At 38.5% G+C, this 121,896-nt stretch overlaps 3 protein-coding genes across 4 annotated transcripts; 2 read left to right on the forward strand and 1 right to left on the reverse strand.

Annotated features, from left to right (window-relative positions):
• Positions 1-26,656: 26,656 nt before the first annotated feature.
• ido1 (indoleamine 2,3-dioxygenase 1) lies at positions 26,657-30,004 on the reverse strand. The gene is made up of 10 exons (XM_030143876.1): positions 29,895-30,004; positions 29,005-29,100; positions 28,805-28,924; positions 28,049-28,167; positions 27,929-27,943; positions 27,736-27,835; positions 27,545-27,662; positions 27,422-27,473; positions 27,192-27,340; positions 26,657-27,111 (listed from the first exon to the last, which is right to left on the reverse strand). Exons 1-10 carry the CDS (start codon positions 29,985-29,987, stop codon positions 26,735-26,737), a joined length of 1,239 nt encoding a protein of 412 aa, XP_029999736.1. The 5' UTR covers positions 29,988-30,004; the 3' UTR covers positions 26,657-26,734.
• Positions 30,005-44,243: 14,239 nt separating this feature from the next.
• pebp4 (phosphatidylethanolamine binding protein 4) lies at positions 44,244-121,430 on the forward strand. Its single transcript, XM_030143615.1, has 9 exons — positions 44,244-44,317; positions 44,416-44,459; positions 63,309-63,403; positions 67,278-67,366; positions 67,555-67,681; positions 91,232-91,324; positions 112,277-112,325; positions 112,558-112,674; positions 120,720-121,430. Exons 2-9 carry the CDS (start codon positions 44,453-44,455, stop codon positions 120,809-120,811), a joined length of 669 nt encoding a protein of 222 aa, XP_029999475.1. The 5' UTR covers positions 44,244-44,317; positions 44,416-44,452; the 3' UTR covers positions 120,812-121,430.
• rhobtb2a (Rho related BTB domain containing 2a) lies at positions 49,263-63,245 on the forward strand. Of its 2 annotated transcripts, none has more exons than XM_030143613.1 (10): positions 49,263-49,544; positions 51,248-51,449; positions 52,521-52,624; positions 52,705-52,890; positions 53,539-54,479; positions 56,557-56,675; positions 57,279-57,429; positions 57,555-57,643; positions 59,039-59,144; positions 59,465-63,245. In XM_030143613.1, the coding sequence occupies exons 1-10, from the start codon at positions 49,483-49,485 to the stop codon at positions 59,668-59,670; spliced, it is 2,166 nt and encodes a 721-aa protein (XP_029999473.1). In that variant the 5' UTR covers positions 49,263-49,482; the 3' UTR covers positions 59,671-63,245. The 2 variants fall into 2 exon arrangements, with proteins under 2 accessions (XP_029999473.1, XP_029999474.1); XM_030143614.1 differs by lacking the exon at positions 49,263-49,544 and adding an exon at positions 49,648-49,751.
• Positions 121,431-121,896: the final 466 nt, after the last annotated feature.

Raw genomic sequence — 121,896 nt, forward strand, 5'->3', positions numbered from 1 at the left:
TACTCCATACTGTCCACAATCATTAGATTTAGAAGAAAGGGAACACGAAAGTCTAGCTAACGGTATTTTCTTGCGTGGCTGGTGCATATGTGCGAGTCAAAGGGAAAGTAAATGAGTGCTGCTTTTATGACTTCTTTTCTGTAGCACTTTGGTCTTGTGGGTTCATATAACTTTGCAGCATAAACCACATCGAACACTCACAGTGAGTGGGACGAATAACGAAAACAAGAGGGGTCCTTGTAACCTTTCATGTGAGCATTCTTGGCAAATCCATGTTCACTTCCCTGAGACATTTTAAATTTCAGCTGCCCAGTTGGAGCGCTTATGAAAGGGCTGGAGCTATGATACATTAATTGGCACACATACACTAGCTCAGACGCACAGGGTTAGCGCTAACTTCAGCATGCTCCAGTAGTCATAATCATACATTTGAGAGGGTTAGGGGTTTCTGAACAAGGAGCTGCGTCTCTCTACTGTGCCTTTACTTCCCAATCGTCTAGAAAGGATTTGAGAAGATGCTCTAATCTCACTGTGAAATTGATGATCTTAACTCCGACCAAACTCTGAGTGCGTTAAATTATTAGACTTCAACTGACTCCACCAAATGTCATTTGTGTTCTCTCCTGGTATTTGTTACTGAGTAGTGTGTTTGCATTCTTGTCTAGGATGACAGATAAACCAGCTTTGCTTGCATGGAAAGCAGGATTGAAGAATGGCTTTGTGCACAGTGGGGAATGCATAAACCACAGTGTCTGCAAATGTCCTTACTGGACCCCAGTGAGATCTGTCGAGTTCCTGCAGCTTCAATATGTAATGGTTTACATACACAGCTGACAGGGCGATGGACCATCATTCAGAGTTCTGTTTGATTCAGAGGGAGAAGATTTTCTGCATTTTATTTATGTATGCCTTTTATGAGGTCCTTTGTTTTATGGTATAATATAATAATCTATTCATTTTTCCATCAAAGTTGGGACAGGCCGCAAAGAGTTTATAGTAACTCACCAAATATTATGATATTCAGACATTTATTGGTTCAGTGTGTAGAAGGCAAAACTCACGGGACTGGAAATTGAAACATTTGGACATTTTGAGGTGACACCTTTACTATATACAAGCTCAGAGTGCTGCAAGAGATCATACTGCATACCGTACATACTTATCTTCATACGTTACTTTTTAATATAAAGTAAGTTTTAACAGAGCAGACACTCAAGTCTCAGTTTAGGGTGAATAAAGATGCTTCAATATATAATAAAAACTTGACTTTGACAGCAAATTTTGTTTTATTAAGTTATGTCACATAACCTGAGACTAAAAAAAACCAATTATCAGAATGACGCAATATTCTTCCCGTCTATTTTTGTTTGCCTCTCTTGAAACACTGCATTGTATCACAGTGAAAAAGGACCTTGTAGGGGCTAATGTGAATGTATTTAATTTAAATAGCATTTAATAAGCTTTGATTTGTAGCCCAGGCAAATTAGTGGTACAGTTGTTTCAGTTTGGCCTTCTCTTTAGTGGTTTGTAACTCTGTTGAATAGACTGAATAAAAGAAAAGCGAGTTTCAAACTTCAGTGATCTGGTGCCACAAAACTTTTATCATTGCACAAGAGATGTTTGATCCAATGGAAATAATTAAATCATACAATTGCCGAAAACCCCTTTTTGTTGGAAAAACAATCAAAAGAGTTCTCTATTTCACTCAGAGACGCAGGTGTAAAGTTAATCCATGGAACCAAAGGTCTTCTGTTGTTACCTTACAAACAGCACAAGGTTATTTTGATGATCTCCTTCATTTTTTCTCCTCTGTACCTCCCACACTGCACTTGGCCGAGGAGGAGACATGATAATTCAGACTTTTAACTGAAAGCTGCACAATTTCGAGACAACAGTTTTATGTGGAAAAGGAGAGGCGTGCTCTTTGTAACACATCCAACAACACTGGCGGTGACTTTGTTAGGGGCGAATATTTTCCATTAAGAAATTCATGAGCTTGTAAACAGCTCAGGTCCTGGGAAGCGGAGTTACATCTGGGATGATAACCAGCCTGTTTGGAGAAATACCACTCATTTTGTTTTCACTGACATAGCCTGTCTGTTTTTCCTGCACAAGAATAGCTCGCGGCTCACTTGCAATAAGCCCAGCACTAATCCTGTAGGAAACCCTGTAGAGGCTGCTGGCCTGCTCTTCACCTCTGTTACAGCGTGCAAAGATTTTTTTCCTAAGTTTTACAGTAGATTAAATGCATCAGTGTGTGTGACTGTATGCATGTTGTGTTCACCTTTCAGTGCCTGGCAACTGCTACATGTGTGTAAGCTGGTGTAAGCACACAGGTGCACACTGAGCCTTGTGCTGGTGAAGATGAGTCAGTATAGAATCACTTAACAGATTTATAGAGGATGTTTGTAAACTTTAAAAGGCCACCTGTGAGCGGTCATAAAGCTGCCATTGTGCCAACTGTGTGCGAGCTGAGTCACATCATTTTCTTTGCTCTGCTTGCACTTTTCACATCTTCTTCTCCACCTCCAGCTCTTTGAGGTGACACTGCTCAGTGTGACTGATGCTCACATCACTGTGAAAAATCCCCTCATCTGTGCATGACGTCTTGTGGGTTTGCATGCAACAAATTTTAACTAAGCCCACCAGCGCAGACTAATAGCAAGGTCAGGGGCAATATTTAACAAAAAGAAGACATTAAATACATAAAATTAAGTGAATTAAGAGGAAAAAAGTCAATTAAACAGCTTAAATAGTTCTTAGTACAGTCCTGTTGTTTATTGTCTTTGCTGAAGTCAATCACTCCGACATACTTTGTTGGTCCAGCTCTATAAACCATGATAACACATATAATTTTAGACTATATTTTATTTCTTTTTTTATACCTTTAATTGGGTGCAAAAGTCTGGCATTCATTTTCTGTTCCCCTTTCCCCATCACATTGTGGGGTGCCAGAGGTTTTTAAGTTAACCCTCATGGAAAGCATTGGTTATTTAACTAAATATGAGGCCTGCTGTTATTCACTTTAGTGTGTCTCATACATTTTATTTGTGTTCTCTGGAAAGTCTGGCTTTTATGGCTGAAAATAAAAGATCATTCCCCCCAAAAAAATCCAATATGAGAAGAAGTGGCGATCATAACAGATTTGTAGGTGGGAACATGAAAAGTGGCAGCAATGCTACCTTTACGAAACTTGTCAATAAAATGACACAGTATCCCATTGTTATCTTTGAGACCATTACTGACAAATTCTGTTCTGCGTAAATACCAAAAATATACAGCTGTAAAGGGCTGCTCTCTCCGGCACTCGGAGTCATTAACACTACTTATTCACATCTTGAACGGGAAGCTGGGCCACTTCCTGTTCACTTGACTTCATTTCCTCTTGCTACTGTTACTGTATTGTTTATCCTGTGTTTCTTCCTCTACGCACTCTGTTCACACGTAGATTCATACAAATGTCCGAAATGCCTTTCCACGATAGTCAATCCATCATGGGTACTTCAAACGACTTGACCTTTAGTCTGAACCGGACAGTCTTTCCCTTTTACACTTAAGCTGGTTCCCATGTGTTTGGAAAAGCAGCTCAATCCTCACTTTCTCATGCTGGTGCTCATCATCAGCCCTGCCCTGAGACTTTCTTCCAGTCTTCCCAGGATGTACAGCTGCCTGTCTGTGCTCCACTTGCTGGAAACACTATCTTTGTGCAGATAATATTAGCTACATCCCCTGTTTACTCACTGCTGAAAACGGAACTATTGTATGCGGAGCATTCAGGGTCCCTGGTGGCTCAGAGTCGGGTTATAGACCACGTAAAGGCTTCTGAGATGAAGGATAACACAGTTCTGCACAGTGACTAGATTTGAGTGGAAAGACTGCAGGGTATGAATGAGATCCGTGAGAAATACAAGGTGACACCGCTGCTGTAGTATTTCCTGAACATGATCAATCAGCTGTGTGACTGAGGAGACAGAAAATGAGTATCAACATGTGTTCGGTTAAAAAAAAAACCCATGTCAGTTGTATTTTTTTTAATAATATGCTCTCTGTTAAATGGTCAACACCCAAAATGATAGCAGCACCTTCGAGCAAAAGTCTAAAAATATAGTGATAACAAATATTTATCTGTAAGTGATATTGTACGCCTTCAGTGCGGTTACTCACATGCTAAGGTAATAGCATCTAACATTTCCAAATTAAAATGTCTAAAAACAGCAACCTTTGCAATATAGATTACAAAAGCTAAAGTTCAAGTTCAATAAATAGCATAATATCCCCTTACATAACATTTAATACAGTGTTTTTCAACCTTGGGTTCGGGACCCCACATGAGGGCGCCTGGAATTCAAATGGGGTCACCTGAAATTTCTAGTAATTGATAAAAAATAAATAAATAAATAAAAACTTACTAATAAAAAACATATATGGTGAGTTGACAGAGACAATCACAATACATAAAAGACAAACTCTGAAGCTGGATCTGAAGCACTGTGGTACTATTTATCTTTAATTCTATCTTTAATTCATAGTTTGAGTTCTTGTTTGTTCAGTATTAATTTACAGCCTTGTAAATCCAAGCTGGTCTGACTGTACATATCCTGACCAAGGAAAATAAAATTCTCACTTTGTGCAGTAATCTACACCTGGCTTTTCTGCCTCCGTCCACAATAATATATATTATATAGGCTAAATGTCATCTAAAATTAACGTTTATTTGCAACATAGTAAAACAAACTATTATATGATCAAAAACAAATTAATTTTAGTTAAAAAAAAAAAAAATAAAGTCTCTGTTTTGAATTTTTAAGGGTCACCAGAAATCTGTGATGTTAAAATGGGGGTCACGAGTCAAAAAAGGTTGGGAACTACTGATTTAATGTTAATTAGATAGATTTTCACCAGCTAGAGGTGAAAACAACAACTCCCAAGATTCCATGCGACTCCATAACGTCATCTAATACTAGCATATTTCTTTATTATTGTTTTAATTGAGAGATTGCTACCAGAGGGACTTATATATTGTGCATTTATGATTAAATTACCCTTCATGTGTTTTATTCCATGCATGGAAAGTCATATTCTGCATTTAATCCACCTTAAGTAATGTTAAGAGGTTCTTTTAATGCAATTTAAATCTGCGGTGTAACCATTACTTACTTAGACTGTGACAGACCATTTTGCACAGTTGGAGTTTTACAATGAATTAATAAGGGTTTCACTTTGATAGCCTATATAATCTGTGTAAATCACTGCTTGTTGCAGTTTAGAAGGTGGACCTGCAGCTGACAGACTTATGGTAATTCTTCATCATCATTTTATAACAGTGGCGAAACAACAAGTTATAAAAGCGCTGCAAAATAATGTGGACTGAAACCAAATAGAGCAACCTGTGCCAGTGACAGTAAGGCTACAGTCACATAAGGCTCTTTACCACAGGTTTATGCAATGCTGTCGATAAAATACCGTAATTAAACAGACATACAGACTATTTAATATGGATGTTGGCTGAATAAGAAACTTTTGACATCACTGTTATTTTTTCTAATGACACTACCTGTATGGTCTCTCTGAAAAGTACATCATGTGCCAAATTTAGATTGATTACAGTGTAACTTTGTGAGATTATCCAGCCCTGAGCGTGGGTATAGATCTATTAAAAGACAGGTTTAAATAAATATATCTATACCAGTATTCATGACATGTTGAATTAGCCTGCTGTCTTGTGGACAATATGCACAAAAATAAATGTTCAAATAATATAATCTACTATATGTAAATATTCTAGGAGTACAAAAAACATTAATCAAACACTATTTTTGGCCAGTTTAGACAGCCCACCCTCAAACATAGTAGGTGATGGTAATGCACTATAGCGCTGGATTCCACTTACCATAACATGGATAATAAGAGGTCTGTTTTGGACCACAGTGATGCAGGAATAAGGGGTGAAACATGATGGATTCAACCCACTCCCTCTTTCAATAGACTGGATGCCTCATTCTAAAGTGATTTTACATAAATGAAAACATAATTATGAATATTATATCTATTGTATGCGGTTAGAACACCATTAATCATACACACTGAAGGTTTAAGTTACTTGGCGCACTAATGTGGTAATATGAAGTTGTTAATGTGAACATTCACCACTTTACACCCTCTGCCAGATAGAAGGAAAGTGTGGAAGTGATACAACGTAGAGCTTATTTTATCTTGGTCTAACATTGCTTCCAAGAAAACCACAATGAGTTATTTGTAAAGTCGGAAATATCCTTCCCTGTTGCCTATCCTGTTCCCTTTGTGACTCAACATGAATAAGGTGGAAGTGGTACAAGGTAACAGGGAACGGTGCTTTCCTCTGGGTTATGAGTGCAAACGACTGGTGTGTGTTCTTGTTGAGTCACAGATCCTTTTCCAAACTAAACTTGACGGTGGCAACGTTACATCTTAAAACTGCTGTGCAAATGAGATTCAGAACCTCGCTCTGGCTCACCTTGCAGCTCTGTATCACCTCATCATTGGAGCGAACTTTGGAGCAATGCCTAGATTTTAAGTTCAGTAAACGGAAATCAAACCAGCAACCTCTTATAAACCTGTCTTGACATTAACTGGAGATTCCGCTTTCTGCATCGCACACTGAAGATCAACAACATCCTTTGTGATAGCTGAGCAACTGAACGCTTTGCTTGGCATCTTGTCATACACAGGGAGATATTTTTAGGCCGTCCTGTATGAATTAGGCAGTGTTCAGTGTTCTCTCTGTGGGGCAGTTCAGATCTACCTGATTCTAAGGTTGCTATTAGCCCTTCTAATAAAGGCCAGATTGTGGGAAAACTGGTAGTTAATGTGACCCGGCTGTGGCTTGCTGACAGACGTTCCCACCAGCGGTGTAGGACAGAGGCTGCTCCATTTTCCTATCCACAGGAAAAATGCTATCAGCTCCCTCAGTGCTGCAGACTCTTTACTTGCATTATTTTCCCTTGAGAGATTTAATAGCCTTCTATCTTACTCTTGACATCGGCTGTGAGATTCAGTGACTCCATTTTCAACATGAGTCCATTCACTGGTTCTGTGGCAGAGCGGCAAAAAGCAAACTGCACTCTTCAGACACGGATACAAAAACCTAGTCACATGTCGAGATACTGCTGAAAGTGACTGGGACAAATGAGAATGCTGTTTTATCATGTAGATTATCTTTCTCCATTGGCTCAGGTTTTTAGAGCCCCTATACATTCGGGGTTAATGTTAAGGCTTACGGCAGGTATTCTAAACTAGCTATGAAGAGGACACAGCATGCATGAAAGGCTGTGATTGATATCGATGAGCCTAATCTACAAATGTAATCATAAGCATGAGGGTTGGGTATCGTCACAAGGAAAATGACAAACATGGTGCGTCATGTCATACTCAGGACCTTTACAGTCACCCCACACTTCCTCGTTTCTACATGTTGCCGCTTGCTTGAGCACCATATATACCTGGACTGGCTCCTTTTGGTCTGGGTGTTATCTCACGCGAATGTGCTGTCTGATGTTCTCACAGCTCACATTAAGCAGAAAAATACTAAGACCTACAATATGAGAATGGGGGGTGTTTGTTTATAGTGCTTGGTGGTCTGCTTGGGTTTCTTGTCTGGTAGTGACACATACATGGGGGCAACATGTCCTGATGCCAAAGCAACAGAATAGGTAGATTACCTAGCACTCCCAAAACAAAATAAATACATGCATTAGCAAAACTACAAATAGACTGATAACATCAAAAAGTACTCTATAATTGTTGCATTTAGGCTGTTACTATAAATCCAGGCTTTAACCAGAGTTTGAAAGGGGACATAATCATTTATTGTTCCACCATATCTGACCCCGACCACATATTGAGCCACATCACTTTGCTAGTAATGCGCTTTTTTCTTACATGTATTCACAGGCATGAGTTAAAATAAACACTGGTTGTTTTAATCCACTTCAAAAACTCACCTGTACTGTCATTTTTCTACTGAGGTCAGGTTTGACATGGTCACATTAAGAAGGCCATCCATTTGTATTGTATAATTTGTAAAAAATAAATGAATAAATAAATAATTAAATAAATAAAAAAACAAATAATATACTTCAAGTGACTTTGCATTGATGACCTGTAGTATTAAAATGTTTTACATGTATTTCCAAAACAATCACCATCAACTAAATATAATTGGTGAATAGAGGAACTTGTTTCTGAATTCCCTTTTTTTTAAGTCAGCAGTTTGCAATTTGGCTTTCACCATGTTGGCTTTATGAAACCAGAAAAGACCATATTTGGACAAAAGAGGTGGAAGGTCAGAGGTGAGCTAATGCTAAACGCTATCTCACTCACAAAATAATCTTACAGTCATGTTGGTGGAACCTACTAACCATAACTACAGTCAGGCTGAAAAAATGTATCCACCTAGTTTCAGCTCACAGCCCAACGCCAAGAATTTTGTGGAATCTTAAATGCCATACCCATCACAAACTTTTTTCAAGGAAAGTGTAGGGTTGATGTAATCTCCTTAGGTTTTCCAAAATCCTAAGTAAAGTTAACGTTCCTGGTAAAGCTCCTGCAGTTGGAAATTGGCTTATGGCAGCCAGGGCTATTCAGAGACTCCAGTGGGCATTAATGGTATTACCATTTTAAGACACTTCTCCATTGGCTTCATTTTGGAGCCTCTTGATAATAATTATATAATACTAGTGTATTGATTAATATCAGATTAATATCGATATCTAGGGACTGAAGCTAGTAAAAGCATTGTTCCTGTTTTTAACTTCATTTCCTGTAGTTTTTCTACATATCCTCCTGAGACCCACCGGTGCATTTTTGTCCTCTGTAGGGGACAATGCTTTCATTCACAGCTTTACTTAGAAAAAAAAACATCATGTCCACTGCAAAGGACATTCCATTAAAAATAAACTAAAAATAAAAATCTGAAAAATTGTTGCATTATGCTTTTTCCAATCAAGGCTATTATTTAATGTAAAAAGGCCAAAACATTTACTTTCCCGGGTCACAGGAAGATAATGAGCACTTTACTCTTAATACTTAATACTTCTTTTAATTATCATACTGTAACTACAGCTGTTCTTTTTTCTTAATTCCACACATTGTTATTTCTAATTTAACTCATGTAACAGATCTGATAACTTCTTCCATCCTTGTTCAGCTCAGGTACTTTCATTTCACATTCATTTGCTAATGACTGATGCATTTTAATTAACTTTTTCTTTTTTTTTTTTTTTTTTTTTAAATCAACTTCTTTGTTTAATATTGGTCTTTCACATTAAAATGACTAGACTTTGCTCCAAATAACTAAGCTCTGCATTGTATCTTTGGCTCCACTTACCAGAATGCCAAAACACCATGCTTTGTTGTTTTTTGCAAATATTTTTAACCATAAAGTTCTCCTTTTCAGTCATTATATTGTGGTTTATGGTACTTGAATGGACATATTTATAGTCATTCTCTCCATGGGGGGAAATATAAAACTGAGGTAATGTGAATCCACACTGCATATCATAGAATAATTACCAAACAATAAACCCATTACATACTTTCCATTACTTTTGACAAATTTAATGCAGCTCTCTGCAGCGCCACACTCCACCTAAATAACATTACAAAGCTTCTAATTGGCATCCAGCTTTGTACCCTAAAACTTCAGACATAGCACAGTGAAACATGCCTGTTTCCCTCTGTTAATGGAACAATCTTGTTTGCATGAGACCATTTAATTCAAGCTGCTGCGTGATAATTTCTTGTGGGCCAGCTTGGTGCCAGGCCAGCAGGTGACGACTACTCAGCCAGAGCATCCTGCCCCATTATACACAGAGGTCCTCAGCTCTGGTTCCCACATTGTTTTCTTCTTCTTTTTTTTAATAATGTGGCTCATTTCTCAGATGTCTCATTAAACATCCATTTATAAATGTGCATTTGTGTTGTAAAGAATTACCTACATCCTGCAAAGCGTGTTCTATTAATAAAGAAGCAGTCTGTATCTCAGTGATTATACCACGTTACGGAGCAGTTCTGCATGAAACTGTGAAGTCTTTTATTATGAATGTATATGCCTTCTGACTTCTGTTTATTTTGAAAAAGAGGTGAATTGAGGAGAAATTTAAAGGTTCATGCTTGTGTGCTTACATGAAGTTTGTGTTGGAATCTGTTTTGTGCTGGGAGCCAGTCTTTGTTGATGTTAGCTAATTCCATTACTAAGCTATCTAAAAAATCAGACTGCAGATCCTCATTCCCTTAAATTATGTCCACCAAGGTGAGTAATTCCACTATACTGTGACTTCACTTGAAGAAACATGTATGTGTTATAAATCAGTTCCTTGACCCCAGAAAAATACTCCCTGGATTTGGATTTATGTGTCTATTATCAGCTGTTTTGAGGTTACTCGATGTGGAATGGATGTGGTTTCAGTGCTGTCAGCTCTGGTGTGACAAATGAATGAACAAGTGAAAAAAACTAATATATGAAGACATTATGTTCAAACTGTGGTCAAAATATCCATCAAATATGGATGACTTAAAAAATAAAAATAAAATATGCTCTCAGTTCTGGATCATCTTTTGGGCTATCATGTTGACAGATATTGTCATGTAACATCAATGTGGTTTAACTGCATTAATTTCCAAGATAATCACAGAAAGTTCAACAATCCAGACCCTGTTTCAGATCCAGACCTTCTTTTAGAATGTGAATCAGACCAACCTTGTGTGACATTTTCAAGTCTGAATATTTTGTGGTTGTTAAATAAAAGTTTTCCCACAATCTGAAGTTGTTTTAGTGATTTAAAATGATCAAATGAGTGATCAAACTCATGTCATATTGGGAATTACATGAGCAGTCATGTGGTGAATACAGTGGTACACTGGAACACAATAACAGACAGATAAACATGATGCAGCTGATGCTTGCATCATGTTTATCAGCATCTAGATAAGATAATGTCTCCTCAGCTCCTTTCCTCAGGTCTTTGGTTCAGCTCTTTCTGTTGCATCTTTAGTGGAAGGGCTGAGAAGCTGAGAAGTGGAGTCCAGGTGCAACAGCTTTGAGTTCCAGATGGGCTCTTTCAGGGCCTGTTGTTTTAAAAGCAAAGGTACTACTATTGACCACGCCCCTTTCCTGTCTGTGCCATGGACACAATCATGTAGACTCCCTGGCACATCATCTTTAAATGTCAGGATTACTCAGGTTGGTCTGTGCTGAGGATGGTCCTTACAATACAATATTTTTACAGCCCACAGGTTTATTTTATGACAGAAAAAGACACAGAAGTTTCAGGTACTTGTGTATAGATCACACACATTTGTATGGGGTGGAGGTGTGGAGAAAAAAAGAGTGTCCTGTGTCACTCTGGTCCTCTTCAATTTGAAGATTCTGGAGATACATCTAGTTCCTATTAAGTCTGAAAGTTCATTGTTCAGGTGATGTCATGAAGGCACTAAAGAATTTCTGAGCAAGCATAAGAATTTTGCAGAGGAAATAGCTCAAAATTCTTCCTAGAACCTGGAGTACAGACTGTTATCGTGAGTGTAATATGACTGTGATGGTCATTACCATTACCCTGTCTGTCTGTACCTGTAACTAAAGTCCTGCTCTAATCGTAGTTTGTGAAATCCAGAAGTGTCACGCCTCGTTACACGTCCAAATGCTGAAAAGGCTTCTGCAGTGCACAAGTAGATCCTCAATCATAGCCCTTTATACATTTCAGGAAACTGAAACACCCTTCAAGATCAATTTGTGGGTCACAATTGAGCATGGAGGGGTTTTTGAGGAATGGACAAATGGACGAATGGGAATTGAGACAATCCTCAGTCTTTGGTATTTGAGCAAAAACTTACACATTCTGCATGTGAGACTTAATTGTTAAAAAGTGGTATAAAATATCTGCTTTAAGCACTTTTTTAAGCAAATTTTTAGAGTCATGTATGTTTATGTGAATGTATGTTGACTGTTTGTAGGGTTTTTACATTTGTCAAATCTTGATAGTATGACGTGCATTTTTTTTTACATTGTGCAACACACTGCAGTAAAAGATGAATTGCCAAAATAGTCTTTTTTTTGTAAAATGTTTGGTCCTACAAAGGGTGAACACATGCAGAAGGCTACCCTGTTTATTTATTTATTTATTTATTTATTTATTTATTTATTCATTGATTGCTAGAGATGGAGAAAAAGAAGATTGAATAAATGACAAATACCATACAGTTCATATGATACAGAAGGGGACAGAAAGTCACTGAAGCTCATAAACATAATTCAGCGTACTGCTACAGTGCTGACGCTCTTTAGTGGAACCAATGCACAAGTGTCCCTCACAGCGGGACAGTGTGTTCGAGGATAATCAGCTCAATAAAAGTACATCTGCCTTTCACACTGCTGTGTACTGGGACTGCACAGGGACACAATGTCCTGTTGTTTTTATGTTTCATTTATCTTGACAAATAGCTTAAGGCCAGAGGATGTACATTAAGGTATACATTAGTTCCTACGTATTGTGTCCTATTTAAAGCAGTTTAAATAATATTAGGAATGTTGTAGATTGTTGAGTTAATTAAAGGGAAATGCCGACAGAATTGCCTTCATCAACAGAAAGACACAGGATCTACAGTCACATGACAAAATCCCATGCTTATGTCACGTAGTAACAATGAAAACAAAGCAAAAAAAAACAAACAATACATTTGTCGCAGGTTGTATCATAATGACATAATCGTATCGTTCTTGAATTACTCAGCGTTTACATGTGTTGAGCAGGTCACAGTACATTGCAGAGATACTAGAGTCTGTTCAGGGAAATTACTTTTTATAGACTTCTCTGCTTGAAAACCAGTGTTAGAAAGTGAAGATTCAGCCCCTGCTGTGTGTGTGGATGAGGATTACTTATTTTATGGGGACATAAATCTGATTAGGTAGTCTCATCTGGGGACAAAACACAGCTCTCTATTATATAACTCACTTTATTTTAAGGCTACGACTTGATTTCTGTATTGAAGTTAGAATTTGATTAAGGTTAAGGAATGCAATGAGTGTCTTCATACAGATTCTGAGACATCACTTATCTTATTGTAGGGACATAAAGCTGGTCCTGGCTTTGACATAGTAAATTCTTAATTCTGAGTTTTTTCTGTTTTTTTTCTGTTTCGGGGTTAGGTTTGGTCATGTTGTGGTTATGATTAAGGTTAATGTCTCCCTTAGATATATCATTTGATGTCCCTTGAATGCAGAAAAACCAAACACATGTGGTTTATTATATAATTAATGTTAGGGTTATATATCTTTGAAACAGGACAAGACAAAATACAACACACAAATAAATTTTTACAATCAAACCTATTTAAGGTTATTGAATTAGCTCTGGCCAGACACACTGTCTTGACACACAGGAGAATTATTTCTACTGTGCTTTTACTTCTTTCTTTTTTTTTTTTTTTTTGGAACAAGGCTTCATTTAGTGGAGACTAGTAACCATCAGCACGCAAAGCAGCGCAGGGCTGAAAATAGTGTGCACACACAGACAGCCATGGGAAGCCAGAAAGAAAACCTGCATGTCAGTGTCATAAGAATGTGTAACAATGAATAAGAATGAAAATAAACGGTGATGTGAATAAAGAAGGCTGTTAAGGTGATGTTTTAAAAAAGTGCACGCCAATTTATTTTAGTAAATAAAACGGGATTTTTCTTGTACACAAAGCTCGACCAGTCAGGCTTCTGAGGTTGAGATGGTTGGATCTCTGCCGTTCAGTGCATTTTTTTGAACCAGCCCTGCACACTTTGTTCAATATGGTCCTATGTGTCAGCTTATCATAACAGTTATTATAAATATATGAGCACAAAACCCCTCTCAGAGTATTTAAAACAACTTTGGTTATTTGATTATACAGCACCAGGCCAGATTATATAATTATACAACAGAAATTAGAAAGAACTGCTTGCTGGACTGTTGTATATTTGCATTTGATAGTAGTAATGATGACACTGCATATGAGGCTCCTGGAGTTGGAACAATATTTTTGGGGTTTCCTGATTTTTACAGTGAAAAGTGTTTTAGTTCTCAGAAACTAATTTTATCCCTGAAAATATTAAACAAATACATTTGCCAAACATCTATTTATATATTTTGCATTACGCCCGCTGCGGAAACTAACAATATTCTCAATTTTGTAAATTACATGGCAGCAAATACAAGGTCTTAAACGTAAATTTGGTTGTTTTTGGCTTAGGTGAACATGTTTGGCAGAACAAATTGTAATAGAGTTTCTCAGCGTGCAGTGCTTTGGGAGCAGAGAGGAGCATGTAAGCTGAGGGTGTGTGGGCAGTGTAGGACCAACCTCAGGACAAGGCTGGATGTTCTCCCACATTAACCCGTCACACCAGTACAGGAAACTGTCCACTTCATATTGACAGCTATACATTTGCTACAGTGGGCATTAAACAATAAAGCTAATTAAAATGTTGTAAAAAATAAAAAAATAAAAAAAAATAAAAATTCATAACTACCTCAAATTTAGTTATGTCTAAGTTTGTTTCCAAGACAACAACTTACTGATCAGTTCTTTTCAAATTATCAGTCCAGGGCAAAACAACTTACTCACAGTAAAATATTTAAGCTTATTGCCTTGTGTGCTTAATTACAACATATTTCTAACAATGTTAAAACTCAGGTAGGATCTGTTTTTATTATAGTGTGATCAGTTTCATTTGGTCCCCTGTCACTGGCAACATATCCACAGACTGTGACCTCTGACACCACCCATGTGTTTCTAAACTGCAATTTTGAAGCCTCAATATGTGTGGGTGGATTTGAAGAAGAGCAAGAGGTGAAACAAAAACTGAATGAAAACACTCACAACATAAACTGTATTTAAATGAACGCTAATGATTCATTTCAGCCACTTAACATGTGTTAAGGCATAAAAGTATGTTTGATAACAGTAATGTCAAAGTGGCTCTGGCTGATGTGCCTTGCTCAAGGGCACATCACAGTGTTTTAGGCCACGGATGCCCCCAATCACATTCCCTTCAATAAGCATAACTTTTTGGCTTTGGACCCTAAAAACAGATGAGTTATGTATTAATTCACTCACTGTACTTTTGTCACAAAGGAGGTAAAAGACTATAGAGACCAAAAGTATTTTTGGACCAGGATGGAAACATGTTAACGTGACTTCACTTTTCAGCCCCAGAAGTTGCCACTGAGTCATCTCCCTTCCATTGAAGTGAATGTTTCTTGTGGCTGCTTGATTAGAATGAAATGACATGAAAATATGTCACTAATTGTAATGTAAATAAAAAACAAAACACATTATCATGTCTGCGTAAGTCAAATCAGATAGACAGATTTGAATCATCAGCAGTGGTGAAAACTCCCATGATCCTGCACTACTACAGGACATCACACATCTTTCATTATTGTTTGACTGAGAACATACTGGGCATTTAATAATGATTAATTGTAATTCATCTCTCATGTGCTTACAAAGCATGAATTAACAGCAAACGCAGAGGGAACTTATGACTGAGTCAATAAAACATACTTGAAAACAAGTCTGTAAAACACATCAGCTCAGTGTGGTACATAAACTTGGCCAGGCTCAAAGTCAAATGTTTTCAAGATTATATTTTAGTACAGCCAACCAGGAGCTGGCCAAGGACATCAGGCAATCAAGACAATTTCTCTCTCATCAGGTGAAAAGGTCTTACAGCTAGTCATCTCACCAAATTAGATTTTCTGGAACAGGAGAAACACAAAGTCTCAGAAAAATACTTAAATTTGTGGGTATACTATAAGTGGAACAAAGGCCACAGCCATTTCTTGTCACCTATTGGAAATATTATTATCAGTTTGTTGTGATTAACATGGCACAGTTGTATCATGTCTTGTATTTTAAGTAATTTGACAATGTTATTTGTCTGTAAGTAACAGTCCAAATTTGCATGTGTTTCTTCCTGTCCTTTGTATAACTGCTTCATGTCAGCAGTCTCCCTGGGCTTGTAAGTTGCACCTGACCGCTCCTCCCATCTGCCTGACCCCATCTGTCTCCAGCTTGTCCCCTGTTCGGAACAGCCCACCCTCTGCCTGCCTCAGCTCTGCATGCGAACAAGTCCGGATCTCGCCTGGGAGGAAGTGGAATGTTTTTACTGGGAAGTCTGGGATTAGACGACCATTGCAGGATTTTCATTCCATCTCTCGGTAGCTGCACTCCAAAGGAAGCCCCCTTTTCTACTTACATAAGTAAGCCATTGCCAGTGTGGATTAATGAGCTTTATCCCATGCAGAAAAGGCAAACTAGACTGTGGATCCAAAAAATGCAGTACAGGCTGTCCGTAACTGAACTGCAGCCGGGTTTGACTCTTGGGAAGACAGGCTCTATTTTCTCTGCTGCCTAGTGATTAGCTGCCATAAAACAATGCATGTGTTTTTGCTATAAAGCCTGTATTGATTTGGGAAATCTCATCTATCAGTGCATGTCCATCATAGTCTCTATAACCTTGTCTCATCTATTATATATTTGACTTGTGACATATGACACTTTTAGCAGAGACGATGGTAATGATTAAGTCTATGTGCTCAACATGAAGGCGTTACTATCCCAGTGCTGATATTATCTTTGTTTCTGGGGGTTACTGGCATTATCTTGGAACACCTACTGTGCAATCAACACCTGAGCTCATTCAGAGTAATCTTATCATGAAACGTGTGTCTGTATGTACTATTGGATACATTTGTGTATATATAAGATGGACATTTCTTTTCCAGGACGGAGACCCCCAGGGAACTTCCTGTATTTTTGTAACCCGGATGAGAAACTGTTGATAACACAAGTGTGTGGGCGCCAGCAGGGAAGGTGACATTAGCGACAACTCAGAGGAACAGGAAGTCAATCAGCAGAGCAAGCGGTAGGAGGACAATAGCTATGTGGCATGGGAGGAAATCCAAGTGGGGAAAGTGGGAGTAAACACACATAAGGTATCTCTTTCTGCAGGTCAGGGGGAATGTAGTGCTATGCTTGCACGTGCATGCATGAGTGCTCATTTGGGCATGGCGTGTGTCTGCACATTTAAGTGAATGTGCATTTGCATGTGTGTGTCTGTGTGCGTTGATGTGTGGGAGAGTGTGTGTGGAATCATACAATTGTCTGTTTCACACCTGTCCAGGCCAGTAGTGACTCAGCTGTGGTGAGTGGTTGAGCTATATTCCCTGACACACAGCTAAAAGTTGTCTTAACCTTTAAGACAAAAAGACTGTGACGTGTGTGGGCTTCTGCTAATCTTGTGATGAAAGCCATCTGAATGCCATGTATTCTTTTGGCAGACTTTAAAATCTGATGTAAAGTGCACGACTGAGGTCTCTAGGGAAACAATTCACAACTCTAACTTAGTTGTGAAGAATGTTTAGTCATTGTGAGGGTTCCTGCAAATTATAGTTCAAGCTATCTTCACTTTTATTGGTACCTTTCACATGAACTGAAGATGAGCTACTTTGGTTTTAATAATATTGCCATGTTAGTATATAGATAACCACAAAAAATGCTTTCCACAAATGTGTCAAAACTGGTAAAACAGACTCATTTAACCATAAAAGACCCCCTTTTTTAAACGTAGATAAACATGGTAACAAACTAGGCTCCAACATGAAACATAACCATCCATCCATCATCATAGCCAAAAAGGAACTCTGCTCTGCTCAACACAGAATGGAGTGGTGACTACATCACAGCGGGCAAAATGTCACTTTTTTCCCCTGGAAGAATAAAGGCTGCAATGTGACGCTTGCTTTCCTGTTAAGTCAGTGATGTCATCTGGGCCGGTTGATCAACACTGGCAACAACAGTAATTCAACACCTGAAAAAGCAGCCTTTCAAGCTGGCTGTGAACATGACAGCTCTTTTTTATGTGGGCATGCAGTTTCTGAGGAGTCAGTGGGGAGGAAGTGATAAAGTTGCTGTAAGATGACTACATCTAAAGCCTTTAACCTGCTGTGACAGACCGCACAAGCCATGCACAAAGAGGAGGGGGAGAAAAAAAGACATCTGAGGAAGGCATTCAAGCAAAATAGAAGTCTTTTTTAAGATTTTTATTTAGATAAATAAAGCTGCGGCATTTCGTCATTTTAAACGTCACCGGCTAAAAAGTCAATTGTTACTGCATGTAATGTTTGTCAGTGTTTTCAGGCTGTAGAAAATGTACCTTTTGATGCAGATTTTACCCAGTCACAGGGATTTTCAAACAGGTAGAATGTTAAATATGTGATCGACAGCTGTAATTACACATCACTGTTAATGTTTGAGCATGGAATAGTTGCTTCACCTTTCCATAACAGCATGAAACAGCATCAGGTCATCTAGCTTTAGTTTTACACTGCAAAAATCAACATTTTACCAAGTGTATTTTTCTCATTTCTAGTCAAAATATCTCATCACACTCAAAATAAGACATAATCACCTAAAGAGTATCTTTTCAGTGAGATATAAGAACTTATTTTTAGACAATAGATCTTGAAAATCTTATTTCAAGAAAGATTATTTTCACTTGTTCCATTGGCAGATTGTTTTGCTTGAATTAAGCAAAATAATAATAATAATAATAATAATAATAATAATAATAATAATAATAATAATAATAATAATAATAATAATAAGTTCTTATATCTCACTGAAAAGTTGCTCTTTAGGTGATTATGTCTTATTTTAAGTGTGATGAGATATTTTGACCAGAAATGAGAAAAATACACTTAGTAAGGTTTAGATTTTTTCCAGTGTAGTCTTTTGATTTGGAATTTAGGGATAAAAGGAAGAGGTGGATTGTCAAATTCTGCCATTTTTTTCCTCCCAATTCTGGCTTGTACCGCTTCAGTCTCCACAACATATTATTACCTGTGCTGTATGTACACAACCTGGGAATCATTTACCTAAAACCAAATGTTCATTTGCGCTGGCAGATCAGTCTGTCCTCTCATACCAACTGATTTCTACTGAAACCATCGTGGGTTCACTCAGTCACAACCATTTATCTGATATGAGCGAGGCCAGATGTGGTTTGATACAATGAGGGGCTGCCACCTGTGACTGCTGCCCATCCAGACCTGGCTCCTGTTCAAGACCGTTGCTCTGATTGGCTGCAGGTCTGTTGGTCTGCATCCAAAGATCTGGAAGGTCTGAACCCATTGATGTAACACCACTTAGAAATCTAAAATGAACTGAGTGGGCCAAAAACGGCTCACATTTAAAGATTAAAGCTGCAGTACTTGATAGTTTTTGGGGTCAAAAATTCTGTAATTAATATTCAGCTTATTGTAAATCAACTGGTCTGAGGAGCTGTGAGACTAAATGTAGCCCAGGAGGAAAATGGAGGAAATGCAGCCCATGACGCCCTCCATTTTGTCACAGGTTTTCAGACATGTAGGGGTGTTAAATATATGACTGACAACTGATCAGATTCCATTTAACATGACCTGGACAAGACTGTTCTGCTCTACAAACAACACAAAACTTAGAATATTGGCTTTGTTTTTCCATAACCACCTCATGTGATGTGAGGTATATTAATATTTATATTTAGACTTGTGATTTGGACTGGGATGAGAGATCTGCTGAAGAAAGGTTTTTTCATATTTTGGTGTTTTTTCCCTTCATTCCAGCTCCTGCAGCGTGAATCTTTTAGTGTCAAGCTAGTGAATAAACAAAGGCAGGTAAAAAATCAGGAAAAACAACATAAAGTGTATTTGTGAAGAGTTATAATACCATTCATCCATTCATCCATCCATCCATCCATCCATCCATCCATAGAAGCCAAGGGGGACCCCGTGGAATTCCTGAGCAAAACAATATTACAATTTGGTGATTATTTGATGATCATGGACAACACTGAATGCACACATCAGTCTAAAATCTCATCTGATCTGAGTTGAGATCTGGTGAATGTGAAGGCCATAAGCAAATGTTTCCCATTAATTTCATATTCATCAGGTCATTCCTTGTGTCCAATTTATTTTATTTAACCTTTATTGAACCAGGAAGTCCCTTGAGATGAAATCTCTTTTTCGAGGGAGACCTGACCAATAGATGGAGGTTATTTCATCAGGGTAGAGAGTCTGTCAGATTTTCCTTTCACTTATTTCATTTGTTAATCATCAGTATCTGGTTGTCATTTAACAAGTCACAACCTCACCTTGCTGCAAATTTAGACACACGAAGAAAATGACATGTCTAACTAAAATAAAATGAAATAAAATAAAATAAAATAAAATGTAGCTGGGATAGGCTCCAGCAACCCTACAACCCTCTAAAGCAGTTCAGAAGATGAATGAATAAAATAAAATAAAATAAAATAAAAGGAAATAAAACAAAATAAAATAAAATAAAATAAAATAAAATAAAATAAAATAATAAAACATAGCTGGGATAGGCTCCAGCAGCCCCACAACCCTCTAAAGCAGTTCAGAAGATGAATGAATGAATAAAATAAAATAAAATAAAATAAAATAAAATAAAATAATAGATTCTCCCCTCATCAAATGCCCTATCCTCTACATATACAGTATTTACTTGCACTTGCATACATCTGTAGAGGTAATATAAACCATTAAAATACATACTCTATGTAAAGAGTCATGAGATAACTTTTGTTCTGATTTGGCACTGTATAAATATAATTTCATTGATTGATTGATTGATTGATTGATACTCTCCTACTACTGCACATAAATCAAATTACAATTAAATGAAATACATGAATAATTATGGTCAGTAAAATAATCAAAAGCAGCAAAACAAGCCCTGTATCTTGGTGACTAGCACCAAAGACAGAGAAGGCTAAGTAATTCTAAAATCCTAATGTCATCTACAGGAACTTTCCTAAAGGCAAGGATGAATACCACACCAATCTGGTGGTGATCATTGCATTAGCAGAGCTGTTACTCCAGCACTGTAGCTTAAAAAACCTCTGGCCCTCCAGGAAAAAGTCCATCCTTCCTTTCAGTTTTTTTACTCAGACCACTAAACGGAGGAACTAAAGCTTGACTATTTAAGCCTCTCGCCTAAGGAGTTCCTAAAAAAAAAAAAGCTGTAATAATTTTTAAGCATCTGTTTAGGAAAAAAACACATGTACAAATTGTGAATAAATTTCAGACTAAAACATAACTCTGTTCATGAAAAATACTCATCGCAGCTGGTTATTGGAATATAAAGAGCTCAAAAACCAGCTATGTAACTAAAAATGTGTCCAAACATATCAGTAGATGAATTATGAAGATGCATTTGACCCGTGGGTGTGTACACATCGATACCTGATGAAGATAGAAGACTCCAGATGGAAAAAAAAAATGTGGAGTGACGGCCAGAGTCACCTATGGTACATGCAGTCCATTACTCCGAGCTACACCCGTGACACTCCTGCCAAAGACAATCAGTCCCAAGCTACTGCCATCGAAGCTGCTCAATCACAGGGTGAGAAAAGGTCTTGGCTTTGCTTGGCTTGAGGTAAGAGCAGCATCATAAATTCAATTTTGAAATAACAGAATCCAGGATATCCTGTGGTTAACCACGGAGGCACAGATATCCGATTGTCTAACCAAAAGGCGAACCCACGCCTGTAATCCTGTCGGCCCTGATAGATGGAATATGGATGTTTGAGTAGATTTCATGAAAACAAGAGTGACTCCAGATGCCCTTTGCTATGAGGATACTCAGTCATTTAGGTAATTCGTGATGGCTTTTACTTGGTAAATTTGTGCTTAAATTGTGCAGAACGTTCAAAATCACTCCTTAATCACCAGTATTCTATTGCCCATCATGTCTTCTGTATATTAAAAATGACTCGCTATTAGAAAACATGATATGTGTGTCAGAGGTCATGTGCTTTTTCATGTCCAACATTGAAACCAGTCATAAGACGAGTTGAAACTTCGGCGGCTGTTCAGGCCCAGCCCCGACTACAACAATGAAGACATCCTTGGAGATGGCCTGTGTTTACTGCCGGGTTGTCAGGGAGTCCTCCACACTTAGGCAATAAGGAAGGGGATTATTTGCTTTGGCTGTGAAAGAAGGCTCTAATCAGATCATTGTGACATGTGAACACATTGTTTGTCCTCCTCACCACCCAACTCTCTCCATCCCTCCGTAGTTTCTGTTCACCTTTCACCTTTTCCCCTCATGTCTTCCTGTCATGTTTTGCAAACAGTCTTGCAGGTTATGTCTGAGTGAGAGCTGAATTTACTTGCAAACTGCAAACGAAACATAAATCGTGGAAAAAAAACATGCACTTATAATTATTTATTACCAGCACACAGCGGTGGCTGAAGTACACCCACGGTACTGAAGTAGAAATATGGATACTTGTATGAGAAACACTCAACTTCTTTACTTAAGTAAAAGTGAAAGTAACTTTAAACTTTACAAACGGTCTCTGCATTGGCAAATTATACTTCACATTTTAGTGATGTACTGCAAATACTAAGAAGACAAACCAAACCTCAAATTAAAAAAAAAAACAATACCCTGAAAATGATAAAACTAACATGAGCTTTCAAAGTCAGAAACAAACTCTAAACATTATGACGCCTTTCCCTCGTGGTCATCATGGTCTTATTTTCGTGTGGTTACATTCATTGTGCAGCAATAGACACATCAAGGGATTATCTTTTATGCGTCATTGTCCCTTTGATTTGAGTTGAAATTGTTCCTGATTTTGGCAAAGTGGACAAAAATACATCTTTAATACCCCTCCTATGCGTTAAAAGTAAAGTAAAAAAAAAAAAAAGCCTGTTTTGACCTAATAACATTATACATGTATTTATGTTAAAATGTGAAAGATAAAGATAAAGTTAAAGATAAAACTTTAGGACCTTATTGTAGTATTTGTACTTAATTACTTTTCATATAGTATATTTTTCTGCCATCATACTGATTAGAAAAAAAAACGTCCGCACAAACATCCCTCCAGCTCCATGTGTAATTGTTTTCTTCCCTGTCCTTCCACTGATTTGCTCCTCCATTGTCCTCCCTGCTACCCGGCATGTGAAAAGACAGAGGGCAAGATAAAGTAGGTTGTGAGAATAGTCATGTGTAATTGCCACATCGTCTGTCTTATCTGATCTCGCAAGCCTGCTATTGTAATGAAACACCAGTGGAGACAAGCCTTGAAAGGTGAATATTACACAGCATGATGGCACAATCCATCCCTTCATTTCTCTGGGTTTTCCACACACTCATTCAAGGAAGTACTGGGGCATGTGAGGGCTGGATGTGGGCTCGAGGATGGCAAGAGTGCTGAGGTAACCACTCTGATAAGTGATGCATCTCTGCACTGTATTGTGCATTGTGCCTCACAATGACAACCCCTTTGTGAAGACACATTGAATTAAGATGCATCCATGGGTGATTTTTTTTATAAGATTAAAGACTCAGGTTTCAGTCTGTCGATGCTTCAATGTGTGGGAATATTTGCCGTCATATATTTTAGTGAGTGTGGATTTCAGCCGATCTTCAAATGACTATGATTAATGATAAGTGCACTTTTTCATCAGGTAACTTTTCTTTGACAAGGCTAAATAAGTGGTGCATATATTACACAGTGCTGATATTTAAAAGGACAACCATGTGACATCCTCTCTTCTGAGTTCAGATACTGCACTTTAGCGCCCTGCCATGATTTCATGAGGTATTGCAGCATAAATATTTTTTTCAAAATCATTTTTCATCTAAAATCACTGGATGAATGCAATTATACTTTCACTCAAGTACAAAGTCAAGTACAAATATGAGGTACTTGTACTTTACTTGGGTGAAAAAGACTGTACGGTAGTGTAACTGGTGTGTCAGTTAAAACACAGTGACCAAGAGTCATTTAATGTTTATTTGACATTTCAAAGGGGAAGAATGAATGTGGTTTCTGTACAAAAGAAATATTAATTTACATATGAATATCTAAATGTATACATGATAAGTGAAAGTAGTAAGTAATATATGTGATTCTTACACCTAACAGGTTGGAGAGGTCTTACAATGTAATACAACGCAGCACGAAAATGCACAGAATATGTAACAGCATGAGCTTTAACCAAAAAGAGACTAGTCAGCTCTTATGTAGCCCCCTCCCAATACCCCCAAAGATGATGGTGTTTCTATGTTCACTACAGATCCTCTGAACATCCAAATGGGTCCTATGTGATGACAAGCTGAGAAACTGCTTTTTACCCTTTTTATTTGTGGTTCAACAGTTGTTCAATGTTTTAGATCAGTAAATACTTTTGGTTACTGGTGGTTGTTTAGGTCTGTGATGGTTAAAACTCTAAAAAGTGATATTGTCATGAGCTCATAAAAACAAGCCCATTTCCAGGTTTGGGATAATAGTGAATCCAAGAGAGATTTTAAAGCATTTATTTATAGAAGGAGGAGAATTTTCTCAGTCCATGAAGGAACAATTAATGCTTCAGTTCATCACTAGCATTAAAAATCAATGCATGGCTTTTACTGGGCAGGAAGGAGATGAAAACAATGTAATCTGAAAAATAAACACTGACAGAGACATTTCTACTGCAAAATGAGTCCTTTTACTTTTCAAACATTAAGTCATTTTGCTGATAATGATAGTGATTCTTAAAACTGCAGCTGAAATCATGGGGAAAAAGATAGAATTTAATAATGCACTTTTCATTTTGAATCTCTGTTCTCTTGGTCCAGACTAAATATCCATAGATAACCTAATATTCCATGCTGTTACAGAAAAATGAAGCCACTTTTCTAACCTGGGCCAAGACATGGAGTAGAACTGTAGAATCACATCCATGTCGCTCTGATTGAATCTGATCAGTGATTGGTAATAAAAGCTGTCAGTCATGTACCTGTTTGAAAACAGATAAAAATGGGGCGTCACAGGGTGGATTTTCTACAGACAGAATATAGGTGAGGAGTAGATACAGTAGGGGTCCTTGAAAGATCATAAATAACCAACTAGGCATTACAGTTCTGAGGATGTCTGGCCAAGTTGCTGCATAGCAGTAACATCAGCAGATGACATAAACAAATTAAAGGATAAATGCTGCCACATTTTCACATAGGCATTTGTCATTTCTAAAGTGCATTTGAGCTAAAACTCAAAACAACTCCCTCAAAAAGTAAATGGGCTTAATCATGACTTGTCTAATGTCCAAGTATTCTTTACAGATACGTGGGTCTGGAAAAGAAGAGTGATGCTTTTTTTTTTTTTTTTTTGCATTCCAGTTCAGATTAAAGAAGGAATTAGTGGTTGGATTTAATGGAAAGTAACAGAAATGGTTTGAATTATGGTTTGGACTGAATGATGGGTATCACTCATTTCTATTAAGCTGAGGTTTGTTTACAGACACAATAAAGCTGGATGTAAGACAACAGACTGGGGGCTCTCACTCCCACTGCGCCAAAAGGCATCTTTCTGATGCCATAAAATAGTGTAACTTGTTGTTTTATATGAGGTAGCTGACAGACATGATCATTCAAATACAATCAATCAATCAAACTCTATTGGGGCAACACAGTGGTGCAGTGGATAGCACTGTCACTTCACAGCGAGAAGGTCCTGGGTTTGATTCCTTTCTGTGTGGAGTCTGCATGTTCCCCTGTAGTCGTGTGGGTTCTTTCTGGGTACTCTGGCTTCCTCCCACCATCCAAAGACATGCACTTATAGATTAATTGGTTAATCTAAATTGTCCATAGGTTGTTCCTCTCTACATGTGACTGTATATGACTGTGAAGAACTGGCAACTCATCCAGGGTGTACCCCCCCTTCATCCATAGGTAGCTGGGATAGACTCCAGCACCCCTGCAACCCTAGTGGGGATAAAGTGGGTTCAGAAGATGAATTAATGAACCGCACCACATCATAACAGAAGTCTACAAGAATCTAAACTAGACTCTTAGGCTACGTTCAGGCTGCAGGCTCAAATCCAGTGTTTTTGCCCCATATGTGACTTCTATTTGATCTGTTAAATACAGTTTGAACAGCACAAATCTGATTTTTTCAAAGCCGACCCGGGCCACTTTCAAATGTGGTCCTAAATCCAAAACGAATCTGATATTTTGCAATGCGACATTTATGCATTTATCCAACTTTCACATTATTGAAATGGAACAAACGTCACAATTCTGTGTCCCAGGAGGAGGAGCAGCAGCAGGAAAAACATATTTACTTCCATAAACACAGTGCATGCCTGCAAGGTCACATATTAGTCAGGACCTTTTTTGCGCATGTAGGTCACTTCAGGGTCGCATTCAGTTCATACTCAAAACTGATAGAAATCGCATTTAATGTGTAACATGAACCAGCACACAAAAATTTAATTTCACCAAAAACTCTGAATTGTGCAGTAAGACCAGCTGTCTGAATGTAGCTTTAGTAACCCAATTCACAGACACCCAACAGAATCTTCTGGGAGCAAACCCTTGGTGACAGTGGCGGGGAAAAAATTATTTTAACAGGCAGAAACCTCAAACAGACCCCGGCTGTTGGAGGATGGTCGTCTGCCTTCACCAGTTGGGGTTCAAGAGAGAGGGTAAAAGGGGGAGAGAGAGAGAGAGAGAGAGAGAGAGAGAGAGAGAGAGAGAAACCTAGAATTGCTGTTACTAGTATAACTACCAATAACTAATACACCTACCCATAACTGCTAACACCACTACTCCAACCACAAGTATTTGGTTGATTGTGTATTTGATTGTATTTGATGGACTGTTCTTAGCTGGTCTCAGGCAGGAAGGCTTGTTTAGTTTGGTCCCTTACAGTCTTTAGGAAAGTCATGAGGCCAGATCCACCGGTGCCTCTCTCCTCTAGCGCTTTTGGCGCTTGGCTGACCAAGTCCTCATTTGAGTCCTGGCTCTGGTTTCGCAGTTGTCGTGCAAGAGCAGCAGGTACCGTGATGAATCGGCTGACAACATTTAAGTGGTAGCTGCGCAGAGCCACCAGTTTTGTGACGCAGCGCTCAAAGGCCTGGTTGAGGTGCTCACTAGGCTGCTCCTGAACAAAATTCCTCAGTGAAGGCTGCATGGAGATGTCCTGGATCATTTGATTATGAGCAGGGGGCATGTAGTTCCTCATGCGGGTGAGAAAGGCACCTACATAAGTGCAGTATTATCACAGTAAGTTGCCTTTTCTTTACAACACTGTAGTGATCAATCAAATGAAGACATCTTACCACTTTTTCCTTCATGTTTGACTCCCAATAGTTCATCAAAGCAGTGCAGCAGGCTGCTTTCTGCAGCACTTCCTCCTGAATACTCCATGGGCTCTCTTTGGACACCTTCATAAACCAGCCCCTTTGGCATGGAGGGGTTGTCTTTCCATCTGTGTATGTGTACATAAAAACACTTTGCAATAACATGCTGAAAAAAGCTGACTAATTAAAACAGAAATGCTCATATATACCCGGAGAGGTAGATTCTCATGATACCATAGAAGACTGAAGGCTCCACATAAGCTGTAAAAACATTAACGTGTCAAATGTATAAAATTAAAGTATGGATGTTGAGGATATGTTTGAGTGACTACCGTGCATCAGCTTCAGTGCATCAGTCATGTCCTGCAGAGACTTGCTGATGGTGTCCAGGGCTTTGGTCACACCTTCAGTGTCACCACATCTGACACCATTGATCACCGTGGGAATGCTCTGCAACACACATATAATGGTAAAGCCTTTTTTATTTGACAGTGCACACAGATCTTTCAGTAAGTGTTTTCACCTTCAGTGCAGGGACTGCTGCCAGCTCTACCAGCAGAGTGACCATAAAGAAACCCCGTGTGTTGTCCCCACCTGGGAGACTGAACAGCAGCTCCAGGTTCCTGCACCACAGAATTAAAACCATGACCTTTGTGCTGATAGTAGGACAGTAGCTTATTGATGCTTAATCAGAACCAATATAAAAATCTACTCACTCCATGTCAAACGGCCTGATCCAGGAGATAAAAATGAGCATGAGAAAGAAACAGGAGAGAAGTTTAGATTTGTTCAGGACTCTTATGTTGGATGCCACCAAACCACACAGCTGGTCTCACCCTTGTGGATCCCTCTTCTTCCAGTTTGCCAAAACTGCATCTGCATGGACCAAGATCGGGGGAAGTCCTAAGCGCTGAGACACCTCCCAGAAGGGGACAGCCAGATTACGTGGCAGCACCTTGAACCAGGATTAATTGTAAAATCAGTCAGTGGATGTAAATAATTGACACTTCAACATCATCTAGTCCTGTATCTGCTTTTTGTTTGTATTTCTCTTCGTATGAAGACTCGGCAAACACAGGTAAATTCAAAGGTTTTGTCATAGTACAGTGAAAAACTTTGTAAATTGGGCCTGTACAATATAGGGAAAATTGTTCAGTATTTTAATAACAGTAAGAAAAGACTTTGCAGCATACACCAAACTAACAGCAGCTAATTTCAGGTTAGGTGGGCTTTATATGACTGATAAAATGTGTGAAAGCATGGCACATTTATCCAGAGATTATCAAGAGACTGAGCACATACATGACTTTTCTTTGTAACTGTGTTTTTGTATTGTGTTTATAATACATGTTCAGATTACAAAAACCATGAGAATGCCATTCATCCCTTAAATTATTTTAGATTATTTATTTAATTATTTAAGATTATTTTAAATCCATGCAGTTAAATCATATTATTCAGGTTAATCTGAAAAATAGAGTTCTATGTGTATATTATATCCTCTTTCGTGTGTTTTTATTGGAATGGGACCAGGGTCACAGGAAGTAAAGCATCAATATGACAGAAAGAAGGTTAAAAAGTCAGACGGATACTTCTACTGTGTCGTTTTCTCCCTCCTGCCAGACATAGCCCATGGTCATAACACTGAGGGCCAGGTGGGCCAATCGTAACTCTCTGTGTCTCTGGAGAAACTCACTGCTCAGCATCGGCATCTGGACAGGAAGAGTAACAACACTGAACTTTAATAACATACAGAGTCCACTGTCCTTGTGAGTTTATTGTCCTCACCCACCCTGTTAATACAGGAGCGCAACTCGTGAGAGTGCACGAGCTCTGGGACACGAAGGGCGATATCCATCCACGGCTGATAGTAAGGTGGAAGCTCCTCCTGTGAATTATATCAAATGAAACTCAACATGCACAGACATGAAGGAGACAAGCTGTTGTAAAATGTACGCCACAGGAGGGATGTGACCCAGCCTGACTTATCTGTGAAGAAGCCTGCATCTGGAGCCTCCTTTTGTTTATTGTAGAAAAATTAGTTAGTCGTTAATTTATGTTATGGTTTTTGCTATTTTGAAGCCCGTAATTCTTATTTACAGATTGTTGCTTTTTTTGTCCCTCTACCATCTAGACCAGCCATTAAACACTGGAAACTGTGGCAAAATACACTTAATTGTTTAACTCCATCCCTGGTCATCATCCTCAATGGTATGAGACTTTAATCTACATTTCCACAAGCAGAAACAGCTTCATTCAGAAATATAAGACAGCTGACCCTGGATTTTTATACTCTTTACTCTATGTTGTTTCATCTACCGTGACCTCAGGCAGACGTTTAACCAAGAGGAGCATTTGTAAACACACATTGTCAGTAGGAATAAAGTGCAATAGACAAAGTAAACACGACAATACAAAGTTTCAGCCTTTATCAGTCAGTTGCTCTCAATCAATATCAGCAGCTGCTTACCGTTTTAAATGGTTTCTGCATAACCTCAAAACACTCACTCTTTGCTCATTGTAAATAAGTTATTTTTTAACTATATAGGCTTTTATTTTTTTAACATCATACAGGCGATGTGGTTTCATGACAGTCAAACTGTTCATTATGCCTGCCTGTGTGTAGTGTAAACATTAAAAATGGGTCAGCACAGATAAATTGCAGGGTCTTTTTTCACCTACCAAAGGCTGAGGGAGGATGAAGCCAAACTCCTCGGAGACATGGTAAGAGTCCAGACAGAACGGGGCGTTAGAGTCTTTGGTAGCAGCAGCCATAGAGAAAGTAAACCCACAGCAATGATGCTCTGACTGTCCAAAAGGTTTAGCAGATCCTCAAATATACAGACGTGGGAATTCGTGTTAAAGCTACAGTCAGTAGGTATTGCTTACACATTAAACTTCACTACGATTTCACAATTCTAAAAGGAGGCAGGTTTGTCCTTGTACCTTGTACTTTAAATCACTAACTCATTATTTCCTTAAAACGGCAATATATAACAGCACTGCACAAGAGTGAAGTTAATCCACTCGTAGGTTTATTGTTTTAATAAAATTATACTGACATATTAGGAAGTTTTTCATATTTCTCAGTTTCTGTAACAAGATGCAGGTGAAATAAATAGGAAATATAAGCACAGCATTAAAGATAGAAAACAGACTAAAGTGTTTAATACTATTTAGTGTGACCTCCCTTTGTACTTAACATGTTCTGAACTCTTCTGGACAGACAGTACACTGAAAAAAGTAAAACAGGGCTGTTGTTCATTTAATGTATGTTTTCAAATTCCAGTAACTGAAAATGATTAGGTTGATCACGGAATCTAAACTTTGTAGGTTTGAATCTATTATTTTTACATCTGAAGAATTTAAAATTTGCAGCAGGACAGGAAACTGGAATTCTTCATTTGATCAGGGCACTTTTTTTAGATTGAGTGTGGTTTGCGGGTGCAGTACACACATATTTCTAGGTGGCGGTAGTGCGCCAGAATACTGGTTGCACCTACCTTACCTAGAAAAAGACAGAAGAAGGAGGACAAAGACGACAAAGGTCAAACCAACGAAAAAGGTGAACGAAAGGCGGTTAACCGTTAAGTCAGCCCGCAGAACCTCACTGCTTTCTGGGAGCCTGTGGCACTTCAAGCAACTTTACTGGTAAGTATTAAACAGTAGACATTGTATACCGGTGACGGTAACGTGAATTCAAATAAATCTGTAACTGCCTCTGCCATTGTATGAGTGTTTTCGCGCCATAGCATGTTTTAGCTAGCGCTAGTGTTAGCATAAGTTGTTCTAACCTTATCTAGCTAGAACCTGGCTAACGGAACCGATATTCGTTAGTAATTGAGGGTGAGAACTTTCGCAGCTAGAATTCACTGTGGCGGTTTCAGGAGCTCATTATGCCGCCGGACAACGTAATGAGCCACGGTTGACATTGGCCCTGAGTGCCTGCGACTCCCGGGGCTTATTTATCCGGCAGCGAACCGGCGACCGGGCTTCAACCAGGCATCATTTCTCTGCTAGAAATCGCTGCAGCGGCCAAGGCCGGTGTCAGGCGCGGTTCAGGACATTTTCTTTCGGCAGACACCGGCGGCGACCGGGGCTCAACCGGGCATCATTTCTCTGCTAGAAATCGCTGCTGCAAAGGGACAATATTGATATCGCGGCTTTAAAAAAAAACAAACAAAAAAGAAACGGTCCAGTGGTCGTTCGAACATTTCCGTTGCCGGTGTTCCAGTTTAACTGGCAGTCAGGCAGTAGGGACGAGATCTCACTGTGGCCTGTGGCACCGGTGCCTGTGGTTCACCATTTCTGGTGCCAGTGGCTTAATTCCAGTGGCTGTGGTACTGTTACCACTGTTCTATTGGTAAAGAGCAGTTTACAGTGGCTAGCGCATCATACGACTATACGGACGTTCAAGCCAGGCATGAAGTAAATCTGTTTGTTGGTTATGGAATGGGAGTCAGGCTAATAATGCAGACCTAAGTTTGTTCGTGAATATAGACCAGGTTTTGCTGAAATGAGTACTTTTGAGATTGAGTGAAGTGGACATTTTTTCAACTGAAATTTCATTAAATTAAGATTTTTTTGTTTAAGATACGACTTTATTCCCTCAATATTATTACTTTTATTCTCAATATATCACTTTATTCTCGTAAAATTATGACTTTTTGTGTTCAACTTTATTCTCATGAAAATACAGGTTTCATCTTGATATTTTACGACTTTATTCTCGTAGTGACGAGTGTTTTTATTTTCTTATGTGGCCCTAATATGCCGTTGTAGTTAACAGGTTCTTCCAGTGTGGAATATTTAGCTAATTTCTAGTTTTCCAGTGGAGGACGAGTTTATTCTTAGCGACAGTTAGGACTGTGAATAATATTGTTTTAGTCAGTGTAATGGTCTATTAGGGGGTGGAGGATGGGTAAAAAAAAAAGGAGAAAGAATTGTTATTGATACAACGTTGAATGTTCACTGGGCTTAGGATAGCGACCCTGAAATGTGGCTGCCAGCTCGGCCAGACTCTGTTTAAAACGGATGCATATGTCCGAGTTCGAGAATGTGGTGGACAAAGACATGAAATAAACATATCAATTCACAAGAATCCCGTTTAAAGCTTGTTGACATTTCATACAAAGGTTAGCGCCAGCACTGATTAGGGTTTCTACTTTTGTCAGTTGTTGTTCAGTTATCTGTGGATCGTCAACATTCATGCCCCCCCCCCCCCCCCCCCCCGTGCATCTGTGCATCATCAACATTGCAAACAAGGCGCTTCCTTAGCTCACAGTCCAATGTAACTGATAGAAACCCATGGCACCTGGCACCAAGCTGAGTTGTGGTGCCGGGCTGTGGTACTGCAGTGTCATGGCACTGAGCTGTGGCACCATGGTACCACGGCACCTGGCACTGAGCTGTGGCACTGCGGCGCCATGGCACCTGGCATCGACCTGTGGCACCGCGGCGCCACGGCACCTGGCTCCGAGCTGTGGCACCGTGGTGCCACGGTACCTGGCACCGTGCTGTGGTACCTGGCAACAAGCTGTGGTACCGCCGCGGCATGACACCTGGCACTGAGCTGTGGCACTGCGGCACCATGGCACCTGACATCGAGCTGTGGCACCGCAGCGCCACGGCACCTGGCTCCGAGCTGTGGCACCGTGGTGCCACGGTACCTGGCACCGTGCTGTGGTACCTGGCAACAAGCCGTGGTACCGCCGCGGCATGACACCTGGCACCGAGCTGGGACCACAGTGCCACGGCACCTGGCACCGAGCTGTGGCACTGCGGTGCCACGGCACCTGGCACCGAGCTGTGGCACCATGGTGCCACAGCACCTGGTGTGGTACCGGAAGTGAGCCACAGGCGGTGTCAGTGCCTCAGTATGCACCTGCTGTCTCTCCAATCAGGTTAACTGGCGATACTTGGCGTATATTTGCTGCTCCAGATGTTTCATCGCAGATTTGTCACGACTAGACCTGCCTGCCTGTGTGAAGATAAAGATCCTAGATAAAGAAGACCTCGCCAAAAACATAAACATCACTACATAATAAAGTCTGTATCATGACAGACATATGACAACATGACAGACACAGATATTCCTGTTGGACACTAAAGGGATCGTGCTGCACTTTTGCAATAACCATTCCATAAGTGTCTGTCTTGTTCAGATTCTATTGTAGCTCGATACCCAGTAGTCTCTTGTGGTTCGGTGTGTAGCGCGAATATCACACAAATATATATATATATTAGTGGTGGGCAGCGATTAAAATTTTTAATCGCGATTAATTGCATGGCTTTCTGCGATTAATCGCGATTAATCGCATAGTTGTTGGGGGGGGGGGGCACATCAACAGCATGTATTGCCTTTCAATGATATTCCAGACTGGAAGTACCTCGGTGATGAAAATAATTGCACGTCAGTGCTTCCAAACAACTGTGTCCTTCTCAACCCCACCATCTGAAGACATTTAAAATGAAAATGTCCATGTAAAAAACCACTACTTTTACACATGTTTATGTCCCCACCAGTGTATTTACAGTTGTGAGTGATTGGCAGGAGTCTTAAGCCCACTAATCAGTACTAATACTAATAAGCCCATTAATATGTGATGTTCAGTTTTTCAAAGCAAGCAAAAGGGGCCCTGAAGTGGTCAGAATAAGTTGCACTAACGTATGTTTTGTCCTTTCCGTGTTACCGTAGTTACAGGGGTTGGACAAAATAATGGAAACACCTTCACCTGAAGATGATAATGCCCCAATCCATACAGCTAGAATTGTTAAAGAATGGCAAAAGGAACATTCTAATGAAGTTGAGCATCTCGTATGGCCGGCACAGTCCCCAGACCTCAACATTATTGAGCATTTATGGTCAGTTTTAGAGATTCAAGTAAGACGTCGATTTCCACCGCCATCGTCTCTAAAAGAGTTGGAGGGTATTCTAACTGAAGAATGGCTTAAAATTCCTTTGGAAACAATTCACAAGTTGTATGAATCAATACCTTGGAGAATTGAGGCTGTAATTGCCGCAAAAGGCGGACTTACACCATATTAAATTATGTTTTGTTGATTTTTTAAAGATGTTTCCATTATTTTGTCCAACCCCTGTAGTTCGGACATAGAACTAACAGACATGTTTCTTTCACTCTTGTTTGTATGGCCCCAAAAACGTTTGCCTGTGAGTATTTTATGTTCAGTTGTTGTAAGAATGAATAGTATCAAATATCTCTGATGTGAGCATTTGTTGCTGAATAAAAAGACGTTGTAAACCTTTAATTAACCTGTAAATGCTAATCGTTAGCGTGTCTATGGATTTTCCCATTCAAGTTAGCATTGAGATAAAATGACTGTTAATACAACATTCACATCGTAAATGAGTAAAGGTTAGTTCAAAGGCTGACATATTAGACCTAAACACAACCAATGAATTTACATAAACTTAGCATGAGCCTGCATAAAGAATTAGCAACCCATCTCCGACTGCTTGCATAAACAAATTAGCTTAAACAAGCATTACTTGTAAAGTTTGCCAGTTTTCTCCTCTCAGCCGGCACATACACACAGCACTGGTGTGTGGACCGGCAAAATAAAAGCATGAGTTTCAAAATAAGAGTCTGTATGTATAAATCAACTAAGACTTGATTGAAAGGCAGAACAGTAATAAAACGGCGTTAACGTGAGATAAAAAAAAATTGTCGGCGTCATTTAATGAATGCGTTAACGCGGTAATAACACGTTAACTTGCCCACCCCTAATATATATATATATATATATATATATATATATATATATATATATATATTTAACTGTAGTTCAAATCCCCTTTCCTCCTTTTTTTTTATATTGTCAACAGTTATCTTTGACAGAAATGACAGGTTAGGGTGGAGGACTGAACGTGTTTTAGAGTTTTCTGAGTGACTAGCTTTAACGATGTGACCTCAGTTTGTTCCGATGTAATTTATCAAATCAAACTGATGATATGCCGCGTGTTGTTGTGGGAGGCTGCTCTGTGTGTTTTGGTGAACAATAGGGTGGTTCTTAAACATGTGAAATTTTTTCTTCGTGTTTTTTTTTCAAGGTCTTACCCCCTCAATTTGTTCCTTTACCTATATTGATGTAAAGGAAATGTACCAAAAGAAAATTCTCAGGTATTTACTGGTAGCTCAAGTATCTCAAACTTTTTAATATGCAGACATTAAACATTCACAGAGATTTCAACCACAATGCAATATACATTAATCAATGACATGTTTTAAAACTCAATTCTGTAATTCCACACAATATTCCAGTTAAAACAAATCATGTTCTGTGTATTAACAACAAAACTAAAGTCAATTTGAATTTAACATCTAACATTCAAACACTATGACTACAGTCAACCAGAGTCCAATAATGTGTTATTGAAACAGATACTCTATGAATATCTGGAACTACTGAGTAACATGTTCACAGTTCTCACTCCGTCGTGGGCACACAGGGTCTCTTTGTTGCAGTCTGGGAAGACATGACGGTGCTCTGACACAACTTGAAGGAGGAAGTGTAACTGCAGCTCGTCATGTGTCAGCGATCCGCTGTATTCCTGGATTAGTGCGACGCCTTGTTCGGCATGGTCATTCACTACTTTCAGAGCATCTACAGTCTCCTTCGCCTGCTTGTAGTCATCCCTTTGTTCCCACATTTCTGGATCGACCTGCAGAAATTCCTTCGGAAGTTCCAATAGTTCGAACAGAATGAGGGACTTCTTTGTCACAAAACTTTCCAGGGATTTCTGACGGAAGGACTTCAGTGTGATGCTTAACCTCTTTGCTGACGTTGAAACAGCATCCTGTTCTCTCATGGCAACAACCATCAATCTCTTTGTTGCGGCACTGACCTCGTCGTCGAACAAAGCCAAACCGATCAATGGTTCCGATAGATACCAGAGGTGCTTGACAAGCTTCTCCAATGTAGCCTTGGAGATGGGTACACTGACGTGTGTAGTCAAGCAAGGATCTCAGCAGCATCAGGTCATTTTGTGGGGCACTTGCTGCTTGTGGCGCTGTGTTCCATGTTTTCAGATACAGTCGCACAGCAAATATGCACACATCCCTGAGACCTTTGTCCTCCCTTGAAGTGAGCTTAAACTGTCCTCGAAACATCCAAGTTTTGAGGGAATAGATGACTTTTGACATCCAGCAGGTATGGTGCATGGCTCCAGGTTGCATGAAGAGTACCCCGACGAGGAACTTCTCCCAGGAAGATCAAGGACAGCTCTAGAAATTCCCTGTAGTCTTCTCTTGGCTGATGCTTCTCCAGATGCTTGGTGGCAAAATTGATGATGTCTTGTTAGATGTCACCCACTGATTTCAGCACATCATCGCTCTGTATCCCCATTTGGTAGTTGTCTCCGTTGATGTACTCCCAATATTCTTGGAACTGTGTAAACAATGGCACCTCGGGAGAAGACAGTGATCCCATACCTACTTGGAACACAGCACCAATGATCAGCTCCATCACATGATGTCTACAAGCCAATGACAAAAGTTCCTTGTCAAGCTTTTGTTCCAAAAGGGTGCATGTACCAGAGATCCACCCAGTGTTGGAGTTGGTTGTGTCAAAGCACATTGCTCGAATGTTGTTCCTGATCTTCCAATCATTCACAGTTTTGACTACTGCTGCAGCCTGAGCCTCGCCTGTCCCAGATGGAAGCTTTGCGACAGCGAGCAGCTGTGAGACACCCTTTCCAGAGACCAGTATTGGGAGGCGATCATGTTTTTCTTTGCTGGTTAGGTCAGGCAGCAACTTCCCGTCCCAGTGCACAACCAAAGGCACGTTGCCCTGGAACTCAGCCTTGAGATTTGCGGATCGTTCGGCTCGAAGCTGTATCCTGTTCCTGCAAATTGTAGATCGATTGAGAGCAAACTCATCAATGTTTTGTCCCAGGCCCTGGATTGTTTTAGCAATAACAAAAGTTGCTTTGTGATCCGTCTTTTTTGTCCTGGCCAGTGCTGCTGCCACCTTTGGTGTGATAACTGTCTTCCGACCTCTCTTTCTCTTTCCAGAAATCTGAGAGCCACCAACAGCACCTTCAAATTCAGTGTCTTGGTCATCGTCATCTTCAGCTGGAGAACTGTCCTCAGATGATTCAATGCTACATTCTCTCACTGACATCACTGTCTTCATGTCTTCTTCAGCTCGACGTCGCCTTTCAGCCACCTGCTGTTGCCGTATTGCCACTCGCTTCTCTTGCTCCAACAACTTTTTATCAACACTTCCCAGTGTCCCACACCTTCCAGGTTCTCGTTGTGCCAGCAAAAACTCTTTGTCTTCATTGATCTTCATGATATTGAGGGCATTCACATGTGCAATATCGAACAGATTATCAAGTTCAGCAACAAACGCATTCTTGTTAGCTTTCTGAGTTGCAGACTGGCGATTCTTGTTTTTCTTCAGGTGGCGCCACCTCTCAAATGTTTTTTTCAAGCTTGACTTGGCAATTCTGCTTGTCCCTGGTTGGTATCCTGGCTTTCTCCTAGAACTTAGCCATCTCTGACACTGTTGCAGCAGATGACTGATGTACAGTTTCGTGAAGTTCAAGATGATGATGAAGAAACAACCCCAACGACATGCGTAATGATGGCAGCTTAGAACCAATAAGTTCTGATACAGTAGACCCAAGAAGATAGATTTCATCTTGAGACCGGGTCGTGACAGCCATGGTTGGTATGATATTTTTGCTTGCTTCAACAAAGGGAATGCAAATGTCACTATCACTAATGCCACAAAATCATCCCATTTACATAGAAAGTTTTGTAGCTGAAGTGCATGAAACATCTGGTGACCATGGTTACGTGTTTGAACTGTTTTATCATTGTCGTAACCATGGTAACTTGGCATGTTGCTATCATTGTCACCAGAAAAGCAAACAAACAGTGTATTTGATTAGGATACAGTCAATTACAAGTAATAATGAGGAAATATAATATTTGACAACCATATACATGATAAAGGTCATTAGTAGCATGACCATGAGTACTATTTGCATTTACAAATATGTGTATATTTTTTCGGAATTTGAGCAGCCTTGAGCTACCCCTAAATATTGTTCAAATGTGTTCATATTTGTTCCGAGAGTTTGTTTTTGGTGTAGGAACAAAATTAGAGGGTAAGACCTAAGAAATTTTGAACTTTAAAAATAAGGACCACCCTAGTGAACAAACCTGAGTTTAGCTTGAAGTTCTGCTGTGGATCTGTTCCAGTGAATCCACAGACTAGCACACAACACATCAGAGGACGTGCTTCTGTGTCGTGGGTTTTGTTTAGTCTGACAATGATTAGTTTTATTAGTTTTTATTCAACAGGCTGCCCATGTTAACTTGTGACTATCACCAGTTGACATGGGTGTGTTTCCTTGATAATCAGCAGGTGTTGAACACCTGGCTAAATGAAACAGATTTATACGGATGAAGCGGGATGTTTGCCATGTCAATCGGTGGCGTAGTGAGTTAGACGTTCGTCTCATATTTATACCGCTGGATCACATCAGTTCAAATCTTCTCACTGTACTGAAAATTATGTGGTTTTTTTGGCCAGCACGTTTGGTTTTGCTGTCTGTAAATGATACTGTCATCATACAGACTTCATTAAGTAATGATGTTTATGTTTTCAGCGAGGTCTTCTTTATCTAGTATCTTTAGCTTCACACACGCAGGCAGGTCCGGTCTTGACAAATCTGCGATCGAAACATCTGGAGCAGCAAATATACGCCAAGGATCGCCAGGAAATGCAAAAATGTCCCTCATGACCCCCTCTCTCACCAGGACTTGTATTTAAGAAATAAATTGTCTTTTTGTAAGGTGCAATAGAGCTATCTTTCTTACTTAGTACTTAACAATTTTTATGCAAAGAGTATTTTTTGGAAGAATAGCCTAATATTTTAACCATTTAATGGACTGTATTAAACCTCTGTATGTTAACAATTAATTATTAATGGCACAATTATTTCCACAATTTTCAGTAAATATTGGGTGGCATTTCCCATATTGATTTCCTACTATAAATTAAAGCTCCTCTTGGAGCAGTTTGATGAAATCTTAGTCTTTGGGGAAGATATGTCAGTAATTCCAAATTCTAAAACTTGTTTCTGTATGCTCTGGTGTGTGTTTTCCAGATCAATGCAGAGTTCATGCGAATTACAACCATTCCATTAGAGACAAAGTTCTTGGCACAGTTGGACAAGTACTCCCCACAGCTACTGAGGGTCATCAGGAGCAAGGGTGGAGTTGTGAAAGAAAAGGCCACCAGGACATTGCGGGTTTTAGATGAGGTAACTATGAATGAGTTGTGGATCAATGAGGTATACATGTATGTCTAAATAGTCCTGTTTTGAGTGGCTGTAATATTAATTAATACCATCTGTTCTTTCTCAGACAGCGGACATCAACATCAGAAGAGATGCATCCTCAAATTGGTGATGATCTACCTTGGTGAACATGTTGACCACCTTATCAAAGAATTCCAGGTAAGGGTATCTCTGTCACTTGCTCACACAGGTCCTGTTTCTTTGCATGTGGTTAATCTTCACAGGGAGACAGTTTAAAGTGCAGGTGTGACTACATGTTACAGTTGAGGATGCAGTAGATGAGATAAGTTGGACTACATTTGGAGGTGGTCAGGGATGCATATGGCCACATTGTAGCAGTGTATATGCACCCTTTCATGAAAATACAAGAACCCAAATTCTCTCTGAAATAACTTGACACTGACAAAAGTAATTAGAATCCATCATTTATTCCATAAATAATAAAATCAGACATTGCTTTAGATTTTTGATCCAACAAAATATTTTAAATAATAAAGCAAATGAAAACCAGTTTTAAGGAGGAATGAAGCAGTTTTTTTCCCAATCAGTCCTGTGCAACACATTATGGTAAGACACTTAGACATGCAGCTGACGTGATTTAGCAGTACATGGTTTGTTTTCAGATATGCTGACATTACGTTTTAGATTCATTTTTGCAATAACCATTCCATTGTTGGGGCTGTTAGCCTTTGTAGTGTTGCAGTCTATTGGGCATTCTTGTTGTCTTAATGTATTATTTTTTTTGCATGTTATGCAGGAAAGTGAGGCTGAAGAACTGGAACAGACAGCCATGGCAATCTTCATCGTCGAGAAAGAGGATCCTTTCCATCAACCCAAAGATCTGAGGATTGTCATTGAAGGAACAGCAGTCCTAAATGAGTTGCCCTCGGTTGCAACAGCTTTTGCCATGTTCTTCGGGCTGGTATATGTGCTCAACCTCAAATATCCAAAAAAAAGCTCAATTCACTTTTGAGTTTGTGCAGAAAGTCCTGATGGCACTTGATGGGAAAAAGATGTCCCCAAGAATTCACAGACTGGGTACGTTCCTGCACAGCTCGGAGTAGGCACAGCCTACTTACACTGACTTGCTGAGAGCTCAATATTTTGTGACAAAGATTTTAGATACTTTAAAAGATGTTTTGATTTTGCACTTGACTTCTTTTTCACTGCAGTATTTTCAAAAAAGCCTGGCCACATTTAGAGACAAACCTTTTCATGGGCCAAAATAGACCATGTGTGCACAAACGGTGTGTAAAGGTTGCTTTTCTCAGAAACTGGATCTTTTTGTTTGGAGTTTTAATTTACAGGACTTCATTTCCACTGCAGCATTGAAAGACTGTCAGTTTCACAGGCCAAAGTAGGCCATCTGTTCAAAAAATGTCTAAAATTGACATTTGGACTCTGGACTTTTATAAGAGGTTGGCATTTGGAGGTTTCAATTACATTGTTGTACTAACACACAACTCCAAGTTCAGATACTACTACTCTCAAAAGTCATGGTTGATTGAAAAATGGTCTAAAGCAGACGTTCAGGACTTTGGATCCCAATCATCATAGTTTCCTCAGGTGATCACTAGGGAGGTTAACAGGAAATGATCCATACTTTGACACTAACAAAGTTTTGAAAGCATTAGCTAAGTGGGCTAAATAATAATATTGTTAGTAGTGTTCACTTGATAAAGTTGCATTGAGAGTTGATTTGAAGTTGGCAGTGAGGATTTAGGATCCTCACTTATGTTTGAAGGTTGCTCTTGACAGGTGTTTACTGCTCTGAGTTCGACACTGTTGTGGTGTCTTGTTATCACTTACTACAGAGCAGCTCCAGAATTTCCATTACATTTTGTCTGTTTGGCTAAAGGAGTGTGTTATGAAGTTGAAACGTATACAATATTGTTAATGTATAGTTCTGCTTTACTCTAAGAAGAAATGTGTTCTGGAAGGAAAAACATTCCAAAGTAAGCATTGCAAATTTTTGTCCTTGAGTTCACTAAAATATTTTTTTGTGTGAGCTAACTATGGTTCTTAAAGTGGTTGGTATGTTCTCCCTGCTGCACACACTGCTTCACACCAAGGTACCTTTTTTCCACAGGCAAAAACTGTTAGGATTTGTCACTGTTAGGATTTGTCACTTGAGGATGACACTAATCTTGCCTTGGTAGGTAATCTTACACTGCTTCTGTGTAAACCAATGTTTGTAAAACACTTCTGTAATGTTGCACATTTATTGAAAAATAAATTGTTGCAAATGTGTTCTAAAGAAATGTCTTTAATACTCATTGAACAAGATTTATTTAACATTTTTAAATTGAATTAACTAAAAACTTCAAATAATGACAACAGGTGTTTTTTAATTTGTGACAACTTAAAATTCTTTGTTTGCTCAACCCCAAAAAAAGATTTGATTCATAGTTAACATTTCAGGTTGTATTAAATGGATTATTTACATTATGTCCATGACCCCAATGCGTTCTTTTAATTTGACACAACCTAAAATAACTGGTTTGTTTCACTTTTAAAAAATTACATGCATCAAATCAAAAATATTTAGGTTAAGCCAAATTAGTTATTTGCATTGAATTGATGTTGAATATTAGTTGTGATCTCTTTAATTTTTTTAGGTTGAGCTGAGGTTTTATTTTTATCAGTGTACGCTGATGACACACAAATCTATCTGTCATTAAAACATAACTCCACTACCCCTCTTAGGTGTCTTTTAGAATGTCTAGAGCAGTGTTTTTCAACCTTGGGGTCAGGACTCCACATGGGGTTGCCTGGAATTCAAATGGGGTCACTTGAAATTTCTGGTAAGTGATAAAAATAAACTCTTAAGCTGAAACTGAAGCGCTGTGGTACTTCTTTCAAATGTTCATTGTGGTCGGTTTCAGATGCTGCAGCTCTTTCATAATTCATAGTTTGAGTTCTTGTTTGTTCAGTATTAATTGTCAGCCTTGTAAATCCAAGCTGGACTGACTGTACATATCCTGACCAAGGAAAATAAAATTCTCACGTTGTGCAGTAATCTACATCTGGCTTTTCTGCCACCGTCCATAATAATATACATTATATCGTCTAAATGTCATCTAAAATTAACATTTATTTGCAGCATAGTACAGTAAACTATTACATGATCAGAAACAAATTAATTTTAGAAAATAAATGTCTCAGTTTTGAATGTCTGGGGTCGCCAGAAATTTGTGATGATAAAATGGGGTCACAAGCCAAAAAAAGGTTAGGAACCACTGGTCTAGAGGATGTTAAAAGTTGGATGGCACATAGTCTTTTGAATCTTAATGAAAAGGAAATTGAAGTTGTAATGTTTGGAAACCCTTGCCCTTAAGCCACCCTTAGTATTGACCTTGGTCCCCTGGGTCCCTACAACAAACCTGCTGCTAAAAATTTAGGGGTGATTTTTGATAGTACCTTCACATTTAATAAGCAAATAAATGCAGTTGTTAGAGCTAGTTTCCTTCAGCTAAGGATCCTTACTGAAGTCAAGCCTTTTCTCTCCCTCAAAGACTTTGAGAAGGTGATTCATGTGTTCATTTCGTCTTGGTTTGACTACTTTAACAGTCTCTACACAGGTGTCTCTCAGTCTCTGCTGTCTCGCCTTCAGTTGGTCCAAAATGCTGCTGCCCACCTCTTAACTGGTACACGTAAGCGAGAGCATATTACACCTGTTTTAGCCTCGCTACACTGGCTTTAGAATTGATTTTACTGTTTATTTTTAAGTCATTACATGGGTTGGCACCTTCTTATCTTTCTGATCTTTTAATGTGCACACTCCATCCTTCTCGTTCACTGAGGTCAGCTAACCAGTTGCTCTTGGTTGTTCCAAGGTCCAACGTGAAACACAGGGGAGAGCGGGCCTTTTCTGTAATTGCTCCTAAACTATGGAAAAGCCCACTGCTCCATATCAGGTCCTCAGCTACAGTTGATACTTTTAAAAGTCATTTAAAAACCCATTTTTATTCTTTGGCTTTTAAACCGGACTGAGAATTGACATTTTGGTATTTTATTTCTTTTACTTAATTTTATTTTAATTTTACTTGTGTAGATTTTATTATCTGTTTTTTTGTTTCTCTTCCTGCTTTGAATCTGTACAGCACTTTGGTCAACGTCTGTTGTTTTTAAATGTGCTTTATAAACAAAATTGACTTGACTGACTTGAATGATGACTTTCATGTTATAGACGACTGCCATAGTCCAGTAAAAAGTGGTTATGATTTAGTGCTGTATGATTGTACCATTGAGTCTCTGTTAATTTTACCTGTTTTACAATGTTACATGAGTTTGATTTAACTAGAAACACAGAGTGTCAGCCTCACCTGGTGGAGCGTAATGCACATTGCAGGAGTTACAGTGATTCATACTGAAATTATTCAGTCCTCCCAAACAGAACAGAACACAAGTTGTATTTTACTGCATGAATGGCTTCATTTTTTTCTTGGAAATATGATGCAATTTGTCCACATTCCCAGTGAATTTGATGAAAATTAATTGCAATAGGTTTCAGTGTCATCACAGAGTAATGATTGTTAAGAATCTGGTCAGTGAGTTGAGACTGCACTGTAGCTTTGGCATTAATGTGCTGTGAAATCTGAAAGATTAAAGGTCACCTGAAATTCAATTCCCCACGGAACAAAGTTAAGATGTACAAACACTGGATTGCATTGTTACACTGTGTAACGTGAGTGAGATGGTTCAGAGCAACACAAAGTGACGGAGGGAAAAGACGCAGCAGCAAAACTTTGGAAAAATCTCTTCAAAATAGGTTTAATTTTGGAATTACAGCTTAACTGATCTGAATCAGAGGCTGTGAAAACAGAAAACTGGGAAACAACCTTTGTCATTCTTTAACTATCTTAACAGGCTGCCTGTCATCTGTGCACTATGGCTGTCAGCACATATGAGTGGTGAGTACCATTATATTTATCACTGTCAAAACACACCCAGCAACTGAGTGTGTCAGTTACTGACATGATCATTTACTGTCTGAAAACACACTTAATTACTCAGTAAGAGAGCGTTTTAAGACAGTAAATGATCATGTTCATACTAAACATGACCCCTCAATAAGGAAACATGACCCCTCAGTTATGTGAATAACAACTGCATGTGTCAACAGTGTTGAAGGAAAAATAAACTGTTCTTGTAATCATTAACAGGACTGTGGCCAATGACTGAAGTAAATGTAACTCTCAACACTAAGTGATTTGATTTGTTTGTGATTGTAATGGAGAACTACTAAGAAATTAATGATAAAAAAGAGTGATAGCAGATTTAATGTAAGATTGTGCAAACCCAGGTACTTTTTTTTTTTTTTACCAAAACAGTAATATAAGAGTGCATGTGTTAAGGATGTAGAGTGCCTAAAGACAATACTTTTAATTGTGTTTGGATCACAAAAACCATGAGGATGCAACTCATCATTACCTTCGCCAAGGAATGGCAGAGGTTATGTTTTCATCGGGGTTTGTCTGTTTGTTTGTTTGTTAGCAAGATAACTCAAAAAGTTATAGACAGATTTGGATGAAATTATCTATCTATCTATCTATCTATCTATCTATCTATCTATCTATCTATCTATCTATCTATCTATCTATCTATCTATCTATCTATCTATCTATCTATCTATCTATCTATCTATCTATCTATCTATCTATCTATCTATCTATCTATCTTATAAAAGCCAAGTGGCCTCTGTGTGTGTGTGTGTGTGTGTGAGAGAGAGAGAGAGAGAGAGAGAGAGAGAGAGTGTGTCTCAGGATTCACACAAGAGCTGACTGCTGCAGTTTGGCATACTTATGTATTTTTCAGTATGCAAGCATAGATAGATAGATAGATAGATAGATAGATAGATAGATAGATCAGGACCCTGTTTCTTTGTCCAAGTTGTCTATGTCCCTTGGTGGCATTGTAATCCAGGATCATACTTAGTTTCTGGTCCTCTCTTGTGCTGACTTCAGCACTTGTGTGCAGAGTGCTCATAAGCACATTTTTCCCTTCTTGGGGCAGTAAAACACTAGGGCTATGGATGGTGTCTGTGAAGGCAAACATGGAAGTCTCTGTGATCCTGTTCTTGATTGCCAACAGCCCTGTTCTTTCAGACAGTTCCAACCATCATGAACTTTCTGCAGAAGCTCCTGACCCAAGTTATAGAGCATGAAAAAATTGTCACAGCTAATGTTGTGCCCCCTGAAACCCTGTGCCGTGCTGAGCATGACCCTTGTTCCCCGATTATCTTGTTACCTTCTCTGGAGCTCCTCCAAACACCTTCCAGTGTAAACCTGCATGTTCAGCGGGTAACTGGTGTTAGCATCTGCCCAGAACTTAGCCCATATTTAGCTGGTTTGGAACGCAAGTATTGCCTAAATGGGCAGCGACCTCTGAATGCCACCAGCCTTTCATTCACTGTGGTATTAGGTCTGTCACATGGGTCACTACCGTCCTAGTGGGCCCTGGGTTTCTTTATAATATTTTTTGCAGACAGTTTTGCTCGATGTATATTTGGGGATCAGGATCACCATATTTTACATTTTTTGACATGAATGTTTTGCTTGGAGGAATAGGAATATCAATTCCCTCATCTGGTTCAATAATCAGAATCATCAAAATCAGAATTGAACTCAAGATGGTCTTCAGCTTCAGACACATCGTCCTCTATTAGTCCATAGGCCAAGACCAGATATTTGGGATATTGGTACCACCCAAGGGGGCAAGTTCTAGTGATGCATTTTGAAATGGCCTATATCTATAGATAGTCTTTTGCTATGATAGCCATTCCAGAGTAGTAGCTTAGTCCTAGCTATCAGCCACTGAATAAACCCACTGTAAGGGACAAAATCAGAGGTCATAAAACATCATTTGAATGTATGGAATGTTAATGCCAACACAGATTCACCACATTCATGGCCAGCTCTTTGTTATTATCAAAGATCTGAGTTACATATAAACCAAAATAAACAGTTTAGACAGTAGATTATTGCATACTGCAGCATTACACATATAGCAGTCTGGTTGATGAATAGTCTCTCCTCTAAACTAAGTTTAATTAAGGTTAAGTGAAATAAGGTGGTAAAGTGAATGTGAGAGAAAGTCCTTAAGGTTAGGAGAAAATGTAAAATGTATATAATAGTTTAGCAGTTTCATTATGAGCATAATTAACCCATAAAGACCCAAATATACGCATGTGACCAAAAACATCTACTGATCTAAACTGTTTAATACTGATTGATCCATTAATTCTATCAATACATCTAAATAATTGGTGTAAAATACAGTTCTTCATCTTTTCATGGTCATCAGATATGACCATATTTGGACGTTCAGAGGCTCCATAGTTACCATGGAAACACCTTCATCTTCTACAACATTGATTCCCCAGTAAAGCCCATGGAGCTGGATCAGTGACAGTGGATGGACACACTGGGTTTATGTTCAGTTAATGAGAGATTTGACAGAAAAAGTAACTATTTCTCAAGTTCCATGATGACTAAAGTACATGATTCAGAAAATAGGGAGATAAATATTTATTATTAATAATATTTTCTGGAGAGGGGGTGGGATTAAATACGTTGCACTTCTTCCCACCCCTTTTTGGGGATGTAAATGAAACTATTGTGCTGTTCTTCTATCTAAGATTGTTATAATTGTTGATATTTGTATTATTATTTATGTTTTGCTTGTTGCATGTATGTTAAATTTCATTGCATGTTCGGAATAAAACACTAAATCAAATCAAAATAAATGAAGACTCTGGTGCTGAAAGTACCGAAGTCACATTTTGGGCAATTCAAATTGAGCATATAAACATGATATATTTGTTTAGCAAAGTCCACCCTCTATAGGTTTTTTAACAGGCTTTTTTTGTGATATCAGTACTTTTAGCACCAGGGTCTTCAAATACAGGAAAATACCTGATTTTCACAGAAAAAAAATGCAAATCACAGAGGATAAAATCCTGATAAATGGTGATAAATCACTTAAGAAAGGTTAAATAGAGAGAAAATTTTATTTGGGAACTGAAACAAAAGTAGTATCAGGCATTTAAGGCGTGCCTGCTTGGGTGCTGTGCCACTCATCCCTGAGTCCATTTTCAGTTCGGCCCTAGCATCCAGACCTGCAAAGACACCAAAATACTTTCTGTGTTCTTTTCTTGTCTGTTTGCATCGGGATTGGCACCATAACATGTGCTCTTATATATGAAATGAAATGGTACGTTCATTTTCTGCTCCGTAGTTGTGTCATCATTAAACTGCTGTCTTTGTTGTGATCACTCCAGAACTTTCATTTGCTCTGTATGAAAAGACAATTTATCATCACTTCACTTATTTCAATCTTAACTATGTCTTGACTAAGTCTCAAACAAACATTGATATTTACTTGCCTTGGATGTGGTGCTCAAATGGAATGAAAACACATATACTATTTTCTGAAAGAAACAATCAATTGTAACATCTTCCTATAAAATCTGAAAAGTAGAAGCATAATGTAATGTCACAACCTTATGTTGGACCAATTCCGCAAGAATTTTTACAGGAAAAGGTGGAATAATTCAGAAATACCACCATACGCCATTAAGCATAATGATACATTTTTTGGAAAAAAAGAGGTACCATATAATCATGACTAAGCTACTCATTTGGAAAGGCTATCATGGTTTAATACACATATATATGTCCTACTAACAAAATGGAACCACAAAGGTTTTGCCCCCTTTGGTGGTACCACTACCTGGCCTGGCCCATGGACTATATCACTGTCATGATCTAAGATGGATCGTCATCATGGACCGTCATCATTTTGCCTTTGCAGTTCATTTTGTAAAGATCTGACAGAATGTAATGCCTGTGCAGATAATCATTTATATGATTTGCCCCTCCCCTGGGGGAGTGTCCACTGAGTGTGGACAGTTTTGTGCAGGAACATAAGTTCATGTCAAAAGTCACAACAGCTGAACTTTCTCGCATTTTACAGGTTGAGAGAACAGGGAGAAAGAGGGGAGGGAAAATGTGTGTGTGTGTGTGTGTGTGTGTGTGTGTGTGTGTGTGTGTGTGTGTGTGTGTGTGTGTGCGCGTGAGACTGAGTGAAATAGGTCTCCCAGGTACAAAAGAATTGACATTTCTGACTGTCTTTCCCCTCCACTTTAACTGCAGGGTCACATTGACCTGAACAGTGTGGGTGTAAATATGCAAATATGTGGGCTGAACCATTTTTATTTTATATGCTGATTACACTAAATGAGGCAAGCAGAAGTTTTGCTCTGAAATAATTACTTTTAAATATTTATTTCACATCTTTAAGTGAGACTAAAGTACAGTCTATGCTTTATGGCACATACTGTAAACACAACACACACAAGCACAAGTTAATCACACATCCTACCTGTACTACATTAAATTAAAGTCCAATGCAATCGATTGTCTTTTTATGGGGCTGTAGAGCGTGATGAATGTTTAATGCATTTTATCAAACTCACAACACAACTCAGCCTAGTGAGTACAATCCATGTTTTCAGGGTTGAGGTATAATAAAAACACAACCCATGTGCAGGACTGGAGCCCAGACCGCTCTATCACAGGCTGCTTAGGAGCTGTGGAATGAGATTTATGCGACTTTAAAGTGGATCAGTGTTTAGTAATGAATGTTTTTTTTTTTTTTTTTTTTTTTTTTTTTCGTCGGTGCGCCTGCCTATTATTAGCTCCGGAGGCCTTACAGTAAGTGGAGGTGGTTCCATGACGGTCAGGGCTGCAGCTCTGCCGCGGACCGACAGGCTCCAGATCAGCCTCCGCGTTTGTACCGGCGCACTCGGACGCATCGGCCCGATCTGATCCGGATCACTTTTCTCCCAACAACTGCTTATTTTGTCGCCTCCTTCACCTTGCCTCTTGAAGATGAAGTTAAATACAAGCTGCCGTCAGGTGCAACACGCATCCGATGGAGCCCTGCGTTTCGCCTCGTCCATCGACCAACCCGATGCAGCACTTTCTTATGTTGCGGTAAGGCGGAAATGACACATGGCCTGCACGAAAATCACACTCGATTTCTTTGCCTACCGCTGTTTTTTTCTCTATTTCTTTTCTTTTTTTTTTTCTAAACGCGGACCCAGATAAACAGGAGTCAGTGACGGGGTGTTACATAACGCGTAATGCAGCAGCGCCTCATGACTAGTGTCTCGGTGGTGGAGGGACTGTTCGGTCCTTCTGGTAGGATATGCACTATTTTATCATCTTTGTTATGATGATCTCAGATGTTGTAAGCTGGTTTACAGGCGATTTATGTCGGAGAATCTGCCGTATGGGTTTTATTGAATATCTGACCATATCAAAAATGATTAATTAATTCGTGAGTTGCGCAGTGTGGAGTGTAACAGGAAAGGGCATATGAATGAGTAATATTAGAGGCGTTGGATCTGAGTAGTGTCATCCAGGCCCAGCCTAAGGTCAGACTGTCTGATGGTTTTGTATGTAAGCCCAAATGGGGATGAGCCTGTCTGTGGACATGCAGATTGTTCAGTCAATGAAAGGCTGGTTTTTATGAATGGCTGCAAACTGCAAGTGACCTTACAAGAAAAAAAATATCAATAGTAATCCTTAATAGTAATTTCTGCACAAAAAGGAATCAGGACTATGTCAAACTGTAAAGGTCTACAGGCAGATTAGTTGCAGATTATTTATAATAGATCCTGAAGAGTCAAACATTTGGTTGCATTAGTGACCAGGTGCATGATTTTTGGGAAGGATTGTGGAAGATGGACAAACAAACGCACCCATGACCTCATTTATAACAAGTAACTTTAGAGCTTAAATATGAATGTTTCTCTTAAAGGTCATACTCATCCCTAATAAATAAATATCTATGAAGAGAGGACATGCCTGAACTAAAATAGTGGTATTGATGCGTAGAGAGTGTGTGATGTGATAAAGTTTGAGGCTACAAGAGTGGGCTTTGACAGTCATAGCAGTTATTATTAACATTTTTTACACAATAATGCTTGAATTCAAATTATTATTTTGAGTAGAATACATAGAGGACTGTTGGATATATGTTGTGACTGTCAGAAACACAGGCTTCAGTTCCCTTGGAAACCACTCCGGTTACCTAAATCATCAGCCACCATTTTCAAGAGACAGAAGTAGTCTATTTACCTATTCCTTCCATTTCATTTAATGATGCTGTGTTTGTGACTCGTCATGTGTTACCGCTCTGTTTAGTAAGGATAAAGGTAAGATTATGTGTAAGGATGTAATAAATTAACTGTAGGAGCAGCAGCGTAAAGTTGTAGAGAGTAAGAAATATATGTAGTCTGTAGCTATAAATAGCATCTAGTGGGGAAAACAAACCATTACATTTCCATTTATTCAGAAACTGTTTTTGTTTTGATATGGCACGGGCTTTTCTTAAGACCTGCATGACATTACCTTGGTGTTAAATCTAATCTTTAAATCTCTAGATCTTAAAAAAAAAAGAAAGAAATCTGCTTTTACAGGCTTATACCTTTAAATTTCCTCCGTATCAGGAACAAGGACAAAGAACTTCTGAATGGGCGTAGGAACGTCACGAGACTGTTCATTGATAGCTCTGCAGTACAGATGAGGAGCAGTCCCAGGGTCTAATATCCGTATTGATCCATGTTCCTGTTCTGTTCTGGACAATAGTCTAGGATTTCCAGTGCTGATACAGCTTCTCTGTATTCTGACAGGTCCCAGCTGACGGATTCTGATATGGACTATGAGAGGCCAAACGTTGAAACTATCAAGTGTGTGGTGGTTGGAGACAATGCTGTTGGAAAGACCCGCCTCATCTGCGCTCGGGCTTGCAACGCTACACTGACTCAGTACCAGTTACTTGCTACACATGTTCCCACAGTCTGGGCTATTGACCAGTACAGAGTATGCCAGGAGGTGAGTGTGCAAATAACGGACTTAAATTACCTCACTGTTGGTACATGTTAAGTTGAATCCTGTTTATTTGAGTGTATAAATTCTAGAGCCAACTTCACAAATAAGTAATGCATCAAGGTAAAAAGTTATGCACATTCCACAACTGAAAAAGGAGCAGCAAGAAAGAAAAGTCTTTTATTATCTAAGTGAAAAGATGTTTTTGAGGATTTTAATCTCTAACCACTCAAAAACACTTCAATGTACCTTTTTTAAGAATAACATCCAATTATTTTTTTATGATATAATCATTGTTTCTAACAGATAAATCTATGAAATAAAAAGACATGTTTATTTAATGTTAACTGTTCGTGCTGTTGTTCGAGGAGTGAGTGAATTCAGACAGACTGACGTGAAGGCATGAACATATCATTTTTCTACTGTGTGATACAACGGAATCAAAATTTATTCTTTTGCGAAAATTTTTTCAACTGTAGTATATCTCCTGTGACTCACATGAGACTGAAATCTTTCTACTCTCAGCTACTTTAACCTATAAAGACCCAAGCATTCAGTCAACCAAAAACATCTCCTAATCTAAAAGGTTTAATACCTACTGATCCACTAATCCTATCAATACATGTAAATAATTGATGTAAAAGGCAGTTTTTCAGCTTTTCATGGTCATCAGATATGACCCATTTGGACGTTTAGAGGCTCCGTAGTGAACATGGAAACACTGTTATCTTCTACAACATTGATTCACCAGTAAAATCCATAGAGTTGGATCAATGACAGTGGATGTAGACACTTGTTTTAATTTCAGTTAATGATATCTTTGCTGAAAAAGACACTTTTTCTTCAGTTTTCTCTGTTTCTGATATAATAACCTTCAACTTTACTCTGAGCTTTAATGAACATCTACATGATCAGTGAATTAAATACAGGAAAATACCTGATTTTCATTGAAAAAAAGCAAAATACAGAGGATACTATTATAATAAATGGTGATAAATCACTTAAAAGTTAAATTTAGAGGAAAAATCATTTGGGAACTGCCACAAAAGTAACACTGAATGGGTCATGTCTCCTTAGGTATTAGAACGCTCCAGAGATGTTGTGGATGACGTCAGTGTGTCCCTTCGCCTCTGGGATACATTCGGAGACCATCATAAGGACCGGCGTTTTGCATATGGCAGGTGAGATACTTTAATTGTTCGGTAATGCTTAATCTAAAGCTGTCTGGGTTGTAAGAATTCTGTGTTGCCTCTCCTTTCAGGTCTGATGTGGTGGTACTTTGCTTCTCAATCGCCAATCCCAACTCTCTGTACCACGTGAAGACCATGTGGTACCCGGAGATCAAGCACTTCTGTCCCAGAGCTCCGGTCATCTTAGTTGGCTGTCAGCTGGACCTGCGTTATGCAGACCTGGAGGCAGTGAACAGAGCACGGAGGCCTTTAGCGAGGTAGACTGAAAAGTTTAGAAAGTCAGTAGAAAATCTCTGTATCACTTTATGATAATGCTAAATGGCTAAATGGGATATAGATAGGTTATTAACAATGTTAAAAACATTTTAATTAATATAAATAAGATGCTATTACATTAGAAAAAGAGAGGCAAATATGACCTTCTCCTTGCCAAATAGTGAGCCCATACTGACCTTTACTATTAAGACTAGATGTTAGTTTTATTTACTGGAAAAGGAATGTAAAAACAGATGCACTAAAGCTCTAACATAAATTTACACTGTACAATAAAGCTTCCCTCTGCCTGTTAAAGATGGCAGTAACTCACACATTCTAATGGGTTTTATATTTTGCAGTAAGGGCTTATTTGTCTGCTATGATTGGCATTAAATCATTAGTAAATAGTCTATAAAGGATGTAAAATTAAACAGAATACTCATGTAAAAAAAGTCCGTAAGCCCAAGTCAAGTCATTTAACCGAAGTCTGTGTCATAATTGTTTATTATTATGACTCATAAAGTGTTTACTGCTTAATTAAAAATTCTTAAATAGAATGGAGTGTAAAGTGGTACCAAAATTAGGGATGTGTTATAAATGCAGTATTTGTAGAGCCAGAAATGCCTCTGACACATTATCCTTTTTTTCAGGCCCATTAAATCCAATGAGATCCTTCCTCCAGAGAGAGGCCGGGAGGTGGCCAAAGAGTTGGGAGTGCCATATTATGAAACCAGTGTTGTTGCTCAGTTTGGTGTCAAAGACGTCTTTGATAATGCAATCCGAGCTGCTCTAATCTCACGCCGCCACCTGCAGTTTTGGAAATCTCACCTTAGAAATGTTCAGCGGCCTCTCCTTCAGGCACCCTTCCTGCCACCGAAACCTCCCCCACCTATAATCACAGTGCCCCCTCCCCCGACCACCACAGAGGAGCACCCGGTTGGTCTTCTGGAGGACCCACACTGTGCTGACGTCATCCTCGTTCTGCAGGAGCGACAGAAAATCTTTGCACACAAGATATACCTGGCGACATCATCTTCAAAGTTCTACGACCTCTTTATTATGGACACACAATACGAGGAGACTGAAAAGCCCCCTCGTGGGCCTCTTTCCGGCCGAGAGCTGCTAATGCGAGCTGCTAGCTTTGATGTTTGTGAAAGTAGTGATGATGGAGACAGGGCTAACCTGAGGGCCTGCACTAGTGATGGAACCCTGAAAGACTGTGAGGGCGGCAGACGGGGCAGGCTGCTTTCCTCTTGGAGCCGTGCCTTTGTCAGCATCCAGGAGGAGCTGGTGGACGACCCAATAACTTACAGCCCCAGGCCCATGACTGTGGTGCACATGGATCAGTCCATGCAGCTCAGTCCTTTTCGAGCAGTACTTCGCTACCTGTACACAGGTCAGCTGGATGAGAATGAGAAAGAGCTAATGCACATTGCACACATTGCTGAGCTGCTGGAGGTCTTTGACCTGCGGATGATGGTGGCAAACATACTTAACAATGAAGCCTTCATGAACCAAGAAATCACCAAAGCCTTCCATGTACGCCGCACAAACAGAGTGAAAGAGTGCTTGGCCAAAGGCACCTTTTCTGGTAAATGAAAACAGTTTATGCCTTTTTGTTCATATGTTATGCTCTAAAGGAAATACATGTAGTTACAGCTGTTTTAAAGGTTCAGTGTGTTAGATTTAGTGGGATCTAACAGCAGAAAAGGAAATAAGAGTTGTATTTTTGTTACCTTTGCTCTTTGTTTCTATAGGGGGAAGAGTTTCCATGGTTCTATAATAGCTCAGAACAGACTTCTTTTTTCTGTTTTTTACTGTTGCCTATTATGTCAAAGAGTAAACCAGAGTTGATATAGAAAATTACACTGAAGGTATTAACAATCAGTGGCATCAAACTTGTTTTAGTTCAGGTTCCACATACAGACCAATGTGACCTAGTAAACTAATAGCATAATCTATAAATAATTGACAACTACAAATTTTCTTCTTGATTTAATGTGAAAAAAATAACAGTATACAATGAAAATATTTACATTTACAAACTATCCTTTCACAATAAAGTGTGAATAACCTGAACAAATATGAACAACCTGAAATGTCTTATGAAAATTATGTGCAATTTTAACAATTTTCTACCTGTAACTAAATGTTTTGTGCATTTGTAGATCCACTGTGATCTGCAAGTTGTGTTAAAAATAAGCTGCGTCGTAATACTGTAAAAATTGTTCTTATTTTAGTTCCAAACACCAAGATTTTAACAATATTATGCCTGTTACCACAGGTTTGTATAACACTGTGTGTAAAGCGCATGAATAAATGATAAGTTGAGACATAATATTGTTAAAATTTTACATTTTTCTTACAAAATTTCATTTTTTTCACGTTATTCACATTTTTTTAATGAAAGCTTATAAATGGAAATATTTTCATAATTTAATGTTTTTATTGCACTAAAACAAAGAGGAAAAGTTGTCATTATTTATAGGTTATTATGTTATTATTTTACAGCATCCAGGAGGAGCTGGTGGACGACCCAATAACCCACTTGAGATCCAATTGGGCCTAAGGTGGCCCCTGAACTAAAATTAGTTTGACACCCCTGCTTTAAAGGTTTATTATGTAAGGTCACCTTGTGCTGGTGTGATTACATGAAGTTTGTGTTTAAGCTTGTATTGCACAATGTTGCAATCCCCCGCCCCCAAAAAATCAGTATACATGCTGTTATCATGAATGTAGACAACAGGCACAGTCGGCATCTTAGAAATTGACTTATCTTAAATCAGCAGGCTTCCAGGACACACACCAAACTGATACACAAACTTCAAATGAGCAAATGATTGTATTATATAGAGTTATGTAATAAACCTTTTAACCAAAAGCTTCTGTGATGGCCTTTCACTGGCCACTGTAGAGGAAGGTGAGGGTTTGTTAAAGGGGTCATATTTTGCTAAACCCACTTTTATTAGTCTTTGGTACATTTATTTGTGTATTTGGACCCTAATAGTTCATAAAGTTTGAACTTGAACCCTCCAGGTGCTGCAAAACTATCTTTATGTTAATTTTGGCAAAAATCGAGTGGATTTCCACAACCCATTACAATTCCTGCTTAATTTGTTACGTTTTATAACTAGTTATGTCACAACATTTGCACATATAGGGTCAAGACTTCTGATGAACATTTCTTTGAGTACGCCTTAACTGTTTGTCAGCAGCAGCGGTTGTAGTAGAAACTGAAAATATGTCCAAACTTCGAGCTGATTACCTAAAATGTTCAGTTGTTGGTTGTATTAATGAACTCAAGTGGCTGAACAGGACAGAAAGCACAGTCAACAACCTGGAGGGGGTGGGGTGTGAACTGGCTCATGTGCATTTAAAGGACCAGCTCTCAAAACGACCTGTATTGTGTCATTACTCAAAAATAGGGTTGAAAATGGACCTGTAGAGTTGAATTAATGAAGAATTCAGACTCATGCATAGCATTTACAGTTTATGTAGACCACAGGGAAATGTTTTAAAATGCATAATTCCATTTTAAAAAATCTAAATATCACTCCTTTAAGTTGGTTACACTCCACCACTAGATGTCACTAAACCTCATACACTGAACCTTTAATGCTAAAGTTTGACTGATAAAGTCATTTTAAGAAGTTATATTTGTATTTCAGATGTTGTATTCAAACTAGATGATGGGACAATCATGGCCCACAAGCCGTTACTCATCTCTAGCTGTGACTGGATGGCAGCTATGTTTGGTGGGCCTTTTGTGGAGAGCTGCACCAAAGAGGTAGGTCAGCCACATCACTGGTGCACCATGGGATGTGAAATAAGACCCAATGAACAAATCAACACATATTATTTCACATTATTTACTGTTTTAATGGATGCTTCTATTGTCACTAAGTTGGTAAAACAATGATGTTGACATTTTACTAGTTGTATAATTTAACAAACCACATTATTGTTAGCAATGATCGATACAAGTACTGAACCGAATACAACACTGGACCTCAGTATGTGGTCTCTGTTCAAAGTATAATTTAATTAGAGGACTGCAAATCTGCTGTAATACAATTACATTGGCTTCTGTGATCCTAACAAACTGCCATGATGTTTTTCTGCTTTAGCAAACGATAATAATACAGGTAAATAAGACAGCATCTAGAGCCCTTTTTAAGAACCAAACATCCTGTGACTCTATAAAACTAAGGAATGCTTTCATTTTTTGTCTGAGTCTGAAAAGTTTATAAGGTCATATACTTCTATTTAATGAGATTTAAACACATAAGTGAGAAGCTTATTTGTGTTTTCCTAACTTATAAAAATGCAAAACTCTGCAAAAATCATGGGCCTCTAAGACCTAACTATGTCACATGCTTCTTTTTCTAAGGTCCTGTTTCCCAACACAACACGCAGCTGTATGCGGGCTGTGCTAGAATATCTCTACACGGGGCGCTTTTGTTCTCGGCCTGACCTGGATGCAATGGAGCTCATTGTTCTTGCCAATCGTCTTTGCCTCCCTCACTTGGTTGCACTTACAGGTACTACTTTTGGTGCACTTAATACCCTGTTCAGTGTATAGACTCTGTATTCTATTACATAAAGCGAGTGTTTTGAGTGTTTACAAGATGATGCCTTGAATTACTAGCTTTTATCTTTCTTTCAGAACTCTACACAGTAACTGTACTGACAGAGGCAGCGATGATGGGGGCTGATATTGACGGGGATGTCCTGGTTTATTTGGATATGGCGCAGGTAGTATGTCAACCTGTCAGTTTTCACAAATCAAGAACAGAAAACACCTATATGATGCTTTTGACAATTGGATCAAACTGGAGGGTATATCTCTGCTCTATAGGTAGCAGTCATTTTTACTACATCTCATGGGTAGAGTCAAAGAAGCTGTTTTTAGCTGTTTGCTTAAATAAAGGGCTGAAATCTGTAGTGCAGTGGATATTTCGGGAGCAGCACTTTTACATTATTTCAGCATTTGTAGTTGAGCTGTGTTTTTGGCTTCAGCTCCAGCTCATCAACATGCACACTACATTACTAACAGGGCAAAGCAGACACTCACAGGGCCTCAGGGACTCTGAATGTGGCCAGTTCATTTGGTAGCAAAATGATTATTTGCAGTGTCTATGGTAATACAGGAGAGCTTTCTTGAGCTCCTGTATATTTTTAGCTAATGCTTAGGTGTTGTTATAGCGAGAAACTGGTGTCTGAGGCTCACCTGCAGGTTGAGCTGTACCTCGTCATACTTTATAAAACTACTTTAGTGTCCAGGACATAGGGGATCTATTTACAGACATGGAATATAATATACATAAATGTGAGAGTCACCGGAAAGTGAAAACCCTGTTTTCTTTGCCTTGTAAAGAGCTGTTTATATCTACAGAGGGAGCCCTACTCTGTTTTTAGTGGCTGTTGTAAGGGTGCCTGATGGGTATTCAGTCAGTTTCTATCTGCAGCGTCACCACTAGATGTTGCTAAATCGTACACTTTGAAGAATAAATCCCCAGAAATAATGAAGTAGTTTCCTTAAAAATAATAGATTTTTTTTTTTTTTTTAATTAAAGATACAGTGTATAATCTATAAATTTCAGTCAACTGAATATCCTTCTTACAAGGTTGCAAAAAAAGTGTATGGTTTGTCTGTTCTCTTTTGGTTAATATGAACGTACGTAACAGAGTGAAGAAGTTCCTTCTGTCTTACTGCAGAAACATGGCGTGGAGAGGAAGTAGACCCTCTGCACATTTAACCGACTCATTTTAAAATGAACCACAGCTAAACTCATTTTTGTGAGATTATAGACTGAAATGTCATCATGCTTATTATATTCCATTTTGGTGATTAGGTCCACATAAGTCTATCTACATTTTAGACAGTGGGCCTTTAAATGACTGTCATATGCTGGAATAAAGTTGAATTTACCTTATAAACTACCGTGATGAATTGTTAGATCTAACTTGTTTACTATTCTCTGGGAAAGAATGAATTAATGTAATAGCATTTTTTTTAAAAAATTTGACTAAGGTTTAAGTTGTACAGTAGTACATGTGACTCTTGGTAAAACTGGTATTCCTGTCATGAAGAAAAACAAAAGTTCCCAAGTCCAAAAATCACAGGTGTTGTGTTGTGCATCCTGACAGTTCCACGGTGCCCAGCAGCTCACTGGTTGGTGTCTTCACCACATCTGCACCAACTACAACAGTGTCTGCCGCAAGTTTCCCAGAGACATGAAGGCCAAGTCTACGGGTAATCATGCTCATAGCTTTTCTTTGTCTGTATTTAATTTCAAAGTGTTTTGATTTTACCAGAAATTACAGCAGACCTCTACGATAACTTCTTTATACACCTTTTCTCTTGTGCCAATTTCGTTGTTTTTTAATCAAATCGATGTTTAAATTATATACTATTTTTCTAAAGTCCTCAGTATTGCTATATTACCGTATTTTCTGTTAAAAATATAGAAATAACACATTTTTTTCAGTTGAACATATGTGCTCTTATGAATGTTGTGAACTGGAACTCTTTGAGTTCATACATAACATTATTTATCTTTCATTCTCATACAGAGAATCAAGAATACTTTGAGAAACATCGCTGGCCACCAGTGTGGTACCTGAAGGAGGATGACCACTACCAAAGAGCACGCAAAGAGCGAGACAAGGAGGACTACCTGTATCAAAGACGACAATGTAAACGCAAGTGGCTCTTCTGGAACCTTCCTTCCTCTCCTAACTCAAACTCACCTTCTTCTGGTTCATCCGCTATCATCTGACACAGTGGTAAGGCTAGTTCCACTCTGGACATCAGCGTGGATGCCAATTTTAAAAGAATACAGGACAAACCTTGCTGGATCAGTATGTCCTAACTCTTCAGGCACAGTCATGCAGTCAAACGACACTCCTCCTCAATCTCACAATTAAAGTAATGATTTTTGTTCCTTTAAGTTAGCATAACATGTGACTTGAACCTCAAATGGCGCAAATAACTCATATTGATTGTTACATATTACATTATCTGAGTGAAATGTAAAATAGGACTCTGCTGGCACAGAACTTTCCACCTATGTTAACCTGAACTGACAACCAAGTGCTGCTTATCAGCTGCAACAACCAGCAACTCAACACAGAACTAAGTCTCAGAGAAAAAACACTTTGCCCTTAAGTGTTTGTACAATCTACCAAACTATGTGTACAGTATGAGCTCATTAATAGTATAGGCTGCCAGGAATCAGTAATTAAAATCACTCAATCTAACCACGCTGATGATGATTGTGTATGCATAAATGAAAATTGACAAGTTCTGCTCCTGTTTATTTTTGTACAGTCATTCGGTTGTTTGAATGTTTGTGTCCAGCTTGCACAACTAGTCTGGACATACTCAGCATTTACATATTGTGATCTTGAGATTTGTGGCCTCTTGTCAAATAAGGGCTTTAATTTATATGAATGCATTCAGTGTCCTGTGACTCAAGAGATCCCAAATCAAGGAAAATATCTGGACTTTCTGTAAAATGCCAGCAAAAACACTCATTATTATTACTTTTTAGTTGCTTGAGAAGGTGTGTTAGCACACATGTATTCCGAGTCCTTCAGTTTTGCAGTACATTCATTGGAAAGTATCATGTATTGAATCTAAAGCATGTCATAGCCTTTAGCGTCATTTCAGAAGCTGGAGTGTCCATGTGTACATTAGCATCTATCTGTAACAGGGAGCTTGACTCATCTGTCACTGGTATTAAATTGGCCTTTAGAGGTTTATCTATCTATTTATCTAAGTCATGACTTGTACATGCAGGAAGTAAGCTCATGCCTGGGTGAAGTCATTATTCTTCTTTAAAACAACTCAAGCACTTTCTGGACTCTCCTTTACAGAGACACATAAGAACCTCCAGTAGCAGCACCTTTGTGAAAGGGACTGAGGACTAAGTGTGGTGTCATAACATGCTGCAACAACAACAAAAAAAGGAACGGGATGATGCAAATCCATGATAAAAAGATTGTTGAAATACAATGTTGTGAAGAGGGTAAAGATCGTTCTTAAATTTGTTTTGCACACATCTTAGTATCAAGGTTGTCATCTGCTGTTATACTTGATTGAATGACAGGACAGCAATGTTTGGATTAAAGAGCATGGTGCTAAGTAAAGATGGGTAATATTGTAAATTGTACAGTATATCAGATGAACTGCAAGTAACTTGCATTACTTTAATGTGCAGTTACGTAATAGTTTGCACTGCAGGCAGTGAGCAGAATAGTTCAGTATTACTGAGTAATACATATTAATATAGACTTATCTGACTTGCATTTAGTTACTGTGCAGCTACATACTGTTCTTATAAATAACTGAATATTTATTGTGCTGGCCTCCAGTTACACATACATTATATACATGTAGTATACATGCAAATTACAGGCAGTTCACATGAACAGTTGACTAATAGTAAAAATAAGATTACAGTGCAAAGTAAAGAAGACACATATTTATATACATATTGTTCTAAATGCACATGATAAATCCATAAAATAGCCATTGTTATTGAATCAGTACATTCTGGTTACAGCTTCTGCAGGATATACATTTCTTGTTTCAAAAAGGGCCTTGATTGGTTATTGTTGGTGTATTTTACATTAAACTTTTGATTATATAAATATCAAAAGCCCAACAAAGAGCTCAAGTGCAGTTTTATGAATCCATTTAGTGATGAAACCAACCAAACTCTTTCTCATTTTAACCTCTGACCCAAACTGTACTGCATGAATGGGACTTATCCATCATCCTTCCAGTGTAAGATAGTATAGAAGAGCTGGTGCCGGTGCTCTTAGCAGTAGCTTTAAATTGCTCTAAATTAGATTTACATTTACCAAATATGCTAATTAAATGTAGGAAAGATATCTGATATCCGTTTCAGTCTTTTGGCATACATGGTCAGACATTAGGCATAGGAACTTCCAGGAGCAGTATACTCTTTTAGAGTCACTTCCTCCTGTTTCTGAAGATTTTAATTTATTATACCTTTCAACTAATAAATTATTATGTCCAGTTTTGTCATGGTATAAAGTTTATTATCATAGTTTCTCTGCTGTAGAGTGTTTATTGTTAGAATGATTCCATTAAAGTCTGATAACTTTCATAGACAGTTCATTCCATAGTGCATTGCATTGCTGAATGAATCTTTTGCTGATTTTTGCATCAATGACACCTCATGCCTTAATGTACAGTGTAGTTTATGGTATCGAATGTAAACTAATGTTACTGTGGTTAATAGTTTGTTTGCTGTATGTTAAGTTACCATGGTGCTCTCGAGGCTATGTGTGTGTGTGTGTGTGTGTGTGTGTGTGTGTGTGTGTAAATGTACATTTTCCATAACTTGGATGTAAAGCAGATCTGGGGAGTCCTGTGAGTACGCTTTAGTTGGAAACTGCTTAGTGTTTATGCCATTTTAAAGCTCAAAACACAAAATTAATTAAACAGACTGACTTTCAAGGCCACACTCAGCACACATAAAACCATCAATTTGTGACATTAACCATCAAATGAATGCAGGGATTTTAAATTTGTTGTATTATTTTGAAGTTGCTTTGTGCTAAGGAGCTCCGGTTTTGGAGTCTGCATTGCTATAAAGTGCTGACACAGTGTGGCCACTGCAAGATAGTGACTCAACAATGTAAATATAATTGTGTGATGACTTGCAATTCAAACTTGGCATAGCAATTAATATGAGCTATTACATAGTTTAATATCCTGTTTTTGTACTATGCATACTGAAATGTCTGACTTTGAAACTACAAACTTGCACTGCTTTGTAGCACCAGGTTCTATTCAAATTGCATTAGAGGGTATAGCAACATCATTAGATAAGTAGACAACATCAGGTTAAGGGGAAAAAAAGATCATAGAGACAAACATGTTGTCACTGGGGCCCTTCTCCATATGTTTGGGTGCTAATATCACCGCTGCAGAGAAGCACAAACCAAAGGGGAGCTTTAGCAGCACCAGGAAAAAAAAAAAAAATTATATATATATATATATATATATACACAGTGCATATATATACATATAAATATGTGTATGTATATGTATAAAAGTGCTGCACAATCACTACTGCATAGTTTAAGAGGCCTTGTTCAGAAATGGTTGAAATTTAAATTAAAGTAAATGAAAAGAAAAAAAACTTGAATGTTTTCTCAGTGTTAAAAGCCTGGATGACAATTTCCTTAGTCATCAGGTCCTTTTGTTCTGAAAAGCTGTTTTTATTGTTTAGGAGCTGTACATTCGAAACTCTGTAGCATGTGTTCTTGAAAATGTGTATATAATATTTAATAAATAAAAAGAGGAGCAACATGTGCAGTATTGGTCTTTGGTCCTGTCTTTCTTTAATGTCTCTTTAGTTGTCATATGAAACTTCTGCAGCCTCATACGTCACTGACATCCTGCACTGCGCGCGACGGCTCACACACCAGAAAAGGAAACCTGCAAGTGGAGCAAGTGGACCTGTCCTGCTAATGGTAACACCAAATATACTGTGCAATAGACATTAAAAAAATATATGTAAGAGTTAAGAAAGTTCAGCAGATAATCTCCTGTTACTGTAGTCGACGGCAGGTTATGACTTTAATTTCACTGAGTCGGTTTGCCAAGTGCGAATACAATGCAAACAAGTGAGTGAGAAAGCTGAAAAAGTATAACAAAACAAGTGAGTTTTAGTAAAGCTGGACATTAACAGGAAACATATTAACTCATGTAATGACGGTAAAAACCAGTACGAGGCGCCGACTTGAAGCTAAAACAGCTGAATGGAGGTGTAAGGGTTAAAACAGGAACACAGCGGCCCCATTAGGAGGCAGACATGGACATGTGTGACGCATGTTAAAAATGGACTGAATAAAGAACACCATTGCTTGGAACAATAACAAAGGGTATGCTCGGGTGCGAAGTTAAAGCTTTGGTATGTTTTTAAACGAACTTTATTAAGAACCATAATACAATCAAACATTACAGGCAACAGACTATATACAGACAGCACAATTTTTGAAAAGGGGTGTAATTATTCCAATTTAAAGAATTCTTTATGTATACTAATGGGTTTTTTTTGTTGTTTTTTAAAGTTTATTCCTGATAAACGTTTTTTTTTTTTAATCACTTCCTCTGCCATGTTAATTATGCAGCTAAATAATGAAAAAAAAACCAAAAAAAACAAAACAGACTTATACCTTGATTAACCCTTTCATGCATAGTGGTCACTACAGTGGACGGGTATTCTACAGCTGTTCTCTTATATATTCATAGATTTTGTTGTTTTAGTTCCATATCAGCCAACACAGTGGACACTTATGCATCATCCCATACACTGCAATTCATACCATTACTGTAACATTGCTGTTCTTGATAAACCTGATCTGCAGTAACATGTTTGAGAGTAAATCAAGTGCTTGTTCTTGTTTTTAGACTGTAATTAACAGTTTTGGGGGTTTTTTTTTTCAACAAAATGGTTTCTTTTTTGCATATTATCTCCATGAAGTGAGTAATGACCTGTATTAGTGTATGTTAAAATGTGAGAAAACATCAGATTAGCTGCATTAAAAATGTTTTTATTTCATAGTTTTCACATGGTATATCAGTAAATATGTTTTTTGCTTTAAAAATTAAATGCATGGTGTCCAGCTGAAGGGATATTTTTGCAGCTCCATGAAAAATAGGTTAATAAAAAAATGTCAATTGCATTGTTTTTTTTTTAATGCTAGAGGAATAAAAACACTCAGGAAAAAAAATCTTAATTAAGGCTCTCATAATTCATGCATGAAAGGGTTCAAATAAGCAGTTAGGTAAGACTCTGCCTGATAGTTACTTCAAAAATTAATTGTTTCAGCTGTAACATATTCTTTAACCCAAACAACTATTAATTTGATAGAGAGCATAAAGCTCAGACTGTGTTTCAGTGTCAAAAGGTCATGTGGTCTGAAGAGTTCAGATAGACCCGCTTCCAAAGTGAGAGGAGAGGTGGATGAAGTGATTACCCATCATGCCCAGTGCCTACAGTACAAGCCTGCATGGGTAGTGTTCAGATCTGGGTTTGCTTCACTTGGTTAGGTCTAGTTTCAGTAATATCACATATCCAAAAAATAAGGTCACATGACAACCTGAATATACTGAATGACTGAGGGTGTGTCTGAAAAGTCCAAAAAGTTACCTCTGACCACTTTGCTTTTCACATAAGTATTTAAGTGTTTGGAGTCCAAAATATGTCATTGTATTAAAGGAGTGATATTTTGCTTTTTAAAATGGAATTATACATTTTAAATCATTTCCCTGTGTTCCATATAAACTGTTAATGCTATGCTTGGGTCTGAACTCTTCTTTAATTCAGCTCCACAGGTCCATCTTCAACCCTATTTCTGAGTAATGACACCAGAAAGGTTGTTTTGAGCACTGGCCCTTTAAAAGCAAATGAGCCACTTCATGCCCCACCCCCTCCAGGTTGTTGGTTGTGCTGCTCTGTCCCGATCACCCGACAACTGAACATTTTAGGTAATCGGCTCAAAATTTGGACATATTTTCAGTATGGACCTCAACCGCTGCTGCTGACAAACAATTATTACTCTGAGAATTGTTCGTCAGAAGTCTTGACCTTATTTGTGCAAATGTTGTGATGCAACTAGTTATAGACGTAACAAATTAAGCAGGAATTGAAACGGGTTGTAGAAATCCACTCGATTTTTGCCAAAATGAATATAAACATAGCTTTGCAGCACCTGGAGGGTTCAAATTCAAACTTTTTCAACTATTAGGGTCCAAATACACAAATAAATGTAACAAAGACTAATAAAAGTGGGTTTAACAAAATATGACCCCTTTAAATTGTTGTGGTATAGGAATAAAATGCGTGTCTGTTTATTTTCATAACCACTCAGGTTGGCTGATGTTGCCGCTGCAGTGAATTATGGGATTGCATTCTGTCCTCTCCTTTGCATTTAGAGAATTGGACAGCTCTTACCATCGCTGGCACTCAAATACCTCCTGGTCATTAGGAACCTTCCTAGTCAAAACAGACTATCCGGACACACCCTCAGCTTTTCCATCAATTTGATTTATTTTCATTTCCGTGGTGGCTTTGGTATATCCCAGGATGTTAATGCCAGGATTCATCAGGCTCAAAATGTAAAAGACTGGTTCAGGGAGCATGAGACATAATTTACACACATGGATTGGCCTCTGCAGAGTCAATGGGAAGAGCTGGAGATGACTTTATGCTGTGGTCTGACTCTGCTATCATCAGTACAAGACTTTGCAAGAAATGCAACCATAGATCAAAATAATGTTATGACACTTTATTGTGACATTGCATAAGGACTGCATGACCTAAACAAAGTTACAATCAAAGCTAGAGTTGGTCCAATGAAATATTACATGTGACTGTTTCTTTGGCCAGGTGTATGTATTTCCATTGGATAAAGTGTCCCTTGAGCTGATTAAATCCTACTTCTTGGGCTAAATAAACTGTAAAAATCATCTGTTTAAAAAATGACCCACCTCAGAGATTAAATGTGTCACATCATACATATTTTTCTAAGAAGAATTGGAAAATAAATGACTCTATACTTGTTTTGAAACCTATAGCTTAACCGCATTTTGATGGAATTTGTCTTTAATGGTGACCCTTATTTGGTAAAGTTTCACTACTTCTGGAAGCACTTTACTTGTAGACCTTGGAGAGTTTTCTTGTTATCTAGATATGCAGAAAAGTGATATCATTAGTTTTCTTTTTCTGATATCATGAGAAGATGACTTTTTTGAGATACATGGATTTCATGACGCAGAAATGCTACAAATATATGATGGTAGTATATGGTATGATACATTACTGTAGATTAAACTATATCATCTGCAGCTGGAAAATGTAGCGTACACATGAATTCCACAGTGAAATAAATCCAAAAACATTGTTTATCATGAAACACTTGGGACTTTTATTGCATAATGTTATATTTAGAGCACATTTTGCTAATAATAGAATACATTCTGTTATTCTGGGTGTGCTCAGGTGCAATTAAAGGTCCTTTAAAACCAAGTCAGATTGGCTGACAGTCGATGGGATAGAGTTAAGGAGCATTTTGACTCCTCAAGGCAAAATCAAGCTGTGAAATGTAACAAAACCTAAAAAAAAAATAAATGAACAAACAGTAAATCGAATTGGCAGCATGGGAATAAGAGTTACCACCAGGAACATAAAATATTGAAATCACTTGACAGATTGAAAGAGTAGGACACTAAACCAGTGGGTACAAACAGTACAGGCCCAATTTAAACTTAGCTGTCAGGATGTAACTGCCTGTTTTTTTAGTCAAACTATTGCTTGGCAAAATAACCATCACTGTTCTGCAGGCGCTGCCGGGACTATTTTTGGTCTTATCAGCCTGCATCTTTGGGCTTAACCATGTGGAAGCAACACAAGACATGTCGAACCTCTGTTCGTAAGTAATCCAGTAATATTTCATAGGACGCCTTCATAGTATAATGATATGACAGACCATGAAACATGCATCAGTTTGGACTGTAGCTAAATATTGAGCTTTACACTTTTGCTCATAGCAGAATTGCAACATTCTGAATAATGTGGTGAATATTGCCTTTACTGAATGTCATCTTTTTTTAATTTAAGCAATGGGCTCGAGGTGATCTATCCAGAACTGGACATTGACAAATGCCTCACCATTCCACAGAATATGAGAAAGAAGATCAGCCATGTCTGGGGAGCTCCCAAGGTTTACTTCCCTGCAGCAGACGAGGTAAGAAGTATTTCTGTTTATGTTAAAGCAGTGAAGTTGGGCAGGTAGTAGTTAAAAGATGCAGCTGATTATATTACAGTGTTTACTGTTATAAGGACTTTATAAATGAAACAAATTCAATGCCAATCTTAAGTGAGTTTCTGGCCAGTGAAGAGTCACAATTGACTTACTGTGGAGTAGCTTTTTGGTGTGTTTAACACAGAAAATCTTATCCTATCATCTTTTAAACATAATTCAACACAAGGATATTCATCAAATGTCAAAAACATACTGTAGCTGTCAGTCACATGTGTGGCTTTGTGATAATTCTGACCATTTACAGTGAGGTTTGTCTTCTTAAGCCTCTGCCATGACTTACTATATGGACAAAAATACTGGGACACATTACATCTGCAGCTGGTGGGACTTTGCGTTCACATTAATCTGAAATATTATGGTGATATAAATGGGCCTGGCCAAGCGAAAGTGGACATCAGGGTCAATTTCTTTTTTCTCTAAAACAATATTTTTGATTGCTTAGCATGAAAGACTTATATCTGTAGTTTCTAAAACTGTTTATTTAATTTGTACCTGAATTCCAACTGGATATATAAGAAAATATATGAGGATACAGTGTAAATTAAGAACAGTAGAGGTTGTAAATAAATGTATACAGCATAAATTTAGAATGTAAATAGCAAAGTGTAAATAAATATGTTCAAAATATGTGCTTGTGTCTAATCTTATATTTCATGATAATTATCAAATACTGTAATAATTTTGAATGTTATTTATTATAAAAAACAGCAGAAAGATGTGTATTTAATATAGTAATAAAATGTATGTCACCAAAGATAATTTGATCAGTATTTTAATAAAATCTTTGATTATTAGTATTGGTGCATCACACTGAACAAACACCTCAGTTTGTTTCTTTTTTGGATTCTCACTCCGTTACCATGCATTAATGTTTTTTAAAACTAAAATAAAAATGATATCAGTTTCATATTTGGATATAATTCAGGCTTCTCTTATATATTAAGGAAAGTGTGATATGCTGAATGTTAGCACTTTCCTTGTGGAACAGTACTTTTTGGCATTTTTTCCAAACCTTGAATAACTGCTGTATATTTTTCCTCACTCTGTTACTTTGTCAATGATGATAAATCCATGTTTTTATTAAATATTTGGTTATTATTACTTAATGGCATGTTAAAGTACTTGCTTATACCTACAATTTCAGCTATTATGGTTGCTGCTAAATTAATTTTTAAAAACAGATATGGAATGATTAGTATTGCTGCACAGTGCGTTCTCACTCCGTTATTCACTTGGCCAAGCACAAATGTTCATGTCAGTTGTTGTCAGTAAATATATTGGTAATTAAAGGCTGATTTTTCTTCCTGTGTGAAAGCTGAAGAAACCAGACAGCTACTTGTGGTTTAAAATGATTATTTATGGTCAGAACATGACAAATATTTCAGAAATCTAAAGATAGAACATTTAAAATAACTATGATACAAAATAATCAGTGTTGAGTATAATTAATTAAAAACAAATGCTGAAGCATTTTGTCAGAGTAGATGCCAATACAAACAAAATTAACCATAAAGATGAAGTGAAAGCATTTCTTAGTATGATATTTATCACAATGAATATTATATTCTGGCATTTGTCATTTTTGTTTTCTAGCCCACCCCTTTGTTAGTAGTAAAACAGCTGAATTCACTGTGTGCCAGTACTTTTGTCCACAGTTAATTTGTCAAACATGCACATGCTTGTGTGTAACACTAGAGTGCAGTAATGGATTATGAATATCTTTATCTCTGCTTTAACGGGGAACAGCTACAGTTGCTAAAAACAACATATTTACAAAAGTTTGCAAAGTAAACAGTCACCATATAACATTTATTTAGTGTTATGAAGGTAGTATTATTGTCAGATTTGAGCATCTCTGTCTTCTGCTATAACCTACATTTTCTTTATTGGGCCACAGTAGCACTGTGTCACCAATGGGTGGTGCTAGATCTTCATACTTTACACAAAAACAAACCCGTTAAAAAGGCAGTGTCCTATATATATTTATATATGCATATGCACATACAGTTTTAACACTTCAGAGTGTCAGAAAGCACAAATTTTTAAGTGTCAGTATCGCCATCAAATATTGATTCTTTAATTCAATAATAGTTTTACTTTGTAATTATTGTTGTCTCTTATTGATACTGGTGATGCTACTGCAAATATATGTTTGTCCTTAGTTAAGAGTCATTACATTTTCAGATTTAGTTGCAAAAGGTAATGTTGTGCTTGAATTAAAGGGCTGCTGCATCACTTTGTATTATTTGCTGGTAATACATTTAGGAATTCAAGAATTTCAAACAAATCAAAAACAGATCTTTTTTAGATTTTTATGTAATTCATGTACCCCATGAACAGTTCAGGATTTAAAGGTAATGCATTAAGAATACTGCTGTGTAGTTGGAGTGAGAACTATTCCTGTGTTAAATGTGATGTAAAAGATACCACATTGCAAAGTCAAAATTAAATTTATTCATAAACACATACTGTAGGAAATGCTTGTGGGAATTGTACGGCAATAACATGCCTTAATATCTCTTATATATAATTATTGATATGCCAGGTAGCATGTATTTCTCAAAGAAACTGCTCTCCTTGCTGTGTTTGGCTGTGTAAAATTATCACACTCATTCACATGAGCTGTGTTTTATTCATGTATTTGTATGTGCAGTATTCAGTGAATCTTAGTCTGTGTGGTTTCTTTGTTAAGCGACAGATTGAGAGAGATGCAGTTCCCACTTCACAGAACCCCTGGTGAAGTTGACAATGAAATTACATCAACCAAACACCAAACCCTATATCTGTAAAATGAAAACTTAAATGGAAAGCCACCTCGATTTAGGAGCTAGTTTATGAATTTCACAGCTAAGCAGTCTAGCTTGAACATGATCTATTGCCCTTCTCTTGCCCAAACTCCATTTGATCTATGGTCGTATTATCTGTAATGCTGTCTTACATGATTCTCTTTTATTGCCAGAATCAGTGTCAGACAGCAAAACAGATTACATGTTAGATTAAATCAATACAAACTTTATTTACTGGGCTTTGAAATGTACTTCTCTGCTTGTTCTGACACTTAAGCAAACACGCACTATTGAAGACTCAGGCGGAGATTGCTGCCTGTGGTTCTGTGCTTGTTCTGCTGGTCCACCACGCTTTCTGTCACAGTGCCATGCTGCTAGCGCTGCTGCTATTCTCTGCCACTCAGCCCTTGTACCCAGTAACATAAATACAGAATAGTGGCCGCTCAGGCTCAAATCCACCCACTGTTCCACCCACTTCATTACTGGGACGGGATGCATGCCTGCTGAGTAATTGTAATGGAGCGTAATGGGCAGTAGTCCCATAAACCCGCCTCTAAATAGGTGCTCATGACTGAAAACAAAAGCAAAAGGCCACAGAAACTGTAGATTTCTGTGTCCAAACTTTAGAGTAACTGTGCGCCACCTGAACTTATGTGTTACCAAATCCTGGCATGAGTGCGGATTAAGCATTTTTAGAACTCCTAATTACACTCAGAAGGCTCTAAAACATCTACAGTTTAATATGAGTGGGATATGTATTGGCTAATGGAACTGAGCTACAGCAACATGACTTGGATATGGTTATAAGTAAAACTGGTCATTTAAAAATAAAAGTTGGTAGTGGACTAATTCTGACCACATCCTTCCATGGGGAACATGATCATAAATAGTTGCAAGTACAAGAATCACCATGTATGTTGTAAAGCAAGTGAACTCTCAGTAAGTTGAACGAATACATTAACCTCTGAACTTGGAAAAAGTACAGCTAAAGATGACGGGGTGTATCATTTATGTTGGAGAACACAACATCTTGAACAATGTAGATAAAAAAATATATATAAATATATATATATATATATATATATATATATATATATATATATATATATATATATATATATATTCTGTTTGGATAAAAATGCAGGTGTATCCAGTTTTTATTTTGTAAATGTAAAACTTTCACTGGAGCGCCATATAAATAAATTATTCAGAGCCAAGCTTGTAGTTGAGTTGTAAAATCCACATTCATATTTCAAGGCAAATGGCTTTGTGGAAAAGGTCATATTTACTGTTGTTTAAAAGAATGCAAATAAGTATTCAGGTAATGAGTGGGTTTTTGGAGAATCCTAGTGATTTTTATTTCATATGCAAATGCCATGAAGTAAGTATAGACTGAGGTTCTGTGACATCTAAACGCCTCATGGAGGTTTCAGTGTCTGTCATGTTTTTGTAGATTCATCTTCAATGACACGCAGCAGTTAGTCAGTAAAACATGCTTTATGATAAGCTCAGACAGTCACAAACCTAAAATGCTTCCTTCTCAACTGTTCTGTCTATTGGAATGTGGAATGTGGAAACAAAGCTGCACAGATGCAACAGAAGCTCTGGATGAAATTAGATTCATACTAATATGACAGAACAGGGTCTTTATATTTTGAATAAAGGTTAGACACATGTAGAAGATGTAAACACAATTACAGGTGATCATTTAAGTTGGGGAAGTGACAGTTTGGACAGTTTTTGTACCCTGTAATTGTAATATTTAACATTAATGTTACAGACAGGGTTCCCCTAGGGTCTTAAAAAGTCTTAAAAGTCTTGAATTTACAAATCTGCATTTAATACCTTAAAAAGTCTTTAAAAGATATGAAATTTGATATCTTAGATCTTAAGTTATGTTGCCATAAACTTGTTGTGTTTAAATGTGTCTGGAAAATGTCCAAGCTGCAAAGCTTGTAGACTATTCAGTTCTACCCGTTCCAAATTCAAAATTTATAAATTAGGAACAGATTTTTGCTAACTTTGTAGCCCCTGGTAAAAAATGACTCGGAACGGTGGGAATCAACGCATTGGAGTAAATAAATAAATGGTCCTAAATTGTAGAAGTCACACATTGTTGCCAGTATGGCTGTGAAATAGGCTATGAAATGGGCATTAAATTTGGTCTTAGGAGTCTTAAAATGGTCTTAAAAAGTCTTAAATTTTACTTGTAGAAACCTGTAGGAACCGTGTACAGAAATCATTCAGAATTGAAGCTGGATACGGAACTTTAATACTTACTACTGACTTACTACTAATACTATTGACTGAATTGTGTTGATGCTGTCAAGTGCATGGTATTATTTAGAATCACTGGATAATAAATTTTAGTACCTAAAGAGTAAATGTCATCAGTCTTACTGCATCCAGCTTGCACAATTGGTATTTATACATGTTTTGTTAAACAGACAACCTCAAGTTGCATTAAATGCATTTTTTTTTTTATGTTGTAAAGCTACTTTGACTGTATCAAAGTGCATATGAGCTTAAAAATAAAAATTATGATTTTTACTGTAATGTGTATTATAACTTGGAAACTTCATTTTAAAAAATATTTAAAATCATATAGAAACCAGTGCTGAAGCAAAGGTATTAGTATCAGAACCAGCTTTAAGCCCTGTTTCACCAGTATACAATGAGGGATGACTCTCCAGGTTCAGGAGAGTGTTTTTTACTTTTTAATGTCTATGACTTGTGAATTAATATTTAAGAATGAAAATTAAGTAGTAGAGCTAAAGCAGTATACTGTTGATAGCCTGGTTTTCTAAACCACCTCTTATTCTATATGTGCAGTGACACCTTGCTGTGCAAAATGTGTTTTTGAAGGCAGATCTAGATGCAGTGAGGGCTTCTACTAATATAGATGTGCATATGGTGGAGGCGAGGAGCCAAAGCTTGGAGCAAAGATTGGAACCAACTTCACGTAGCTTCACAACACAAATACAGTAACTGCAGCTAGAAGACAACTTTAATCATCTCATACTTGTATTAGTATAAAATGGGCTTAACACTGATTATCGAACTTAGGCAAAAAGATCTTGTACATTTGTCTGAATCAACATTAAGGGTAGATATTAACAGTTACAAGGACAATATATGTTTTGATAAAGTTGAACACCACACTTAACCTGAAAACATCTGAAAGATCTTAATTCTTTAGGATATAAACACTAATATCTGTAAATGTAAAAAGAAGAGCTGCACAGTTTTTTTGATGTTGTCAGAAGCTCTTTAAGAAATGACAAACTTGGCCAGACAACAGAAAACAGTTCAGATAAAGCTTTGCCTGGAGAAAAGAACAAAGGAATAGTGAATATTTTTGAAGTCCTGTGTACAGTTTATTTAAATGCAGGTGTGTTTTTGGCTTAAAAATACATTTTCTAAGTGATTTAATGAATCTCCCTATGTCTTAACCTTCTTACTTTGTCTAAATACCCAAATAAATTCTTTTTATTTTAGCTTTTGGCTCCATTAGTTAATTTTAGATTGACCTGAGTTAAGAAAGTTCTGCTGAAAAGACAGGTCCTCAGGTGTGACTCTGCAGCTGTTCTATATATTTATCATTTCTGCCTGCATTTCTCCTGAGATTTTCTTGGATCGGTGCAACATTTAGCAAAATTAAGCACAGCCACCTCAAGACAGAAAGACGTCTATTTTTACCTGCTTATTTACTTAAATGTTTTAGAAGCCTGTGAGATGGGTCTGAAATGCATGGTGCATCGTGTCTCTTAGCCCATAACTTCAAAAGTAGAGACAGTTTTGGAGTTGTTGTCTTCTTCTTTTTTTTCAGTAAGGACCGTAGCCACAGGGCACATTCTTAGACATGGGGATTTCAAAGCCTTGTTTTTGGGTAGCATTTCTTGCATCTGGTGGATGGAATGAGGGTTTAAACCATTACTGCGATTAGAGCTGCCTCACTATGATCTCTTGAGCTTGCTTACTGCTGCTAATAGCTGTTTCCTCTCTATTTCCCTCTATCTTTTTCTTTTTCGCTTTCTCTCTCTCTGTGAATGATTTTTATGCTTTGCTAAAACATGTGGGGGCGTTGAGAGAGGATTTAAATGCAACGATCCCCCTCCTCTTTTTTTTTTTTTTTTTTTTTTTTTTTTTTTTGGTGAATCTCGGCGTTCTTTTCTGCAAGCCTCTGATGACGACAGGGCAGCTTTAAGCCTGGCAGTGCCCACGGCAGGCTGCCGTCTCAGCGCTGCCCACTCTCCTCTGTGTTGGCATGCCGGAGAAAGCGAGGGTGGGGTTCCTCTCTAGCAGACCCTGTCATTCCCAGGAAAGCCTACATGTCCACCCATGCAGGATTCCTGATAGGTCTTCGTGTTGGGGATGCGAGAACACAAAGATAGGGATTTTATTTTCAATAGATGGTGGTCTTTATTCAGGGAAAGGTCAAGGATGTTAGATAAACAGACGCCACTTTGTTGAGCCTTTCTATGACAGCCAGGGTCAACAAGTGAAGCATGTACCGTAATATCCATCTAATTGCATATTCACTGTCATCAGGTGGGTGTTTTTGGCTCTGCCGGATTAAATCAGCTTGTTTGGCCGAGATTCAGGGACTTTATTTCCTTAGCTAATGTTCTCCTTTTTCATTATAACACCCTGCTAAGCTGACCCGTGTCCTACTCCATTCAGTTATTGCCCATTACTACACAACATATATGATTCATACAAGGTTTTGACAGGGGGAAATTTACATCCTTCTGCTAACAGGAGCATTGGATTGATTATACATATTCAACAGAGTAAAGGGGCCCAATAACCCACCTAAGCCACCTGTCTACACAGGAGAATAATGTGTTTCTGGTGTTTCCTGTCCGTGACATCCAGACCTCTACAGGTGTAAACAGGAGTATTTTATATATCTTTTTTGTTTTTTTTTCCACCTTACTCACCCATCTTTTCTTCATTCACTTTTCTTTACATACCGACACATTGTCAAATTTGCTTTTGCTGTTTTGCAGGTAGCCTTGTTGTTGCACTGGCATGACTTTCCTTTACCTAACGTTTGGTCTTAGAGTGTAGGCAGAGATAGTTTTACTCCATGGCTGTATGAAAAATATGATTTCAATTAGCATGAAAATGTATTGTATTATCAATAGGAGGATAAGAACAGATTAAGGAAGCTCTGGGATGCTCTTACAGATGACAATGGTCAGGTTTCTATGCAGGCATCCGTGTTGGAGAAAATGATGATTTTCCTTTGACACAAAAGCTCTGAGAATACGATGTGGTTTTACATGAAAAGCCGACTCCACAGGCCTCAACATGTTTAAGATAAGGTTATTTACTGTATCACATCAACACTTTTTACTACTGATTAGACCTTATTTGGGAAGACCAGTTCTTTTATGTTAATAAAATGTTAACTGAAGTTTAATAATTGCAAAATATCTGTGAGCTGCAGCCCTTTGTTTGGAAAAAGAAGTGTGATAAAATTAATTTGCAGTTGTTGGAATTTTCGGGAAAAACTCCAACCCCACACTTGATATTTATGAAAGTTGTTAATTATATCCAAATGAATTAGATCCAAATTTGGGAACAAAGTTTAGCAGAGAGGCTCTAGCTGAGACTCTTTAATAATGAACCGGTGGCTTCTGATTATTATTCAATATTCACACTGAAATTCTACCTCGTCAGTTCATATACATTGACGGCAAGATCTGTTCAAACAGAGATTCATAATCTGCATGGGAAGTGCATCTGCTGCTGTGGATACTTAAACAAACATACAAGATTAAATTTCTATTTATATGAGGCACAGAAACCTAACATTTGCCAGGGAATCATTGTAAGACCTGGAGACGTGTCACTGGCACCTCAGCACATTAAGTTTTTCTTTTTCTTAATGTGATTTGTCCAGCCGGGAGATTTCTGCGACCTCTGATACCAAAAATATTGCACATAAAAAAAAGAGGAAAAAAGAAAAAAAAAAAAGTCTGTTCTCTGCAGTTCTCATTTTGTCTAACCTTTTGGTCGTATGATTTCAAGACATCTATGTGCTTCCACTTGTGCAGGTTATTTGTACTGTGAGGAAGTGAACTGAGATTCCTCCACAGAAATATGAATATAGACACTTTTATAAAGACCTTTATGGACAGGATTACTGTGGTACTTATACTTGAAACTGAGGTAACTAATTTTTTCTCTGAAAGCCTCTTTTCTTTTTAAACCAAGTAATCACAAAGTTAAAAGTGATGAAAAGTGAAGTTTACTTAACACCCAGATGCTTGGCTTAGTGGCACTTTGCCCAAAATGTTTTGTGCTTCTCATTTATGGTCCGGCACAGGGTTTAGTTACAGTTCTGTCCCAATCCTCTGATTCACCTTCTTTAAGAACAGCTTCAGGGCTGCTCATAATGCTTAACTCTCTATAATGCCATCCCCTTCATCTCCTCAGTGGTCTTATTGTCTTAACTCTGGATGGAGAGACAGAGTGTAAGAAAAACAGGTTGTGTAAGAAAAACAGGTTAATACACGTTTGGCACAGTAAAATTAAGCATCTTTTCAAAGATACTAGGTTTCTTTGGAAAGTGTTTCTCATCTGATGATTCCTGTTTCTCCTGAAGTGTTCACTTTCCTTGTCGGGGAAGTTTGCTTTGTTGTTTTTAGTGACTTTAAAATATTACCACACATGCACTTAGCTTCTGAAATAAAATATAAAAAAGCCCTGCTAATGATAATAGCAGTTGGGTCCATTGATGCATTGATTGATTTGAGAACAGGGGATGATAAAACTGCCTTCCTTGTCATTTTCCTGATCCTGTAGTTTGGAAGCAGAAAAATGTTATGCAAATGATTTGTTAATCCCTTTACATTATTTGTTCCATTTCTCCCTTTCATTTTCACACTCAATTTCTAGCACAGCAAGCTGACAGGCGGACACCCTCAGATTGCTAATTCTTCAGATAAAGAAAGTAAGCTATCCATGTTGCATGTAAAATGTATTGGCTTCAATTAATTAATTTGACTTGAAAATTGTACCTGAAATGCCTGAAAAAGAGATCTTGAAAGCCCTTCAAGTACCTCACTTTTAAGTCCTTCAACTTTCACCTCTTTGTTCTCTTCTCTGTGTGTTTTTCTAGCATGCTTTCACCTGCAGATTAACAGTCTTTTAAGAAAAACATTGACCTGCACAATTAAGGCTATAATATCAACATAAGCAGGATAAGACAGATGAGTCTAAGCCGTGAGAGCAGTGGCACATGAAACTGTGACCAGTGTTTTTCCATAGTTTTGTTGTCCCAAAGGTTGGTGTTAAAAATAATAAGAAAAAGGTGGGATGGTCTTAGATTCAAGAAGCTTAAAATGCAAAATCTCAAATAAGCCCAATTTTCCCTAGCCAATCGCATTGCATTTTGGTGGGTTTGTGTTGATCGTCTCAACTGACTCACACACCGCCCCTCCCCAAATAAAAACACTAGAGATTTATGTGGCTTTTCAAAAAATGTATCTAGACATTTATCCAGCTTAATCTTCTTAACATATTAAAGTGATTTGCTTTACCCTGAAGTGGCTGAAGCTGCGAGCTCACCGCCCCTCATGGCACTAAGACCTGAGAGGCATTGTGGACATCTTCTGCTTTTGAATAAAAGAGTGGTGGGCAGAAGTCAACCTGCTTCTCAGCTGTGGAGCTGCGGCTGTCCCCGCTGTGCGTCCCTTTAAATTTTTTTGTTCTGTTATTAGTCCAACTGTTGCACTCAGTCAGTGTTCTTAGGCACATGGCTCTGCCAGAACTGCCCACACTGTGGTGTGGAGGTTTGGAGCTCTCAGCTTTTGAGCTGAACTGAAAGAGCTCTCTCATAGAGTAGGTGTTGGCAGGATGCTTTGTTTCTTTCTGTGAATGTCATGAGAGGTATGGATAATGAGAAAACTGAAGCACAGTGATAGCATGATTTATCTGGGTGCCAACTTAATGCCTGACTGCAGATTTGGGCTTTTTCAGATAGGCGATGTGCTTAACCTTTTCTTCAGATGCGACACAAATCTGAGAATCAGTAGTGACACTTACAATGTGTTTCCTTAAAACACCACTTCACAGGCCAGGCAGCTAAAAGGTCTTGGTCAAGTATTGCTGATGTCCTTACTTGGCATAATGCTCTATGGATGTGCTTCAGGGCACACATTTTGCCAGATCACATCAGTGCAGCTGTACGTTTAAAGTTGGAGACATTCATTGTAGCTGAAGCCTGAGTTCATTTCATTGTCATCATGGTATTTAACTTAATGTCTGTCAGGATTAAATTAGACATGATGGGGTCGAAGTAATGTGGCAATGCCTAATTTATTTCAATCTGCAAATAAGTTTTAAAGGGTTGCCAAAGATTTAAAATCATAACTTTTCAAGTCAACGCAAGTTTTGGTTAAACACAGCTGTAGTTGTAGTTACATGTGTTTACTACATTGCAGTGTTAAGACTCCCTCCCTCAGTTTGACCACTGAATTTTCACTGCACAACTTTTAGTTGCATCACCAGAATAGAGAATATCCAAGTTCAGCTTCAGCGTGTAATGGGCCTGGTGCTGGTTTGGTTTTCTCACATTAACCTATAGATTATTTTACAGATTTTCATTAAACAGTGACATGTGTGGCACTGCCAGTGAAAGTGATTGTAACTTAAAATTCTTTTGGAACCCATTCCATTTTTATACAGCATTGCATTTCAGCCCAGTTATTCAGTGTAAACGGGCCAATACTAAAATGTCCTGTGACCTGGCATTGTTAAACTGTGACCAAAGAGCTGTGAAAACCAGGCATTTTAGCAGGAGAGCCTTATGGAAACTATATATAGAGAGAAACAATAGTGTGTTTGTGAAGGATGGCCAGAGGAGTGTAGTCCAGTGGTGAGTGAACAAAGTATCACTGTATGGAAATGCAGCACATGGGGATATATGGTATCAGGAGGCATTCAGGTGCAGAGAGAAACATCTATACATACGTACAATATCACCATAATCAAGTGCAGAGAGAAAGGTAAATGATCCAAATGACATGATTTCTTTCTATTCAAAAAGCCAAAGCCATTTTCTTGTTATATACACCACATAGGTTTCTAAGATAGACTTGGACTCACAGATTCACATCTTAATGATGCTTTTTCATTGGATTAAAAAAATAGATATTGGTTAGTTCTCCATTAGACACATTGTATCTAAAAGAATTAGGCAAACATGAAAAAAAACAGGTGTTTAAAAGCTAGTAAAAGTACCAGTGCAAGGGAAGATGTCAATACTGCTCCTATACGTTAAACAGATCCATATAGGTCTATGTATTCATTACACTGATTCTACAATTATCTAATTTGAAACCATTGTGTTTTCATGTAGTTCCCAGTTTCTCCCTTCAATCTGTAAAAGTTAATAAAAAAGGTATGTGTTTATATAAATGAAAAAATACAGCTTTTTTGTGTCTTATCTGGTTACTGTACATAGTTGAAGTCATCATTCTGTCACTAGTGCCGAATAAAACACACAATGCAGAAATATACGTTTATATTATCTGTACAGTTATGACTCTGTGTGGTAAATATGCCACTTTTTTAGGCCGTATGAAAGGAAATGTAGTGTTTTGCATTGTCTCTGCTCTAACACGCTGGCAGAGTACTTGACCTCTTGTACTTGGACCGAATGTCTGACAGGTGTTAAAATCATAGATTGAGGCTGTCCATACAAAATGTTTCCAGCGTAGCCGAGCTCCGCACAGGCGAGCACTTCAAACAAACTATGAGTGGTTGCTTCTTTTCATATCAGAGAGAATGGGAGAAATTGATTGGAACTGGGAGGCTTAGGACTGGATTTTCCTCAACCATAATATTTTTTCTTTAACAACTGCAGCTTAAATTTAGATTTTTTTTTTTCTGGCTTTGTTTTTTATTTCTTTGTCCAAATCCTATCGAATGGTGCTTCAGGTTTTTCCTTGAGTAAAAAGTTGATATTGTTGTGAGGAGGGAGAAAGGACTTTTTTCATGTGTGCAGGAATGTAGATTTCTTCCCCCCGTGAAATCCTAATTGTGCCTTGGAGGGCTGGTAGGGTATCTGTGCTCGGCTCAGCTCAACAGGATTTGTGTCTGTGTATGTTAGAGTATGTCTCTTAGCTTGAATGCGGATATAACCCTTTCATTGCACAAGCTGCTGATTTTTCATATTTGCCGATAGGCTGATCCTGTGCATGTGTATCTTTTTGTTGAAGACATTGAAAGTTTAGTTTTTTGTGTATATAATATATATATTATTTATTTATTTATTTTGATATCTGTTAAGATTTAATTGAGATAACAAGTGGACCGCTTTCTGTGGATCACCCGTATTTGAAAATTAAGCTCTTGAGATCGGGTCTTGTCAATAATGCACGGTCAGATCGGAGATAGCCAGAGAATATGTCTTAGGTCAAAACTATGTATGTCCCATGTTCCTCTTGAATTATTGCCATGCATTTATCTATGCAAATCCAGGATAAGATCCTATCTGCCGGCAGCGACATATCCCCCTGGATTTGGTCTATGTGTTATGCAGGTTATGGCTGACAGTCAAGAAGAAATTGCAATAACATATATGCAGAGATTATTGCTGTAGTCATTAATTGTTGCTTGAAAGGGGATTAGGATTAGCAGGCCTATAGAATGCTCTAACACCTGTCCTTCCTTCCATCTAACAATGTTACTTCAGTTTTTCTTATTTCAGTATCAGTTCAACTTGGCAAAATAAAAAAGGCTGATTTATTCAAATGAATCATCAACGCTGGAAATGATTCAATATGTGCCACATTCAGATGGGTGATATATTATTCCCTTGGGGAGAGGCAAAGATGGAGCTGTGGAGCTGTTTTATTCGTGCTGTCTTTATCAGTGTGTCAGGCAGAGAGGCTGAGCTTGTTCTCTATGAATGGACGAGCCCTTGAACCATAAACCTGTACCTCCTCTGATAACAGTTTCTGCATTGTGATATAAGTGCCATTCTCTGTGATGTCCTCTGTGACAGCACTAAATATATCAACATACACAAAATGATCTGTCAGATGAATTATTTTATTTCAACCAGTTTTCCAAAACTAAGGATTTTCAGTCCTGCATGTACAGTGTCTGTTTTTTGAAGACATATTGTGCATTTTGTTAAGGATTCAAAGCACAGCACAGTATTGTGGTTGCATTTCACCAAGCTTTGCTTTTCATGCTCTTAATGTTTTGCCTTTAGCTAAGTGTCTCTACTGTACTTTTCTGTTTTCTATACCTTGTGCTGCATATCCTGTTTTGTCTTGACTGCTTCCTGGGCCTTGGAGAACACTGATATCTTGAGATTACCACATCTTTTAAGGTGATAAAAGTGCTCCCTGAATTACTCAGAGCCCGTGTGATGACATGGCCCTGATTGTCAGACGGGTGGGCTGGTGACACTGGAACACAGACGGTGCATGTCTGTTTGAAACATTCTGTTTCAAGCTTCCAAGCCCTGGGCAGTCCTCTCTCCCAGTCTCCCAACACCCAGCTTCGCCCACTGAAACAAGAGTCTTCCATACTGGAAAATCCGGCCCTGTCAACTGGCAGTCTGGACTAGGTTCAGCCCACACGCCAAGCACCCCCCACCACTGATACCACCCCTTAATAGGCACTAGAGTTTGCCACCCCATGTAGATGCCTTTTGGTCGCCATCCATGAATGGCGTCAATAGCATCTTCCTACACAACAGTGACTGAACGGAGGGCACAAGAAAATGTGGGAATAATTGACACTTTCTCACTGTACTACCATCAGAAACCATAATTAATCATGATAGAAAAAATGTGGAAGCCATCTTGGCTGGTGAAACACACAGTGCCTGTGAACAGCCCTGACACCTTTAACAGCTCTGATGGCCAAATAGGAATGGGTGTCACAGTGCTTACAACTAAGCTCCCTTCATGGCAGCCTCATCTTCAGAATTGTGTCTGCTGCATGATGGTTCTCCATGAAAGTGTAACTGTTATGTCTTTTTATTTTTTATTTTATTTATTTTTTTAAATAAAGTGTTGTTACAAACACTTTACAATCTTGAATCCTTAGAAATGGGTCATTGTGAACAAAGTACAATGCAAAAGTGATATTTATCATCTTCTAATAAGTAAAAGGGGTTATTTCACTCAGGTTTTCATTCCACTCTTAAAAATGAAAGAGAAATAGTAGTGTTGCTAACAAAATCCAATTAATTTTATATATGTTAAATACAAGCTTTAGGGGTTTTAAAATCTCATCTTTTGCACTTTTACATACATACATACTGATCCATGCAGAGCTTTATTTTTCTTCATCAATGTATCCTCTTTGCCTTTAGATGGAAAACCTAAATCTGTAATTTGAATGTGCTCACGATTGACTTTCATAGCCTGCACTTGGTGGTAAAATAGGAGATCCATAATTTTTAGTGTATGACATGCTTGACAGAGTAATTATGGATATTAGTCCGGTGTTGCAATTTGCTCTGTTTGACAGTGTTGTGTTCTCAGCAGCCAAAATACCCAACAACAAAAAAACGGTTCTCTCTTGCCTCATTTAGCATGGCAGGACCTGAGGTTTGTATCCCAGTGCGTGGCTGCATGTTACTTCAGAGTACCTGTTAGTGGTGGTTACTGTGTTTGAGCATGTGCATTTGCAGAAAATGCTTTCATGGCAGTGAGTAGGTGTATGTGTGTAAAGCCACCACTAGAAAGTGTTGAAAGCCTCAGCTAGCAAGATCGCATCCAGGGTGACTAATAAGCTTAACATGAGCACGGCTGTGTTCGCAAGCATGGTGCGGTGAAAGAAGTCTTCAATGTTGAGAGAAATGCAGAAATGGTTCCCTAGGCTGCTACTAATTCCTTCACCCCCCTCAAGCCTCAATCAGACTGTGAACCATCTTACTGTTAGCTATGGCTTCACAGCAGCTCTAAACTGCACAGCAAAAGTACAAGGCATCACAAACAAGAGTTCAGGACAGACTGCACTGAAACATTTAGAGAGTTTATGACAGAGGTGTTTGGAAGTAGCTAAACAGAAATAATTTAATATATATGTTGCAATTGATGCTTTGAGTGTGAGTAAAAAAAAAAGAAAGAAAGAAAGTGGTGAGCAGAATCCATGGGCTATAAATGCATTGCTTTAACTTCTCTCCTGGACTTATTTGATTATAATGTAGCATTGTAATGCATGTTTGTAATATCAAAAAGAAAGAAAGTGTTAATTTGTTATGTAATTATGTAAACTTGTGTTTGATTTTCCACTGTAATTCCTCTTGACCTGCTGCCTTCAGCTCACTTCTCTGTTTGGCTACCTAGCAGGGATCTAATAGCTGTGTTGTCTTTAGGCCTTGAATATGTGTTTGTATCCACATGTGACTTTCCTTTGACCATGTGGCTCCTCGAAGAGTGGATTTATAAGCCACTTCACACTCCACTCCTGTGTGGGAGGCAGGCTGAGTTAAAAATAGGCAGGTTTGGAGGTAGTGAGCAGCCTGCACTGTGTGAAGCGCTTAAGAACACACTGAGGAGTATTGGCAATCTTTTTGCATATTACTTATATGTGTCAATAACCCACCTAAATGTAAACCAATATCTGTAATTGTGAGTAGCTCTTGTGAAATCATCTGCTCCTCATCATCTTGTCTGAGAAGCATCAATATTCAGTTGCACATAAGGGACAAAAAGTGTGAAGTCCATATGTTACTGTATGGACTTTAATAGGAAATGAATAGCACGCTGCTCTCTGCTTCATTATTAAACTGTTTCATAATTGCACACATGCAACATATTAAATGATGAAAAATACTTATATATAAGTGCAGTATTATAGGTCTCAGTTGTGTCTACATGCGTCCGATACACTATCTTACCAGGGTTTATGTGATTTATGTAGCATTAGTCGAGAGCAAAGTATTTCAATTAAATATGTGCTCTAGAGACTTACAGACAGTTATCAGTGGTTATTATTTTACTATATATCAGCGCATATCCAGATAAATATATATTATAAATGTATTGAATAGTTTATCTAAAATCAACTTGTGCGTTCATATGTGGTTCTTCAATAGAAAAAGATGAATAGGAAACATACAAACAAAATAAATACCAAAATAAATTTCAAAATCGCCTAAACCATACGTTCATAATTATACTATTTAAAGGTCCTATGTGTAAAATTTCACACTATGAGGATCTACTCATAAAAATTTATGTAAAAAACAATTATGTTATCATTAGCGCATATTAATAGGTAAATAATGATAATTATATTTTCATTTAGTTCCCATTAGCTGAGTAGGTTGCCTCCACAGAGTCCACCATGTTGCTCTGTCATGTTTCTACAATAGTTTTGATTTTTCATTTTGTTTTTTAGTTGGTGGCATAGAGTTTTTAAGTGCTTCACCATTTCCTGCTATATTGTGTTGTTTGTTGACCAGAGTTATTATCCCCGTACGTAATAAAACCCTGAAATAGACAAAATAAATATTAGGTTTAATGAGAGCTTTTCTACAGTTGCTTAGATGGTTCACAACACTAAAGGAAATGTCACAACACAAATGCAAAATCCACAGCTGTACCCCAGTGACATCCAGGCCACTGTACTTCTCACCTGTTTTGCATTAAGGGAGTGTGTGGAGGGTATTCATTTGGTTGTATTTTCACCACTAGGTGTCACTAAAGAACCTGTTTGACATATAGTAAATTGTAATTTGCAAAGTCTACCATTCTGGTCTGTGTCAAACTCCATCTCCAAACCACATGTGATGAAAGTAGTTCCTCTTGTAGGTGCAGAATGAGCTCCTTCTTTTGTCTTGGCTGATCAGAGTGCTGCAAATGTTCTGAATTCAACCCATTCTGCATCACATTCACTCAACTCTGTGTTTGTTTGTAATGCCACTGTGAGAAATCCCTACCTTCACCCAAACTATGTGAAAACAGAGTGATGTTAAAATGATGATGAATACTTTTTAAAGAGCTGTGGTTGACTGATATGGGTTTTTAATGACTAAGCAAAGTACTAAGAGAGCAGAGCAGCCAAAAGCTGGTGCATAATGCTGATATGTTTTTTTTTTTTTATTTTTGTTTGCCATCTGATAAAATTACAATTATTTAATAACTAATTAATAGCAAATGAAACAGGAACAATTAGTTACTCTGTCATGCCTGCATTGACTCTCCTTGTCTTTCTCCACATCTATTGTATTCTCTGCCTGCAGTGCAGTTACTTAAATGAAAAAATGGAGACGAATAACATCATTCTACACCTAATCAGCCAGTTAATCAGCCAACTGATTAACAAATCTATCTGCAGTAAAAAGTGAGATTTAAGGCAATGAAATAAACAGTAAAGCATTCTGTGAAACAAGAGGATTTTTACCATCACACAATATACACAGCCAGGCCAAATAAACAGTCCCCGCCTAAATTTATCTAAATAAATAGAGAAGCTCCTTCCATTGGGTAATTACTGCAGTGACGAATATGTTTCAACTGGAAATGTGTCCTGTAGTTTCTCATTTCTTAAACAACCACTGGTTTGCCAGAGAGCACAAAGAAGGTCATGTGGTCTGATGAGTCCTGACTGACCCTGTTCCAGAGTGATGGGTGCATCAGAGGCAGATGAAGTGATTACCCATCATGCCTAGTGCCTACAGTACAATCATGTGGGGGCAGTGATATGATCTGGGGTTACTTCACTTGGTCAAGTCTAGGTTCAGCAACAAATAAAAAGAAAGAAGACAAATAAATGTTGTGATATTACACAAGTTCAATCAAGCTGTGTCCAATAAAGCTATAGGTTGTCCAACTGAATTTTAGGGTTTGGGACATTATCGATAACAGGATCTTGTATAGATGAACATGGCTTGTACTGTCCATCACAATAGTTTTACTTACCGTACTTGACTTTTGAATCAGTATTCCTTAGACCAGGGGTGTCATACTTGTTTTAGTTAAGGGACCACATACAGCCCAAAATGATCTCAAGCAGGCTGACCAGTAAAATAACAGCATAATAACCTATAAATATTGACAACTCCAAATATGTATCTTTGTTTCAGTACAAAAAAGTTAAAAAGCATCATGAACATGGTTATAATTACAGGCTGTCATACATAACATGACATATCATTGTTAAAATTACCCTTATTTTAATTGAGAAATTTCAGGTCGTTCATAGGTTATTTGCAGTTTTTATGAAAGGATAGTTACTTTTGAAATTTTTCACACTACAACAAAGATAAAAAAAAAATGGCATTGTCATTATTTATAGGTTTTTATGTTATTACTTTTCCGACCCACTAGAGATCAATTTGGACTGGATGTGGGTCGTAAACACTCGTAACCGTTAAAATCTTCAGGATAATTTTGCACTTTGCAAATTCATCCCACAGGTCGGATTGGGCCAGTTTTCTGCCATATGTTTGATTCCCCTGCTTTAGACTGTTTCATCATTAGAACTAGTTCTAAAAAAGTTCAGTGAAGTCAACATGTTAATGTAAGCTATGTCACTGTCTGTGTTGGCCGATGACTGATCTGCCCTTTGTGACTGCCTATAAAGGAGGTTTTATAATGCTGCTTCCACTGAGGAACAATGAGGTTTTAGGGTGTCTGCAGCTGAGATATGGGTGGGCTGTTATTAATGACCACAAGGACCTCCTCACCTATAAGTTTGATGACCTCTAGGTGAGCATCCTCCCTCCCTTCGGTCTGCCTTTCATCTTTGGGTCTACGGCCCCCTCTTTCTGGTCAGGATCCAATTACTGCTTCCTGGTTGACCTTTGACCTCTTTCTCCACTAGGATGAACCTCATTCGCTGGCCCTTACATAACACGTGCCATGTTCTACTGTTACCCTTTCCTGTGCCTCTCGGCTGTGCTGTCCTGCTCCTAAAATGGGACCGTATTACTTTGTCTCATGTCTAAAATTCTGCACATCTTTCATAGTATATTAATGTTGCTATCGCTGCAAAATCCATTCAATTGAGGCAGAGAACATTTCTTTGTCTTCTGAAATATTTTGCTCGCCAGCCTCGCTGAAGTGTTTATATTTTTCAGTATTTGCAGATCGATCTTTCAACCTTGCTCTAAGCTGCAGTCGATGGTTGTTAAGCCATTGCCGTCTCTTAATCACAACACAGATACCTGTTAATTACCAAACGAGTTCAAGTGTTTTTGCTACTTAGACAGGGATTTAAGATCGATTCGTTTCTTTGCTCTGGGTCGAGCGCTGAGCACAGTTGACCATTTAATGAAATGTTGTGGGTTCTGCGTGCAGAGCCTGAAGGAGATGAAGAACCGAGAGGATAAAGCAATGGGTGTATTAATAGGCAGCTGCATGGACGACACTGTATGGTAGTGGGTCAGGGATAAAGCGTGAACTTGTAAACTCACAGAGGGGCCTCTCTTTCCTTCCTCCCTCTTTCTCGCTAACTCACTCTCGCCCTTCGTGGTGTCATCAGTTAGCAGAGCTGGGTTTGATAGCCCAGGCAGCTCTACGAGAACAGCGATTAGACATCTCTCTGATTCTCATCCCCAGCAGAGTTCACTCAAAGGTAAGCCAGTAGTTTACATCCTTAGAGACACTGGTCTTCCTTTGCCTTTGTTCTTCGCCGTCTACTGTTTTGCGAATACTGTATCAGCTCAGTGCTTCTGGTATGTTGGCGTGAAGTGTCATAAAAACACAACAATATAAAAATGCTATCATGAAACCAATGCAAATAAAACTATAAAATGTAATCATGAGGAGTTTGTAAATTCATCAGCTTTAGACTACCCCAGTCAGTCTCAGTACAGTATCTGACACAAACAGAGCACCTCCCCCTTTTCCCTCCACCACTGACCAGTTGCTGTGACAGACACCCAGTCAGAGTAGAGTTTTCTCAGCAGCACGGTGTCTGAGGTGTGGTCCCAGTGGGCTGTTTTGCTGTGATCACAGCAGGCAGTGGGAGGTTAATCCCAAGAGAATGCAGGCTCAATCTCCCCCCACCTCCACCCTGCTCCCTTGGCCTTCACATCCCATCCTGTATAATGGCCAGACGCCTCTCTGTGGTCTAAGGCCAACACCTGCCATATTACACTTACATACTTACAAATACGTATTATTATTATTATTATTATTATTATTATTATTATTATTATTATTATTATTATTATTGTCATTGTCATTATTAGTGTTGTATTTGTAGATGTGATAACCTTTCCAAAGCATTACAGTTCAGATCTCTCAGCCCTTTTTGCAAAAGCTAAATGACAGACTGGAGGTAAAAGAAATTAGAGACTGGAGCATTAAAACAATCTCTTTAGACTTTATTAACAGTTCCAAATTAATCTGTCCTCAGTTAGACTTGTGTGACTGCAGTGGAAAAGCAGATCTGAATTTCAAATTATCGAGGCACAAATGTTAAGTTTCCCCCATTAGTATTAGTGATTAATACTAATACTGTGGAGCTCCAGCATAATTTTTTTTTTCCACAAACATTTGCCTTCCAATATTTGGCTATGAGAATTAGCTTGGTTAAAACATGTTTTGATATACATTTAGTTTGTTCAAGCCCTGATAAATTATTTCAGATGGCAGAATATGCATCTGTTTTTCCCTAGAGTCTTTCGCACATATCTGTGTGTAATTACTGTGGATTTTGACAGATGGAGAAAAAAATGTCCTTGTAAGAGAGAAGGGTACATGCCATAATGTGTGAAGTGCAAGCATAGAGGGAGCCTCTTGTATTATTTGCTGCCCGTGCCAGCTGGACCAGCCAGATTCTTACAGGTAGAAATTCAAGCAGTAAATATGTGCAGAAATCATTGAAATTCAGTGCCCACCATAAATAGGCCATGTTGTTTTCTTTGCAGTTGGAAATAAAAAGATGTGAAACGTTCTTAATGTTGTTCTAAATTTGGATTCAGGAATACTAAGCTTGTCCTATACAGTACGTCTCCATCCATAACTTTCGTGAAATATGCATTACAGTGCTATTTCTTTCAGTGATAATTGTGACTTGAGGTCATTTTTAATTTAAATGCATAAAATGCCTTTCAGACTGTGTGTGTGTGTGTGTGTGTGTGTGCGTGTGTGCATGTGTGCTGTTGTTTGAAACCATGTTATTTCTGAATGCATCAGGGTCTGACTTAAATATTAGTGTAACTACATTATCACAGTGTCTTTGCCTGGTAGCAAACATGTACAAATGAGGATTACAACTCTTGAGAAGGCAACAGGTCATGGTTGGTAAGCTGCCCGGGGGGGTCACTGATATAGAGTCACTTTTGACAGGCTGTGGAGGAGGCTCTATTGTTGCTGGTGTGTCTGGATGTTACCTGCAGGCACTATCACTGAGACTACAGTATTATCCTATTATTAGGCTTAGTTGTTTACGCTTATTACTGCTTGTCAGGTAGGCAGAGAATCCTTCTGAAAATGAGCATCTGCAGAAAAATACATGTTTATTTCTTTATCTCATTCAAGTACATCGACTTAGGATAATTCTCAGAGGCCTTTAAGAATATCTTGACAGGACACAACAAACAGATTTGTGCAAGGTTTATGTTTATATGGAAGGATTTGATTCTATGAAATGTTTTACTCAACCACAAACAAGTGTGAGAATGTAAAAAAGGATGCATCTGTTTTATGTACATTAAGGCTGATTTCATTATGTTCTTCATTTCGGTGAAATACATATACAGTACGAAGGCATCGTGGATTGAAACAGCCTCGATTAATGTCTCTGTTTGTAGAGGAAGTGAACAAAATAAAAAAAGCCCATCATATGGTCTGGCAGATTTTGGGCACAGGACCAGGGATGACAAATGTGCTCTCGCAATAATTCAATCTGCTCTCATAATTCTCTAACTTTTAGGGACAGACAGAATGAAAATTTTCCGGCAATTAAGCCGCCAAGTCAACGTCCAATAACTGTGATCAAGTGTTAGTTAAGATGCTTTTTCTCTCACTTTATCTATTGACAGATTGAGGGGTATAAAGACACTGGGTAAGTGGCAGAAAGTTACTGTGAATATGCTAACGAGAGGATTTGGTATCAGATCCAAAACGTTGTCATTTTATTGATGCCACAGTAATGATTTTAAGTTTCATGAATAATATATGAGAAAGAGAGCTGTAGGTTTGCTGTATGATTAAGTACTACTGTGTGTGATAATATGGCTGCAGAACACATTCTTTGTGTTAATAATGGTGTAATGTAATGGTTTTGTAGCAATACTGACTGGTTATTTGTTTATAAGCAACATTTTATCCTTAACAGATGAAGACAGTTGTAATTATGTGTCAAATAAATAAGAGGCAAACCCAGGCTTCTGCTATGATCTGACTTTGTGGGCTTTGTGTATACAAGAAAATAGACAACTATTGGCAAAATTTACGAGTAAAATCCACACTTTATTATTTTTTTTATTTATTTTGTAGTGTAAATTGATACTAACAAAGAAACAATATGGTGAAGACTAAAGCATCTGTTTATATAGATTTTTATCTGCAGAGATGGCTTTTATGTCTTAAGGAATGTGATGCACAAAATGGCACATGGCTGCCTTTAGCCTGTGAAGGATCAGGTACCGCTGGTCCTGGAATGTCTAAGGGCCAATCACACCATGTGCAGTAAAGAAGTGTATCTCTAGTAAATGCAATAATAAACAAATCTCTCTTGCTTGCAGAAAAGCCTGTACGTTCTGGTGATGGTCGATCCTGATGCTCCAAGCAGTACCAGCGGTACCTACTGGAGGCACTGGGTCGTCACGGACATAAAGGTACTGAAAGTATGCAACAACCTCTGCTGCTTTAAGTTAATTTAAAAATAGCCTTATGTGTCAAAATGATGGGGACACGGACGGCATTTGTGATTGGATTAGGAACTCATATGGTGCAAATTTATGAAGTAGTGGTTTGATTTATTTATTTTTTTTCTTGGGAAAATGTGCATTTTCATAATCTCGGGGTCTCACTTGGCATGTCTTGTGTTTACATCTGCACTGGGGCCGATTGCAAGGCTGAAAAATTATGAATGGTTTTTAAGCCTAACTTGGTGAAAAAAGGATGCCAAGTTCAAAAATGTTAATTTTTCATATCATGTATCTTGTGCAATAAATGCCTGTGACAAAAGTGTGGGAGTAAGTCTTTCTAAATGGCTGTGAAAGTTTGCAAGGCCCTGTCAGCAGCAATTTCCCTCTGCTGCAGAGAGCCTGGGACGTGTCAATGCAGGCGTGTGAGACTGAGATTGAGGAGAGCAGCATGCGAGGCGCACACTCTTTCTCCCATAGAGCTCCGGTCCCTCAGCTCCCCCTCCAGTGGAGAGATCTTGGCAGAGTGTTCTCCCTTCATCTGTTCCCCCAGGCAGAGCAGCTCCCCCAATGATCCACACTTCTCCATATTTTACACCCCCGAAATGGGCACAGCTCCGATCCCCTTATTTCTCTTCATATTTCACTCCTTTTTATCCATTCGTTTGTGTGTTTTCGCATTCTTGCATTCTAACGCCAAATGCGTGTTGAGTTGTTGATTGCCTCAAATATTTGGAGGTTTGCAGACATTTTATAATCCCGCGGGAACCGGGAGATCAACCCAGTAGATTAAGTCTAGTGGTCTGAAAAACAAACGCACAAAGACGCTTCAGTGATGTATCACTGCGCTCGATTCATTTCATGAGGCATTGTTGTACATTGAGTAAATACCATATTGATTCAAAGATCCAAATGTGATGTATCTGGGATATAATATATTTAAGTAAACCTGCAATTTGTATAAAATAAGAATTTTTAGCTTAAGAGAAAATTTATGCCACCGCATTCCTGCGTGTTTTGACAAATCTGTGAATAACAACCTGAAAAAGAATTATTCCCACTTTATATTGTCATTTTATAACATTACCTGTGCTTCTTATTTTTAAGCCGCAGAAGTCTGTCGAGCTGCTTGACCAGCTGCAAATAAACAAATGTCTTTCAAGTGCTCAGGCAGATCACATGCTCTCTAGCAATTCAATTTCCTGTCACTTGTGTGGGTGTTGACCTGCATTGCCCATGTAGGGATTGGCCATTGCGACGGGATGTTTTTCTGATTGTGACTGGTGGTTGGTCAGAAGGGTTAATGAGCCTTTTGAGTGATGCCAACCCATAGTGGGAGGTGTTTAATTGACCAGGTTGGCTAGGTGACATCACACAACCTCAGTTTTGTATTTCCAGGTGTCGATACGAATGGATTGGATTTTGTTGCAGTGCATTTTTGATAGTATTTTTTTTTCTGAATAACTCCATGTTTATTCTTAAGTAAAAGTAAATGTTGGTCCATCCCTCTGTAAGATAATGATAACAAATCACTGTACATTAACTGGCCTGGCATTTGAATCACTGTTTCTGACATGTTTTTGTTGGTCAATTGTTTTCTAAAGCAATGAAGCTCATGTCAGGGGTCATACTTTCAGATGTCAGGTGGATCAGTGTTTTGATCCGTGCTCGTCAAACCATACAAGCTGCAGGAGCCATATTCCTTTCATAAATATTCATTGGTCCAAGGTCATGGAGTCCTGCCCTAGTTTGTAGATGTTTCCATAATTAGTAGGCATTCTTTATCCGTATCTACAATTATGAAGGTAAAGATTTCCTGAATTCAGCTGAGAGTGAAGTGAGGTCAGGCTGGACTGAGATAAATGCCGCAGTAGATTTACGCTCATTCCTCAGTGTAGGTCTCATTAGAGGCAGCGGTAACAGCGCAAGGACACCCCTCCTCAACCTGGTTATTGCAGACACATCCCTCACCTTGCTTTGAGCTCCATTATGTCGCTGGCTCTTAACTCATCCAAACATGTGCAGAGGATCTACTCATTTTGTGTCAGCCATGCCAAAACCCACTTGAGACAGGCTCTGATATTTGCTGCCACATGTACCGTGACTCTCATACATGTAGTTAAATATACCCATTTCTGCACCAAATACTAAGAGATTTTTCATTTTTGGTTATATTCTGCTTTGCCCAGTGTTTTAAAATGGGCAAAAGTGAAAAATCTCTGAGCGTTTGGTGCAGAAACAGATACATTTTAACAGAAGTGTTTTGCTAATTGATTTGAGTTTTAAATCCTTTTCTTGTGGTCATTTAAGGCTAAGCTTATTTCCAATGAGTTCTGCTGAATGAATAATTTTTTTTCAACTTCATTTTTTGGGAAAGGAATATTTTTGCAGCGTATTTAATGTGGAGCTTGGGGCAGAGGACAGCGGTACATTAGTAGAAGTATTAGCATACAGAAAACTCACCCAACTAGGTGTGTAACACCATCATATTTTATGTCAGATATCAAATCTTTTATTTAACTGGTATTATCATTTGTCACATCATTACTTTTGACTGCAGAGAACAATTTACTCCAGCAGTTAAGTGTAAACTACGTGGCTGGGTGTCTCGTCTTCTCCCACCAGCTGTCCATTTTCTTTTAGGACTCACTTTATTAGATGCTGTATATGCATTTTCATTGCAACTACCAATTTTCAATGACCCCTTGAGCTACAGAGACAGCAATTTAGCATCTCTGCAACACACTCCGTGTTTTACATCAATTATGGACAATTACCAAAATAACCATCAACAGATTGTTGTCTCGCTCTCAAAGTCGAATTCCAGATTGTGAGCCTCTCCCTCCCTCTCTCTGCTCTCCCAGAGTCTAAATCAATGCAGATGTTCCGGTATGGTCTCGCAGCGATAATTACTGTAACAAGCAAATCATTAGTATCTGAATAGAGGCAGCTTATATAAATTCAGCACTGGGTGTTACTTTTACTTGTTAATACTTATTCTCTCATTATACTTTTGGCGGTTTGTGAGGCAACATGATGCAATATGAACTTGCAAATCAGTGGTAAAGTTAATGCTCTCGTTCCTGCACTGAGAAATGCCAAGGTGTTCATTATCACTGTAAAATCCCATTTAAACAGAGACATATAGCCTTAGGTTTTTATGGATTTTTTCTTGTTTTTTTTTTTTTAATATAGGAACTTTCTCAACTAAGTGGTTGTGAAAGGTGTTTATTGTCTGACATAGTTAACTTTTTGTAGAGACAACTTAGTTATTGTAAGGCTAAATATTGTTTTTTCTTCATGCAGTTTTTTTTCTGAATAAAACAATAACTTAAAAATATATATTATGCAAATATTTGTACAGAACATATACAAATATATTTCTACACAAGCAGAGCTGAACTGCAGTTTTTGACCTTTGTGACCCTTTCTAACTTGTGGATGTTCAGTTCAGAAGCCATCACATGTGTAACTTCCTCTCCCTGGCTAATTGAAGGCCAGTTGGACAGTTCAGCACATAGCGTGGTGTGCTTATTATTATGGGGCATAAGGGATGCATGTTTTAACATCTATTTCTGTTGTTTTAGTTCCCAAAGGCAGACAGAGCCTGTGTTGTGCTGCTGGTCAGGCAAATACAAACAGTGAAGTATTGTGACTGTATCAGGCCAGCTGGCTTTGTGTTTGTGCATTCTGTGGCCTGCAGAGATTGTCTGCTCCACACCTCAAGATGTCCTTAAACTGCAAACTGCAAACTATTAGGCGTTTAACTCCTTACTGCATTTCATCTAATTTAATGTGCAGCTTCTAAATGAGAGGATAGTTTTATACAGACAAATGCCTGCATAGAAAACAATACCTGTGTTCCAGTGTGGCTCTTTAAAGACAATTTAATGGTTTTTGAAGCTATAATTTAGTTGTGGAACGTAGATATTAGCGATACCAGGCTGTTGTTGACACTTAACAATGCAAATCTGTCCTTTTACTTAATTTACTTGTTACCATTTACTGGAGATTTGTTGATGGTAACAAAAAGTTAACCCTCAAGTTCTCCCTAAAAAGTGCAAGATGACACATTCTGTTAGTCTTGTTATTGAAATATTTTTGCTCCTACACTGAGTGACGATAATGTTTCTGTATCTTCTTAAGTTAAAGTTTATGGCAAGTTTTGCAAATACAGTTTTAGTCAGAAATCATTAGTACCGAGCAGTAGCAAGTGATAGTAATGAGTGTTTAAAATTATATTTATAACCTCTGCAGTAGCCTTTGAGTTTGTTTTAGCTGAATACCTATCCAATATTGCAAATAAACATACATAATTGCATTGTTCTTTACCCTGTAATTATCCCTACTGTGGCATGTTATGATTTAAGCGTTTATTTTTGACAGACAGCTGCCCCCATATGGAAGCCAAAAACAATTTCCCAAAGGCCAGGCGAACCATAGCTACTTTCATTGTGAGAACAAAGAACCATTGGTATTATTCATAATTAAACTCTTATTGTGTACTCTGCTGAATATTTCCATTCTTCTGCCTCTCTTCTGCTCACTCTCGTTTCCCCTCTCGCTACTTTGCACCTCGTGCTGGGAACATCTGTCTGGCGTCAGAGTGGAGCCTGGCTGTGCAGATTGGAGCAGGTAGAGGAGCACATTGTAGCCCAGCTAATGATGAGAGTGTCTGCCCTCTCTCTTGGAGGAGACGCAAGCTGCTGCTTCACGCTCGCTCACTCCACTCATACGCCCAGGGAAACAGATTTCCAAACATATGCAGTATGTTTTTAATCCAGTTGAGCACTTCATTTCCCAGCAAACACAAATAACCTTACGGGACATCCATATCTTATGACAAGGGGGTGGGCGCAAAGGAATTGAACAATTTTCCTTTTTAATGTGATTTTTTTTTCCCTCCAAAGTTGCTAAACATGCTCATAACCCAGGTTAACAGTTTGCTTGTTTATGGTTACACAAACTTTTACACAGAAGTGGCTCCTGACTCTAAGTCATATGAAGCAACTTTATCCAATCCAATCTAAACTCCACTAGATGCACCTGTTGTCATCCTTTGTTTAAACTTAAAGGGACAGCATAAACACATGTTCTTTGTGTGAAATGACTTTGAGAATTTGAACAGATTGTTGTCAATAATACACGGCTCTGGAAAAAAATTAAACATTTCCAGTTATGAACCATATTGAAAACCCCTGGGATGTGATCAGGAAAGAGATGGATGGTCCCAAACCATGGACAATCTTTGCTCCAGGAGTAACATAAAGCACCCAACAGCAATGTGAAAGACTGTCAAGATGCATGACAGCTGTGATTAAAAACTAGGGTTATTCCACTAACTATTGATTTCTCTTCCCACGTTAAACCAATTATGATTGATTTGTTCAAAAATGAATATGAACTTGTTTTCTCTGTATTTTTTTGGTAATAAAAGCTCTAAATGACTATATTTTTAGTTTGAACTAGGTACAACTATTGTAGGTACTTTTCATTTCAGTCATACCTAGAAATAGCAAAGCCAGGATCTGTTGTTTTGTTTTTTTTTTCCAGAGGTATATATGTTAAGTCAAGTCAAATGTTGTCAATGTTACTTATACAGTCCAATATCAGAAATCCCAAATTTTCCTGTAGGGGCTGTACAATCTGCACATTATGCACTACACTTTCTCCTTTGACCCCCTCCCCACCCACCCCCCAAAACAAACCCCTCTAACATGAAAAAATTGAAGAAATGTTCATAAGCGCCACAGAGGAGGAATCTGGCTTCCAGGATGGACAGATGGTGCAATAGGTGTTGTTTCTACACATATTTACACATAAAAACATATATAGAAAGTTGATATACAGCAATGAATATGGAGAATGTTGTCGAAGCAATGATGAACAGTGTTTATTTGAAGCAGAGTAAATAAATAAAACAGATCTGCACAAAATTAAGGGTTTTGCAGCAACTTAGCGATCTGTGTCCTGGAAATGAGCTGAAATATATGGGCAATAATTACAAAGATCCCTGTAAACAATTTGTAGAGTGTTGCATGTTTTATTTTTAAGCTTGAATTATTTTGACCCTGATACATTCAGGTCATTCATCTTTTTTTCGGAACTATCTGAAACCTCCCTCGGCACAAGTCAACAATAGCCCTTAACATCGAAGCCCAGCTGGAGGTGCTTAACATTTAGAGCGGTGCTCATCCTGCTGTCAGCTACAGCCAGACAAAAATGTCAGAGGTGGTACTACATGGAGTTCAGCTGTTGAAAGTCATTCCCTCATTAAACCTCATCACATTCTCTTCCCCAACCTCTCAGAAAAATAAGGACATTGGTGTTAGTTTTCCTTTTTTTATTTTTAACTATTTCACCTTCCAGGCCTTTTTTTTTTTTTAATTAGCCCATGTTCATATGTGTTTGTGTGCAGTTTGTGCGTAGTTGAAAGCATTGGACAGAGGCTGTAGGAGTTTGCTCTGTAATAGGAATCAATTTGGGGGCTGACTTGCCAACTTTCTACCTGGGTTTGATGTCACTCGTTCTCTACTACATCTGGACCGCGACAGTATTGTATATAAACACCCCGTTATAATACTATCGATCTTATCTTGCAGCTTATTAACAAACAGGTTCTTCTTCAGTGTGGGCTGCTGCTCTCACTGTTCTCCGCCACCTAAAGGGAGAATTACATAAGAATCCTCCGCTTTGTCAGCTCCATCCCCCGTCTACATACAACAAACACACACACACTTGTACACACACACGCACACACAGTACTGTATCTGATAACCCACCAAGCCTCTTGCCATCTCTATAACAACTGACCTCCCTGCTGTGGTTGCCGTGGTGAGATGATTGAGGAGGTTTCACTGCACGAAGAACGTGAACTGCTATGGTTTCCTATCTAAACTGAATACTGTTTGGGCAGAATCCAGTAATCATCCATAAATTAGACTTTTTTTTTGCTGTTTAATATTTCTTCTAGGAAAGTCAAGTTCCTGTTGACAACACCACTTGAATTTTGCCTCTGTTGTCACCACAGGAATAAATACATTAATTCCACATTTCTTTTATTTCGGGATGCAGGCCTACTGTGTGTCAGTGTGCTACCTTCATTTTTACGCTCCACACTGACCTGGATAAATCATGGTTACTCTCCAAGAAAACAAGGACAACCTGGAAAGCCCTCTTTGATCCAGTCTGTCACACTATAGGCTAGTAGGAAAAAAAAAAAAGAACAGATTGGACCTTCTCCATGCAAATGCAGTTTAAAAACCAGTAGCTCTGCACACATAAAGGCGCTTCTTTTAATATGTGCCCCCTTTCTTCACACCCACGACCATTGTGTATAAAATCCTGTTTTTCCTGAAAAGATTTCTAGTCGCAGCCGCAGACAATGTTCCCCCACACAAGCTGTCGTCTTTGTCATACCCCTCCTCCCCTCCACTTCAGTCAGTAAAGCAGGATCTCTGGCAGTCGGCCCCGCGTGTGAATTCTTGTGTTTCAGGGTACAGGTGGGGGGCTTGCCAGAGTCTGCCTACCTGTTCCCCTGTAAACTGGTCACTTTTGACAGATGTGGATTGAAAAAAAAGCAGGCATGGAAACCAGGGGGGAGAGAGGGGCGGGTAAATGAACAAATGTCAGGGTTAGCGGGGGGTTGCAGGGCCGTGGTTACAGAAAACGCTTCCTCTTAGGGGTGTCTCTTGATAGGGTACAGTGAAGGGGAGTGAGCCATGCTGATAAAAACAACTCACTAACAATTATGCTCACCTAAAATAGCCCTTACTTAAGTATATAGCATGCTTGCCAGTTAATTGTACACAAAAACAAAGACTTCACAAAAGACCTCCTGCAGCCAATGTATTTTCTTGTATTTTGGCATGATAATTAAGTGTGACAGCTATGAATGCAAAGTTGGCAGATATTATAGTGGCCTGTCTAACTCTACGTACTGATTTTGATTGCCTGTATTCCAAAAGTTATACTAAACTATAAAAACTACTGTATAGCACAAAGAACAATGATGTATAATAAAATCTTTCTAGTATGACAGCGACACTAGATTTCGATGGCGTGACTTTAAAAACAACTTTAAAAGTTTATTCCTCATAGCTTCATGATTTGATACTTGATTGGTGATAATAGACGGAGCAGAGTTTGGCTTCGTTTTACAGATATTAAGTGGTGATTGTGCCTGTTTTTGTAAATTATATGTATATGTGACAATTACAAACGCCGTACAAGAGATGAGTCTGTTCTGTGCAGATTACAGCCCATATCTTTTCCTAACAAAGCAGCTGCACAGGATTTAATGACAGCACTCCTAATATTCTCGGGAGATAATGCTTTTAATAATTGCACGCGGAAAAAAAAAAACGCCATCAATACAATATGTTCAGTAGAAGCCAATATTTATTCTGCGTACACTTGAATAATTTGAGTGTGAGTGCTGCATTTCCTCTGAATTGTTCTCGGGATTTGTTCAACTTGTTCTTATTGATATGCTGTAGGACTAACAACCATAAAATCTACTAAGACCTCTGATCTTTACTATTGACCATTATCATAGCCAAGAGGTTTGTTACAATGTGGTATTTTTATGCTACAGTTGGTGAGAAACCTGTTTACATTCTAGGGTGCTGTATAGTTCACTTCTCTCTGCAGCTCAGTCGGATTCCAAAGCACTGTATAGATTTCTTTCAGCTGATGAAATTAAAAAGACAGCAGTGTGTGTGTGGTGTGCCTTCCAGCAACGCGATTTGCCTGTGAGTTCACGATACGGGTTGAGAGGGGAGTTCCTTTGGGGGGGATTAAATAGCTCCCTCTCTTCCCTCCCTCCTCCCCTGCCCTCCATACTTGCAGAACACAAACAGCTTGCAGGGCTGTACAGTACTTGTACAACGTGTTTGCCACTGCGCTGCTCACAGGTAACAATAAGCCAAGGTCAAAGGTTAAGAGGGATTGTGGAGCTCAGATTCTTGTGTGTTCCTCTGGCAAGCACTGCACACATCGGCACAGGAAACAGTGCCCATAGAATCGCTGGGAGAAAGAAAGAAAGGGTGAAAGACAGAGTGAGAGTGAGTTGGCTCGGTAGAGAGGGGGCTATATCAAAAAGACTGGGCCCAGTTTCACACATATACAATATACTGGTCTATAAGGTTAGGACACTCGTAGTTTTTTTTTTTTTCTCTTAGTCTAGCCTAATGCTAGTAAGACAGTTCCATAAAATAAAGATAATTATTTACTCTAAGAGTGGTGAGAGATATCTTCCCACTGTTTTGACAAGACTGTGCTAAAAAAAGACACATTTACCTTGGAATAAGAAGAGATAGGCTTCTGATTCAGACGTTTGCATGTTATAATCATTAACCTTGTTTCTACTGCTTAAACATATAAATCTGTTAACCCACTGGTGGCATATAAGAAACTACATTTATTCTTTTTTTTATTCCAAAGATGCCTGACTCTTGTTTGTAAAGTGACCACTGATGTGAATTGTTACGGGCCAGTGGAATTAAATTACATAGAAGTTCTGTAATATATCCTCTTGCAGGGTGTTCTCTATGTTTCTTGGAGCTTAGGTGCCATGGTTTCTAAGGGGGTTTATGTGTATATGAGATTTGGGTGTAAATTTGTCATAATCTTATTCATTGTCACATAATTTTACACTATCCAAGAGTTTTCCCTGTGTTTTTGGAAGATTTGTGCAAATGACTGGGAGGTATATAAGTCTGCCTGCAGGATAATTTCACATTTCTCAATAAAAAAAAAACAAACAACAAAAAAAAACAAAAAACAAAAACAAAACATGTCATTCCATTTTACACCATTATCACCCTATCTGTTTACAAGAAATTGAAGAGTTAGCAAAGATAATAAATAAATAACACCCAAAAAGCTTGAAAACGAAACTTGCCAATAAGATCTACTGGGCCCAAATGCAACCATTCATTCTGGGAAAAGTCATTTTAGTTAGTTTTGGTGATCTCCACATTGCATTTCATCCTTATAATGAAGGTAAAGTACCTGGTATCATTGTTTTAATTCACTAAAAAATTATAAGTTTGTCTTTTAAACTGCTACGACACTGATTTACTCCAAAAAAAGCAAATTCATGTGCAAGAGTCAGAAACTTCCGAGCTCTGTGCAACTGATGAACTTGGATGTCTGATGGTTAGGTCTAAGCCATCGTGAAAGTCTGTCTTTGTGAAACCGGATCTCTGCCTCCGTCAGGCTTTTTGAATGGAAAGGAGATTATCCATTTAATCTCTTAATCATGCACACAGTATACATAGTTGGTCGTGTGCCTAAAACCTCTGTCCTGATCAGATGTGTCATCGCCACCTTTTCGGATGATTCCCCTAACCCACAGACTAATTCAAGTTAGCTCCATGTGCCTCTCCAGCAGTCACTGTATTATACCCTTGATGCCCTGTTAAAATGAAAACCAGACCATCTGAGCATAAAATGGGAAGTGGAAATATGTAGATTTTAAAATACAGCTTTTTAAATCCCTCATTGCTACAAATGTATTCAGAACAGAGGTAGTTGTTTCATAACAGGAATTAGGTTACTGTACATTTTGCACAGTATATGTCCCCCAAAAGTAGGAATTAATAATGAAGATGCTTTTTGGCCTGAAATTGCTATTCAAACAATTATGTACTTAGTTTCTTCCAACAAATGCATTCCACATTATTGTTTTGCCTCATAGCAAAGCACCCAAAAGACTAAAACCTTTCATTCCAGCAAAGGCCGCTATTGGTCACCGTCAATAAAAGCATAAAAGCATTTATTTCCCACGTTTGTCAAATTAACAGCATACTCCATCTCCCATAGGACTTGTAAGGTTCATTAACCTTTCTGTGAAGTGGGACAGGTTTCCAGCAGTTACCATAACCTCTGTCTCGTTCCTACCTCAATTATAATAGAAGAATTAAACATCCAACGATTCAAAACAGCAATGCTGCCTCTTAAATCCCTTTGTACCGGCTCTCAGTTGTTAATGACTAAAGACACTGAATGAACTATAGAGTTATCAACAGATATAACCACGGACAGAAGCAAACCAAATGGCTACTCTTAGCAGCAGGAATTAATCACTAAATGTGTACAATTCTGTTTGGTGGCTAGATGTTATCTATTTCTAAAATGATGTGATGCTTTTTGTTTCCACTGTTAAAATCTAAATGCTGTGTTGCTATTGTCCTCAAAGAATAACAAAATGTAGGTACATAAAGTGGTGATGGGGAAAACTTTACCCACCTGTTTGGAAGCACAGATGACTGTTTATTAGTAGATTTTGTGATTTTTTTTTTTTTTTACCCAAAGTAAAATCCTCTATCTGGCCCCTGGCCCGTCACGAGTCCAAAGTCAAAAGAATACACTGACCTTGAACTAATTAAATGGTCAATTACACGCCTGTTGATCTCTTTTAATTTCTTAATAATTAGATTAATTGTGTGGGCATAGAGTTCGTTCTCTTGTCCACCTACTCCTACCCCTTCATCCCCCTGCTCTTCCTCTCACTTCTCTTTCTCCTCCTCCGTGTTCAGGCCCACAAGGTTTCAGTACTCATTTATTTTGTGTCACCATTCTTCAAAAACTTGACTGTTTAATAAGCTTAATCTTCTTCTCCCACCCCCTTAGATCCCCCTCTTTCCTCTCATGTATTAATCAAAATCCAGCACGTGCCTGGATGTATTCATACTCATACAGCTCTATTATAATCTATCCATTTACTATCTCCCAGGATTTCTAACCTTACAGTCGGAAACAGCTGCAGCCACGGAGCAGTGAGGCCTCGTGTTTTAGTGTGCGTGTCTTCTGATGCTACTTGTAGGCAAGCTGATGCTGGGATTTTCCAGTGCCACCCCCGTCAGTGGGAAGCCCTATATGGGGACATGTCAATGCCTTGTTTGCTTGTTGTGCTGATGAAGCTGGGGGTGGGGCGAGTGGGCAGCCTTGTTCAGGTTCCAGGATTCCCTTCAAAATGAGTCAGCCAGCCCCCACTCAAACTGACTGTTACCTTGGGAACTCATGCTTGGGCTTCCCTCTCCAGCACAGACTCATCCGCACCCATACACTCCAACACACACACACACACACACACAAGAGCTGTAAGGACTCGGAAGCAGGGCCGAGGTTGGTGAAATTAGCTTATTATTGCTCCGGCTTTGGCCTGTACGCTGCCCTGTTAGGCCCAATCTGCTCTGTGAGAAGAAGATGACCAACTCAGCAAGGCCACTTTGTTAAGATGAATGTGTAATGTATGCAAATTAGACTGAATAAATGGTGGTGATAATAAGTTCAAGTTGCTAGTTTCTTAAGCCAGTGATTTGAGTAATAGCGTCCCGACTAATGAGCGTAACCAAAGAGGTGTAGGTGCATTACAGTGTGTCGGCTGATGTCAGGATGGCTGGAGTTCACTTAATAACTGGACTGTTTATGTTTCCAACTCAGTTCATTACCAAGGCCAAATGAGTGTCTTTACTAAAGCCATTAGTCCAGCAGGCTATTGTTAAGTGGGTTAATTTGTCAATGCATTGAAGCAGATCAAGGGTGACTCCCCCACTGGCTTTCACCCTGTCCTGCCGAGGCCAGTCGTCCCCGCTCTGCTGATCACCATTTACTGGCTGGTTACTCTATCAAACCAGTCATCCCAGATTCAAGTCCATTAGGCTCATGTGAAATCTGTGCTCACTTACCATTAATGGAGGCCCATTTCATACCAGGAAAAATCATTTTAGGGGTATTTTTTGTGTAATAGGTTTTTTAAAAAAGTATTTTAATTGGGAAAAAAAATTGTATCAACCCAGTCACCAGAAAAAATGTTGCTATTGTACATTTCTGCAAACCACTAATTTGTTAAATCTCAATGTTGGTGGATCTAAAGTACATTTAATATCAACATTTATAGTTCTTATGTGTATGATAACATTATAGTGCTTTAATCACTCATTTTTGGCTTTTATCAGTGGGAGGAGGGGTATAGGTGGGTTGCAGATACACAGATCCAGGACATTTACTATCTGCAGCCAAAGAGCATATCTTGATTCTCTGGAACTATAATTCGTAGTTCAGGATTTGGAAAACATAGTGATTTAATGAATGATTGAATATAACTAAGATGCGTTGTGTGTCATTTTTAGGCAATAGAAGAGCTTTGGTTAGAGGAAGGAAAAGATTGGGTTTGGTTTAATCATTAATAAATGAATAAATCTGAGTGTTCTTTGTAGCACATTTTTGCAGACTTTTTATCCTAATAGGCCAAACATAAAAAGTTGAGCAATGCTGTTGAGTTTTGGCCTCGGTCTGCTCCAAAACACCAAAAGCACCACAAGCAGTTAAAACACTGAAATACTGATGTACACATATGTAGGCAACATTTGTGGTTTTGCCATAATGAGATTATAATAGATGATTCAATGCGTCATTGTGATGTGCATTTGTGAAATGCTAAAAAGGTAAATTAGCACAAATGTGTCATATAATAGGGCAGCATAGTGCCTCAGTGGTTAGCACTGTTATTTTACAGCAGCAGCTGGAGTTTGTTTGTTATCCCCATGTCTGTGCATTTTCTTCCTCCCATCGTCCAAAGACATACACCTTAATAGGTTAAGTGCTCTATCTAAATCACCTGTAAGTATGAATATGAGAGTTTGTAGTGGTTCGTCTATATATGTCAGCTCTGTGGTGAATTGGCAACATGTCCAGGGTGTGCCCCACCTTTGCCTACTGGGGGATCTCCAGCAACCCCGTGACCCTCTCAAGAATTTTGGTTTGGAAAAGGAGTGAATGAATGTGTCATACAATAAAGCTAAATCTGACATGGGTCTCATATTTCCAAATTGAGCAGTCCAAATCATCTGGTGAAAATTACTGGATATATACTACAGAAAAAAAATGTTGCAATGTCCGTTGCATATGGTATGGTATGGTATGGTATAGTATGGTATGGTATGCCTTTATTTGTACAGGGACAGTGCACAATACATTGACCTCGACAGAGTCAGAGGAAAGATGCTTGCTAACAGGTTATAGCATAAGTGCTAATTTACACCTGTAGTCCCCGGACAGGTTGATGGTTAAAACTAAATAAATAATGACAGAGTTTGGTGTGTGTAAATTACGAGGCCAATTAATAAGTTTACAACAGAATCAGAATCGTGTTTATTGCCACGTAAGTAAACAGGGTTCACATTACTAGGAACATGGATTAAGTAAGAAGCATGCTGTAAAAAACAAAATAAAATAGAATAGAATAAAATTTAATTAACAAGTACGGTCGAGAATAAACAACTAAGATAAAGTTTCAGAATTTACAATATATAGTGTGGACAAAACCAGTGGGTTTGAGTGAGACTATAATGGTACTGGTTATGGTTTTCTGCCGATAGTGGAAGTAATTAAGACCTTGACTAGACATATAATTGGCAGAAACGTTCTGGTGATTGGGCTGGAATTTATCTATGCCAAAAATGGACTATGAACTTTATGTGGAAACCTGTTTTTACATATATTTATAAACTATTGCACATCCTATCATCCCTCAGCATCATAAGTATGGGGCATCTACCAGCTGCTGAACAGGGAAGTAAAGGTTTGCCACATTAAAACAATAGGTGGTTACTCTGTTAGTGTGAGGTGATGCGGCGGTGGGCTGTGCCTCGGTCTGTTTTTGTACCAACTTGCTCTATCTGACAGGCTGAGGTTAGTTGGTTCCATCTGGCCCTGAGCTGCACAGGTCACCAAACAGCTTCTGAGGAGCACCACAGCGCTTCAAGAAGTGAAATATGCTGTACCTTGGGTTTACAGTGAATTTGAAAGGGTGAAGCCATCTGTTATGTGAGAAACTGTCTGATGCCATTTTTCTGCATCTGATTTAGTCCCTGCCACGTTGCAGGAAAAGAGGAAATGAATACAGGTAGGAAAAACTCCATCTTATTGTTTCTACCAAATACTCTATGGTAGAACTAATCCATAGCACAAGTTCAAGTTGTAACTGCTACAAATATTCCTACAGAAAACTATTTATTTTAGAGATTATGCTCTTAATTTTCTGCTTTGCTTATGATGTTTTGAGATCTGTTATGTTAGACCCATCTCAGGTTTTATGGCTTAAAAAACTTTTATGCTTTTGCATCCTGCCTGGCCAACCTTTAATAGACGAGACATCTGTAACATCACTGACAGCAGCTGTATCTACTCCTCCACTACATCCCATGGACAGAAGTTGAGTTTCACTTTTCCAGAATGACCCACCCTTTTGTCCATGTTTTATATTCATATGAGGTCAGTGATTTGCTTTTAGGATGTTCATATTCTCTTGCTCAGTGCATGCTGGGAAAGGCACAGCCCTTTACCACTAGCATAAATAAATGTTTTTTCTTTATCAACATTTCAAATTCTTCTATTTGTGTAGCTATGTGTAGTATGTCTTCAACCTGAAAAAACAAAACATGTTTAACCTGTAAACAGTTAGGTTCATTTTGAGACACAGACTTTTAATTCACAATAACCCTGCAAATGAATGGGCTAATTACCGAGGCGAAGATGAGGAGGCAGTCATAAGCACTTGGCTTCAGTGGAATAGGCGAGTGGGGGGGAGGGGTGGCTGTGGCGGTACAAGTCCAGCCTCAGAAATAGAGCTGTGAACACCATCTGTCATGCTCTCTTTCCCCGTCTGTTAGCCTGACTGCAAGTAAAAGGGAGAACGATGCTCTCAGAACTGCATTAGAAGGACGTGGGTGCTGATTGTCGTAGGTGTGGGTTTACAGGGTGTGCAAGGGAGGGGGAGGGAAGTGGTGGATATACAAGGAGGTGCATGAGTAACTCTTGCTGACAAAGGGAAGCACTCACCCACACATAGAAGGAGAAGAGTTCTTGGGCTAGTGGGTATTCCTGGTGAAACCGCACCCTGCACCCACCCACCACCTCCTCATAGACTCCTACCTACTGGCTCTTGTCAGAGGATTCCTAGCGGAAGTTATGTAGACACGTTATACAAACACACTGCTTATCTTCCTCCCTGAGGCCTACGAGAGTTGACAATACGTGTGTAATATTGAGCTTGATTTCAAAGCTAAAACTGTTGAGAAACTTTACCTTTGGTGATGCCGGCAGCTCTTTCAGCCCCTTCTACACCCACAGGAGGAGCATCACTGTCCTGTCACTAATTACTAAGAATGTCCCGATGGCTATAGTTGTCCTGTCAACTCTGAACTGTTGCTGTACTTTACTTACTAACATACGTGACTTAGAACAGAGCCAGAGTTTATTTGCTAAACATAGGTTAGAGGATCACACTATTACATGATGACAAGAAGCCTTGTTCCACAGCTTTTTCAAGATTTTCAGAATATTTGTTGCTCATAATGTGTAGGTTGTCCAGGATCTTATTTGATTTTTCTGAGTCATAGTGTGAAATATAGTCACTAAAACATGAAGGCAAACTGGGCTACATTAAGCAACAGGGAGATACAGGAACACTTCAACAGCTTGTTAGCTCTGGTATCCACAGTGGTGAAAGGCCTTGACATTTTAAGATACTGTAAGATCATTTAGTGACAAGGATGTACAGGAGTGTATAGGATATACTGTATATGAGTGACGTAACAACATATTTGCTGTACATTAAATACTCCATCAGTCCTCTTAGTATGCAAACACATCTATTCTTCTATATTTTGATTTACATGTCAAATTAAACCAACTGTTAAATAATTATGTAACATAGAGAACAGCCATTTTGACGCTCTGTTTTTACATCTTTGTCAGTTCCTGCCTCTCCCACACTGCTCAGTGTGATTCACTATCACAGCAACAAGAATGGGTATTCCCCTAGCATGAGGATACAAAGTGTAGTCACAGTTTGTTTGACTAAATAACTCTTGAATAACTCTCACAGGTTATGTGTTTATGCTATTTTCACACTCAACAACGTGTCCACGCTGCTATCAGGACTCTTAAAGTGATTACAGTTTGATGCCTGTCAGAGTTAGATGTTACTGGCAGGAAACAAAGTAGAACTTCAGGATACAGAGCGTGTCAACTTCAGATCTTTGTAATTTCACAATTTATCACCAGTTTTCTCAAATGAATCCCTCACATTGATAATATTTTGTATATGTGCTCTTTTAACACATATTCAGCTTGAGCATGTGTGTATGTAATATACACTGTGCACTGTGTGACCACAAACTTAGTATTTTAATAATTTCTCTTCGTATTTGATGGAATACCGAACACTTTCTGTGACTCTCAAACTTTAAAGCCTGCAAAATATTTACAAATTAGCCCTGGCATTTTGCTCCTTGGTTACTGCATGGATAATTAGGCTATACTTTGCACGGAGATGACATAACTTGCAAATTTCTAGCAGTTCAGACACAGTTAAAACAGAAGCTCATAGTAGGACTAAACTGGTCTTAAAAATATAATTTTATTATTATGCTTTTAAGTACAGTGCCTTATTAAATAAACTACTTAAGGTGAGGAAGATGGCGACTAATGGATGTTAATGTGAATTACTTTGTCTTAAATGAATATTCCTTAGAAATTGATTAGGAGCAAAGAATAGCTACAGTTAAATTAGTCCAAGTTCAGTTTTTTCTCTTTTTTTTTTCTCTAACATATGGCTCATGAAATGTGACTTTTATCTTTAGCTTGTGGCCAGCACAGATAACCAAAAATCAGTCTAAAGTTGAAAATGGTCTATTTTATCTGTTGGATATTATTTCGAACAACTCTTATACACCATTCTCATGTTAACCCTTTATAGGACACTCATAGAAATACTCTGAAATTCAAACTTTCAACCTTAGTGTGTTATAGGAGGCTCCAACAAGACTTTATTACTTTTATGAAATTTTGTAGAAAATCAAGGTCAAAGAAGTTACCGTATTTGGTTCCTTGCTCGTATGTGGCAAGGAAAAAAAAAAAAAATCCAAGAAGTTTATTTTAAAAATACAAGACAAACACATGTAAGTTGAAAGGAACATGTATTTAGAACATTAGAACATCACTTTTAGAACATTACAACAACATGTGCTGATCCAGACACCTGTCAACACACACATTATCCCTTTGAACATCATTTCTTACATTAGTACCATTACTTCATGGTACTTAACGAAGCAGGTACACTCACTGTTCAAGCAGAGGTGGACCTTACAGACCCTGTAGACCACATTGGACCTGAGATTGTTTATGCACTGTAACTGTAACTGTAGCTGTCACTGTATTGTAATATGTATGGAAATGATCAAAAATAGTCACTTGCCCGATAAAGGGTTAAAAGCATGGTATTTTGATTACTTTTTGCTGGCTGTCGTTTATATATCTCACCCAAATGTGTAATTAGTCAAGTTCATACTTTATTTCCTTCCATTGGATGGGTAGGTGTTGAGTCTCACTGTTGTAACCTTTCTCTCCTGGAGCTCAGACTATCCTCCAAGCTGAAAATATCATTGATCTAGGATTAAATTCATCAATATTCTATGTGATGCTTTTGATTCCCTCATACAAAGCTGTAATAGATTTAACTATAAAAAAACAACATGAGTTCCAAGCAGACATCTCTCACTTGTGCTGTAATATAACATGAATATAGAATTTCTGCCAATACTCATCATTTGCTTTGTGAGTATAGAATTGCATCCACATTTATTGCATGTACAGTTGAGATTTTAAAGTTAAATTTTGCCCCAACATTCAAGAAGAAAGAACCCACAGAACTTTCTTTTTAATCTGCACTACTGTATAAACTTAAACACAATTGACACAGTGAGCAGCTGTCAATCATTTAGTGGTCAGAACCTTTCACGCTGCGTGCCCCGCCTCCACAGCAGGGTCCCTGAGGGAGACCGCCCACCATGTGAGAATTTCCCGCAGATTAGTGTGAGGGAGACGACACACCCATGGGGTCACTCGCCAGTGAACATCAGGAGTCCGTGACCTCAGTTCTGCCCTTTCAGAATGACAGTGGTACCCGCTCTGCTCTGCTAGAATACATTCACTATTTTAAGAGTAGACCTGATTATTTTTATTTACATTTCCAATTGTAATTCTATGTGAGTTCTGCATGTGATTGACTTGTCTTTTATTATCTGACTGAATTTTAATATTGCATTCATTTGCTGTTGTTTTTACTCTATGTATTATAATGAAATTAAAAGGGCAGAGGGTGTCACGGAGAGTGAGCAAGAACTGAGTATTAAGATGTGGGAAAATGCTGCACGCTCAAATGTTGACTACCTGTTGCTATGGCAATGGGTTTGAGTCCTCCAGGCTGCAGGACTCTCGCTATTTCTAAATAAAGCTTTTTTTCTCACTGATCAGTGGATGAAGATACTCACAGTTGAAACTAATCTTCTGAATTTTATCAGTCAGAGTAAACAATGGTGCTGTGCACTATTAACACAGACTGCTAAACATCCCAAACAGCCGTTATTATAAGATTATAGATAGGGTGATGCACATTAAAGGACACATGCTTTGTTACTGCTGTGTTGGAAATGTTTAAATCATTATTGGTTTTGAAGTTAATGCTGTTTATGTAAACAGATTTACAATGCATGGATATAATAGGCAAATAGGTAAATAGCATTCCATCAGCTGTCACTTTACACGCGCAGTATTCTTTCACCTCCTAATGGTGAAGTTCTTTAGTAGTCATGTTTATGTAAGAGTAGAAAGTAAAGAGGCTACATGCAAACTAAACAGATTTTTGTTCACCATCATAAATTGCATTTATCCTGTTTTAATCAGTCTGTTTTAGATCATAGAAGCAAAAATGTATGTTTTGACCATAAAAACAACTAGAGTCTCTAATGTAAATGCAGAAATGTGTGTTTTATATGTTTTTATTAATACCAATATGGATATTACCCCAAACGAGTGAGAGAAAAAAGAGGGAAAAAAATTCCTGGTCCTGATTATCTATTAGCTGTAAATGGTGTCCTGTAGCACAGTACCCCCATCATCCTGTAGGGGGAGCCTGTGTGTGGAGAAAAGAGGACAGAAATAGGTACAGAGACCAGATATTTGATGCTTGTGATGGGGACTTCCATGCTTACCTCAAGTGGGTTTTGGGCCATTTCACAGACAACATATTTAGTCTTTTTCCTCCCACTCAAGGATGCAGCCGTCTTGCAGTAAGCAGCCAAGTCTATTAAACAAACATTCCTGTGTACAATTTGCAGTGTGAAGTGCCTGACTGTGTGCTTTCTGGGGATGAGGGAGTTTAACCTGACAAGTATACAGAAAACACTTAAGAAACGTACCTTCTCTTCATATTAAGTTACGTGTATGCATCTGTTTCTAGGCAACATAAAGCTGATATAGAATTGATAATATCAGAAACTGCTACCTGGAAATTATGGTTTATTTTGCTTGGGAAATGTCTTTGTCTGGATATTATGTGTTGTCCTTAGATATTAACAACACAGATCATTTATAATTTAAACTTCTCAACTTGTGTGTTTGTTGAACCTCTGTGGAGGTACTTACAAGTTGGGTTCCAAATTACATGAGACAAATGACAATTGTGTTCCATTACTTGTATGAAATCAGAATTCAGCACAGGTTTGATTCTATTAAAATTAGCAGCAAATTATATTGGGCTTGAAACTGAATCCATCTTTTCCAAATCATACTTTGTTTCCTGATTTAAGGACTGATGACTTAGCTAAGGAAATGCTGAAAATTTGTCTGTAAGAATAATAATTTAAAAGATTTCATGGGAGGATGACTGATCCACATGAGGGACCTTCAACAGTAGGTTTTCCAGAGTCAGATTACAATGTAATGGCTTACTCTAAAATAATGTATGATCTTTTGTTGAATAAATGTCAGGATTTTCTAGAGAGGTGATTGACCTTTTATTAATTTCACAGCTGCTATAATTGACTGACTCTCTGCTTGAATTAACAGGGCAGTGCACTCAAGAAAGGACGAGAAGTGAAAGGAACTACTCTCACAGGTAAGTGCAGTCTTGATTGTCCATTTGCCATTTTTATTCAAAACAATAAATCAGATGCTTGAAGGGGTCTTTAGTCACAAAGAATAAGAAGAGTTTTGACACAGAGCTTCGTATTTATGCATTTTATTGTTAAATTTGCATGTTTGTAATAATCACATTGCTTGTATTTCTCTGTAATTGTATTTACTGAATTTATTGTCATAGCTCTCCTGATTCCCACTCGTCCACACAGGTTATTACCCTCCAACTCCACCACGGGGAACTGGTTTTCACCGATACCAGTTCATCTTGTATCAGCAGCCAGCAGGCAGGGTCATGTCACTGCCCGGCCCGGAAAACCCACCCCGCGGTAATAACCCCACTCACCAGCACACTGACTTTATAACACTGTTGGCTTCTGCAGTATCATCTATCACTAACCAACACTGACCAACACAACTGACTGCACTTTGTTGTTGAATCAGCACTAGAAAGATTGCACCAAAGCAAAAAAAAAAACAACCTCAAAGGCTGAATATTACCTTTCAAAGTAACCACATTATATTTATCTTATAGTTTTTGTGGTACATGTTATGTAAAGTCACCTTTGCTTACTTCTACAGGTACTTTTCTACACATTAACTAGTAGATTATTCTGTTGTAAGTGGTCTAGTTTCCCTAAATGAGAAGTCATTAGGTTATCCTACACTCTGTAGTAACAGCCATATAAGAAAGGAGCCAAATATTCTTAATTATAACCAGATTGTCTTGTATTCAGCAAAAAAAAAGTCCATGAAAAAAAGCTAATTCAGCACAGCTTAGTTTAGAGTAAAAGTGTAGCCAGTGAAACACTGTAATGAGCCTTAACAGTAGACAACGGCAAAATGTAATCAAGATTTGTTTACTACAAGCAGCAAAAACAGTAATTAAGACAGAGTTAATATCCTTAAATTAAGAAGTTAGGCAAGTAGTCTCACTCATGAAAAAGATCTTGTTTCTGCTGCATATTATACAAACTATTGTTTTAGCTTGTTACTGGTTAAAACTAGCTCAATATTAGCCAGAATATTTTAAGACAAAGTTAGATATATTTTGTTAAAATGAGATTACTTTCCAAATAAGCTTATTGACAAGAATTTTTTTCTTTAAAGAAAAAGACTAATTTCCTAGTTTTTAATTTTTATTATTAGATTGAATTATTACTGTATTTGGTTTCATGTATTACTGACTCTATTTATGCTTCTACTCTAAATGTTGTACTTATGATATAACATCCCTCGACGCTCTGTCGAGCTCAGGTTTTGGTCTCTGTCTGTGTTTCGTCCGGACACATGTCATCATGCATAATTTACAAACAATGATGAGGATTTAATTGAGGCATTTCAAGTTGCTTTAGGAGGATCATTTTATCCAAGTGCTTGAACTTAACAAGGGAAATGTTAATGAGGTTAGTGAGTAAGTCTGCCGTGGTGATAATGCCTGCAAGACAAGTATTGTTGGCTCCCACGCACACCTGCACGAGTCTGTCTGACTCTGTCTTGTTACCCTCCACCAAACCTGAAATCCTTATCAACCACGTCAATAATGAGCAGTGCATATTAATTTTAACCTTGATTACTAGTAATGTTATTATTACCAGATGAGTTTCTTAGTGTGTGTCTCAAAAGACAACCTTGTTTGTACTGCCGAGTGCAGAGAGTTATTGTTTTGTTTATACCTCAGGTTTTTGACTTTTCCTCCCCCTGAAGAAAAGTCTCTTGAAACGTGGGCAACTACACTTGGATGTACTGTACCCCACAGGAGGCGTGTCTGTCTGTCTGTTCTACTCGGGTCATAGCTGGTGATTTGAAAGCAGATCAGGGCGGTTTGAGACTTCAAGCGTTGCGGTCCTGAATGAGTGGAGCTGCCAGTCTCTTCTGTTTGAAGTTTTGACAGCTATGTCAGCAAACAATCCAGGCACATTAGGCTGAGTGCTGTTTGATGTTGAAAACCCCTGGAAAAAGAAATGTCAAAAGAGACGCATTTTGGAGTATTTTACCCAAACTCATATTTGGGGAGGATGAGATGAACTCTTAAGTGCATTGTTAGAGTATTCACCGTGTCAAAACTCATTAAGCTTAGGAAAATAATGGCATGAATAATAGCCTGCTGTTTAGAATAGTTTAATACTTTGTGTGCAAGAGAAACTGGAGCATACTTATTTTCTGCTACTAGCTCCAGTTGTTGCCCCCACATTATGAAGCGATTGAAGTGAGTGGATCCACCCATCCTCAATCTACTGGATGAGTGTAACTCCCGTTGTAGCACTTCCTCCGGCAAAATGCCCTCTGTATTCAAGGGAAATCAAATTATATATGTAAAAAAAATCACTCTCAGATAATCAAATGTTTCATTCAATGGGTCAATTCTGGAGAGAATAACTGCCCTTGTAGAGTGGGTAATAAACGCTGCATGACATATTAAGAATAAAAGCCTGGTCATGTTTATGAATAGAAAAATAGGAGATTTCACAGTAATTATTTGCTCAGCTGAATTTATTGCTGTACCTGCTACATTATTATTGGCCTCCACTTGGCCGTGAGCATGGTTTTCCCGCACAAACAAGAGGAACGAAGGGAATCCCATGTCTCCCCACCTCCTCCGTTAAGTATGTTCACTTATTAGCGTCTGTCCTCCCTCCATGTGGTATGACACAGAGAGCATTTTTCATAGCCCATGACATTAATTGATGTGATTTGTGAAGGGAAAGCATTTAGTCGTGGGTGGGAGACTCCTAATGATCGTTTTCCACTTCCAGTAGCGCAGTCGTTGACTCAATTTTATCGCAAATTTGTCGTCTTTTTTCTTTTCATCTCTGACCATCATTTAAGTAATAAAGGGGTGAACAATGAGAGGTGGAGCAGGGCTGTTGCGAGGAACCGTGGGAGTCTGCTGTGCCTCCTGTGTTAAGGTTATGAATATGGGTCAGTGAACTGATGGAGACAGCTTGTTTGTTACACAAGTAACTGCAGGGGGGCTGCGCTCTTGGCACCGGGCACAGGGGCGTGATCGGAGGGAATCCCCATCGCTCTGGCTCAGGAAGACTGTCCCTGACTGAAGGCTGCCCTGGTGCCAGGGTGGGGGCAGGCGTGGGCACACAGGCCCTCGTGATACTTGTCAGCCACTTGGCAAGCCATCAATATGTCCTGCTACTGTTTAGTGCCGGCGAGTCAGTTTGTCAAGGGAAACAGTGTTACAATGCCGGGGAGGGAAAACGCTAAGGCCTTCAGAAGGGCGATCCAGTGTTATTTCAGCCTACACAGTGTACAGACACACACATATACAGCCCTCTGTCTTGTGAGTATGGCCTCGGCTAACACTGTGATTGGATCAGAAACACAAACGTACTAAACAGAAGACGAGCAGCATCAGTGGTCTGAAATTTTGAAAATGAAAAATTGATCAAAGTCATCCTTCCTGGCCGTTTTCCCTTCATTTTTTCCATGGTAAATTACACAATAGAGGACGTACAGTAAGCGATGATCACGTTGTGTGAATGAATGGATCACAGTGGAGTTAGCTGCTGGTGCACGTTGCTCATCTTGCTTCCTAGAGCCCCTACTGCCAGCTCAGCACACTCCACAGTAATTGAAGCCATTTGCAATGTTGCAGTGTGGTAATGGGCAGATCCATGTCTACCACCCACCCACAGCCTCTACCATTAATCAGAGCTGCGTGGAGTCAAGAGAGCCAGGATTTGGTTGCTACAGCAGGCATGAGTTTCAGCCAGGAGTCGGGTGCACACTTTGACATTTTGGATTTTGGCTGCTTGTTGTTTTTGTTATTTTTTTCCCGTTCAACAGACACTTGTCATGTAAAAGTTTCTAAGAATTTTCTCATCTCCCTTCACCCATAAATTAGTAATATCGTTAAAATGTCACTGCAGAAATTAGTGATCACAGTAGTGCTGACACATTTGTTGATTTACAGGATAATTATCAGATTTTTTTTTTTTAGTTGTAATTTATTTATTTTTTATAAAATAATCATAAAAATAAGTTATAAATTCTGAAATAGGATGATTTGCTGTTTCTGAGCTGATACTCTCTGTGTCAAAACAGAATGTGAAGGCATCTCCTCTGGCAAATTGTGAGGGTCTCTAAAAAATGTTTTCTATATGTGTTTTATGTATATATTTGTATATTATAGAGCAAACAATAAATCATGTAAATAACACACAGTTAATATGTAATAACAATCATATCTAGTCACCACATTTAGTCAAAGCCTGTTTCTGATTAATGCTATGTTTCCTATTCATTGCAACTACAACAAACAAGCCTCCATGAGTAAAATAAAGTATAAATATGAAACATTATTTTCCTGCAGTTTGACAGCTAAGGAATACATTCCAAATATCCTTCAACATGTGACATATTCTTTAAAGGCTTTGTCAGTTTTTCCTTAGAAAAATGACAATGCTTACTAACAATGTAAGCTGCTAAACTGACAGCAGGCTGTCAGCTGCGATCGGCAGCCAAATACTGTGACCCAGGTCCCACCACAGTAAGCATCTGCCCTGTTGAAGCATTAAGAGCACGATTGGCTGCTCTGATGCACCATTCAGAGGGCAAACTATTGTCCACAAATAGTTTCAAGAGAATTTCTCTGAAAATAAGGATTGCTTAATATCTGTGTGACGTGTAAGAGCCAAGTGAAACCCTTACCCTTATATGGCTTCCCCTACTGTTCTACAATGAACAAGATCACTTGGTTTTGAGTGTTTTTGAGAGACTATAAGAGGTTTAACAGGGACACCGCCCACACCACTAAATGTAGCAGTTCTGTGTCACCTCACAGCAGTCCTGATCTTCCTGCCATACCCAGACAGAGAAGTAAGGTGGAAACAAAAGGGTAGGCAGGAAGACTTTAACATCACCCTCAGGTCCCACACTATCTGTCCTTTCCATGAGCAGGCAGATGGGAGAGGCGGAAACACGTCTCTGCACTACAAACAGACACCAGCCTATTTTAAGGTCACTTGTAAGTCTAGGCATTTGCGGGGTACCAGCCAGTGTGATACCACCAGATACTGTGAATTTGCCTCATTTTGGATTGCGCCCAATGATTGCACAGCTTTAGACAGGATTATGTGGGTAAGCCTTACAAGCAGCGCCTCATTTTGACTCTCTGCTTGATCGTTATTCTACAATAAAATCATCTTCAGTGTGACATTCTGCATTAGAGGAAATGTTGCCAATTTTATGGCAGACTCTACCCATTAAACAGGAAGGAGAAAGTTAGACTGTTTACTGAGATATGAAATCTGCCACATGACTCGTGAACAGCGCTTGGGAATAACAAGTAACATATAATGGAGTGATCTAGTTAAATTACATTAATATCATTCACATTTAATGAGAAGAAAATCTGTAATGAAGTGACAGTTACTTAAAAAAATATGGTCAGTATGTTGTTACTACATATGTAGTTTTCAGTAAAAAGCTTGCATAAAGCATGTAAAAGCATGTGCCCATGTGGATGGAAAAGGTTGTCTTATTGCTGGAGATTCAGCAATATTTTCCTTATATTATAAAGAGGTCTCTTATTGATATATGCCGTCATGTATTTTAAGAAAAGTAATCCGAAAGTAAACAAATGTTACATCGCTTAGATGACGTAATCTAATATATATATAAACATAATAATGTTAGTTCCTCCAGAAAGTTACTATCTCCACCATTAATATACAACCCCAAATAAGAAATTATTGGCACAGTATTTTGAAAATGCAATTTATGGAAGAAAGCAGTTCTTTTAACATTTACTTAGACTCAAATCTTATTTTAGTCAGTATGAACACCACATACGTCATATATTGTCAGATTCATTTCATTTGTAAGTATACCTCACATTTAGGCTTCAACATATTCCATTCAAGATTGGAACATGAACAATTTAGGGCAAAAATGAATTAGAATAATTAGATAAAGAGGTGATTGATGCTTTTATGAGAAGCAGCATCTTTATAATCTCTAGTCCTTTAACAAAGATAGCGAGACACAACAGTTTGTCAACAAATCAGAAACTGTTATTAATCTATAGCTGATAGAACCATATGGGCTCACATTGCTGTTGCCTTTGTACCTAATACATGTACACATTATCTGTATCACATTAAATCACAATGTGATTTTAATTCACTACTAACCTAAAATTGCCTCTCTTTCAGCTTTTTATTGAATGTTTTACAGGCTTACTCTGAGAAATGCATGTAACATCAAATACGATGCAATGAAATACAAGTCAAAGTAAATTTAATAGCCCTGCTTTATTTTTAAATGTGCATTTTCCATATTGTGCCAAATATTTCTTCTTTGAGGTTGTAAATCAGATTGTTCATTCATATATCCATCATGACACTGAATCCGGAAATGCAGAGGAAGTCAGATAGATGAATGAATGGGCGGCTGAAATTTAACCATCACAACTTCCTGGAAGGAAGAGTTCACAACACTGCTTGTAAACTCTATTTACATTCAGGGTAAAGTTTGTTGTCCTCTTCGACTGCCTCACTCACTCTTGAGCTTTCTTTTGAGTGACTTTAGAGTTTCTTTAGAGTGCTTCCTCTGAAGGGAGAGGGTCCTACCTCTGCTCATGCTGGGTCTCTGCAGAGGCGGTGCATTATCTCCTACTGAAGCGCAGGCCAAAGGGGTCACTGCGGTCACGCCCTATCATACAGATGGGTCACTTGACTCTATTGCCCCCACTTGATTATTAGAGCACTCTACAGGCTGTTCCCATCCACAAGGAGGGTCTGGAAAAATTCAGGTACTCATCTGCTCTTCTCCCAGTTATTATTCATCAACTTCCCCACCTGAGCTCAGAACCTGACCTGACCTCACAGGGACCGGGACACACTGCAATGTCACTGTAATAAGCTAAACATGTAGGGGGGCTAAAAAGGGTGCTTAAACCCCCAAAATAGTAGGGTATTAATGGCATTTATGTTTACAGCTTTCCAGCTCCTTTTGAAATAAACAGATATGTTAACCTACACAAGAGAAAGAAATGCTGCCTCCAGATTTTTAAGCAATAATTTATTCTGAAAAGCAGTCTGCAAATCACAGCATAAGCCATTTTTACTTAAATGCAAATGAGCGCTTCTGATTTGCTTGCGCATCGATGGGAGGTGAATGCACTTGATGTGCGTGGCACCAACAAAGTGTGCTCCTTCTCCCAGAACGTCTTCATGGTGCCGGAGGATACAGAATGTGGTCCACTGATTGTGAAAACAGCCACAGCGAAGGCCTGTAAAGCAGCTGCAGTGAGCAGTCAAAGCAGTAATGTTTCTATCCAGGCACAGTCAGACTTGACCCCTAACTGTGAGACCATTCTCCCTGCCGATTTGGAGTTTTTCATAGTTGGCTTTCTTTTCAAAAGATTAACTTTCCTACGCTGTCCTTGAGCAGCTGTTAATGTAATTGTTTCACTTAAGGAAATACCAAAGTGTCAGCTATTCCCTGGATTACAGAGCAAGGTATTGTCCTATGTACACCAAACATTTGAAGACATACATAAACAGGCTACTTCTCTCTAGAATCAGTTGAAATTTGCAAATTTAAAGCACAGTGTTTTCTTGCCTTGGAATGATAATTATTATTTCCACCAAGGAGGTTATGTGTTTGTTTGTCTGTTAGTTTATTTGTCTGTCGGTCTGTAGGATCACACCACAGATTTGCTTGGAACTTTATGAAAGGGTAGAACATGGGCCATAGACCAATTGAATTTGGAGCAGATCCCAAAAAAGGGCGGAGCTTTGTCTTTTTCTTTTTTTTTACTTGCGAAATGGGACAGTTGATCAAATAACAGGCGTGCGCGGTTGTGGCAGAGGTATGTGTTCTCAGAGTTCCCTTTTAGCCGTGAATTTGTCCTTTTTTGCAAAGGGAGGGGAAGCTGCAGGGAATCAGCGGTTGTCAAAAACGAAGAAGTGATATTGTCATACCAGCCGGATGGCCGTCTGGTGTTTGTTTAAAAGGGGAGGGAAAAAAAAAAAACAGTCCAGGCGATTGAATCATATCTTCTTGCCAATACGTCCTTGCGTTCCCACCTCCATCATTACAGCAACATGTTTTATTTTCAGCAGTGCTGTTCTCAGTGACTCACATCTCAGAGCCATGTGCTGCTCAGTTAGGCCTCATATCCCTTAAACATGGGCCGAGCGGTCATGAGAACTGCTCGAGTGATCCACAAGAGATTGCTAAATGTATGTATAAAATTGTTTGTTTTAAAGCATGTGTAAAACTCATGAGGTATATCTGTTTTATCGTGAAATATAACCTTTCTTCATTGAGAATAACCTGTAAGTTTTGATATATTTCTCTTCCGTATGTATTTTCATACAACTAAACATATGTGCATTTGTGTCTTTCACAGGTAAATGGAATCTTAACGCCTTCATCGAAACTAATGTTTTGGGTCCACCTGATGCCGCTGTGCAGTTTCGCACCCAAAACTATGAAGATTGAAGGGTTTTCAGATAATATAATCCATCAGTACAATAATAAAAATATCTCCTCACTTTGAATTGACATTGTATAGATTCCTCAAAGCTTGTATAAGGTCTGCTTTTTTCCCCTCTATCTTATCACTGAATGAGAAAGACATTTCCACTCTGTGTTAAACAAACTGCCTGGTTTTGATGTTGCCCCGTAACTCTGTCAAGTAGGGTGAAGCTAAGGATACGGGAGATAGACTTTGACCTCACTGGGGATTTCTTATTAGTTTCCAAACACTACCGACAAGAAAAGGAAGATGGCCCGATATCACAACTTGGTGTGGAAAGAGTTGATTCTAATTCAGGGGCGGAAACACGTCAGGGCCAAAAAAAGGAAGTGGGAGGTGAAACCGAGACCGCAACACAGCCGGATGCCGCAGTGGAACTTGAACCAAAATACTCTTCAGAGTGACAGGACAGGGGGAGGGGCTGCAGGGCCTGTGGTGTGTCGGGTGAAAGGAACTTGCTGTTTGTGTAATTGTTTATCATATTTCCTTTGACCACTTTCACCCCTATTGGAAACACTGAGCTACTTTATAATCCTTGATTGATATTTTTTAAGTAAAAACATCCTGTTCTAAAGACTGAAACATGCTAAGATGTCCTTGAATGTAACTTTGTGTGATGGTGAACCCCTTCTGAACTGTGGACAGTTGCATAAGAGACCCACCTGGTAGAGCTGCAGAGGATGGTGTGGATAAACTTTTCAACCCTTTCACTAGGAGATACTTTTCAGACTTTGTGGGTCTTTGTAGAGGGTGGGTCAGAGTACCCCCCAGAAGGAATATTGGTTTCTAACCAGCAACTCTCCTCTGGGATGGGCTTGTATCAATACCCCAGATGTCTGAAAGGGGCTGGATTTACATGAGGGACTTTGATGTTCTGATGATCAATCTTTAGTTGGTGGTTTCATTGACCCTAATTTGGTGTCTCATCAGTGGGCTAGGCAGGAGTAGGTAATGGAGGTTTCTGTTCCTTTGGTGGTTAAGCCAGCCTTGGTAAACCCCTATGTGCCCTCTCAATGAACTCTGGGAGATCATTGATCAAATTGTCCTG

Source organism: Sphaeramia orbicularis, chromosome 9 (genome assembly GCF_902148855.1).
Source record: "Sphaeramia orbicularis chromosome 9, fSphaOr1.1, whole genome shotgun sequence".
Taxonomy (NCBI): Eukaryota; Metazoa; Chordata; class Actinopteri; order Kurtiformes; family Apogonidae; genus Sphaeramia; species Sphaeramia orbicularis.

Bases quoted from the DNA above. Each gene is read 5' to 3' on its own strand.
- ido1 (XM_030143876.1), bottom strand. From the start codon at position 29,987: ATGGCTGCTGCTACCAAAGACTCTAACGCCCCGTTCTGTCTGGACTCT. The intron at 29,101-29,894 runs GTAGGTGAAAAA...TATAATTCACAG, and splicing joins TCATCCTCCCTCAGCCTTTG to GAGGAGCTTCCACCTTACTA. The intron at 28,168-28,804 runs GTATCCGTCTGA...TCCTGGTTCAAG, and splicing joins GAGAAAACGACACAGTAGAA to GTGCTGCCACGTAATCTGGC.
- pebp4 (XM_030143615.1), top strand. The intron at 91,325-112,276 runs GTACTGAAAGTA...TTGAATTAACAG, and splicing joins GGGTCGTCACGGACATAAAG to GGCAGTGCACTCAAGAAAGG. The intron at 112,675-120,719 runs GTAATAACCCCA...TGTCTTTCACAG, and splicing joins CCCGGAAAACCCACCCCGCG to GTAAATGGAATCTTAACGCC.
- rhobtb2a (XM_030143613.1), top strand. From the start codon at position 49,483: ATGGAGCCCTGCGTTTCGCCTCGTCCATCGACCAACCCGATGCAGCAC. The intron at 52,625-52,704 runs GTGAGATACTTT...CTCTCCTTTCAG, and splicing joins CGGCGTTTTGCATATGGCAG to GTCTGATGTGGTGGTACTTT. The intron at 56,676-57,278 runs GTAGGTCAGCCA...TCTTTTTCTAAG, and splicing joins TGGAGAGCTGCACCAAAGAG to GTCCTGTTTCCCAACACAAC.